This window comes from Heteronotia binoei, chromosome 19, assembly GCF_032191835.1.
Source record: "Heteronotia binoei isolate CCM8104 ecotype False Entrance Well chromosome 19, APGP_CSIRO_Hbin_v1, whole genome shotgun sequence".
NCBI lineage: Eukaryota > Metazoa > Chordata > Lepidosauria > Squamata > Gekkonidae > Heteronotia > Heteronotia binoei.
The window spans coordinates 8,670,801-8,814,979 of record NC_083241.1 but is presented as its reverse complement, the minus strand read 5'-3'; the positions used below and the strand labels follow the sequence as shown (position 1 = coordinate 8,814,979).

Below are 144,179 nucleotides of genomic sequence, written 5' to 3'. Positions count from 1 at the left end.
TTAGCAGGAACTACTTTGCATATTAAGCTACACCCCCCTGATGAAGCCAAGAGCTTACAGGGCTCTTCTTCCAGGGCCTACTGCAAGCCCTTGGAGGATTGGCTACATCAGGAGTGTGTGGCCTAATATCAGGGGTCATTTTGTAGAAAAATAGGTGGTGGAGCTCATCCAGGGATTGTTATGCAGCTGTACATACTATTCAATGGACAAAGAGGTGGGACGCACAGAAGGAGGAGGTGGAACTTTCATAACGGTTCAGGAGCTGTGCTCCTGTGAGCTCACACTGAATCTGAGGCCTGCCTAATATGCAAGGGAGTTCCTGCTATTTTTTTAAAGCCCCGGTTTGAATATATATTCATGCATTTCAATACACTTCGATGCACACACTGCAATCCATACTTTCTCAAAACTTCCATAACGATACATCCAAATTCACATCCAATGCTATTTTCTGCTTCCCCTTTAAAAAAAAAAAAAATCCTGAATGTGAAACATATCAAAAGAAAAAGGATGAAAATCAAATGCGTACAGTTCTGTCTACAATGAGGATAACTTGGTTTTGAATGATATACTTTGGGAAGCGTCCAAGTACTTGAGGAACTGAACACACCTGAGGACATGAAGTTACTTCTGAATCAGAGCATTGGTCCATCAGAACCAGTATTGTCTACTCAGACTGGCAGTGACTCTACGGGGTCTCAGGTGGAGGTCTTTTGCAATCCCTACTGTCTGATTCTTTGTAGTGGTAACGGTGGGAATTGAACCGGGGACCTTCTGCGTGCCAAGCAGATGCTCTGCCATTAAGCCACAGCCCCGCCCTGTTCAGCCCACTACCTACAGCAGGGGTGGTCAAACTTGCTTAACAGAAGAGCCACATAAAATAAGCATCAATTGTTTGAAAGCCTCAAGGCATGAACGGCAGATGTTTGAGAGCCGGAAGGGAAGCGAAGGGGAGGGAGGAAAATAGATGGACGGGGAGGGAGAGGTGGAAAGAAAACAACTTTAAAGAGATGAAGGGGAGGGGCAGTGGCTAGGGGAGGGGCAGTGGCTCAGTGGTAGAGCATCTGCTTGGGAAGCAGAAGGTCCCAGGTTCAATCCCCGGCATCTCCAGAAAAGGGTCCAGGCAAAGAGGCGTGAAAAACCTCCGCTTGAGACCCTGGAGAGCCGCTGCCAGTCTGAGAAGACAATACCGACTTTGATGGACCCAGGGTCTGATTCAGTATAAGGCAGCTTCATATGTTCATATGTTCAATGCCTTTTCCAAGCTGGCCAATGGGGTGGTGGGGGCTTTGAGAACCACACAATATATGCGGAAGAGCCACGTGTGGCTCCCGAGCCACACTTTGGCCACCCCTGACCTATAGCCTGAAGTGATACACTCCCATAAAACTTTGCCACTTGACCTTGTTGCTCATACAAACTGGAGAAAGCATCGAGCGACCCACTTACAGCTGCGTGCCTATCGGCAGGAGGACTGCCGCTATCGAGAGATGTCTCCACGTGCGGGCCAGATGCTCTGAGAGGCAGCCAAATGGCTCGAATTCAAATGGGGATTCAAATGCAGCTTTCACCCTCAGGCCAAAAGTGCCTTGTAATTAAAAAAACAAACAAACCTCTTAGGAACAGAAGAACAGACAAGCCTTGCAGGATCAAAGCAGCGGTCTATGCAGTCCAGCATCCTGCTCCCACAGTGGTCAACCAGTTCCTAGCAACAGGGCATAGAGGCCAAGGCCTTCCCCTGAGGTTGCCTGCCAGCTCTGGGATTCAGAGGATTAGTGCCTCGGAAGGTGGAGGTTCCCCTCAGCCAGCATGGCCTGTAGCCATTGATAGACTTCTCCTCCATATTTAGGCCCCCTTTCAAGCTCCTGTAGCCATCACTGTCTCACACTGAAATAAAGTGGCAAAGTGCAATTAACACTCATTAACCGGAAACAAACTGGTCAAGTGGACAGCATATAGGAAAAGGGGTATTATTCTACAGCAGTCTGCCTTAAAGAGCCTTAAAGAGTGATTAACACATGACATTCACTGCCCCGGGAGGTGGTGGAGGCTACAAGCACAGACAGCGTCAAGAAGGGATTGGATCAACATATGGAGCAGAGATCCATTAGTGGTTATTAGCCTCAGCAGAGTGTTGGAACTGTCTGAGATAGTGATGCTCTGTATTCTTGGTGCTTGAGGAGGTCAACAGTGGGAGGGCTTTTAGTGTCCTGGCCCCAGTGATGGATCTCCTGATGGCACTTGGGGGTTTTTTTGGCCACTGTGTGACACAGAGTGTTGGATTGAATGGGCCATTGGCCTGATCCAACATGGCTTCTCTTATGTGACACAGAGTGTTGGACTGGAGGGGCCACTGGCCTGATCCAACATGGCTTCTCTTATGTTCTTATGTGACACAGTGTCGGACTGGATGGTCCATTGGCCTGATCCAGCATGGCTTCTCTTATGTTCTTATGTGACACAGAGTGTTGGACTGGATGGGCCATTGGCCTGATCCAGCATGGCTTCTCTTATGTTCTTATGTTCTTATGTGACTCAGAGCCCAGCCCAGCCCAAAGACTTTCCAGTTAGAAAAACAGTTTTGGGCAGGGATTTTCCTTGGAATAGCACTCCTTCTTCTCTCACGGAAATACATTTTGGCTCCGAAGGGACACTGGAATCCAGCCGGTATCTTTGACTCTCTTATTTTTTGTCAGTCAGCTCAAAATAATTTGTTTTAGGAAGAGCTCTTGGACAACAGTTCCCTCTTTGTTCCCTCTCATCCACTGCCAACGGAGGGCCGATCGCTTTGTTCTTCTCTGATTAAACAGGGAGACAGAAAAAGGGAAAGATAAGTGTCCCGAGGAGCACACCGGTGGGGAGGATGGAGTGCCTCATGCCTCAAATATGCTGGTGGTTTAATTTGCAAGATGCAGAGGACAGTGCCCTGTGATTAACTTCCAAAACACCAGGGTGATTGCTTCAACTCACTTTCTGTTCCCGACACAATTTGGCAGAGCATGCAGCAGACAGACGGGTCTGGAAGTCTGGCCATGCTCAGACGTCTTCTGGGGAACTGGTAGTTTCAACATCCCTTTTGCCATTTGCCACAAGTCCTTTTCAGATATCAGCCCACCATACACATGGCGGCAGAACATGCTACTCTCATTCCTCCAGCTGTATGAGCGGGCCATGTGGTTTGAATGGGGTAATACATGGAAGAAGAAGAAGAAGAAGAAGAAGAAGAAGAAGAAGAAGAAGAAGAAGAAGAAGAAGAAGAAGAAGAAGAAGAAGAAGAAGAAGAAGAAGAAGAAGAAGAAGAAGAAGAAGAAGAAGAAGAAATTGGATTTATATCCTGCCCTCCACTCCAAATCTCAGAGTCTTAGATAAGTCCTGCAGGGCCCGGATCTCCAGCAGGAGCTCATTCCACCAGGTAGGGGCCCAGACTGAAAAGGTCCTGGCCCTTGTTGAAGTCAGTCGGGTGTCCTTAGGCCCAGGGATCATGAGGAGACGCTGTGCAGCTGACCTCAGAACCTGGGGGGGCTCATATGGGGAGAGGTGGTCCCGAAGATATGCGGGCCCCAGGCCATAAAGGGTAGGGCTGCCAATCCCCAGGTAGGGGCAGGGGATCCCCTGGTTTGGAGCCCCCCCCCCCCCGCTTCAGGGTAAGGAGGGAAATGCCTTGCTGCACACTCCATTATTTGCTATGAAGACCGATTTCCATAGGGAATAATGGAGAATAGATACACGGGTATCTGGGGCTCTTGGGGGGGGGGTCTATTTTTTGACGTAGACACACCAAATTCTCAACATAGCATCCTGTACTTCTCCTCAAAACACCACCCAAGTTTCAAAAGGACTGGATCAGGGGGTCTAATTCTATCAGCCCCCAAAGAAGTTGCCCCTATCCATTCCCAGTGGAGGGAAGGCATTTAAAAGGTGTGCTGTCCCTTTAAATGTGATGGCCAGAACTCCCTTTGGAGTTCAATTACGCTTGTCACAGCCTTGTTCCTGGCTCCGCCCCCAATGTCGCTTGGTTCCACCCCCAAAATCTCCTGGCTCCACCCCCAAAGTCCCCAGATATTTCTTGAATTGGATTTGGCAACTCTAGTAAAGGGCCTTAAAGGTAAGAACACCTTAAAACAGATCCAATACTCAAGGGATAGCCAGTGCAGTTCATGCAGCACCGGATGATCCCGTAAAGGCCTCGATGCTAATAACCGGACTGCTGCTGTATGACCTGTTAGGAAGCACCTTCATTCAGAGATGAACGACGGCTCAGTGGAAAAGCCGCCCGTTTGCATGCAGAAGGTCCCAGGTTCAGTGCTCAGCATCTCCAGTTAAAAATGACTAGGCCATAGGTAATTTGAAAGTTCCCTGCCCGAGGCCCTGGAGAACAGCTGCCAGTCTGAGTAGACAATACAAACTGGGATGAAACCAACCAATGGTTTTATTCAGTGTAAGGAAGTTTGATGTGTACATTTGACCGAAACAAACCAACTTGGGCTATTTGGGAAAGGATAGGAGAATTCAGTGTTCCCTCTAAACTGAGTTAGTGTGAGATAGCTCGCCATTTTTTTAGCCTCTAGTTTGCACGTTTTTGTTTTAGCTCAGGAAAATATGGCCCCAGTGCAAACTAATTTATGCAGCGGCTCATAGCTTTAATGCCAGTAATCACAAGGGGGGGGGGGGGGTCATTTTGTAGAAAAAGATGTGCCTGAGCTCATTTGCACATCTCATTAGCATAACTCATTTGCATAAGTCACACACTCCTGACATCACCAGAAGGTTTACTAAATTAGATCAGCTCAGCATCTACCTTAAAAGACTTCACGAATTATAATTTATCATGAAATCTCACTCCCATCATAATTTTTAAATGACTTTCTCCTATGTAGCCACTGTGGCATGAGGAAGATTTCCATCTTTCTGCTTTATATGTTTTGGTTATTTTCCCAATTTTTGTGCGGGGAAAATATTAGGAAGTTTGTCATACCTTAGAGTTCAGGAAAATTCTCACAAGGGGTTTCAACAATGGAGCCCAGAAGCAAGGTGTTTTTTTGTTTGTTTGTTTTTTCTGGGGGTGGTAAGAAAGGAAAGGAAAGGTCCCCTGTGCAAGCACCAGTCATTTCCGACTCTGGGGTGACATTGCTTTCACAACGTTTTCATGGCAGGCTTTTAAGATAGCTCTAGGAATCACTGAAAGCTCTGTGGTTTTACCACCAAGTTTCTGGTGATTCCTAGAGCTACCTTATGTCGCTTCTAATTTTTTTTAAAACTCAAAGTGCAAAGTAGGGTTGCCAAGTCCAATTCAAGAAATCTCTGGGGACTTTTGGGGTGGAGCCAGGAGACTTTGGGGGTGGAGCTAGGAGCAAGGGTGTGACAAGCATCACTGAACCCCAACGGGAGTTTTGGCCATCGCATTTCAAGGGACGGCACACCTTTTAAAATGTCTTCCTTCCCTCCACCCTCCCCTTCTCTGATTTCATCTCAGAGGCGGAGCGGAGCAGACGACGCCGCTGCGCTGCTGCCGCCTCTTCTCCGCTTCACCGTAACTGCTCCTCCGAGATGAGCTCAGGCTTTCTCCCATTCCTAATCCCTGCCCTACTCAAAAAATTGTTCTGGGAGACTAGATAGTTGCCTAGAGGAAGGCCACTTTTCAATGTTGGTGTTGTGTATATGAACTAATGTCATGAATTTGGAATGGGATTTCTGCCTGGCTCATTGGAGCCTTTAGGCCTGAGCTTGGGGACTCAGGAACAACGGGAAGGAGGACCCAAATCCCCGCTGCCCTGCTCCAATCACAGACCCCCTGCTGGTTTGAATGGTCCAATGGCACGCTTGCGCAGGAACCTAGATGTATATATATTTGGCCTGTTGGCCCAGTTCCTTCGTCTTTTAAGTGCAGCCCTATCCTAGCTGTTTCTAATCAAGAGCTATGATCACCACTACCTTGTCTTTTCCCTGTGTTGAATGCACCATGTTATAGTTGGAAAGGGGGAAACCAGCCTTTTCAATGTTTGGGAGATCTGATGGAGACATGACATGTATCCAGTCCCCTTCAAATCCAAAAATTCAGGGCATTTTGCAGGGGAAAAAAAATGAAGGTTTCTCTCAGGGTTTGACCTGGGTTCATTATGGCTGCAATTTCCCTGCAGCCGGGATGATACTGTGAATGAAAACAGGATGAGAGGGTGAGGGCAAGAGACTGAAATGGCTTTTCAAATTCCTTACTTGTTTGTTGAGTTGTTTTGACTGCCGGCTTGCCAAACGTACGTTTTATAGCGTGCCATTAAAGAAGTAGTAACGAAGGACCCTTCCTGAAGAAATCTCTCTCTTTAATAGCCCTCTTTTTTAAATTTTTGGTGGTTTTTTGTTGTTGTTTGCTCCCTTGCTTGGCAATTCAAACTTTTGCTTAAGTGACAAACCCTTCAGAGACACTCGGGGAATGTTTTTGGGTTTTTTTCCCCCAAAGAAGAATGATCGCTGCTGTTAAAAAAAAAAAAAAAAGGACTAAGGAACAAAGTATGCTGTTATCAGAATGTGTTTACTAAGCTACTTTAGGCTACAAAACTGGGAGAATCGCTTTCCTTTTTTTTAATTTAATAACCTCCAAGGACCTGGTCTATTTGAAAAAGGCCAAGAGGCTTGTCCTTCACTTACAGACCCGAAGTCATGTTGCCCCCAAATTGAATCAAATGCTAGTAATGAGGTACAACTGCAGGTCAATGAGGAAGACGCTTTTAGTTTTGAATTTGTATGAGTAACAACCATCGGCTGGTTGGAGCGCTGAAGCAAAGCGCATACACTCCATCAGTGGGTTTTATTCCGAGTGTAGAGGAGCTTATGATTTTTTTTTTAACCTGCCTTGCTGAGTTTTGTTGAGATTGTTGGTTTCATTAATAAAATGACTACCATTGCTTTCCCTCCCCAACTGTTGAATTGCTTTTGCTGGACCCAGGCTTGAGGAGCTAGAGAGCAATCAACAGACTCGGCATTTATTGCATTGTCACACTCTCACTGTCACTCTTCAATTCTGACATGTTTATTGACTTTGCAGCTTCCCAGCGCAACAAATGGTCTCTAAACCCAAACGGTTGTCCTTTCAATTTGGTAAGTGTGCTAGATTAGATTGTAGGGTTGCCAATCCCCAGGTGGGGGCAGGGGATCCCCCGGTTTGGAGACCCTCCCCCCCACTTCAGGGTCATCAGAAAGCGGGGGGGGGGGATGTCTGCTGGGAACTCTATTATTCCCTATGGAGATTTATTCCCATAGAAAATCATCTGCGGGTATCTGGGGCTCTGGGGGGGCTGTTTTTTGGGGGTAGAGGCACCAAATTGTATCTAGTGCCTCTCCCCAAAATACCCCCCAAGTTTCAAAAAGATTGGACCAGGGGGTCCAATTCTATGAGCCCCAAACGAAGGTGCCCCTATCCTTCATTATTTCCTATGGAAGGAAGGAATTGAAAAGGTGTGCCATCCCTTTAAATGTGATGGCCAGAACTCCCTTTGGAGTTCAATTATGCTTGTCACAACCTTAATCTTGGCTCCACCCCTAATGTCTTCTGGCTCCACCTCCAAAGTCTCCTGGCTCCACCCCCAAAATCCCCAGATATTTCTTGAATTGGACTTGGCAACCCTATTAGATGGGCATTTGGTACTAGATTACTTTGGCCCCCGAATGAGAAGGGAGCACTTCCTGGAGAAGACCCTGATGCTGGGAAAGACAGAAGGCAAAAGACGAAGGGGACGGCAAAAGATGAGATGGCTGGATAGCGTTACTGAAGTAACCAACACGAATTTGAGCAGACTTCAGAGGATGGCGGAAGACAGGAGGGCCTGGCGTGACTTGGTCCGTGGCGTCGCAAAGAGTCAGACTCGACCGTGCAACTGAACAACAACAACAAATTGGCATAGATTCTGATTTGGTACTATTTCGCATGCTGAATCACTGCCCATCAGTTATATGTAATCCTGCTCACTGTACCCCATTTCACTGTCTGAAGAAGTGTGCTTCTAGCACATGAAAACTTAAATTCTGAATAAAACTTTGTTGGTCTTAAAGTTGCTACTGGACTCCCAACTTTGTTCTACTGCTTCAGACCAGCACGGCTGCCCACCTGGATCTATCTTTTGCTTGAACAATGATGTTATGATTTAGGTGATTATTTGTCTCCCCAGCTGGGGCTCAAAGCAGCTTAGGACATGGGTCTCCCTTCCTCCGCTTTCTCATAACAACAGCCTTGTGAGGGAGGCTGGGCTGAAAAGATGTGATGGGCTGAAGGTCACCCAACGAGCTTGCGTGGCAGAGTGGGGATTCAAACCTGGCTCTCTCAGGATCCTAGGGCGACCCTTTATCCCAGGGGTGTCAAACATGTGGCCTGGGGACCAAATCAGGCCCTCGGAGGGCTTCTATCAGGCTCCTGAGCAACTGGCTGTCATCTGCTTTCTCCTCCCTCTCTCTTGCTTCCTTCCTCATCACAGCTTGCTTTGCCAGGCTTGCTCAATCGCACAGGAGCTGCAGAGCAAAACCTCTGTTTTCTCCATTGGTTGAGGCTCCTCCCTTGGGGACGAAGGAGGGAGGGAGAGCTTGCTTTGCCAGGCTCTCTCAATTGCACAGCAGAGCTACTGAGCCAAGCCTCTCTTCCTTCTATTGGCTGAGGCTCCTCCCCCTCCTGGTCCCCTGGGGAAGGAAGGGAAGAGCCAGAGCTTCCTTTGCCCAGTTCCCTGGATCCCATGGGAGAAATACAAAGAAAGCACCTTTAAGTCCAACAAGAGCAAATTTTTAAATGTCTTTTCTTTTTGTAAAAAAAATAATAATCTTTAATTGTGTTTGTCTGTGTCCTTTATAAAGTTTGTATCTCTCTACCTCATCTTAAATAGGTACACACATGGCCCAGCCCGACAAGGTCTCATTTATGTCCTCATAACAAATTGAGTGTGACATCCCTGCTTTATCCAGTATGCTACAACCGCTGTTGAAATAAAGTGAGTTCAGCAAGCTCTGCATCAACCAAGAACACTTCATTGCAAGAAGAAACAGTCACAAAGGAACACAGGCAAAACTGCAACTATATACAATCTGGCCATGGTTAGCCACGCCCCCCTCCTAACCCGCAACCGCTACTCTTATTGGCTCATCCAGAATCCTTCATTTGCATCTCTTTGTTACAAGTTGTTACATGTCTAGCATCCTGATTGGCCAGTTCTTCCAGGCTTCAGGATCCTGGTTTACCAGAAGTGCCTGTCTCAAGCTCAGGCAACAAGAACCCAGTGAGATGCAGTACATAACAGCTGTCATGTGATTTGCCTGAGAAAGCATGTGAATTGAGATCAGTTTTATGCATCTCAATGAGCATGCTATCACTCTGGCCATAAGATATAGTGGATTCTGCCATCTTTGCTGATTTTCCGTTGGTGTATGGTATCCTCCCCCCTCCCTCCATGCCTTCTATCGGGGGGGGGGGGAATTCATTTTTAAAATTCACTTTTGAAGCAGCAGCAGCACTCTTGGAATATGGCATTACATGACTCTGTAACCTTTTTTTTTTCTTTCCAGAAAACCACCCTTTATGAATAAAACATAGGTGACCTTTAAAAACTTAGCAGTTGTACTGGGGGATTGCATATTAACAAGCTTTTTGAAGAGCCAAGACAGGCATGGTACGTTTCGGTTAAGGACAGATAATAGAACTATTCAAATAATTTATTATTTTGCCGCACGATGCGGAAATGCAAGGTGGCTTTAACTGGAGACTGGCTCAGAATTTTGCAAGTATATAGTGGCATGTGTTCCCCCCCCCCCCAAAAAAAAATTACATCTTTGATTTGAAGGGAAGAAGAAGAAGAATTGTGGATTTATACCCCGCCCTTCTCTCTGAATCAGAGACTCAGAGCGTCTTACAATCTCCTATATCTTCTTCTCCCACAACAGACACCCTGTGAGGTGGGTGGGGCTGAGAGGTCTCTCACAGCAGCTGCCCTTTCAAGGACAACTCCTGCAATAGCTATAGCTAACCCAAGGCCATTCCAGCAGCTGTAAGTGCAGAAGTGGGGAATCAAACCCGGTTCTCCCAGATAAGAGTCCGCAAACTTAACCACTACATCAAACTGGCTCTTGAGACTAAGTTCACCTTTTTATGGAGCATCAGGTTTACTGCAAGGTCACTTGATAAACTCAGTTACACTGATGGATATCAGGAAAGATCGACGCAAACTTGTGGTAGGTCACTCTTGCTCTCTACTCATAAGCACTAAAAGTGTCCCATCACTTCCCGGAATACTTCCCAAACTCTATGGGGCGCAATTCAGCTTTGATTCAGCATGTGATGCGATGGTATCACTTCAATCTGCTCTGGTAAGACTTCCCCTGGAGTCTTGTGCTCAGTTTTGGGCACCATGAGAAGGATACAGACTAGCTGGAACGGGTCCAGAGGAGGGCGACGGAGATGGTGAGGGATCTGGAGACCAAGTTCTATGAAGAAAGGCTGAAGGAGCTGGGCATGTTTAGCCTGGAGAGGAGGTGGCTGAGAGGTGATATGATCACCCTCTTCAAGCACTTTGGTTTGATGCATGGATGTTCAAAACAGGAACATGCTTTATTGATACAACCAGGCCTTGGATTCAGGAGGGAGCTCACAGGAGCATAGCTCCTGAACCTTTCGGAGAGTTCCACCTCCTCCTTCCCACCTTGTCCATTGAATCGTAGGTGCAGCTGCATAAGAATCCCTGGATGAGCTCCACCACTTATTTTTCTACAAAAGGACCCCTGGATATAACTCTGGAACAAGACAAAATGGTAGGGTTGCAACCTCAGTTATCTGCAAGCCCCAGAACCACCCACCCCCCAGATCCCCATACCATAGGGTTGCCAATCCCCAGGTGGGGGCAGGGGATCCCCCGGTTTGGAGGCCCTCCCCCTGCTTCAGGGTCATCAGAAAGCGGGGGAGAAGGGAGGGAAATGTCTGCAGGGAACTCTGTTATTTCCTATGGAGATTTCTCTCTCTCTCGGCTTGACTTCGCGAACGAAGATTTAAGAAAGGTGCAGTAGTCCACGTCTGCTGCAGGCTCGCTGGTGGCTGACAAGACCAATGTGGGACAGGCAGGTCCGGCCACAGTGGCTGCAGGGAAAAGTCTGATTTGGGGTTGGTGCTGTAGCAGTACGATTTTTCCTTGATCTATGGAGATTTATTCCCATAGAAAATCATGAAGAATTGATCTGTGGTTATCTGGGGCTCTGGGGGGGGGGCTGTTTTTTGGGGTAGAGGCACCAAATTTTCAGTAGAGCATCTAGTGCCTCTCCCCAAAATACCCCCCAAGTTTCAAAAGGATTGGACCAGGTGTTCAATTCTACGAGCCCCAAAAGGAGGTGCCCCTATCCTTCACTATTTCCTATGGAAGGAAGGCATTGAAAAGGTGTGCTGTCCCTTTAAATGTGATGGCCAGAACTCCCTTTGGAGTTCAATGATGCTTGTCACAGCCTTGATCTTGGCTCCACCCCTCATGTCTCCTGGCTCCACCCCCAAAGTCCCCAGATATTTCTTGAATTGGACTTGGCAACCCTACCATGCCAAATCACAGCTTTCGTGCCAGAACTGTTCATTCATCCCCTTTTAGAGCCCAGATCTCAAGCATATCCCAGAGTCTCTTGCATCCCCCGCGGTTGCCCGGGCATGCAAAAGCTGCCCGCCAAACATAAAGTCCAGTACACAACACCCTCTAAGCTGTGGAATCTTGTGAGCAAAAACTCTACTTTGTGAGCTTTGTGGCATTAGAGTTGTGCGCCACTTCATAAATTAGTTTGCTCTGGGGTCGTTTGTCCTAAGACAAAAAAGTGTGTCAGAGGCTAAAAAAACCATCAGCCAGCATACATTAATTCAGCTTAGAGGGAACACTGGTCACAGCTGATTTTGACCAGTGTCTGAAGAAGTGTGAAGGTGCACAAAAGTTCATCCCTTGAATAAAATTTTTGATCTTAAAGGTGCCACTGGACTCCAGATCTGTCCTACTGCTTCAGCCCAACATGGCTGCCCACATGGATCTATCAGTCTAGGGTTTCTACACAGAGGCAGCCAATAGAAAACCACCTCTGAATGTCTCTTGTCTTGAAAACCCCAACGGGTTTCACTATGGGTGATTACAGCAGGGGTGGGATTCTAGAAGGAGCTCCTTTGCTTATTAGGCCACACACCCCTGATGTAGCCAATCCTCCAAGAGCTTACAAGGTTCTTTTTTGTAAGCTCTTGGAGGATTGGCTAAATCATGGGGGTGTGGCCTAATATGCAAAGGAGCTCCTGGTAGAGTTTCACCCCTGGATTACAGACCAGCGCTGGGGGCCAAATCAGAGATGCCTCAGAAATCGATTAGAAAAATCCTTCCAAACACAACCATCTGCCACCCGTCCCCATCCCGTCCCCACCCTGTCTTCCAGCATCCTGAGAGTGGCTCATTTTTTTTTAGCCGCATGGCAGTTGCCTCCTCAGGATCTGGAAGTGGAAGGGTGCCAAGCTGCCCCAAGCCGCATCCGGCTTTTTTAAACAAAAAAAAAACTGCTTGAGAGCACATGTGAGTGTGCATGCGCCTGACCACTAAAAAATTATGAGGAAAAACCTCAAACCGAGTAACAGGGATGATGCATGACAGCCATCTGATAGCGCCCATGTTGCCTCATGGATGGGATGGGGACAGCCTGAAGAGAGCATGTGGATGGTTCAGGATGTTCTTTTTGAGCCGGCCTGATTTGGAATAAGAGAAGCCATGTTGGATCAGGCCAATGGCCCATCCAATCCAACACTCTGTGTCACACAGTGGCCAAAAAAACCCCCCAAGTGCCATCAGGAGGTCCACCAGTGGGGCCAGGACACTAGAAGCCCACCCACTGTTGCCCCACCCCCTCCAAGCACCAAGAATACAGAGCATCCCTGCCCCAGACATAAGAACATAAGAGAAGCCATGTTGGATCAGGCCAATGGCCCATCCAGTCCAACACTCTGTGTCACATAAGAACAGAAGAGAAGCCATGTTAGATCAGGTCAATGGCCCATCCAGTCCAACACCCTGTGTCACATAAGAACATAAGAGAAGCCATGTTAGATCAGGCCAGTGGCCCATCCAGTCCAACACTCTGTGTCACACAGTGGCCAAAAAACCCAGGTGCCATCAGGAGGTCCATCAGTGGGGCCAGGACACTAGACGCCCTTCCACTGTGCCCCCCCCCCCGCAAGCACCAAGAACACAGAGCATCACTGCCCCAGACATAAGAACATAAGAGAAGCCATGTTGGATCAGTCCAGTGGCCCATCCAGTCCAACACCCTGTGTCACATAAGAACATAAGAGAAGCCATGTTAGATCAGGCCAGTGGCCCATCCAGTCCAACACTCTGTGTCACACAGTGGCCAAAAAACCCAGGTGCCATCAGGAGGTCCATCAGTGAGGCCAGGACACTAGAAGCCCTTCCATTGTGTCCCCCCCAAAAAAATCAAGAATACAGAGCATCACTGCCCCAAACAGAGAGTTTCACCAATACTCTGTGGCTACCACTGATGGACCTCTGCTCCATATCTTATCCAATCCAATCCTCTCTTGAAGCTGTCTATGCTTGTATGCCTCCCATATGCCCCTAAATGCCAGTCTGTTATCACCCACAACATTTCCCTCCACCACGGACACTTGTCCTATAGACTGCTACATCATCTCGCTTCTGGCTTTTATCCCTCCAGCCTCCCAACACACACAATTCACTTTTTTGTTGTTCGGCCCCTTCACCGACTTCAAAACAGGAGACCAGACCTGCAAAGGTCAGATGCTGAAAAGTTTCCCTGAGAGCTTTCTGTAAGATTTCCCCCTGCTTTTCTAATATTCCGTTTGGACCTCAGCAGGATGCCTGCCTTCTATTTGCAGTAGCCACCTTCCGCGTGGGGCGCAGCTCCTTTATTTCACAGAAGGCATCATTAGTATCAGGAGAAAAACGCAGGTCAGTTATCGGGGAAGTCCTGTGTGCCATTTTAAGGGGGAGCTGCAGAATCTTGGAGTGGCTGAAACGTTCCTGAGACGGAAGACAAAGATTTTACAACTTTCAGAGGTTTATAAGCAAAAAGTGGCTGATGTGCTAACGTGGTGGTGGTGGGGGGAGGAATGTTCCAGGGGGCAATCTGATGGGTTGTCTCCAATGTGTCATTAAGGTGCTCTAGAGCATCTGTGTTGCTGCCATATCAACTGGATGGGAACACCAGGTAATCAATTTCAGTTGAGAGCACTAATTTATCACTCTGCCATCTTTTATTGCCGGCTGGAGCCTCTCTCTCTCTTTCTCAGTCCTCTCTTCTCCTTACATGCAAAATAAGGTGGGGAATAAACAAAGACAATCCCAGTCTTTCCATTTAGTTCCAATGGGAATGGAGTTTGTTTAATATAGGGTAAAGAAAAGAGAGGGCATTTGTTCACTTGGAGAGTTTCAGAGAGTGGCCATGGTTGGTCTACGCTAGCTAGGGTTGCCAAGTCCAATTTAAGAAATATCTGGGGACTTTGGGGGTGGAGCCGGGAGACTTTGGGGGTGGAGCCAGGAGACATTAGGGATGGAGCCAAGATCAAGGCTGTGACAATTCAACTCCAAAGGGAGTTCTGGCCATCACATTTAAAGGGACGGCACACCTTTTCAATGCTTTCCTTCCATAGGAAATAATGAAGGATAGGGGCACCTTCTTTTGGGGCTAATAGAATTAAACCCCCTGGTCTAATCTTTTTGAAACTTGGGGGGTATTTTGGGGAGAGGCACTAGATGCTATACTGAAAATTTGGTGCCTCTATCTCAATAAACAGCCCCACCCCCCCGGAGCCCCAGATACCCGCGGATCAATTCTCCATTATTTTCTATGGGAATAAATCTCCCTAGGGAATAAGAGAGTTCCCAGCAGACATTTCCCTCCCCTCCCCCGCTTTCTGATGACCCTGAAGCGGGGGGAGGGTCTCCAAACCGGGGGATCCCCTGCCCCCACCTGGGGACTGGCAACCCTAACGCTAGCAGAGCTGGATTTAAGTCCAGCATAGGGTCGCCAGGTCCAATTCAAGAAATATCTGGGGACTTTGGAGGTGAAGCCAGGAGACATTGGGGGCGGAGCCAAGAGCAGGGTTGCGACAAGCATGATTGAACTCCAAAGGAGGTTCTGGCCATCACATTTAAAGGGACTGCACACCTTTAAAATGCCTTCCCTCTACAGGAAATAATGAAGGATAGGGGCATATCCTATTGGGGCTCATGGAATTGGATCCCCTGGTCCAATCTTTTTGACACTTGGAGGTGTTTTGAGGAGAGACACCAGATGCCATGCTGCAAATTTGGTGCCGCTACTTTAACAAACAGCCCCTCCTGAGCCCCAGATACTCATGGATCGATTCTTCATTATAGCTTATGGGAATCGGTCTCCATAGGGAATAATGGCGTGCCCAGCAGACATTTCCCTCCCACCCACCCCACTTTCTGATGACCCTGAAGTGGAGGGAGGGCCTCCAAACTGCGGGATCCCATGCCCCCACCTGGGGATTGTGCAAACCAAATAGAGAATCATGGCGGAGAGTGGCAAAAGAAAACCCCAAAAGGGTTCCGTGACAACCAGCCTCACAAAGGAAAGATTTCTCAAAGTAACTTTAAGAAATTAGGGTTTGTAGAATCTTCCGGGCTCAAGTGCCGTGTTCTACTGGAGAAAGTTTTTCTTCCAGATGTTTCGTTCTCGGCTACAGAGAACATCCTCAGTGGCATTGCAGCCGGAGCTACTGAGGATGTTCTCCGTAGCCGAGAACGAAACGTCTGGAAGAAAAACTTTCTCCAGTAGAACATGGCACTTGAGCCCAAAAGATTCTACAAACCCTAATGATGTTACCAGCTGTGAAAATCTGAAATCTTTGATAACTTTAAGAAAATTTCAATCGTTCTATTATCAATCTCATACAAATTATTTCACAAGTCATACCCTGACAAACAAACACCCATACTTAGTGCAAAAGAAGGACAAAAATAAGTATATAAACAGTGCAATCCTGGAAGAAGACTGCAGATTTATACCCCATCCTTCTCTCTGAATCAGAGACTCAGAATGGCTTAAAATCTCCTATATCTTCTCCCCCCACAACAGACACCCTGTGAGGTGGGTGGGGCTGAGAGGGCTCTCCCAGCAGCTGCCCTTTCAAGGAAAACTCCTGTGAGAACTACGACTGACCCAAGGCCATTCCAGCAGCTGCAAGTGGAGGAGTGGGGAATCAAACCTGATTCTTTCAGATAAGATTCCATGCACTTCGCCACTACACCAAACTGGTGTAGAAAAGTTTCTCCACTTAAAGAGAATCCCCGGTTCAGTTCCTGAGGAGACCACGTGATGGTTAAAGTTCCACAACGGGCAGTTGTCTTGTATAATAGTCTTGAAACACAGCGACGAAGTAGTACTTTTATCTTCCCTCATTTCAAATGAAGCTTTGACCAGCTTTCTAACAAATATCGGAGCATGACAAGATTCCACAATTTTGGCACACAATTAAGTTTCACTTTACAGGTCTTATCTGGAGGGGAGGGGTGCTATATCGGGCACAGCTGCTCATGTGATCACACCAAATGTCCGACTAGGAAAACGAGGTCAGGGGCTTTGTGTCCCCCATGGGAAGAAAGATGGAGTATGTAAATAAATAAATAGAAGGAGCCCACCAACTGAGAATTATGGGAGTGTGCCTAACCCACTGCCCTTCCAGTACATACAGCCACCATGCTGTGTGAATATGCATGTTTACTCTGGATGTGCAAACTAAACACTAGTATGTGTGTGGAAAATGCACATGTGCCCCAGCCATGAAGCATGGTGACCATGAGTTTCAGAAGAGTCATGGGTATGACACACACACATTATTTGTGATTGGGGGTGAAATTTAGAGGGTCAGATGCTGTAGTGATCCCATCATAGGTCTTTATTTAGTGAAAACCCAGCTGGAAACACACACGGCTCATTACAACTCTATACACAGAAACTCCACCCAAAACACACCTCCAGCAATTAAAAACCCAATAGAAAAATAGGTCCTCGGAACCCTCATTTGCATGGGCTTCATTCAAATGGATATTACCTGATTGGCTGGCTCAACAAGGGCAGCCACTCTGCGTGTAGCTGCAAGGAGCCTCTCAAACAATGGGCTTCATTCAAATTGATATTACCTGATTGGCTGGCTCAGCAAGGGTGGTAACTCTGAGTGTAGCTGCAAGGAGCCTCTCCAACAATGGGCTTCATTCAAATGGATATTACCTGATTGGCTGGCTCAACAAGGGCAGCCACTCTGCGTGTAGCTGCAAGGAGCCTCTCAAACAATGGGCTTAATTCAAATGGATATTACCTGATTGGCTGGCTCAGCAAGGGTGGTAACTCTGAGTGTAGCTGCAAGGAGCCTCTCCAACAATGGGCTTCATTCAAATGGATATTACCTTGAGTGTAGCTGCATGGAGCCTCTCAAACTATGGGCTTCATTCAAATTTATATTACCTGACTGGCTGGCTCAGCAAAGGCAGCCACTCTGAGTGTAGCTGCAAGGAGCCTCCCAACAATGGGCTTCATTCAAATAGATATTACCTTGAGTGTAGCTGCAAGGAGCCTCTCAAACAATGGGCTTCATTCAAGTGGATATTACCTTGAGTGTAGCTGCAAGGAGCCTCTCAAACAATGGGCTTCATTCAAATGGATATTACCTGATTGGCTGGCTCAGCAAGGGCAGCGAATCTGAATGCAGCTGCAAGGAGCCTCTCCAACAAAGGGTTTTCATTTGAGGTTCCCAGTACAGGTGGGCTCCTGATACATGTAGTTGCAATGTCTCAGAAGATCAATGAAGACAATAGCACTAAGAATACAGAGCATCACTTGCCCCAGATAGAGAGTCCCATCTATACCTTGTGGCTAATAGCCACTGATGGAATTCTGCTCCTTAATAATGCTATGCTATGCTATGCTAAAACTTCCTTCCCCCCTTTTTTTTTTAGAATATGATGAAAACATCTTCAATGTACACCTCAAAAAATCAAATGAGTGGGAAACCACCGTTAAATCTGCAAAGGCTTCCTCGAGCGTTGTCGTAGCTGAAGGCTGCTCGGAATGCTTCTTCTGCTGGTTTCCTCCCTCTATTTTATTTTATTTTATTGAAAAATCTAATCTAAAAAAATCCATTCTTTAAAAAAAAATCTGATTATCGTGTCTGGGTGTGTGTGTGTGTGTGAAAGAGAGAGAGAGAGAGAGAAGGAGGGGAAAGAAAACTGAGTTTCCCTAGCTCCTTGTATCTCTCCCCAGACCCCAATTTCCTAACCAAAGCACATTACGGATCTGATGCTTTCCCACAGCTTGGTAACACATCAATAAACTAAAGATTATTGTGCTTTGTCAGGTTTTATTTTGTAACATTATGGGAAATTCTCGCCTGCTCTGGATGAGCGCTTCAACTCTTACTGTTCGACAATTAACAGAGCCAGTAATAGAAAAACGCAAAGTAATTTACCTTCGTGCGAGGGATTTCGGTTAACAAAAATTAAACTATTGAACTCTTCTGCAGCAAGAGAAGGACTCTACCTCATTATATCTAAGGGTGGTGGGTGGGATTGCTGCCCCCCTCCTCCTGTTTAAATAAAAAAAAATGCAAGGGCAAAAGCCTTGGCTGGATTTATTGTAAAGATCCCCCCCCCCCCTTCAAGATGCACTTGCTTTAGAACCGGACAAAATGTTCAATGCTAAATAGCCATATTTTATTCACCTCCTGCAACCAAGAGAGAGAGAGAGAGTGAGTTCATGTAGATAAATTAAGTTGAAAGGGGAGTTCCTTTGTACGCTGAGCAATTTCACTGCAGTGGAAAGCGAACCAAGTTGTGTTCATTTAGCAAAAGCAGTCACAGGTTCCTTCGCTTTTAGGAACCTGTTGTATATGTGCTTAGAATTGTATCTATAAGCCGGAGTTCTTGCCTGACTCACAGGGGCCTGAAGGACAGAGCTTGGGGAACTCGAGCTCCAATCAAGAGCCCCCGACTGGTTTGAATGGTCCATTCACAGGCAGCGCTGGCACTTTGGGTGTGTATATAGAGAGGGCCCTGCGGCCCTAGCAGTTAGTCTTTGTAGGCAGCGCTATACCATGCTGTATTCAATAAAAGAGCTACGTTCACTACCACCTCGCCTCATTACTGTATAGAACCCACTATATTATAGTGGCGACGGTGCAGCACTGGGAATTCACACGAAACCCCTGGTCCCGGTTGCACCTGGACTTTGCGGGGCCCTTCCAGGGACAAACGTTTTTCTTAATTGTGGGCTCATACTTAAAATGGCTGGAGGTGCTCCCGGTGGCATCCACCTCCTTCCGGGCCACCATTGGCGGTCTCTGCCAGGAGTGCACCACGCATGGCCTCCCGGACTTGCTGGTCTCAGATAACGAGACGGCCTTCATGTCAGGAGAATTCCAGGACTTCTGTGCCCACAACCTCATTAGGCACATCAGGTCAGCCCCATTCCACCCGGCCACCAACGGCCCGGCCGAAAGGATGGTGCGGACGATTAAAGAATCGCTCCGCCGCAACATCCAGGGGGACTGGGAGGGCCGCCTTGCAGAATTCTTACTATCACAGCACAGTATTCCCTCCTCAGCCATGGACTGCAGCCCTGCCGAACTCCTCATGGGCCGCTGGGTAGCCACCCTACTAGACCGATTGCACCCAGACAGAGCCCTCGACCTGCAGGAGGTCCCAGAGTCGATCCGGGCACCTCGGGGGCTAGATACGGGGGACCAGGTTATGGCTAAGAACTTTGGGGGAGGGCCCGCTTGGATTCCGGCAAGAGTTGTCAGGGTGCTGGGGTCCGATTTGTACGAGGTTACAACGGAGGGGGGGGGGTCGGGTCCACCATAAGGAGGCACATCGACCAGCTGAGATCCCGCGAGAGCCCCGGGGTAGAAGTTGAGGATTACAGTTCTGACAACCAGACCGCCACCTCCACTCCTTCCCTGACTGACACAGCGGAAGCAGGGGCCCCGAGCCCCGCCCTTCAGGCGGAACCGGCGGTCACGGAGGCCCGGGAACCGTCAGCTGAAAGCGATTCAGCGGCAGCCCCTCCCCTCATCGCCGCTGCAACTGCGTCCACTCCCCCACCCCCTCCGGGGCTCAGGCGGTCCACCAGAGAGCATCGCAAGCCAGCCTATCTCAAGGACTACGTCAGCTAGGCTTGCGAACTAAGGGATGTTGTATATGTGCTTAGAATTGTATCTATAAGCTGGAGTTCTTGCCTGACTCACTGGGGCCTGAAGGACAGAGCTTGGGGGACTCGGGAACAATAGGCAGCAGGATCCAAATCCTGCTGCCCTGCTCCAATCAAGAGCCCCCGACTGGTTTGAATAGTCCAGTCATAGGCAGCGTGGGAGCTTTGGGTGTGTATATAGAGAGGGCCCCACGGCCCTAGCAGTTAGTCTTTGTAGGCAGCGCTATACCATCCTGTATTCAATAAAAGAGCTACGTTCACTACCACCTTGCCTCATTACTGTATAGAACCCAGTATATTATAGAACCATGCTACAGGGTTGCCACCTCTGGGTTGGGAAATTCCTGGGAATTTGGACGTGAAACTTGAGAGAGGTGGAGTTTAGGAAGGGAGGGAGCTCAGAGGAGTACAATGCAATGGAGTTCACTGCCCCAGACGAAGAGCTCCAATGATAAGCTGTGGCTAATAGCCACTGATGGACCTCTGCTCCATATTTTTATCCAATCCCCTCTTGAAGCAGGCTATGCTTGTAGCTGCCAACACCTCCTGTGGCAGTGAATTCCACATGTTAATCACCCTTTGGGTGAAGAAGGACTTCCTTTTATCAGTTCTAGCCCAACTGCTCAGCAATTTCATGGAGTGCCTGCGAGTTCTCGTATTGTGAGAAAGGGAGAAAAGGACTTCATTCTCTACCTTCTCCATCTATAGTCTTGTAACCCTCTATCATGTCACCCCACAGTTGACGTTTCTCCAAGCTAAAGAGCCCCAAGCATTTTAACCTTTCTTCATAGGGAAAGTGTTCCAAACCTTTAATTATCCTAGTTGCCATTTTCTGGACTTTTTTTCCAATGCTATAATATCTTTTTTGAGGTGCGGTGACCAGAATTGTACACAGTATCCCAAATGAGGCTGCACCATTGATTTATCCAGGGGCATTATGATACTGGCTGATTTGTTTTCAGTTTCCTTCTTAATAATACCCAGTATGGTGTTGGCCTTTTTTATTGCTGTTGCACACTGTCTTGACATTTTCAATGAGTTATCTACCAAGATCTCTCTCTCTTGGTCAGTCTCCACCAGTTCACACCCCATTCTTGACTTTCTTGAATGAATGAGAATTGTCTCATGCACTTTGGGACAGTGGAAAGAAATTGTGCTATGGCGAATGATTGACAAGTTCCAATATCAGTTATTGTAAACGGTGGATACAAATGAGCACAGAGTCACTTTAAGACTGAATCCTTAATATACTTAACGCAAATGATAACGTTTTTCAGTATGCTTTCGCGGGTGCATTTCCACTGTTTGATTTGTCTGTTTGCTTAGTTTTCTTTTGTGACTCTCTCTCTTACTATTGCAAATGCACAGGTGGGGGCTGAACTTCTCCCAGAATTACAAGATCAACATCTCTGGAACAAATGGCAGCTTTGGAGGGGGGCTCTAGGGCATCACATCATGTGGCTCTTACATTAAGCAAATGTGGCCGCCCCTGCAATAGAGCAAAGCAATAGAACAATGTTGGCATTTTAAAGGTCAAGAAGAAGAAGAAGAAGAAGAAGAAGAAGAAGAAGAAGAAGAAGAAGAAGATATTGGATTTATATCCCGCCCTCCACTCCAAAGAGTCTCAGAGCGGCTCACAATCTCCTTTCCCTTCCTCCCCCACAACAGACACCCTGTGAGGTGGGTGGGGCTGGAGAGAGCTCTCACAGCAGCTGCCCTTTCAAGGACAACCTCTGCCAGAGCTATGGCTGACCCAAGGCCATTCCAGCAGTTGCAAGTGGAGGAGTGGGGACTCAAACCCGGTTCTCCCAGATAAGAGAGCTATGGCTGACCCAAGGCCATTCCAGCAGGTGCAAGTGGAGGAGTGGGGAATCAAACCCGGTTCTCCCAGATAAGAGAGCTATGGCTGACCCAAGGCCATTCCAGCAGCTGCAAGTGGAGGAGTGGGGAATCAAACCCGGTTCTCCCAGATAAGAGAGCTCTGGCTGACCCAAGGCCATTCCAGCAGCTGCAAGTGGAGGAGTGGGGAATCAAACCCGGTTCTCCCAGATAAGAGAGCTATGGCTGACCCAAGGCCATTCCAGCAGGTGCAAGTGGAGGAGTGGGGAATCAAACCCGGTTCTCCCAGATAAGAGAGCTATGGCTGACCCAAGGCCATTCCAGCAGGTGCAAGTGGAGGAGTGGGGAATCAAACCCGGTTCTCCCAGATAAGAGAGCTATGGCTGACCCAAGGCCATTCCAGCAGCTGCAAGTGGAGGAGTGGGGAATCAAACCCGGTTCTCCCAGATAAGAGAGCTATGGCTGACCCAAGGCCATTCCAGCAGGTGCAAGTGGAGGAGTGGGGAATCAAACCCGGTTCTCCCAGATAAGAGAGCTCTGGCTGACCCAAGGCCATTCCAGCAGCTGCAAGTGGAGGAGTGGGGAATCAAACCCGGTTCTCCTAGATAAGAGAGCTATGACTGACCCAAGGCCATTCCAGCAGCTGCAAGTGGAGGAGTGGGGAATCAAACCCGGTTCTCCCAGATAAGAGTCCGCACACTTAACCACTACACCAAATTGGCTTTCCAGTTTAAAGCCGCCCCTAGACTCCAAAACCAATAATGGATGTAGCAAACAATGAAATAGGAAACGGGGTGATAACAGATGGGTTTTGGAGGGTGGATTGGAGGTGTCCCAAATTGGGCCATCTCAAAAAGAGCCTTTCCGAACCCGCCACATGTTCCCCAGTGAAGCAGCCCCATCCTGTCTGCGAGATAACTTGGCACGATCAGATGGGGGGTGCCTCAGAGGCCGGACTGTTATTCCTCCCCCCCCCAAAGAGTCATGCGCTCAAGCACTCTGGGTAGTTTTTACCCCCGGCCCCAAAAAAAGCCAGAAGTGTCTTGAGACAGCTTGGCGGTTTCGCACTGCTAAGGTGCGTCGCTTGCGCCCTTCCACTTCCAGATGCTGAGAAGGCAACTGGTGTGTGGCTCAAAAATTTGTTACTGCCACGGGATTGGTAGATTTTTAAGCAGCACTGTGGAGGACGGAAGATGGGGGTGAGGACAGGACAGGACGAGGACGGGCAGCAGGTGATGTGTGTGTGGAAGGATTTTTTAGGTCCATTTCTGAGGCATCTCTGAGTTGACCCAAAGTGCTGGTCTGTAATCACCCAGGAGTTCCTTCTTTCCTTTTTATGAATCACCGATGCTGACATGGAGCGATGCTAGTCATATATGGTCTCCTTTCCACCCCAAAGCCCAAATAGGACAACCAGGCTTGGGAGATAATCCGCCACTGCTCTCCAGTGGCCTTTCGCAGTCATCAGCAGCCCCCTCCCTACTCTCAAGTCAGCCTCCACACTTCCTTTGAATGCTTGCTTCCAAATTCATTCCACCTTCCCCTTGCCACGTGCTGGATTCCTGCGGACCAATCAGGTTCACGCTGGCGGCAGAGTGTTTAAACAGAGGACTTTTGATGGTGTCTCCATCGCTGGTTTCTCCCAGGCAGAAAATGATGGATGGTATGGATTTGTGAAGGGGGTGGTGGTGGTTTAAAAACAGTCCTCTGCCTGCCTCTTTGCACATACAAACAAAACAGCGTCCTGTTTAAGATGGGAGCTTTAGGCTAGAGTGCTGAAAAGCTTTCCCCCTTCGTAAAGCAAAAGCCTGTATCAGATGTGTTGAAATCTCCTACTTGACCCTTGCGTAACCTTCGATCCACAAGGTACAAAGTGGGACATGGCTAATCCTGGCAAGTAGGTTTTAAGCAAACAGAGTAAGAATTTCTAACCTCTGGTCAGACTTATTTAACCCTCACACAAGCACAGTTTCTCCGTGAAAATTAAAATTTCTGCCCCTCCCCTGCATTGAGTGAACAATATAAATCTTCGGACAGATAGTTTTCCATAGATCATTTGGAAACTACATTCCTCCCCCCAAGGGTTTTAGCTTCACCGTTAGAACATAAGAGAAGCCATATTGGATCAGGCCAATAGCCTATCCAGTCCAACACTCTGTGTCACACAGTGGCCAAAAAAACCAAGTGCCATCAGGAGGTCCACCAGTGGGGCTAGAAGCCCGCCCACTGTGCCCCCTCCTCCAAGCACCAAGAATACAGAACATCATTGCCCCAGACAGAGAGTTCCAACAATAAGCTGTGGCTAATAGCCACTGATGGACTATCCAATCCAGATGCTTATCCAATCCCCTCTTGAAGCTGTCTATGCTTGTAGCTGCCAAACCTCCTGTGGCAGTGAGTTCCGCATGTTAATCACCCTTTGGGTGAAGAAGTACTTCCTTTTATCAGTTCTAACCTGACTGCTCAGCAATTTCATTGAGTGTCCACGAGTTCTCGTATTGTGAGAATGGGAGAAAAGTACTTCTTTCTCTACCTTCTCTATCATCATTCATGGTGACTTCCAAGACTTTTCATCAGGATTCTGAAATTCAGGTGTAAGCTCTTCAAAACTGGCAACAAAAGGGTCCCATTAATTAACACAGGCATTATAACTAATCTAATTTTTAAATAACAAAGATAATCTGATATCTTCAAACATGGTCATTTTGTGGAACCTAGCTGTCTAGCTCACCATTCATGGAAGCTGGAAGTGGAGAGAAGGAAGTCGTGAAGACCGTGATGGAGAGGGCCTGGTTGCATACCGATCTTGCCACCAGACAAGCATGTTGCAGCATTCCTTTTAAGCAACTTGGAAGAATATGCATATTTCCCATTGTAACTTTGCAAAGAAAGGGGCTAGGGAAGAAAAGGGGGTATGGATTTAGTTTTGAAAATGAAATCTGAAAATTCAGAGGTGGGAAGACGTTGGGTGTGATCACACTGGCGATTAGGGGAAGCATTATCCCAGCTCTGAAAAACCCGGTTCTCTTTTATCCGTGCCCCGGCATTCACACAGCTAGGAGAGGCACGGGCCACATATGTGCAAGAGGAGTCTTCAGACTGCTCATGCGCATGCCGGGTGGGTGTGAAACGGGTGCAGCGTGTGCCCAGCTGTTCAGACAGCCGGGAAACATTCCCTACATTCAGTTTATAGGTTTGCTACCTAGAAGTTCCTGGTAGCTATGTAATCCAGTCCCAGCCCATTCTGAGATGAGGTAGGAATGGGCAGGACTCAAGAGGCAGATAAATCTGGATGGGAGGCATGGCTAGGTTGGGCCAAATCTGTCATATGATTGCACCCATAATGGGAGGACTTTGTCGCCAAATGCCCCCTGGCAGCTACTGATTTACAACCTTTTGTGGACCACCCCGTAAAAAAAAAGTCTGCCAAGAAAACGTCATGATGTGGCGTCACCCCACGGGTCGGCAACGACTTGGTGCTTGCACAAGGGACTACCTTTTAGCTTTTTATTTCTACCCCAAACATTCCATATTTTAAGCTGGAAGCATGAGCTAGATATCTTGAGAGGAAGCAGATATTATAAGGTGGTGATTTCAAATTTGTTGAACTTCTTCATATCCTCACTAGTACCGATGCTGGCTTTGGAGAGTATTCTGTTCTGTAAAAAAACCCAACAGTGATGGAATGGGACAGAAAACTAGGACCAACTACTCAACTGGCATGTAAATAAAGGTCTTTATTTTGTGCTTTGGACTAAGTGCCTAATAAGTGCGGGATAAGTGTGGGAGCTGCTTCAATTCCGCAGGGCCTGCAGGACAGAGCTTTTTCACCAGACTTTCAGCTGAGGTAATGGGTGTCACTTGTTACCGGCCTTCCCCCCCCCCCCCGCCCCATTCCATCCCAGCACTACAAGATCTGCTGGACCCGGACAATAGGTCACATCTGTGTGGCAGAATCTGCCATCTTAGTCTTTGTAATTTTAGATTTTTATATATTTTCAATTGGTCTTTTACTGTTTTTATGATGTAACCCGCCCTGAGCCTGTTCTATGGGAAGGGCAGGCTGAAAATCAAATAAATACATACATAACTAAATACTTTATGGGGCCAGAAAGAACTCCATTGGCTCCTGGGGATCAGCTGATAACGGAAAGCTGCAGTACCACCCTCTGGCCAGCAGAGCCCAAGCCAACAGCTCCCCCTTCTGGCAACTTGCAAGCCATCATAGTGACTGAAATATTTGTCTGGTTTACCTGGCACAAGTTCCTCCGGAGGGCTAACAAGAGGGCACAGAAGCCAAGGCCTTCTTCTGATGTTGCCTCTTGGCTCTGGGATCCAGAGGCTAACTGTCTCCGAATGCGAAAGTTCCCTTTATTCATCATAGCCACTAATAGACCTGTCTTCCATGAATCTATCTAATCCCATTTTTAAGCTATCGATGCCTGCGGCCATCACTACATCCTGTGGTAGCAAATTCCACATTTTAATCACTTGTTCTGTAAAGAAGTATTTCCTTTGGTCTGTTCTAAATTTTCATGAGATGCCTTAGAGTTTCAGTTGGGGAAAGGAGAGTAAGTTCACTTTGTCTCCTTTCTCAACTGGACGCATAATTCCAGATGCCTCTGTCATGTCTCCTCCTAGTACTCTTCAGCCTTCCCTTCTAGGAAAAATGCTTCAATCCCCTAAACATCTTGGTTGTCCTCTTCTGTACTTTTTTCCAGTTCTGCAAAGCCAGTTTGGTGTAGTGGTTAAGTGTGCGGACTCTTATCTGGGAGAACCGGGTTCGATTCCCCACTCCGCCACTTGCACCTGCTGGCATGGCCTTGGGTCAGCCATAGCTCTCGTAGGAGTTGTCCTTGAAAGGGCAGCTTCTGTGAGAGCCCTCTCCAGCCCCACCCACCTCGCAGGGTGGCTGTTGTGGGGGAGGAAGGAAAGGAGATTGTGAGCCGCTCTGAGACTCTTCGGAGTGGAGGGCGGGATATAAATCCAATATCTTCATCTACCTCACAGGGTGTCTGTTGTGGGGGAGGAAGGTAAAGGAGATTGTGAGCCGCTCTGAGACTCTTCGGAGTGGAGGGCGGGATATAAATCCAATATCTTCCTCTTCTTCTTGCAATGTCCTTTTTGAGATACAGGGAAAAGAACTGCACACAGTGTTCCAAATGAGTACTGTCATGACTCGGGGGGGGGGGGGTCTTACCAATTGCTGCCACCACTCTGGGTTAAGGGTTTCCCTTGAGAAGGCCCAGAGTTCCCTCCCAAGCCCTTCAGGCCTCCCTTAGCTTAGGCCAAATAATAGGTGTGAGGACCAGGCAGAGTGAACAACAGGGAAAAAAAAGATTTATTTAAAAGTCAGTGCAATATAACAAACAGGGAGCATAAACAGTAAAAGGGTGAAAGGAAACTAAACAAATGCCCTGGCGCATCTATCTGTACAGTCCCTACTCTAATACCAACACTTACCCCCTTGGGTAAGGGTCTTTCCCCTGCTTCAAGCTCTCCAGGCTACAGCCTGCCTCCAGCTCAGCCTTCCAGGGAAAGAACACCCCCTGCCTGGGCTTGGCCCTTTATCTTCTCCTCCCAGGCCCCACCCCTCTCTGGGCCAGTTTCTCTCCAAAACCTGGCCACCCAATCAGAGGGACAGGAGGGATCCTGGGAAATGTAGGCTCTTCCCAGTAACTCCTAAGCAGGCTTCCCTGGGCTGCAGGCCTTGCTAGGCCCAGGATCATGACAAGTACTGTTGTGGGACACTTTCTTTACATGCATTATGCTAAACCATCCAGGGGTAATGATTGGCATGAATTTGAAAGAAGAAAGATTTAGGAGGGGACTGGAGTCATGTTGGTCTGAAACAGAAGAAGAAAAAGAAGAAGAAGATATTGGATTTATATCCCGCCCTCCACTCCGAAGAGTCTCAGAGCGGCTCACAATCTCCTTTCCCTACCTCCCCCACAACAGACACCCTGTGAGGTGGGTAGAGCTGAGAGGGCTCTCACAGCAGCTGCCCTTTCAAGGACAACCTCTGCCAGAGCTATGGCTGACCCAAGGCCATTCCAGCAGGTGCAAGTGGAGGAGTGGGGAATCAAAGCCGGTTCTCCCAGATAAGAGTCCGCATACTTAACCACTACACCAAACTGGCTCTCCAGCAGAACAACGTTTAAGTCCAGTGGCACCTTTAGGACCAACCAAGTTTTATTCAAGATGTGAGCTTTTGTGGGCATGCACGTTTCTGGCAGAAACATCACTGCAGCCGATACACTCTGAAAAAGAAACGTGAGACAGCGGTGGAAACATCTGGGGATCCAAAGGCATCACCTTGGTCGTAGTCCTGACTGCCGTTATATAAATGCTGTTTTTATTAAGATGTTTCTCAGCACAACCTCCCCACCGCCGCTTCCCCCAAGCAGAATATACAATAATACACCAGAAATCCCTAAAGAGTGGTAAAATCCTGACATGATTTAAGGAGGAAGACTCTGATAAGGAGATAAAAATCTAATAAACAGGGCCTTGGTGAGTCTCCGGGACCGCCAGAGTAAGCAGCGCCCCTCCCAAAGAAAACAAAAGGCATTCTAATCTCAGGGACGCTCCACTCCCCGCCAACCATCTGAAGAAGAAAGTGAAGGCCATGACCTCGGCAGACTGAAGTTATGAGCATAGTGACAAGGAAATATTTGGCTTGGTTCAAGACACAAAATCCGTCACTACATTCTTTAATATCTACAGTCAAGCGCGCACACAAACACAAACTCCAGATTGCGGAACACAAGTCGGCTGCCATGAAGTTACATTTATGCAGAACCTCTCTAGACTTCGGTCTCTGCCCACACGTTCCCGAATACATAGCTGAAATGGCTTTTGTGCAAGCGCAGCGGGCATTTAGTTCAACAATGCGTAATTTGCACGGAGCCTGCAGGGACCAGGCATAAGGCGTACAATGCGGCATCCTATAGTCAGTATGAGACTCTCTGTCTCTCTCTCTGACATCAAGTCACAAGGGAATTATGGGAACCCCGTGGGCTTTTCCAGATAAGGGATGTTCAAAGGTGTTTTGCCATTACTTGCCTCCACGTCACAACCTTGATATCTCTTGATGGTCTTTGGTGTTCTCCCTTCCAAACATTGACCAGGGTCAACCCTACTTAGCTTCTGAGATATAATGAAATCGGGCTAACCTGGGTTATTCAGCTAGAGGCATGTTATGCATGAATACATGCAAAGTAACCCAATGAACAGCCTGGAACAGTTTGCAAACAGCCAAACTGTTAGACGAACAAACAAATTGCCATGACAAAGAGAACATATCCGCCTTCACCTATTCTTATGAATATCTGTGCGCTGTCCCAGGAAACATCTTTAAAATTATTTGAGGGATCCTTTGTGAAGGACATTAAAAATGCCACTCCCCCCCCCCAAGAAATCCTAAGAAAATTTTCTCAGAAGTAGGTGGCAGTGATTCTACATGGACTCAATGGCCAGTGGATTGTCATCAGAATAATTTTTCGTTGATTAATTACCTGGCATTTAACCAGTAAAGCAATTCAATTTAAATATATTTACATACTGTAAAATCTCTGTGAAGGTGACTTTTTCAGCTTCTCTGACATGCAAAATAGCTTACAATTTAATAAACAAAAGCTGTCAATCCTCATCAGAAGGGGCTGATCTCTTTAATCAAGGCACATATACAGCAACAAAAAGAAATTCAAAACCCATCAGTACTGGGAAAGAAACACTGATAAAAGATCATATGGGTTTCCTCGAAAGGCTTTCTGCTTCAGTACCTTATAAGTCATCATTTCTTATTCAGGGAGGCCATGATAGGCTGAAGCAGGAAGGTCCTATAACCAAACCTGATTGGCTACATAGTCATGCAACAATGTTCACTGTGACTTCCCTGATTGGCTGTATATGCAGGGCCTTTATTTTTTTGTAGCAGGAACTCATTTGCACATTAGGCCACATACCCCTGATGCAGCCAGTCCTCCTGGAGCTTACAGTAGGCCCTGTACTAAGAGCCCTGGAAGCTCTTGGAGGATTGGCTGCATTTAGGGCTGCTAAGCCCCCGGTCGGGGTGGGGGTTCCTTTGCCCGGGAGGTTCCCAACCCATCAGCCCACATTGGGCCAGCGGCGGGAAACTCCCCTGACATCATCGGCATGATGACATCACCCGGAAGTGACATCATCGTGCAGGCGACATCGCGCGGCGGCCACTCTAGGCATTTCTGGGAAAACTCTATGGTTTTCCCGGACGCTCTAGTCTTTTGGGAGGAAAAACTCTATGGTACAATGGCCGGGGAGCAGATGGGACTTGGCAACCCTAGCTGCATCCAGGGCTTCTTTTGTTGCAGGAATGCCTTTGCATATTAGGCCACACACCCCTGATGTAGCCTGGAGCTTACAGTAGGCCCTGCACTAAGACTCTCTGTAAGCTCTTGGGTACATCAGAGGTTTGTGGCCTAATATGCAAAGGAGTTCTTGCTACAAAAAAAAAGCCCTGTATATACTGTATGTATGCCATCAAATTGCAACTCACACATGGCGATTCCAGTAAGAGAGAGCCAGTTTGATGTAGTGGTTAAGTGTGCGGACTCTTATCTGGGAGAACCGGGTTTGATTCCCCACTCCTCCACTTGCACCTGATGGCATGGCCTTGGGTCAGCCATAGCTCTGGCAGAGGTTGTCCTTGAAAGGGCAGCTGCTGTGAGAGCCCTCTCCAGCCCCACCCACCTCACAGGGTGTCTGTTGTGGGGGAGGAAGGTAAAGGAGATTGTGAGCCGCTCTGAGACTCTTCGGAGTGGAGGGCGGGATATAAATCCAATGTCTTCATCTACCTCACAGGGTGTCTGTTGTGGGGGAGGAAGGTAAAGGATATTGTGAGCCACTCTGAGAGTCTTCGGAGTGGAGGGCGGGATATAAATCCAATGTCTTCATCTACCTCACAGGGTGTCTGTTGTGGGGGAGGAAGGGAAAGAAGATTGTGAGCCGCTCTGAGACTCTTCGGAGTGGAGGGCGGGATATAAATCCAATATCTTCATCTACCTCACAGGGTGTCTGTTGTGGGGGAGGAAGGGAAAGGAGATTGTGAGCCGCTCTGAGACTCTTCGGAGTGGAGGGCGGGATATAAATCCAATAGCTTCTTCTTCGTCTTCAAGGCAAGTGAGAAGCAAAGGAGGTTTGCCATTGCCTTCTCTGCAGAAACGCCACATAGCCAAACCCAGTGGGCTATCACGGTGATGCAAAAACACTAGCAAAAGAGCAACTAGGCCCAGCCACTGGCTTTTGAATATTAATTAAAAAGAATTTAACTCTGGAAGAGGGTGGATAAAAAATCATGTTGTTTCTATAATTACCGTTTTCCTAAACTCAGCACAGCATATGGTCTCCTAGTTAGCATTTCTCCGAGTATTTATTACTCGAACGACACCCGCTGTAGCACAGACTCAGATAATTATCAAGGGGCTTAGTATTAACAGCAAACTTAACTGAAGTGTGATCAGAGACTGAAATGTTTAAATTATTTAAGAATGAAGGCTTTTTAGAGCACAAAAGTTAATTTTAAGGACTACAGTTAACCTGACGTCTTTTTAAAAATGCTCTCTAGGGTCGGGGCGGCCCTAGTGTGTGCAGCGCCGACGGGCAGACTTGTCTGACACCGCCCCCTGGGCTGCCCTCTCCCCTATTTTTAATCTTTGGTGCTGCAACACAGCACCGCGCTCCAGCCCCTGTCCCTGCCACCCCCGCCTATAGCACTCTCTGAGCATCGTCCAGATGGAGGACGCTCAGAGAGCGCTATAGAGACTCCGTGCTGGCTAGAAGCCCTTCCCTGCCTCTCTCTGATGCTCAGAAACATCAGAGAGGGGTGGGGAAGTCTCCTGGCAGCCCACAGTCTTTGTATCAGCAGAGGACGCTCAGGGAGCGATACAGAGACTGTGCACCGGCGAAACTTGTGCATTTGCCTATGGTGCTGGGCTGGGAGGGCCCAATTTGGCGCCCTACCCAGCCTAGCGCCTTAGGCAAGTGCCTAGTTTGCCTAGTGGTAGGGCCGGCCTACCTGTCTACGGCATCTCTGATGTTCCCTCTAAGCTGAGTTAGTGTGAGCTAGCCCACAGTTTTTTAGCTCCAGCTCACACATTTTTGTGTTAGCTAAGGAAAGGGGCCTCGGAACCACTCAATTTATGTTGTAGCTCACAAATTTAATGCCAGTCGCTCACAAAGTAGTTTTTTGTTGTTGTTCACAAGACCCCACAGCTTAGAGGGGACACTGGTTAGGACTAGGTAGGGCGTTTTTGGGGGCTAATCCCAAGCGCCGTGACGAACTCAAATGCCAAGTGTTGCGATGGCGGAAGGGACTTATAGTGACCCTGTAGGGTTTTCCAAGCAAGAGACGAACGGAAGTGTTTTGCCATCTTCCTCCTCTGCGTCGCACCCCTGACCAACCCTGCTTAGCTTCCACGATCGGACAAAATTGGGATAGCCTGGGCCATCCAGGTGGATTGGTGTGTTCAGTTCTTCATTAATAATAATAATAATAATAATAATAATAATAATAATAATAATAATAATAATAATAATAATAATAAAATTTTATTTATACCCCGCCCTCCCCCGCCAAAGCAGGCTCAGGGCGGCTAACAACACAGTGACCAATGGTACATTAATAAATAAAACATTAATAAACAACATAGTAACCAATGGTGCATTAATTAAAACAATTACATTAAGAACATTAAATTAAGCATTAATTTAACCTTAAAAACCAGTAGAACATTGATTAAAGCAAACTATAACATTATCATTGACGCTATTCTAGTTAGTGCTAATGGCGGATTTTCTTCGTTGTAAAATTGTACTTCAGCTGTTCATAAAAGCTAATTTAAAAAGAGCGGTCTTGCAGGCCCTGCGGAACTGATCAAGGTTCCGCAGGGCCCGCACCTCCTCTGGAAGTTGGTTCCAGAGATATGGGGCCGCAGCCGAGAAGGCCCGTGAGCGGGTGTTCTGTAGTTTAACTTCTCTTGGCCCAGGGGTAGTCAGTCTGTTTTTTCCTACTGACCTCAGTGCTCTCTGGGGCTATTAGGGTTTGTAGAATCTTTCGGGCTCAAGTGCCGCGTTCTACTGGAGAAAGTTTTCCTTCCAGACGTTTCGTTCTCAGCTGCGGAGAACATCCTCAGTGGCGTAGGATGATCCTCAGAACGCCACTGAGGACGTTCTCCGCAGCTGAGAACGAAACGTCTGGAAGGAAAACTTTCTCCAGTAGAACGCGGCACTCGAGCCCGAAAGATTCTACAAACCCTAATGATGTTGCCAGCCGTGAAAACCTGAAATCTTTGATAATTAATCTATTGTTTCCTTTTCTAACATATGGATTCAAGGGCCTTTGCTTAGAATTCATTGCTATGAATGGCAGCCCACACAGATACAGGCCTGTTTGTTTTTTTGTTTTTTTTTAAAGAATTGAACAACTTAGCTTGCAATTGTTTCAACTGCAGTTGTTAGTCGTGCCATCTTGGCCATTGGGGACAATTGGACGTAAATGTTTTAAATAAATGGAAGCTCCATGGTCAGAAACGCTATACATTGAATGATGCCAGAGAGAAAGCAGACAGGAGAACAGTTACCTCTCTGAATTGCTAGAATCAGTTGGCTGCCGGACACTAGAAAATAAATGCTAGAATATTAATAAGACTCTTGAACCCCATTAAGCGGAGCTCTTATTATAATCTTACAACAGTGTCCCTCCCCAATGTTTTTTTTTTTTGGTAGAAAAAGCACAGCAGGAGCTCATTCGCATACTAGGTCACACCTCTTAGCTGAGGTGTTTGTGAGTTTCTTGCATTGTGCAGGGGGTTGGACTAGATGACCCTGGAAGTCCCTTCCGATTCTATGATTCTATGGTACGCCAGGCCAGCTGGAGCCCTGGCCAGCCCAGGCAGAGCTCCAATCCTGTGAGCTCCGGCAGAAAAAATAAAAAACCCTGGCCCTCCCAATTAGTCGGGAGACATCAACCTTTAGTCTGTGATCACAGCTTGAGCTGATTAATCACACAGAATAATCAACTGAAGGATGCAGGTCTGGCCTCCATTCCATAGTATGTATCTCTCCATTAGGAATGTCCACATGCCGCCATTCTCCTGGTTTAGTGCGGAGAACTGACACATATACCCCAAACATGCTTAGAAACCTGGCTGTTCCCAGAAAATGAAAGAAATAGGGGGAAATTCAGGACCTATGATTCATATCTTCACAAAGTTTCAGATGGGAATCCATGTTGGTCTACAGTAAAATGGCAAGATTTGATCACTGAAGACCAACAAGATTTCTAGGGTATAAGTTTCCTCAGGGGTGGAATTCTAGCAGGAGCTCCTTTGCATATTAGGCCACACACCCCTGATGTAGCCAGTCTTCCAAGAGCATACAAGGCTCTTTTTTGTAAGGTCTTGGAGGACTGGCTACATCAGGGGTGTGCGGCCTAATATGCAAAGGAGCTCTTGCTAGAATCCCACCCCTAAGTTTCCCATATTAGAAAGTCTGAAACCCACCAAGAACTGGGGAGAATTTCTCAAGCATCTTTGGTCATACCACTGGTCAGTATTGTCTCCTTGGGCTGACTACAGATCTCCAAGGTAGGCTTCCCAATCCCCAGGTCCCAGAGGGGGATCCCCCGGTTTTACAGGCTTCCCCCCTCCCCCAGCCAGCTGGCCGGCGGGGGAAGCCCCGCCCCCAGAGCCATCATGCACCTCCATGAACGATTCCCATAGGGAATGATGGGGAATTGATCCGCGGGTATCGGGGGCTCTGGGGGGGGGGCTGTTTTTTGAGATAGAGGCACCAAATTTTCAGTATAGCATCTAGTGCCTCTCCCCAAAATACCTCCCAAGTTTCAAAAAGATTGGGCCAGGGGGTCCAATTCTATGAGCCCCAAAAGAAGGTGCCCCTATCCTTATTTCCTATGGAAGGAAGGCATTTAAAAATTTGTGCAGTCCCCTTAAATGTGATGGCCAGAACTTCCTTGAAGTTCAATTATGCTTGTCACACCCTTGCTCTTGGCTCCACCCCCAAAGTCTCCTGGCTCCACCCCCAAAGTCCCCAGATATTTCTTAAATTGGACTTGGCAACCCTACTCCAAGGTCTCAGACTGAGTTCTTGCCTATCTCTTCCTACCCGACTCTTTTAATTAAAAATGTTGGGGATTGAACCCAGAACGCCCTGCATCCAAAGCAGATGCTCCACTGCTGAGCCACGGCCCCTCCTACATCCAGATACGTTCCTGCTTTATGGACTAGCAGCCAGCCGAACATGGATGCGATATGTGCATCCTATCTGCAGGAATTCAAAATCTGAGCGATGCCAAGACAAATAAACTAATTATCAAAGCAAGCCTTTTCTTCTTGAACGGACAAGAAGACTCTAAGTCACTAAGATTAAATGTGACATTGTGTTGTAGTCTTGGCTTTTCTTTCTTCCCATCCTTCCAAGGCGATATTTTCCAGATGGCATTTCAAGGGCAGGGTGGTTTGAAAAGCCCCCAACAGACGGAGACCTTCAGAGGACTGGTTGAAGACGTGTCAGCCCTGTTCTGAGGTCAGCTAGTGTTAACTTCAATGTGGTTCAAATAGGAATATATATATTTTTAAAAAGTGGCGTGGGTTCTCCTTAAATTCCTCCCCAGTCTTTATCAACTCTGACCGCGATAAAGAGGGGTGGTTTGGAAGAAAATGAAATGGTCAACAATCTGTGGGCCAGGCTCACACATATGGTGACCCACCTAGCCAAACATAGCCCAAATTCTTCCCTGATAGGAATATGCCCCAGAATGCATCATTACAACCCAAGCTGTTGACCACTTTCCGTTGGAATGTCCAACTCCTCCACCTTTTTTGTAAGGGGAAGGGAAGCCTCTTCTGTATTTTTCTAGTTCTACAACATCCCAATAGAGATAGTCGAGTCATAACAATACCCCAAGTTCCAAATGGGTCTGTCAGAGGGCACTGTGATAGTGCCAGCTTTCAGTCTTTTTCCTCAGAACTCCTACCACAGTTTGCCGACCAACATGACCTTTCAGATCTTGAGAGATAAGGCCTGGTTAGAGAAGGCTGAGAGAGAAAGAGAGAACTTTCTTCACCTTCTCCCAGGATGCCAAAACTTGTGGACACCCAACAAAGTCGAAGGGCAATGGATTCAAGACGGGCAAAACGAAAGACTTCTTCATTCACTAAGTAACAAAATTGTAGAATTCACTGCCTGTGAGTATAGGGATCACCAAGAACATTGATGGCTTTAAAGAGATTAGGAAGGTTAATGCAGGAGAGGTCAATCAACAGCTACTAACCATGTTGACTAAAGGGAGCCTCCTTAACCAGAAGCAGGGGGTGGAATTCTATCAGGAGCTGCTTTGCATATTAGGCCACACACCCCTGATGCAGCCAATCCTCCAAGAGCTTACAAAAAAAAGAGTCTCGTAAGCTCTTGGAGTGTTGGCTACATCAGGGGTGTGTGGCCTGATATGCAAAGCAGCTCCTGCTAGAATTCCACCCCTGACCAGAAGCAGTCAACCTCAGAATGCCAGTGCTAGGAGGATACATCAGGGAGGACAAGTCTATCAGTGGCTCCTAGTCATGGTGACTAAATTGAACCTCCATGTTCAGAAGCAGTAAACCTCTGAATCCCAGTGCCAAGAATCAACCCCGAGGGGAAGGCCTCATCCTCTCGGCCCAAATGTTGGACCTCCAGAAGAACTGACTGTCCACTGTGTGAGATAGTATGCTGATGACCACTGGTCTGATTCAGCAGGGCTCTTCTTATGTTCATCAGGGGAGGGACAAGGCTACTGCAACTTTCTGCACCCTGTTTGTTGGCCCTCCAGCACAACTGGCTTGCCACTGCGTGAAACAGGATGTTGGATGAGATAGGGGGACCACTGATTTGCTCAGGGCTTTTTTTGTAGCAGGAACTCTACCCCTGACGTAGGCAATCCTCAAAGAGCTAACAGGTCTCTTAGTACAGGGCTTACTGTAAGCTCCAGGATGATTGGCTACATCAGGGGTGTGTGGCCTAATATGCAAAGGAGGTCCTGCTAGAATTCCTTACAGGGCTCTCAGTACAGAGCCTACTGTAAGCTCCAGGATGATTGGCTACATCAGGGGTGTGTGGCCTAATATGCAAAGGAGGTCCTGCTAGAATTCCTTACAGGGCTCTCAGTACAGAGCCTACTGTCAGCTCCAGGAGGATTGGCTTCATCAGGGGTGTGTGGCCTAATATGCAAAGGAAGTCCTGCTAGAATTCCTTACAGGGCTCTCAGTACAGAGCCTACTGTAAGCTCCAGGATGATTGGCTACATCAGGGGTGTGTGGCCTAATATGCAAAGGAGGTCCTGCTAGAATTCCTTACAGGGCTCTTTGTACAGGGCTTACTGTAAGCTCCAGGAGGATTGGCTGCATCAGGAGGGTGTGGCCTAATAGGCAAAGGAGGTCCTGCTAGAATTCCTTACAGGGCTGTTTGTACAGGGCCTACTGTCAGCTCCAGGAGGATTGGCTGCATCAGGGGGTGTGGCCTAATATGCAAAGGAGCTCTCCTAGAATTCCACCCCTGCATATTTGGCCACACACCCCTGATGTAGTCAATCCTCCAAGAGCTTACAGGGCTCTTCGTACAGGGCCTGCTGTAAGCTCCAGGAGGATTGGCTGCATCAGGAGGGTGTGGCCTAATAGGCAAAGGAGGTCCTGCTAGAATTCCTTACAGGGCTTTTCGTACAGGGCCTGCTGTAAGCTCCAGGAGGATTGGCTGCATCAGGAGGGTGTGGCCTAATAGGCAAAGGAGGTCCTGCTAGAATTCCTTACAGGGCTCTTCGTACAGGGCCTGCTGTAAGCTCCAGGAGGATTGGCTGCATCAGGAGGGTGTGGCCTAATAGGCAAAGGAGGTCCTGCTGCAAAAAATGCCCTGGATCTGGTCCAGCAGGACTCTTGAGATCTTCTTTGGCGATACGGTTGGGAAATTGGCAGACTTTTGTTCTGCAGAATTCTTCAGCAGGCCAAATCTTCAAAGGAGACGTGTTCAGAGAGAGCAAAGTCCCTGTCAGGGGCGTGGGCCTAGTCTGGGGCTGGAGGAGAGAGCAATTAAGCCAACTTCTCCCGGGAATCTGCCAAAAACTGTTTTTTGTTGGTTTTTTTCCCCCAGGATCTTTTCTTTTCTTTTCTTTTGGCAGAAGCCGGCAAATACAAGTGATCCGCTAGTGAAACAAGCCCAAGAGGAGGAACCGGGGTTCTCTCTGGAAGAAAACGACATCTGTCAGAAGCCGGAATTAATCCGAACTGAACCTGCCCGGCCAATAACCTGCCTTGTTGTCTCCTCACCCAATGACATTTGCGGTCCTGTCGTGTAATGACTTAAGGGGTTTTAATGGGTTGCATGCTGGTAAATGTCATCAAATGCCATGAATCATAAACAATCCTGGCTTTTAAAACCAGAGATTAGGGATATTTATGAAGCCTGAGTCTCCGGTTTGGGCTATCCCGGATCCCTGAAGTTCAGAGCGGATTGCTGTTATTTTCCTCCCCTTGGCTTTTTTTTTATTATTATTATTATTGCAGGAGTCGTTTCCTGCTGCCAGGATTGACCCGGCTGTTTCCGTAGCTGAACAGTAGAGCTGGATGCTAATCCACCGCAGCCCAAAACCTTCCCTTTGCTGACAGGCAACGTAAAACTCCAAAGACAGGAACTAGCAGACAGATTAGATCAGGGGTGGCCAAACTGTGGCTCGAGAGCCACGTGTGGCTCTTTCACACATATTTGGTGGCTCTCAAAGCCCCCCTCCCCCGTCAGACAGCTTGGAGAAGGCATTTCTCTCTCTAAATTACTTCTCCAAGCCAGGCCAGCTGGCAGCTGGAGAATGCATTTAAAGTTTCTTTCTTTCTACCTCTCCCTCTTCCTTCCTTCCTTCCTTCCTTCCTTCCTTCCTTCCTTCCTTCCTTCCTTCCTTCCTTCCTTCCTTCCTTCCTTCCTTCCTTCCTTCCTTCCTTCCTTCCTTCCTTCCTTCCTTCCTTCCTTCCTTCCCTCCTTCATATTTATGAAGCCTGAGTCTCCAGTTTGGGCTATCCAGGATCCCTGAAGTTCAGAGCGGATTGCTGCTATTTTCCTCCCCACGGCTTTTTTTTATTATTATTATTATTATTATTAGAGCCAGTTTGGTGTAGTGGTTAAGTGTGCGGACTCTTATCTGGGAGAACCGGGTTTGATTCCCCACTCCTCCACTTGCACCTGCTAGCATGGCCTTGGGTCAGCCATAGCCCTGGCAGAGGTTGTCCTTGAAAGGGCAGCTGCTGTGAGAGCCCTCTCCAGCCCCACCCACCTCACAGGGTGTCTGTTGTGGGGGAGGAAGGTAAAGGAGATTGTGAGCCGCTCTGAGACTCTTCGGAGTGGAGGGTGGGATATAAATCCAATATCTTCTTCTTCTATCTTCTATTATTATTATTATTATTATTATTATTATTATTATTATTATTATTATTATTATTATTATTGCAACAAGCTCCTACTTGTTCATAAATGATCTGGAGTTGGGAGTAAGCAGTGAACTGGCCAAGTTTGCAGATGACACTAAATTGTTCAGGGTGGTGAGAACCAGAGAGGATTGTGAGGCATTCCAAAGGGATCTGTTGAGGCTGGGTGAGTGCGTGTCAACGTGGCAGATGAGGTTCAGTGTGGCCAAGTGCAAAGTAATGCACATTGGGGCCAAGAATCCCAGCTACAAATACAAGTTGATGGGGTGTGAACTGGCAGAGAATGACCAAGAGAGAGATCTTGGGGTTGTGGTAGATAACTCACTGAAAATGTCAAGACAGTGTGCGATTGCAATAAAAAAGGCCAACGCCATGCTGGAAATTATTAGGAAGGGAACTGATAACAAATCAGCCAGTATCATAATGCCCCTGTATAAATTGATGGTGCGGTCTCATTTGGAGTACTGTGTGCAGTTCTGGTCGCCGCACCTCAAAAAGGATATTATAGCATTGGAGAAAGTCCAGAAAAGGGCAACTAGAATGATTAAAAGGTTGGAACACTTTCCCTATGAAGAAAGGTTGAAACGCTTGGGGCTCTTTGGCCTGCGGGGTGACATGATAGAGGTTTACAAGATTATGCATGGGATGGAGAAAGCAGAGAAAGAAGTCCTTTTCTCCCTTTCTCACAAGAACTCATGGGCATTCGATGTAATTGCTGAGCAGTCAGGTTAAAATGGATAAAAGGAAGTACTTCTTTATCCAAAGGGTGATTAACATGTGGAATTCACTGCCACAGGAGGTGGTGGCAGCTACAAGCCTTGCCAGCTTCAAGAGGGGAGTGGACAAAAATATGGTCCAGCAGAGGTCCATCAGTGGCTATTAGCCACAGTATATATAAATATATATCTGTGTGTGTGTATACATACACACACAGAGATATATTGGCCACTGTGTGACACAGAGTGTTGGACTGGATGGGCCATTAGCCTGATCCAACACGGCTTCTCTTATGTTCCCTCTTCCCTCCCAACATCTGACATGTCTTGTGGCTCTCAAACATCTGAGGTTTATTCTATGTGGCTCTTATGTTAAGCAAGTTTGGCCACACCTGGATTAGATCCTGGGGCAAGGAATGAGGACGGTCTTCTCCTCAGCATGGAGGAGTAAGCAGGAGACAAACACATTCTGTATCTTCCACTTGGGACGTGTTCTGAGGGCCAGTTTCACCATTCCCAAATGTTTATGACTTTCAAAGCTTTCTCAAAATCAACATCAGGATAAAGCAGGGTGTTTTTTTGTGGCAGGAACTCCTTTGCATATTAGGCCACACACTCCTGATGTAGCCTGATCCTCCAAGAGCTTACATGGCTCTTAGTACAGGGCTTACTATAAGCTCCAGAATGATTGGCTACATCAGGGGGTGTATGGCCTAATACAGGAATATCAAACTCATTTGTTATGAGGGCTGAATCTGACATAAATGAGATCTTGTCAGGTCGGGCCATATTGGGCCGGACCAAGCCATGTTGGACCGGGCCATGTGTGTACCTATTTACAATTAGGTTAGCAAAGACATAAATTTTATAAAGGACACAGGCAAACACAATTATGTGTTATTTAAAAAAAATTCTTAAAACATTAGCACTCACTGATCTTAAAGGTGCTTTCTTTGTTGCTCTCCCATGGGACCCAGGGAACTGGGCAAAGGAAGCTCTGGCTCTGTCCTTCCTTCCACAGGGGACCAGGAGGGGGAGGAGCCTCAGCCAATAGAAGGAAGAGAGGCTTGGCTCAATAACTCTGCTGTGTGACTGAGAGAGCCTGGCAAAGCAAGCTATCCCTCCCCCCCTTCCTCCCCAAGGGAGGAGCCTCAGCCAATGGAGAAAATAGAGGTTTTGCTCTGTAGTTCCTGTGCAATTAAGCAAGTCTTGCAAAACAAGCTGTTATGCAGAAGGAAACAAGATATAGGGAGAAGGAAGCAGATGGCAGCCAGTTGCTCGGGGGCCTGATAGGAGCCCTCCAGGGGCCTGATTCAACCCCCGGTCCGCATGTTTGACACCCCTGCTCTATCATGTACCCTTTTAGTCATTTCTTTTCCAAACTGAAAAGTCCTGGCCCTTTAGCCTTTCCTCATGGGGAAGGTGTTCCAAATGCCATTCATTCATTCATTCATTCATTCATTCATTCATTCATTCATTCATTCACTTATTTATTTACTTCATTTATATTCAGCTTTCCTCCTCAAAAAGGGACCCTCAAGCGGCAGACAATATTTTCAAAGGAGAATTCAAAATTGACATAGCCTAATATGCAAAAGAGTTCCTGATACAAAAAGAAAGAAAAAAAGAAGAAGCTCTGAGAATAAGCCATCTTCAGTCGACCTTTCACTGTGCTTCTGACAGCAAAGTCTTTGGCTCTGATTGGTTGAGCTGATGAGGGGCCATGGAATGTTCAGCTGCTGGAGCTATTTGAAGGCCAACCTCTATGAGGGAAGGGAAAGCAGTCTGGATCACTTGAAAGTAGCACTGTCAATTCATCCCCTCCACACACACACACACACACACACACACACACACCAAATTTCACCCTGAAATGCAACCATCTGTTTCTTTTCCTCTTTTTTTTAGGAATCTGGAGCCTGTTTTGAATCAGTTCTGTTTTGATCAAAAGAGAAATGCAAAAGGAAAAGAGGCAAAAAGGGAACCTCTGCAAAATGTCAGATTCTTATTCCGTGGAGACCCACCCTGTCCTCCTGCTAGGGCACCAAACAGTGGTATGTAATATTTAAAAAAAAAAACAAAACAAAACCCTGCAAGGGCTGAATTTACAAACAAAGGAGTATGTACAGAACCACCGTATGGCATAACAGAAAGCTACATGGAGAAATCAAAGAGAAATTAAAAAGAAATCCCCATTTTGAAATAGAAAGGGAAAACAAGAGGACTCAGTGACTGTATCTTAAAAAGTGACGTTTGGAAACAGGAATCCAACTTCCCATAACAACCAGGCCTCATTTTAGGCAGGAACTCACAGGAACGGAGCCCCAGAACCTCTAAATTTTCTTTCTTTCTTTCTTTCTTTCTTTCTTTCTTTCTTTCTTTCTTTCTTTCTTTCTTTCTTTCTTTCTTTCTTTCTTTCTTTCTTTCTTCTTCTTCTTTCTTTCTTTCTTTCTTTCTTTTTCTCTCACTCTTTCTTTCTTTCTTTCTTTTTCTCTCACTCTTTCTTTCTTTCTTTCTTTCTTTCTTTCTTTCTTTCTTTCTTCTTTCTTTCTTTCTTTCTTTCTTTCTTTCTTTCTTTCTTTCTTTCCCCCACCCCTCATAAACAAACAAATAAATAAACAAACAAAAGCTTGCTTCTGGCCTCCATCGTGTTGGTCTGAAGCAGAAGAACCAAGTGGGAGTCAAGTGGCACCTTTCTCAGCCTGACCTAACTTTTAGGGCTGTTGGGAGGATAAAAAATGGAGGAGGGGAAGTGATGTCATGTCACTTTGGTTCCCCATTGGGGCAGAAAAGCAGGGCTATGACGAGACAGAGGTATCTGAGAGGGTTTGGCTGCTGTAGGTACTTGTGCAGCTCAAGCTCTGAAAAAGAACCCAACACCTGCCTCTCCTCCCCCCCCCCTTTGCTGTTGATTTCAATACACGGAAAATCCATATCATCCTTTCCCCCTCCCTCCTCCCCGGCCGGCACTTCCTAAACTCCCATTAGAAAGCCGAAGAGGACGTTGCAGTATACAAATCATCTGCCGGCTGAAGTTTTTTGGCAGCAGCCAAGAGAAAAGGGGGAGAGGGGGAAAAAAAATTAGAAAAATTTCAATTTCAGGACCATTATTATTTTCATTAATCATAGGAGATGCTGTCACCCCTGTCCTTTTTCTTTAGAGAGAGATCTATTATACGGTCCATTTAGCCCGAGCCATATTACCTCATATGTTTTCTTGGCTGACCAAATAAGACTTAAGAGATAAAACAATTTACTGTTCATTATGATCCATGTCAGTGAAACCAATCTATTAACCTACATTAACTGGATGTGTGACAATAGCTCACGTACACGCGTGAAAAGAGGAGGGGGGCGAAGAGGAAGAAAAGGAGGGGAAAGAGATTTTTTTGGGGGGAAAAAAAAAGAGGGTAAGGGAGAGAGGCAGGGAAAGGAAGGAAGTGGGAACCCATAAAGTGCAGCTGACGTATAATTTGCCAAGCGAATACAGCTTCATTTTCCAATGGCCACTGCTCTTCACCCTCGGCGGCGGCAGGCAGCCCCTGACCTGTGAAGAATTCTAACAAATTGGCTGCATTGTGGAGCCAAAAGGTGCCATCAATGAAGAGATGGTTGGCTGGCCCTAAAGTATGATGGGAAACCACCGGCTGGAATAAAGAGCCACGGCTTTATGAAGTTAACCCCTTTAAGGTTAAATCCAAGCAGGGAGCCCAAGAGCAGAGGAGCACCCCTTCCGACGGCTTAATCAGCAGCGGAGAATTTATTCCGACTCCTCTCCTGAACCCGGGGGGACGCCTCCCTCGCCAAGGTGGAAGGGGGGAAAGACATTATCCGGCTCCTGCCGACGGTGAAGCTTCTCCCTGCTGGGCCAAAGGCCAGGCTATTACTCTCCCGCGATTTTGCTTCCCATGCTTGATGGATCATAAGCATCTCGAGGCAGGGAAGGCAAATCCATAGGTGGTCCTCTTGATGGTGTCTCGTGCCGCCAAAGTAACTTTTGAGTAAGCAGTTGATCACCGGCGAGGAAGAGAATGTCCCCTCTGCATTGCACAAGTGCTTGGTATGCCAGCGCTGATTAAGAACTTGGGGTATAAGGCCGTGCTAAATGGGCATCTATGGGAGGGATGTTGGCATGAAAGACGGGACTGGAGGAATGGCTGCAGTGAGATAGATAGATAGATAGATAGATAGATAGATAGATAGATAGATAGATAGATAGATGAAGAAAGAAGAAAGAAAGAAAGAAAGAAAGAAAGAAAGAAAGAAAGAAAGAAAGAAAGAAAGAAAGAAAGAAAGAAAGAAAGAAAGAAAGAAAGAAAGAAAGAAAGAAAGATGATAAGGAAGGAAGACAGATGATAGATAGACAGACAGACAGACAGACAAGCAGGCAGGCAGCCAGCCAGACAGACAGACAGACAGACAGATAGTCCCCAGGTGGGGACTGAAGATCTCCTGGAATCACAGCAACTGCTTGGTACCTCTGGATAAAATGATTCCTTTGGAGGGAGAACTCTGTTTATTTTATTTTTTTGTTTGTTTAAATCAATTTTATTTAGTAACATATGGTAACAATAGCTATTTCTTGCATCGTTAATAACGTCTTTTTATCTATCCCATATATTACTTTCTAACCACCCTTTCCCCTGTTACTTGACCCCCGCCGGTGTCATTTACTTAAAGTACTAACATTTAAAGGTACCCTTAACTAATAAAAACAAAGATTAATATTCTTCTTCCTTCTAAGACTTAATCATTATCAAAAATTGTCCAATGTCCTTTTATTTTCCACTCTTTTTCTACATATCTTCTAAATTTTTTCCACTCCATCTTAAAAACTTCTAAGTCACAGTCTCTTAAAATTCTTGTTAATTTGTCCATTTCACTCCATGTCATAACTTTTACAATCCAATCCCATTTTTCTGGTATTTTTTCTTGCTTCCACAACTGTGTATACAGTGTCCTAGCAGCTGAAAGCCAGTACCAAATTATAGTTCTATCTTCTTTTGGAAATTTTTCCATTTGTAATTCCAACAGAAAAGTCTCTGCAACTTTCTTAAATTCGTATCCCAAGATCCTAGAAATTTCTTGTTGAATCATATGCCAATACTTTTTTGCTCTTTTACAAGTCCACCACATATGGTAGAAAGAACCTTCATGTTTTTTACATTTCCAACATCTATCTGGCATCTTATTGTTCATCTTTGCCAACTTTTTAGAAGTCATATACCATCTGTACATCATTTTAAAACAGTTCTCTTTAATACTATGACACGTAGAAAGCTTTATAGAATTCTTCCACAAATATTCCCAAGTTTCCATCTGTATTTCTTTATTTACATTAATTGCCCACTTAATCATTTGAGATTTCACTACTTCATCTTCCATAGACCATTTTAAAAGTAATTTATATAATTTTGAAATTAATTTTTCATTGTCTCCAAGCAGAACTTTTCCCATTTCTGTTTGCTCTCTTCTTATTTCTTCAGTCTTAATATCATTTCCACCAAGCTCTTTATTTGTTGCATTTGGAACCAATCATATTTATTATTCAACTCTTCAGCAGTTTTCAATTCTATTTTGCCACTTTGTATTTTTAATAGTTGATTGTATGACAACCACTTTTCCTCACCCGTCTCAGCTGTTATTTTTATTACTTCTGCTGGCACTATCCATAACGGTTTTCTCTCATCCCCATACTTCTTATATTTCATCCAAGTATTTAGCAAATTATTTCTTATATAATGGTGAGAGAAAAAACCATCCATCTTTTTTTTCCCCATAGTACATATAAGCTTGCCAGCCAAATTTATTTCCATGACCTTCCAACGCTAAAAGTTTTTTGTTTAACAGTGTCACCCATTCTTTTATCCACACTAGACAAACTGCTTCATGATATAATTTTAAATCTGGTAATTGGAATCCTCCTCTCTCTTTTGCATCTATTAAGATTTTCATTTTGATCCTTGGTTTCTTTCCAGCCCGCGCAAACTCTGAAATTTTCCTTTGCCATTTATTAAATTGTTTATTGTCTTTCACAATCGGAATAGTTTGAAACAAATACATTATTCTTGGCAAAATATTCATCTTTATTGCAGCTATTCTGCCAAGCAATGACAAATTAAGTTTATTCCATTTTACCATATCTTCATCCATTTTACGCCATAGCTTCTCCTAATTGTTTTTAAACAAGTCAATATTCTTCATTGTTATCTCCACACCCAAATATTTTACCTTAGAGGTAACTTCACATCCCGTTATCTTCTGCAGTTCCTTTAGTTTGCTTGCTTGCATATTTTTACATAGAAGTTTTGATTTTTCTTTATTAATACACAGTCCCGCCAATTCCCCATATTCTTGTATTTTAACTAACAACAAAGGTGTGACTTGTATGGGATTTTCATTTATAAACATTATATCATCTGCAAATGCTCTATATTTGTAAGTAAATCCTTTTACTTTTAATCCTTCTATTTCTTTATCTTCTTGGATTTGCATCAGTAAGATTTCAAGAGTCATTATAAACAACAGTGGGGAAAGCGGACAGCCTTGTCTTGTACCTTTGCTAATTATCATGTCTTCTGTAAAATCTGCATTTATACATAACCTTTCACGTTGTTCAGTATAGAAAACACCAACGAGTGTAATGTCTCTACTCTACTGGGGAGCCATTTTGCTGTCTTTCAGATCTCACAAACCGAACCAGTTCATTTGGCCCCGAAAAGCTTAGGACTGTTCTTGGTTCATAAACTGGGCATACCATGAACCACAAACCAAGCCACATTTTTCTGGTTCATGCCCATCCCTGTCTCTAACTGGCAGTAGCTCTTCTTGGACCTGAGATGTTTTAACTGGAGATGCTGGAGAACTGAACCTGGGACGTTCAGTGTGTAAAATAGATGCTTTTCAGCACAAACACACATTTTAAATAAAGAAGAAGAAGATATTGGATTTATGTCCCGCCCTCCACTCCGAAGAGTCTCAGAGCGGCTCACAATCTCCTTTCCCTTCCTCCCCCACAACAGACACCCTGTGAGGTAGATGAACATATTGGATTTATATCCCGCCCTCCACTCCGAAGAGTCTCAGAGTGGCTCATAATCTCCTTTACCTTCCTCCCCCACAACAGACACCCTGTGAGGTAGATGAAGATATTGGATTTATATCCCGCCCTCCACTCCGAAGAGTCTCAGAGTGGCTCACAATCTCCTTTACCTTCCTCCCCCACAACAGACACCCTGTGAGGTAGATGAAGATATTGGATTTATATCCCGCCCTCCACTCCGAAGAGTCTCAGAGCGGCTCACAATCTCCTTTACCTTCCTCCTCCACAACAGACACCCTGCGAGGTGGGTGGGGCTGGAGAGGGCTCTCACAGCAGCTGCCCTTTCAAGGACAACCTCTACCAGAGCTATGGCTGACCCAAGGCCATGCTAGCAGATGCAAGTGGAGGAGTGGGGAATCAAACCCGGTTCTCCCAGATAAGAGTCCGCACAACCACTACACCAAACTGGTGTATCAAACCCGGTTCTCCCAGATAAGAGTCCGCACACTTAACCACTACACCAAGCTTTTGCTTTAGCTGTCTTGGTGGTCTGGATTGTGCAGAAAGACAGCATATATGTCCTGTAAACAAACAATGAAACAGGAAGTACTTATTGCTGCTGGGAATGAAGTCTGGGCACGGACTAAAACACAAATACATATTTTATACCATAATTTAGAACAATCACAATTTAGTATTAGCATAAGCATTGGATGCCCTCAGATAAGCGTTGGAAGCTGGTTCAAGAGCAAACTTCCTGGTTGTGCACTGAATCTAGTGTTTCGCGATGGCTTTGCGTACGGGACACCTTGACAGACTTGTACTGCTTTAGGGAACCAATGAGTGCTCATGGAGGGAAACTCAAGCACAGTGATTTGGTATGGACTCAGGGGGGTGTTTCTTTGCAAGTTTTATAAGCGGGGTCTCAGCCCCGCCATGTTGTCGGAGTTAGCATACAGCCAATAAAGCAGGTTCCATATTGAATTCCGCTGCATCGAACTCACTATTTTGCAGTTCGGTTCGTGGTTTGGTTTGTGGTTCAGGCACCAGCCATAAATGGAACCAAACCACATTTTCCCAGTTCTTGCCTATCCCTGATGGTATGATACCACTTCTTGGTGATCCTCAAGCTTTTCCCCTCCGGTCTCTAGGTCTTTACCATGGAGACTATAGGAAATTCCTAGAATGCTACCATGGTTGAGGTCATTTTATCCCTCCCTAGGGTTATCAGCTTCCAGGTGGGGCCTGGAGATCTCCTGCTTTTACAACTTATCTCCAGCTGCCAGAGCTCAGTTCCCCTGGAGAAAACAGCTGCTTTGATGGGTGAAATCTATGGCCTTGTACCCTGCTGAGGCCCCTCCCCTCCCCAAACCCCGCCCTCTCCTGGATCCATCCCCCAAAGTCTCCAGGTATTTTCCAACCCAGAGCTGGCAACCCTACATTTCTCAATTCCTTAGAACAAGAAACTGGGGCTAAGGTGGGCAAATGGGAAGCCTCGAGCCTGATTCAGTATAGACCATTCTATCACTTCTTCGGCTGCACGTGTCGAGTAGTTCTGAACAGGGCTTTTTTTGTAGCAGGAACCCCCCTGATGTAGCCAATCCTCCAAGAGCTTACGGTAGGCCCTGTATGAAGAGCCCTGTAAGCTCTTGGAGAATTGGCTACATCAGGGATGTGTGGCCTAATATGCAAAGGAGTTCTTGCTACAAAACACCCTGCATTTGCATATTAGGACACACACCCTTGATGTAGCCAATCCTCCAAGAGCTTGCAGTAGACCCTGTAAGAAGAGCCTTGTAAGCTCTTGGAAGATTGGCTACATAGGAGGGGTGTGGCCTAATAGGCAAAGGAGTTCCTGCTACAAAAAAGTCCTGGCCAAATCAGGGAGGTGTGGCCTAATATGCAAAGGAGTTCCTGCTACAAAGAAGTCCTGGCTACATCAGGGAGGTGTGGCCTAATATGCAAAGGAGTTCCTGCCACAAAGAAGTCCTGGCTACATCGGGGAGGTGTGGCCTAATATGCAAAGGAGTTCCTGCCACAAAGAAGTCCTGGCTACATCGGGGAGGTGTGGCCTAATATGCAAAGGAGTTCCTGCTACAAAGAAGTCCTGGCGACATCAGGGAGGTGTGGCCTAATATGCAAAGGAGTTCCTGCTACAAAGAAGTCCTGGCGACATCAGGGAGGTGTGGCCTAATATGCAAAGGAGTTCCTGCTACAAAGAAGTCCTGGCCACATCAGGGAGGTGTGGCCTAATATGCAAAGGAGTTCCTGCTACAAAAAAGTCCTGGCTACATCAGGGAGGTGTGGCCTAATATGCAAAGGAGTTCCTGCTACAAAAAGTCCTGGCTACATCAGGGAGGTGTGGCCTAATATGCAAAGGAGTTCCTGCTACAAAAAATAAACTCTGGCCCTGAATGTGTGAACTGTCTCTCTCTCCCCCCTCCCCAGCATCTGAGATGACATTGGCTGCTATGAGAATATTGCCTTTGGAGTCAGATTGGCAATGGCTTATTCACACCTCCTGAATCATCATCTAATGTTGCAGTGAGCAAGGAATCAACTGATTGCATTTGGATTCTACTTCCCGGGCAATAGTAGCTCAGAAGAATCAAGTGCTAATACAGACATCCATTCCAAAATCTTCTTCAAGAATGGGGTTGTCAGATGGAGCTGGAAGCAGGCACCAGGAGACGATTGCAGCCAGTTTATGGTGATCCCATAGGACTTATAAAGACAAGGGAGGGTCAGAGGTCATCACTATGGAGCAGCCATGGGCCTCCTTAGTGGTTTCCCATCCAAGTCCTAACAAGACAGTGACCAGTGTTCCTCCTAAGCTGAATTAGCGTGAGCTAGCTCACAGATTTTTCGCCTCCAGCTCACACATTTTTGTCTTAGCTCAGGAAGGATGACCTCAGAGCACAATAATTGATGCTCACAGCTTTCATGCCAGGAGCTCACAACGTAGAATTTTTGCTCACAAGACTCTGCAGCTTAGAGGGAGCATTGGCAGGGGTCAATGGGAAATTTTAAGCAGCCGGGTTTGTTTTGTTTGTTTGTAACGAGGCACGAGACGGGAGCCCGTTTGGTGTGGTGGTTGCTGCACGGACTCTTATCCGGGAGAACCGGGTTTGATTCCCCACTCCTCCACTTGCACCTGCTGGAATGGCCTTGGGTCAGCCAGAGCTCTCTTAACTGGGAGAACCGGGTTTGATTCCCCACTTCTTCACATGCAGCTGCTGGAATGGCTTTGGGTCAGCCAGAGCTCTCTTATCTGGGAGAAACGGGTTTGATTCCCCACTCCTCCACTTGCAGCTGCTGGAATGGCCTTGGGTGAGCCATAGCTCTGGCAGAGGTTGTCCTTGAAAGGGCAGCTGCTGTGAGAGCCCTCTCAGCCCCACCCACCCCACAGGGTGTCTGTTGTGGGGGGGAGAAGATATAGGAGATTGTAAGCCGCTCTGAGTCTCTGATTCAGAGAGAAGGGCGGGGTATAAATCTGCAATTCTTCTTCCTTCCTTCCTTCCTTCCTTCCTTCCTTCCTTCCTTCCTTCCTTCCTTCCTTCCTTCCTTCCTTCCTTCCTTCCTTCCTTCCTTCCTTCCTTCCTTCCTTCCTTCCTCCCTCCCTCCCTCCCTCCCTCCCTCCCTCCCTCCCTTCCAGGTTGGTGAAGTGGTTAAGTGCGTGGACTCTTATTTGGGAGAACTGGTTCGATTCCCCACTCCTCCACTTGCAGCTGCTGGAATGGCCTTGGGTCAGCCATAGCTCTCGCACTGTTGTCCTTGAAAGGGCAGCTGCCGCGAGAGCCCTCTCAGCCCCACCCACCTCACGGGGTGTCTGTTGTGGGGGGAGAAGATACAGGAGATTGTAAACCACTCTTGAGTCTCTGATTCAGAGAGAAAGGCAGAGTGTAAGTCTACAGTCTTCTTCTTCTTCACTTCCTGTTCTCTTTCCAATGTCCCAGTCAGGGTTCCATAAACATGCATGTGTGGAGGAGCCCCCTAACCTCCACTTCAGATTAGAAATACTATTTGTATGCTTGTGAACAAGAGTTGCCTTCAGGTTAGTGTTGAAAGTAACTCAGGAAATATCTGGGGACTTTGGGGGCAGAGCCTGGAGACTTTTCCCTAAAAATAAATAAATAAAAACACAGCAGTGCAGTTCCCCTGAATGCAGTTTTCATTCCCTTCGCCTCTTTTTTTGCATTCAAGGGGTTCCGCAGCAACTGCACTTCCACTAAAATGAAAGTGAATGCTGAAATGAAAGTGAAATTGGCTTGCCTGGGCCATCCAGGTCAGGTCCACATTAGCCTTATACGACCTCTCTCTCTCACTCTCATACACACACAAACAAACACAAAGCACCAAAGTAAACAGTTTGTATGCCCATACTTTTGTGATCTTCCCGGGGACAATAGTATACATAGCTTTACTCAACAGAGTTGCTGAATGTAACAATCTGCTGTATTTCAACCAAACTATGGAGATAGAGGTCTAAGGGATGGAGTTTCCTCTATCCCAGGGGTGGCCAAGGATAGCTTTCCAGATGTTTTTGCCTACAACTCCCATCAGCCCCAGCCATTGGCCACGCTGGCTGGGGCTGATGGGAGTTGTAGGCAAAAAGCATCTGGAGAGCTACCCTTGGCCACCCCAGCTCTATCCCATACTCAGCTTCTAGTTAACTCTTTACTCTCCCTTTTACTACACAAACAGCTTCTGAAAGGAATGCAAAACAGAGGGATTGGGCTCTCTGCCCCCCCCCCCCCACACACACACATGGCTCTTCCTGCTTGTTGCCCCCTCACTGCAGCTTCAGTCTCAATGAGATTTAAAGGCACACACCCTACTCCCAAAACAGAAGTAGTTGCAAGCTTCTGAACCTGCCTGAGATCTAAAGGCACATGGTGGCTGTTAGGGCAGGGCTTCCTTCCATTGGCCAGTTGGCTGGCGGCCGGAAGGAGCCCGCAAAACCATGGGATTCTGTAATGTACTGGGAGACGAGACGTGGTTAAGGCATTGGTCTTTAATCGCTGGTACATTACAGAACTGGGGAACACGCGGCCGGGTCCGCTAATATATACATGCACCCCGGATCAACCCCCCTGCTGGCCAGCCCAATCCTGGCCAGTTAAACTTCCCGCGCTTGGTCTTGATTGGCGGTGACTATTCCCGCGCTGCGCCAGGTAACCCGAGGACGTCCCGGCTTGCGCGGCGCGGGTGCAGAGTCCGATACTCTACACTCCTCCCCCCTTAGTTTAAACCACATAGTCCCGGAGGTACGCAGGTGCTCTCCGTTCCCGTGTCGATCTCCTCGGGGTCGCTCTTGGTGCGGAGGCTGGTTCCGTTGTGGGCGATGCTGCTTCTGGCTGCGGGATGTTGGGGTCTGTTTCAGGCTCCGGCTCTGGTTCGGTGTCTCTGGGGGCGTCATACGTGGGTAGTTCCTGTATTGGCGAGCGCCCCTCCGGACCTTCGGTTGCCCGCGGTTCCCTATTCCCTACCTCCTCTGTTTCTTCAGGTAGGGTGCGGCGGCGCAGCTGATCTATGTGCCGCCTTAGTACCTGGCCCCCTTCGGTGGTCACTTCGTATGACCTGGAACCTGTCACCCTAAGGACTCTCCCCGCGACCCACTCGGGACCGCTTGCGAAGTTCTTCGCGTATACCGGGTCACCCGGAAAGAACCCCCGCACCGCCTCCCGGACCTCTGGGGACCCGCGGACCTCGGGGGCCCGGTCGGGGTGCAGCCTGTCTAGGCGTGTTGTCAGTTTCCTCCCCATAAGCAGTTCTGCGGGGCTGGATCCCGTTATAGGGTTTGGGGTGATCCTGTTGTGGAACAGGAAGGCTGAGAGGCGGTGGTCCCAATCCCCTTGTACTATTCTCCCCAGTGCTTCCTTGGTGGTCCGCACCATCCGCTCCGCCTGGCCGTTGGTGGCCGGATGGAAGGGTGCGGATCTTATGTGTCGTATGAGGTACCTCTCCGTGAACTCCCTGAATTCCCGGGAGGTGAATGCAGTTCCGTTATCCGTCACCAGGGTGTCTGGGATCCCGTGCGTGCATAGGACCCTCCTGAGTGCCCGGACGGCTGCTGCCGTGGAGGTCGAGGCTACTGGAATCACCTCCAGCCATTTTGTGTAGGCATCCACAAGTATAAAAAAGATTTGGCCCTGATACGGGCCTGCAAAATCTAAGTGGAGGCGGGACCATGGTCGCCTGTTAGACTCCCATCTGTGGACCGGGGCTGATGGGGGATCGGGCCGGGATTCTTGGCAGGGTTGGCACCTCCTCACCCACCCCTCTATCTCCTCATCCATGCCCGGCCACCACACATAACTACGGGCCAGGGCTTTCATCCTCACGATGCCCGGGTGGGTCTCGTGGAGGTCTTCCAGTACCTGCTTGCGCAAGGGGGGGGGGACTACCACCCGGCTGCCCCAAAGCACACACCCCTTGTGGGTTGATAGCTCGTCCTTCCTGGACGCGAACGGCCTGAACGCGTCTTCGACTTTGCCTGATGGCCACCCCCTCCCCACCCAGTCCCTGACCCGTGCCAGGATGCGGTCCCTCCCTGTCGCCCGAGCCACCTCCGCCGCGTGCAGGGGGCGCTCGGGGAGCGATTCTATGAGCATTACCCCATGTGCAGGGGCGGGATCCGGTTCTGTCATGGGGAGCGGCAGGCGGCTGAGGGCATCGGCGTGTCCCATGGCTTTACCCGGGCGGTGGACCAGTTCATACGTGTAGGAGTTCAGGAACTGGTTCCACCTCAGGACCCTCTGGGATAGGATTTGGGGGGTCTGACGGTCTGGAGCTAGGAGGCCCAGGAGCGGCTTGTGGTCAGTGGCGATGGTGAAACGCCTACCGTAGAGGTAGTCGTTGAACTTGTGCACCCCCCGCCACGATCGCCAAGGCCTCCTTGTCGATTTGAGCGTAGTTCCGCTCCGCTGGGGATAGAGTCCGTGAATAGTACGCGACTGGCACTTCCCTCCCGTCCGGGAGTTGGTGCCCCAAAACCGCTCCTACTCCGTAGGGGGAGGCGTCGCAAGCTAGGATCAGGGGTAGGTTTTCGTCGTAGTGGTGAAGTACCGCGTTAGAGACCAAGAGGTCCTTCACTGCTTGGAACGCCGCGGCTTGGCGTTGGCCCCAGACCCACGGGGCCTGTTTATCCAGCAAACGGTGCAACGGTTCCGCTACGGCGGCTTTGTGCGGTAGGAACGTGTGATAAAAGTTCAACAATCCTAAAAAACTCTGTAGTTCTGCCTTGCATTTGGGCGCAGGAGCCTGGACTATGGCCCTGGTCTTGTCCGCCGTCGGGTGTATCCCCGCCGCGTCCACGGCGAACCCCAGGAACTCCACTCGCGGGACACCTAACAAACATTTCTCCTTTTTGACTCTCAGCCCCGCCGCTTGGAACCGTCTGAGGACCTCGCGCAGGCGGCAGCAGAACTCTCCTTCATTGGGGGCGGCGATTAAAACGTCGTCAAAGAAGGGTTGAACTCCGGGGATCCCTTTAAGGAGAGAGTCCATTATGCTCTGGAATATCCCCGGAGCCACACTGACCCCGAACTGCAGCCGTTTAACCCTGAACGCGCCCCTGTGGGTCACAATCGTCTGCGCCTCCGCTGTCTTAGCGTCGACCGGCAGTTGCTGGTATGCTTGTGCTAAGTCCAGCTTCCCAAAAACCTTCGCCCCGGCTAGCGCTGCTAGGACGTGGCTGACCACCGGGACTGGGTAGGGGTTGTCTTGTAGCGCCTTATTGATCGTGCACTTGTAGTCAGCGCAGATCCTCACCTCCCCATTGGGTTTGACGGGCGTTACTATGGGGGTTTCCCATTCCGCGTATGTTACCGGTTCTAGGACGCCCTGGGCCGTTAGGCGGTCCAGTTCTGCCTCTATTTTCGGCTTAAGGGCGAACGGGACGCGCCTCGCTTTAAGCCTTATGGGCCTGACCATTGGGTCAATCGGTAGGGTGATGGGCGGACCCTTATAGCTCCCCAACGACCCGTCAAAGACCTCGGGGAACTCCCGGCAGACCCCGTCGAAATTGCTTGCCTGCAAGTGGTCCACCCCCACCAGCTGGATCCCCAGGGGATTGAACCAAGCCAACCCTAGAAGTGTGGTCAGTTGGCGCTTGACCACTAGGATGTCCAGGGGCCCCCTGAAACCCCTTCTTTCCACATGCACCCGGGCCCACCCCACGATGTGTACTGGGTTCTTCTGAAAGTCCCTCAGTACGAAGTCCGCTGGCCTCGTTTGAAGGCGGCGGCGGGGGCATAGTTTCTTGAGGGTTTCCTCCGAAATGATAGAGATGGAGGAACCCGAGTCCACTTCCATGGTGCAGGGGGCGCCCTCGATTAGGACCGACATTTTGACCTTGTCTGGGGCCGAGAGGGGCAAGTTCAATACCTGCAGAGTGGTGGATGCCGTCGTGTGGGTGTCCAGGGAGTCGTGATGCGCTGATGGTTGTCGGCGGCTGTTCTTGGCCCGGCAAGCCCGAGCGATGTGGCCCGTCTTTCCGCAGCTGCGGCAGTCCAGGTTGCGGTACGGGCAGTCCCGGCGCTCGTGGGGGTCGCCGCAGCTGGCGCACCTGGGACCGGTGGTGGCGGTGGCCCTCTCCGTCGCTCGCTGTCTAGCGGGGGCCCTTGTGTCCGTTCTTTGGGGCCGTCGGAGTTGGAACGCTTCTTCCTCTGTTCGGTCTTCTGGCTCCGTTTCTCCTTGGTGGACTGCTTCACCTCGTGGCTGGCCGAACGCCTTGGTGGCCCTCTCGAAGGCCGTCGCCTCGTTGAAGGCTTGTTGTAGCGTTAGCTCCTCCTTCGCGAAGAGTTTCTGCTGCAATCGCTCGTCGCGGAGGCCCCAGACGAAACGGTCCCGCAGGGCTTCGTCCCTTTTATCAAAGTTGCAATTTCCGGCGATCTGCCGAAGGGCCGCCAGGTAGACCGCCGCTGTCTCCCCCGACTTTTGGTCCCTCTTGTGGAAGAGGAATCGGCGGGCGACGATGGACGGTTGGGGTGAGAAGTGGCCCGTGAGGAGCCTCACGACTTCCCGGTAGGTCCTCTCCGTCAGCTTAGCTGGAGCGGAGAGACCTCGTGCGATCTCGAAGGTCTCTTCGCCACAGACGCTCAGCAGGACGTCTCTCTTTCTTTCGTCATCGTCGATCAGGTTCGCCCGCAGGTAGCACTCGACCCTTTCGGTGTAGGTCTCCCATCTCTCGGGGTGCTCCGGGTTGAATTCCGCAAGATGGCCCGTCGTTACACTCGAGTTCGCCATGGTGGCGGCGGGCTGCCCGATCCTGCGGTCTCTCGCCGTCCTCGTCTCCTGCCGGACCTATCTAGATCCCATCCTCGTCGCCAGTGTAATGTACTGGGAGACGAGACGTGGTTAAGGCATTGGTCTTTAATCGCTGGTACATTACAGAACTGGGGAACACGCGGCCGGGTCCGCTAATATATACATGCACCCCGGATCAACCCCCCTGCTGGCCAGCCCAATCCTGGCCAGTTAAACTTCCCGCGCTTGGTCTTGATTGGCGGTGACTATTCCCGCGCTGCGCCAGGTAACCCGAGGACGTCCCGGCTTGCGCGGCGCGGGTGCAGAGTCCGATACTCTACAGATTCCCTTTCCAGACATGGGGACTGGCAAGCCTATTCCAGCTGTGATCCAGGGAACTGGGTAAAGGAAGCTGTGGCTCTTTCCTTCCTTCCCCAGGGGACCGGGAGGGGGAGGAGCCTCAGCCAATAGTAAGAGGAGAGGCTTGGCTCAGTAGCTCCGCTGCGCAATTGAGAGACCATGGCAAAGCAAGCTCTCTCTGTCCCTCTTCTTCCCCAAGGGAGGAGCCTCAGCCAATGGAGAAAAAATAGAGATTTTGCTCTGTAGCTCCTATGCAATTGGACAAGCCGGGCGAAGCAAGCTGTTATGCAGAAGGAAGCAAGTGAGAGGGAGAATGTTGCAGATGAGAATGAAGCAGTCGCTCAGGGGGCTGAAAGGAGCCCTCCGGGGACCTGATTGAGTCCCCGGGCCGCATGTTCGACACCCCTACCTTGAGGAAATGGCAGCTCGCGAGGGTGGACTCCGAGTAGGTCAACCAAGCCTGTAGTCAGAGTGAGGGATCCCCACACTCCTACTGCCTGCTGCCCCTCTGAGCCGTAGCAGGAAACTATAAAACCAATCCTGTGTGTCTAGCTGAATGCCATTTTTTTTCCCTTTAAAAAAATAATAATCAAAATCCTCCCACTGCAGGTAGGAAGTCCTTGACACTGTTCCATCTCCTAGCAGGGTATTGTTCCCCTACAGCTGAATGGGTGGAAGGAAAAAACCCTTCCTGACTTTCGACTTTTATCAGTAAACATTCTCCCTTCTTGGCGTAACAGTCGATGAATCCCCCCCCCCTGCCCCCACACCGCCTGCTATCTTCTCTGAAACTGTTTATAGCACAGGAGTCAAACAAAATGTCAAAAGAGAGATGGGTTGGGTGCTTGCATAGATCCGGGCAAGGCAGAGTGGAATTACCATTCGTCTTTTCCTACAAAGGCCCCTCCCCGCGTCCTGTTTGGTGCAGTGGTTAAATGTGCAGACTCTTATCTGTGAGAACCAGGTTTGATTCCTCACTCCTCCACTTGCACCTGCTGGAATGGCCTTGGGTCAGCCATAGCTCTGGCAGAGGTTGTCCTTGAAAGGGCAGCTGCTGGTATAGCCCTGTCAGCCCCGCCCACCTCACAGGGTGTCTGTTGTGGGGGAGGAAGATAAAGGAGATTGTGAACCGCTCTGAGATTCAGAGTGGAGGGCAGGATATAAATCCAATATCTTCTTCTTCTGTGAGGCATTCCAATACGTTTCTGCCAAGCAGGGCTTTTTTTGTAGCAGGAACTCCTTTGCAGATTAGACCACACCCCCACTTATGTAGCCAATCCTCCAAGAGCTTACAGGGCTCTTCTTGCAGGGCCTACTGCAAGCTCCAGGAGGATTGGCTACATCAGGGGTGTGTGGCCTAATAGGCAAAGGAGGTCCTGCTAGAATTCCTTACAGGGCTCTTAGCACAGGGCCTCCTGTAAGCTCCAGGAGGACTGGCTACATCAGGGGTGTGTGGCCTAATATGCAAAGGAGGTCCTGCTAGAATTCCTTACAGGGCTCTCAGTACAGGGCATACTGGAAGCTCCAGGAGGATTGGCTGCATCAGGGGGGTGGGGCCTAATAGGCAAAGGAGGTCCTGCTAGAATTCCTTACAGGGCTCTTAGTACAGGGCCTACTGGAAGCTCCAGGAGGATTGGCTGCATCAGGGGGTGTGTGGCCTAATATGCAAAGGAGGTCCTGCTAGAATTCCTTACAGGGCTCTTCGTACAGGGCCTACTGGAAGCTCCAGGAGGATTGGCTACATCAGGGGTGTGTGGCCTAATATGCAAAGGAGGTCTTGCTAGAATTCCTTACAGGGCTCTTCATACAGGGCCTGCTGTAAACTCCAGGAGGATTGGCGACATCAGGGGTGTGTGGCCTAATAGGCAAAGGAGCTCCTGCTACAAAAAAAGCTCTGCCTCCAAGAGTAGCATTTCTATCTTAATAGGTTTCCCCACTTGTGGCAACCCATCAGCTACAGCGAGGATATAATTGGCTAGAGGAGAATCAGAAGAGTGGCAGACATCTCATTCCAATAACCCGAGCTCACAGAGAGCCCATGCGGTGTAGTGGTTAAGAGTGTCGAACTAGTATCTGAGAGACCCTGGTTTGAATCCCCACTCTACCATGGAAGCTCACTTGAAGACCTTGGCCTAATCACACTGTCTCAGCCTGAGCTACCTCACAGGGTTGTTGTTGTGAGGTTAAAATACAGGAGAGGGGAAGGATGGAAGCCACTTTGGATCGGCATTGGAGAAAGGCAAGGTAGAATTGAAAATATTTACTGGCAAAACCCACTACCACCTATAGCAGGGGTGGATAAACTTGCTTAAGTAGGCTTCCCAATCCCCAGGTCCCAGAGGGGGATCCCCCGGTTTTACAGGCTTCCCCCCTCCCCCAGCCAGCTGGCCGGCGGGGGAAGCCCCGCCCCCAGAGTCATCATGCACCTCCATGAACGATTCCCATAGGGAATGATGGGAATTGAACCGTGGGTATCGGGAGCTCTGGGGGGGGGCTGTTTTTTGAGATAGAGGCACCAAATTTTCAGTATAGCATCTAGTGCCTCTCCCCAAAATACCTACCAAGTTTCAAAAAGATTGGACTAGGGGGTCCAATTCTACGAGCCCCAAAAGAAGGTGCCCCTATCCTTCATTATTTCCTATGGAAGGAAGGCATTTAAAAATTTGTGCAGTCCCTTTAAATGTGATGGCCAGAACTCCCTTGAAGTTCAATTATGCTTGTCACACCCTTGCTCTTGGCTCCGCCCCTAAAGTCTCCTGGCTCCACCCCCAAAGTCCCCAGATATTTCTTAAATTGGACTTGGCAACCCTATGCTTAAGGTAACAGCCAAACAGTCTAAATGTCAGATGTTTGAGAGCCACAAGACATGAACATCAGATGTTTGAGAGCCACAAGACACGGAAGGAATTTTACTGTTGTTTTGCCCCCAAACTAGAGTGTTGCTGTGCAATGTCAGTGATGCAGTGATGTAACTTCTCGGCGATGTCATCCTATCACATTTTGGGCCAGTTGGGGGCGAGAGCCAGTCTGGTGTAGTCGTTAAGTATGCGGACTCTTACCTGGGAGAACTGGGTTTGATTCCCCACTCCTCCACTTGCGCCTGCTGGGATGGCCTTGGGTTAGCCATGGCTTTCGCAAGAGTTGTCCTTGAAAGGGCAGCCACTGCAAGAGCTCTCTCAGCCCCACCCACCTCATAGGGTGTCTGTTGTGGGGGATGAAGATACAGGAGATTGTAACCGGCTCTGAGTCTCTGATTCAGAGAGAAGGGCGGGGTATAAATCTGCAGTCTTCTTCTTTTTCTTCTTCTGGTCAGTGGTGGAGAAGCGTCCCCTGAAAGTGGGAGTTCCCCTGCCCCTGACATGGGTCTGGCAGCCCTATCCAAGGAGCTCAAGGCAGCATTTTCCACTTTCAACAGCTCTATGAAGTATGCAAGTCCAAGAGACTGATTGGCTCAAGGGCACTCAGAGAGCTTCATGGAGGATTGAGGTTCTACGCTAAGGTTGCCGGATTGAACTAGGGTTGCCAAGCTGAACCTAGCAACTGGTGGGAGGGAATGGGGATGGGAATAAGATGTAGGGTTGCCAAATCCAATTCAAGAAATATCTGGGGGCTTTGGGGGTGGAGCCAGGAGACTTTGGGGGTGGAGCCAGGAGACATTAGGGGTGGAGCCAAGATCAAGGCTGTGACAAGCATCATTGAACTCCAAAGGGAGTTCTGGCCATCACATTTAAAGGGACAGCACCTTTTCAATGCCTTCCTTCCATAGGAAATAATAGATAGGGGGATCTTCTTTGGGGGCTCATAGAATTGGACCCCCTGGTCCAATCTTTTTGAAACTTGGGAGGTACTTTGGGGAGAGGCACTAGATGCTATACTGAAAATTTGGTGCCTCTACCTCAAAAAACAGCCCCCCCAGAGCCCCAGATACCCCCAAGTCAATTCCCCATTATTTTCTATGGGAATAAATCTCCCTATGGAATAGCAGAGTTCCCAGCAGACATTTCCCTCCCCTCCCCCCGCTTTCTGATGACCCTGAAGCGCGGGGAGGGCCTCCAAACCGGGGGATCCCCTGCCCCCACCTAGGGATTGGCAACCCTATGGGGGAGACAGGCAGAAAAAAAGCAGCTTTAACTTTAAATGCATTCTCCGAGCCTCTGGAGACAAATGCCTTCTCCAAGCTGGCTGATGGGGCGGGGGGCTTTGAGAGCCACACGCTATGTGCGAAAGAGCCACACGTGGCCACAATTTGGCCAGCCCTGGGCCAAAGCCTTAACTCAGGCGGGGGGGGCAGGCAGGGGAGCGGCTCGGCTCCAGCTGGCCTGCCCGGTCTCGGGGAGTTTCCCAGGCTCTCCAGGGAGGGCCCAGAGGCGAAGGGGTTAACCAGGAGGCAGCCGCACAGGAGAGGAAGGGCTCACCTGGGCCAAAGGGCTCACCTACCGCGCGCGTGCTCACCTGGCGGAGAAGGAGGCGCATGGCGCCGGGGAAAGTTTGCTCCGAGTTGGGCGCCCCTTCAGGCTGGAACCTGCGCCCCGCCGTCTGCCTGCTCGGGCAGCCCCCGTCGGTAAGTGGTGCTCGGGGGCAGGAGGCTCATGTTTTGCACCCCTGACTCCCGGGGAGACCTCCTTCGCTTGCCCTTCCTTGGTCAGGGCTGGGTGGGGAGGGTCTGCCCCCTCGAAGGGTCTGATGCTGGCTTCCCTCCCCGGCCCAGCCCTGCACTTCCGGAGGGCCCATGATCCTGCCCCCCAAACCACGCGCCGCGGTGGGGGCGGCGGCGGCTGTGCTGCTAGAGGCAGCTGACCACGCGGCCGGTGTAAAGGACGGGCTTGAGGGTGCGCAAGCGCTACGGGTGCAACGGGCGGGGCGTGGAGACCTTCTGCTATGGCTGGCCGCAGTGCTCGCGCACCCTCAAGCCCGTCCTTTACACCGACCGCGTGGTCAGCCGTCTCCAGCAGCACAGCCGCCGACGAGGAGCACATGGAGCGCAGGCGGCCCCCTCAACCCCCGCTGGTGATGGTGTTCACCCCCAGCATCCTCCCCGGCAGCCGCCGCCGCCAGCAGCAGCAGCAGCATCAGGAGGACGCCGCTTCTCCCCCCCCTGCTTCCGTTTTTTGGGGGAGCGGGGGAAGAGGCTCGAAAACCTGGGGTCCCCCGCTAGAGCGGGAGGGTTGGGACCCCTAATAAGATGAGAGGGATGGCATTGCGAGTGAGTTGATGTCACTTCCGGGCAAAACCTGGACACAAGGGCAGTAGCTCTAGGAATCAATGGAAACTCAATGGTAAAACCCTAGCGTTTCCAGTGATTTCTAGAGCTACCATTTTTAGCTTGCGGGTTTTCCATGGAAGTGGTGTCACTGCACACACAACAGTGGTGAGGGTTTTTTTAACCCCCTCGCACACACACAGGACCTCAGGGCAAAGGATCTATCACCCCAACTGTGGGGCTTGGAAACCCCAATTAAAACCTTGGGTTTTTTTTCCAGATGCTAGCCTGACGAGCTGACCACTGTATTACACAAACCAGGAAATATTTGGATATTCTCAGGGCTCTTTTTGGTAGCAGGAACTCCTTTGCATATTAGGCTTTACCCCCCTGATGTAGCCAATCCTCCAGGAGCTTACAGGGCTCTACTTACAGGGCCTACTGTAAGCTCTTGGAGGATTGGCTACATCATGGGGGTTTAGCCTAATTTGCAAAGGAATTCCTGCTACAAAAAAGCCCTGGATATTCACAATTGTCTGCAAGTGTGGGCATGTATTCTTCTAAGCGGTGCAATCCTCCAGGAATTCATCCCATCCGAGCCTGCTGATTTCAATGGGCTTAAATTGCAGAAGATTGTGCAGCATAATGGAAAGAACTGATGCACCGAGAAATGAATGATCAGATTTCCTACCTCTCTAGAACCAGAAAACTCCCTCATACTTAGAGAGGATGATCTGATTTTGAGCAGGCCTCATTTTGGGCAGGAGTTTACAGGAGCAGAGCAGCCCTGTGGCGCAGAGTGGTAAAGCAGCAGTACTGCAGTACTGAGGTCTGAACTCTCTGCTCACGACCTGAGTTCGATTCTGGCGGAAGCTGGGTTCAGGTAGCCGGCCCAAGGTTGACTCAGCCTTCTATCCTTCCAAGGTCGATCAAATGAGTCCCCAGCTTCCTGGGGGAAGAGTGTAAAAGACTGGGGAAGGCAATGGCAAACCACCCCGTAAAAAGTCTGCCGTGAAACGTTGTGAAAGCAATGTCACCCCAGAGTCGGAAACGATTGGTGCTTGCACAGGGGACTTTTCCTTTCCTTACAGGAGCAGAGCTCGGGAACCTCTAAATTTTATTAAAAAAAAACTTGCTTCTGAGCTCCATTGTTCACACCCCTGTGAGAATTTTGCTGAACTCTAAGATTTGACGCACTTTCTAATATTTCCCCCCACAAAAAATGGGGAAATAACCGAAACATAAAGCAGACAGATGGAAATCTTCATCACACCACTGTGGCCCTATTGGAGGAAGTAATAAAAGTAATAAAAAGTGTGATGGGGTAAAGTTTTATGGTGACAATTATAATTCGAGAAGCATTTTAAGTTAGATGCCGAGCTGATATAATTCAGTACATTTTCTGGTGATGTCAGGGCTGTGTGGCATATGCAAATGAGCTATGATAATGAGCTCTGGCACCTCATTTCTACAAAATTACCCCTGGTTTTGACCATCTCAGAAATGGACAGAATCAGGTGAAAGGAGATGCAGGAGAAGTCGAAGGGGGAATGGCAAGGTTTCCTGACGTCTGCCCTTTTCTTTCTTGCTTTCTAACCAAACCAAATCAGACCAGGCAACAATTGATATTCTAGGGCTGCCAACAGACCAGCACTTTGGGTCGACCCAGAGACGCCTCAGGAGGTGACCCAAAAAGCCCCTTCACATGCAAACATTTGGCTGGTGTCAGGATCCCATACTCACCCCGTTCTTGAGGCTGCTCCACCTGCCTCAGAAAGGCACCCAGAGACGCCTCAGGAGGCGGCCCCAAAAGCCCCTCCACATGCAAACATCTGGCTGGCGTCTGGATCCCATTCTCACCCCGTCCTTGAGGCTGCTCCACCTGCCTCAGAAAGGCACCCAGAGACGCCTCAGGAGGCAACACAAAAAGCCCCTCCGCATGCAAACATCTGGATGGCATCTGGATCCCATACTCACCCCGTCCTTGAGGCTGCTCCACCTGCCTCAGAAAGGCACCCAGAGACGCCTCAGGAGGCGACGCAAAAAGCCCCTCCACGTGCAAACATATGGCTGGCGTCTGGATCCCATACTCACCCCGTCCTTGAGTCTGCTCCACCTGCCTCAGAAAGGCACCCAGAGACGCCTCAGGAGGCGACCCAAAAAGCCCCTCCACTCGCAAACATCTGGCTGGCGTCTGGATCCCATACTCACCCCGTCCTTGAGGCTGCTCCACCTGCCTCAGAAAGGCACCCAGAGACGCCTCAGGAGGCGACGCAAAAAGCCCCTCCACGTGCAAACATTTGGCTGGCGTCTGGATCCCATACTCACCCCGTCCTTGAGGCTGCTCCACCTGCCTCAGAAAGGCACCACGGAACTCTACTTTCCTCAGCCTGAACTGCTATTGCATGCAGCTAAGTGGTTGGATGTTCACCCTCCCAGTATCTCACAATGGCTGGATAGATGCTGGGATCAATTCATTTTAAATAAGATAACTTACAATTCGCTAGAGATGGAGCCTAAGTCTTATGAATCCAAATTTGTTGATGTCTGGTCTCCCTTCTTAACATTGATGGCGGAAAATGACATACTCCCAATCAACCCTTTGTATAGCGAGATGGTATATTTTTAGAAACAAGGGAGATAAAAAGTCTGAACAAGGATTGTAATTTTTATGATGCTTTATCTACGTTGTTATCCTTAACTGCATATTTATGCTTCGAATTTATATGCGGTATCTGTTTTTTAGGTCTTTTTGTTCACCCTGGTTTCTTATTTTGCTCCTATTTATATACCTTACTGTCAAATGATATATTTTGTACATTTTTGAAGTTTTTAAATAAAGCTTTTTATTTAATTTTTATTTTTTTTTAAAGCACCACAGCAAAAGTGGGGCCTTTTCTCTGGGGCACCTCTGAGGCGGCTTCCGGCCTTCTGGGAGCTGTGAACGGATGCATGAGCATTCCAGATGCTCCCCTGGTGCCCACGGCCCACCCCTTTCTGCAAGTGCCCTCCAGAAGCTCCAGGGCATTCTATTTCTGGCCAGCTATATTCGGGGTGGCTCCAAAGCAGCCATCTGTTATTAGTCTAGCTGTCCTTTTTGACTAGGGTTGCCAAGTCCAATTCCAGAAATATCTGAGGACGTTGGGGGTGGAGCCAGGAGACATTGGGGGTGGAGCCAAGATCAAGGCTGTGACAAGCATCATTGAACTCCAAAGGGAGTTCTGGCCATCACATTTAAAGGGACAGCACACCTTTTCAATTCCTTCCTTCCATAGGAAATAATGACGAATAGGGGCATCTTATTTTAGGGATCATAGAATTGGACCCCCTGGTCCAAACTTTTTGAAACTTGGGGGTTATTTTGGGGAGAGGCACTAGATGGTACACTGAAAATTTGGTGCCTCTACCCAAAAAAACAGTCCCTCCCCAAGCCCCAGATATTTGCAGAGAGCCAGTTTGGTGTAGTGGTTAAGTGTGCAGACTCTTATCTGGGAGAACCGGGTTTGATTCCCCACTCCTCCACTTGCACCTGCTGGAATGGCCTTGGGTCAGCCATAGCTCTGGCAGAGGTTGTCCTTGAAAGGGCAGCTGCTGTGAGAGCCCTCTCCAGCCCCACCCACCTCACAGGGTGTCTGTTGTGGGGGGGGGAGGTAAAGGAGATTGTGAGCCGCTCTGAGACTCTTCGGAGTGGAGGGCGGGATATAAATCCAATATCTTCATCTACCTCACAGGGTGTCTGTTGTGGGGGGGGGGGAGGTAAAGGAGATTGTGAGCCGCTCTGAGGCTCTTCGGAGTGGAGGGCGGGATATAAATCCAATATCTTCATCTACCTCACAGGGTGTCTGTTGTGGGGGGGGAGGTAAAGGAGATTGTGAGCCGCTCTGAGACTCTTCGGAGTGGAGGGCGGGATATAAATCCAATATCTTCATCTACCTCACAGGGTGTCTGTTGTGGGGGAGGAAGGGAGAGGAGATTGTGAGCCGCTCTGAGACTCTTCGGAGTGGAGGGCGGGATATAAATCCAATATCTTCATCTACCTCACAGGGTGTCTGTTGTGGGGGGGGGGGAGGTAAAGGAGATTGTGAGCCGCACTGAGACTCTTCGGAGTGGAGGGCGGGATATAAATCCAATATCTTCATCTACCTCACAGGGTGTCTGTTGTAGGGGAGGAAGGGAAAGGAGATTGTGAGCCGCTCTGAGACTCTTCGGAGTGGAGGGCGGGATATAAATCCAATATCTTCTTCGTCTTCTTCTTCAGATCAATTCTCCATGATTTTCTATGGGAATAAATCTCCATAGGGAATAATAGAGTTCCCAGCAGACCTTTCCCTCCCCTCCCCCCGCTTTCTGACGACCCTGAAGCGGGGGGAGGGTCTCCAAACCGGGGGATCCCCTGCCCCCACCTGGGGATTGGCAACCCTATTTTTGACTATGATCTGGGACCCAGAAAACCCTTAAACTGAGCCCTGTAAACACCCCCCTGAAGAAAATATGAGAATCCATGGTCTGGTTTTTAAAAATTTGTTTGTTATTTATTTGTTTGGGGGGGTTTACATGCCACCTCCTCAAAGACCCTGCTCAAGGGGACTTTCAAAATCAAACGTAATAAAACCATAAAATATAAAGATCATTTTAAGATCATCCATTAGAAACCCAGCCATGGCTTAAAAAGATCATAAGACATTTAACAACCTACAATGATTCTTATAAAACACCCCTCCGGCTAAAAGCAGTCTGTAAAAACAATTTTAAAAGATCAATCCCCACATTTAAAACCTGGGTCGAAACAAACGTTTTCGCTTGGTGTCTAAAAGAGTAAGATAAAAACCAGGTGAGATTTCAGGGCAGGGGGAGTCAATCTTTCTGATCCTGAGACTTTGGCATTCTGACACAGGGTTATGGGCACAACCACAACATGGCTGCCAAAAGAGGTGGAGCCAACCACAAAATTCAGTCATGCAGTGATGATTATTGCGGTGAAGTGGCAGCTGCAGCCAAAATATATCTATTTTTTTTTAAAAAAAAGTCTGGTCTCCAATGGCCAATCAGAGAGCCTGCTGGGCTAAAGCCCCACTGGTCCTGCCCATTTTCTGTTTTAATAAACCGGGAGCAGGGAAGGTGTTGGCAGCTTCTATTCTACAGAAAAGGTGCCACCCCTGAAAAGGCCCCGCCTAGGTTCCCCACCCACTCCACCTCCGCAGGCAGTGGGCCTTGTGAAAAGGGTTTTAACCCGCAGAGTCGCCTTGAGCCTGCTTCGGCGGGGAGGGCAGGATACAAATCAAATCAAATCAATAAAAATAAATAAATACATACATACATACATACATACATACATACATACATACATACATACAGAAGGAGGATGGGCAGGGATAAGTTTCCACATTCTGGAATTCCTAGGGATAAATTTTGTCTCCCACCTAGGGTTGCCAGTCCCCAGGTGGGGACAGGGGATCCCCCGGTTTGGAGACCCTCCCCCCACTTCAGGGTCATCAGAAAGCGGGGGGAGGGGAGGGAAATGTTTGCTGGGAACTCTATTATTCCCTAGGGAGATTTATTCCCATAGAAAATCATGGAGAATTGATCTGCAGGTATCTAGGGCTCGGGGGGGGGGGCGTGTTTTTTGAGGTAGAGGCACCAAATTTTCAGTATAGCATCTAGTGCCTCTCCCCAAAATACCCCCCAAGTTTCAAGAAGATTCGACCAGGGGTCCAATTCTATGAGCCCCCAAAGAAGGTGCCCCTATCCTTCATGATTTCCTGTGGAAGGAAGGAATTGAAAAGGTGTGCCGTCCCTTTAAATGTGATGGCCAGAACTCCCTTTGGAGTTCAGTGATGCTTGTCACAGCCTTGATGTTGGCTCCACCCCTAATGTCTCCTGACTCCACCCCCAAAGTCTCCTGACTCCACCCCCAAAGTCTCCTGACTCCACCCCCAAAGTCCCCAGATATTTCTTGAATTGGACTTGGCAACCCTACTCCCATCAGAAGACACTAACATTTCCCCCACCATCACTGACATTAGCTTCTGACTTAATGTGGTGCATCTTTTTTAGCATGTTAAGGTCTACCAGTCCTGAACCTAAAGAACCCCCAGCAGTCCTATCTTCCATGGAACATCAAATCAAGTTCGCCTACCGAAATTGCCAGCCCTGACATGTAACAAATCACTGCATCATCGCCATCATCATCATCAACAACACAATTTATACTCCACCTTTCCACCCTCACAAGGTGGCCAATCCATCAAAACATATATAATTCTTCACCCAAAGGGTGATTAACACATGGAATTCACTGCCGCAGGAGGTGGTGGCGGCTATAAGCAAAGCCAGCTTCAAGAGGGGATTGGACAAACATATGAAGCAGAGGTCCATTAGTAGCTATTAGCCATAGCGTATTGTTGGAACTCTCTCTCTGGGGCAGTGATGCTCTGTATTCTTGGTGCTTGGTGGGGGGGGGCACAGTGGGAGGGCTTCTAGTGTCCTGGCCCCACTGATGGCACCTGGGTTTTTTGGCCACTGTGTGACACAGAGTGTTGGACTGGATGGGCTATTGGTCTTATCCAACATGGCTTCTCTTATGTTCTTATGTGACACAGAGTGTTGGACTGGATGGGCCATTGGCCTGATCCAACATGGCTTCTCTTATGTTCTTATGTGACACAGAGTGTTGGACTGAATGGGCCATTGGCCTGATCCAACATGGCTTCTCTTATGTTCTTATGTGACACAGAGTGTTGGACTGGATGGGCCATTGACCTGATCCAACATGGCTTCTCTTATGTTCTTATGTGACACAGAGTGTTGGACTGAATGGGCCATTCCATGGCTTCTCTTATGTTCTTATGTGACACAGAGTGTTGGACTGGATGGGCCATTGGCCTGATCCAACATGGCTTCTCTTATGTTCTTATGTGACACAGAGTGTTGGACTGAATGGGCCATTGGCCTGATCCAACATGGCTTCTCTTATGTTCTGAGGTTCTTAATTAAATTAAATAATGAAATCACATTTTAAAACCATTTAAAACCCATCCCTCACACTAAAAACACACATCATTTAACCAATTAAAAACAGAGCTAAAATAGAGCCAGTTTGGTATAGTAGATAAGAGCGGCAGATTCTAATCTGGAGAACCGGGTATGACTCCCCACTCCTCCATATGAAGCCAGCTGGGTGGCTTTGGGTCAGCCACAAGTTCTCTTAGAGTTCTCTCAGTCCCACCTACCTCACAGGGTACCTGTTGTGGGGGGGGGGATGAAGGGAAAAGAGATCATAAGCTGCTTTGAGACTCCTTTGGGTAGTGGAGGGTGGGGTATAAATCCAACACTTCTTCATTTTTTTTTTTAAATGAAAACATTCACATTAGTAAGGGAGGAAGAGATCTCTGAGGGAATGCCAAATGAAGGAAAATCTTCACTCACTGGTGGAAGACAGCAAATGGAAAAAGATTGATGAGTCTCCCTGGGAGATAGCTCTGGACAATGTGTTTGTTCTTCAACTAGGAGGTAGGAAAATATTGCAAGAGAAAATTTCCAGATCCCAAAAGGTTTTTAAAAAGCTATATTAAAATTTGAAGCCAATATGGCGATTCTTGCTCATGTGAAGGGCCAGGAGGAGCTTAAAAAGCCTTGATAGGATCGACAGCTTTTCTTGGGCGGGTTCTACACATTACTGGTGGGAGGGGGGATTGGGGTGGCGAACAGAACTGAACTGAAGCTAATTTGAAACAGCTCCAGAGGAAAGAAGAATCATCTCCGCCTTTTCTCCTTGTCCCCCCAACCCCAAATTCACTCCTTCCCTCTCAAAAGGCTGAGGAAGATAATTATATCTTACAACAATTACCCCATCTATGAAGCAAAATTAGCACAGTCCTTTCTAATTTAAATGTGTCGAAATTGCCTGAGCACGACAGCAGAAAATTACAAGGATGGGGGTAAAAGGACAGCAGTTGCTTCCTGTCTGTCAAGAGCTTACACTTCTGATCGAGTGGGAGATGGCCAGGAAGCATTCTCCCTAGGGTTGGCAGCTTCCAGGTGGTACCTGGAGATCTCCTGCTATTGCAATTGATCTCCAGATGGTCAAGGCTGGTTCCCATGGAGAAAATGGCTGCACTGGAAGGTGGACTGTGTGGCATTGTACCCTACTGAGATCACTCTCCTCCTGAAACCCCACTTTCCCCAGACTCCAGCCCCAAAATCTCCAAGTATTTCCCAACCCTGAACTAGCAACCCTATTGAAAAGTAGTGGGCCAGATGCTATAGTGATTCCAGCATAGCTCTTTTATTAGTGAAAACCCAACTGAAAACACACATGACTAGCCGCAACTATATATACAGAAACTCCACCCAAAACACACCTCCAGCAATAAACGATACAAAAAACAGGTGCTCGGAACCCTCCTTTGCATGGGCTTCATTCAAATGAATATCACATAATTGGCTGGCTCAGCAAGGGTGGCCACTCTGATTGTAGCTGCAAGGAGCCTCTCAAACAATAGGATTCATTCAAGTGGATATTATCTGATTGGCTGGCTCAGCAAGGGCAGCCAAGCTGAATGCAGCTGCAAGGAGCCTTTCCTTCGTTTGGAAGTACTTTTTCACCCAAAGGATGATTAACATGTGGAATTCACTGCCACAGGAGGTGGTGGCGGCCACAAGTATAGCCACCTTCAAGAAGGGTTTAGATAAAAATATGGAGCACAGGTCCATCAGTGGCTATTAGCCACAGTGTATGTGTGTATATAAAATTTTTTGCCACTGTGTGACACAGAGTGTTGGACTTGATGGGCCGTTGGCCTGATCCAACATGGCTTCTCTTATGTTCTTATGAAGTTCCCATTTCTCTACACCTATCTTTGGAGGAAATAGCAAATTATGCACAAAGTCTCAAGAGTTCCCATCCAGATAACTGCAACATGGACTTTTGAATGGCAGTCCCTTTAGTGATTGTCAGAATTCCCTTTGGAGTCCAATTCTGCTTGTCACACCCTTGCTGCTGGATCCACCCCCCCTCCGCCCCCAAGTCTCCTGGCTCCACCCCCAAAGTCCCCAGATATTTCTTGAGTCGGACCTGGGAACCCTACCTGTTTGTCTCTCGTCTTGAAAACCATACAAGGTTCTTGTGACTCCACAACCATAAACAGAGAAACTATCAAATGGATCCAAGCTAATGGAGCAGACTCCCCCCCCCCCTTTTTAGTAGAGTTACTGTTTCCTCTGTAGCAGACACAATGCACCCTGGAACATGTGGCTGACTGTCCCCAAATGTAACATCTGCCAAGATCTGGTGGCCTTGACCATCCCAGTAGATATAAATATCATGAAAGGACTTGTACACCCTCTCCACAGCTACAGCTACATTGGGAAAGCTGTGGTTCCCAGGAAGGAAGTGAGGAGAGAATCAATTCTACCATCCCATCAGGGATTCAAAAAATGTCCATATTTCAATTATCTTGTCCCCCAAACCCTCCTCTGAAGAACTTGATGGTGACCTTTGCTAAATATATTGCTGAAAAGACCATTTACCCATAAGTTCAAACGCCATCCTTATTTTCACAAGAAAGGTCAGTCGCTCAAATTCTTTCATTTATTCAGTTAGCTGGGCCATAAATTAACGTTCAGTTTGACCAAATAGCTTTACAACTTGGGAGGCTCGGAAAACAAAACTGAATTCCGGTGCCACCTTCTGAGTCTTATTTTTATAACCCTGCCGAGTGTTTTCTCCTCTAAATTCTAATAGACATCTTCCTAACTTACATGTCGTCCTCATAGTTATATTTTCTATCCGTGCAAGTAAACATTAGAGAAAACAAACGACTGAGGAGTGCGAATTTTGTCCTCCAAATGAACTCCTTTTTTATATACGATAAATTACATTTCTGCTTTTATTTATCTGAAGATTTATATTCCTCACCTCTTGACCAAAAACTCCCCACTGCAACTTGGAAAAAAAAGTACTAAAAGACAACACACTGATAAGCAGGGCTTTTTTTTGGGGGGGGGGGAGTAGAAAAAGCTCAGCAGGAACTCATTTGCGTAATAGGCCACACACCCCTGATGTAGCCAAACCTCTAAGAGCTTCCAGGGCTCTTAGTACAGGGCTTATTGTAAGCTCCAGGAGGATTGGTTGCACCGGGGGTGTGTGTGTGTGTGTGTGTGCAGCCTAATATGCAAAGGAGTTCTTGCTACAAAAAAACAAAAAAAGCCCTGATAATAATCAACCTGTGGCATTTTGTACCACCTGCAGTCTTTGAATCACATTTGTGGGAAGTCCAATACAGAGCACATTAGTCTAGTCTTGACGTCAACACGGTGCAGATCCAGATGACAGAGACAAGGGAAGAGGCCCTCTTCCAGGCTAGACAGAATTGAAAGAAAGCAATTTTTTGCATGTGCATTCTCCAGCAACATAGCCTTTTGCTCTCAGCTGAGTCATCCAGTTACATCCTGTACAACCACTCACTCTCGACCGAGTCAGCAGCATTCAACAGGACCTCATGAATGGTGGGAAGCACAATGTCACACATGAACATACAAGAAGTTGCTGTCTACTGAATCAGACCCTTGGTCCATCGAGGTCAGTATTGTCTAATCAGACTGGCAGCGGTACTCCAAGATTTCTGATGGACGTCTTTCACGTCACCGTACTACCTCCCCCTTATTGATTAGAAATGAACCAAGGACCTTCTGCATACAAAACAGATGTTTTACAGATGAACCATGCCCCCCCCCCCTTCAAGATCTCCACCTTCCAAACCAGCATTACCTCCATCTTGTCAGTTCAATCATAGCAGTTCAGGACCTCTGCCACAGCACCAGGAGATGTGAGTAATGAGATATAGAGTTGGGCTTGATCGGAATGTTGATGACCACCTACCCACAAACTACAAATGATTTGCCCTAGAGTTTTGCACTGAGGATGAGCATCCGCCCTATGGAGCCTCACAGAAGAGGTTCCATGCTGATGACAACCCAACTGGTCTCTAGCTGCTACCCTTTGAGTCCAATTCATAATAAATGATTTGAATGAGTTTAGCACCTTGATGCCTCCAAACTCCTCAACAGGATAGCATGGTCATAGAATTATGGTATCATAGAGTTGGAAGGGATCTAAGAACATAAGAGAAGCCATGTTGGATCAGGCCAATGGCTCATCTAGTCCAACACTCTGTCACTCAGAGGCAAAAAAAAACAAACAGGTGCCATCAAGAGGTCCATAAGTGGGGCCAGGACACTAAAAGCCCTCCCAATATGCCCCCCTCCCATGCACCAAGAATACAGAGCATCACTGCCCTAGACAGAGTTCAAACAATACACTGTGGCTAATAGCCACTGATGGACCTCTGCTCCATATGTTTATCCAATCCCCTCTTGATCTGTCTATACTTGTAGCCACCACCACCTCCTGGGGCAGTGAATTCCATGTGTTAATCACCCTTTGGGTGAAAAAGTATTTCCTTTTATGCATTCTAACCTGACTGCTCAGCAGTTTCATGGAGTGTGCATGAGTTCTTGTATTGTAAAAAAGGGAGAAAAGTACTCCTTTCTCTACCTTCTCTATCCCATTAATAGTCATCTAGTCCAGGCCCCTGAATAATGCAGGAAAATCAAAAGTACCTCCCTCCCACATACATACATCCCCAGTGACCTGTGGTCTATGTCCAAAAGATGGCAAAAACCTCTAGGATCCCTGGCCAAACTGGTCTGGAGAAAAATTGCTTCCTGACCCCAAAGTGGCCATCAGCATTTCCCTGGGCGTGTAAGAAGTGGCCACAAGAACTAAGCACCAGTGGAACCCTTCCTGCCCTCCTTCTCATGATCTGCCTAAGTTCACAGAATCAGCACTGCTGTCAGATGGCCATCTAGCCTCTGAAAACCTCCAAGGAAGGAGAGCCCACCACCTCCCGAGGAAGCCTGTTCCACTGAGGAACCATTCTAACCATCAGGAAGTTCTTCCTAATGTTGAGCCAGAAACTCTTTTGATTTAATTTCAACCCATTGGTTCTGGTCTGACCTTCTGAGGCAACAGAAAACAATTCTGCACCGTCCTATATTTATTTGGGATATTATTTGGTATATTCCAAAATAAAACTATATTTTAAATGCATTTTTTCCTAATGGCAAACTAGAATGACGTATATATTTATGTTACATGTTAGAAGGTAAATTAGTTGGACAGGAAAAACTTCTGGGAAAGAAATGCCTTCTTTTTGACCCAGGTTTATTAGCAATAGAATAATTAACAGGCATTCTCACATTCTGACATGTTACTGTTTTATGGTTTCCCACACTAATGCAACCCAAATAAAAGGTTTTCTGAATTGGTTAATTTTACTATTCTGCCATTGGATTTTAATGGTGTACCACTTTGCATTCCAAACCCCACCAGCTATATGTGACTCTGTTTACTGTACCTCATTCCTCGTCTGAAGAAGTGGGCATGCACACGAAAGCTGACGTTCTGAATAAAACTAAGTTGGTCTTAAAGGTGCAATCGACTCCTATTTTTTTCTAGCCTTCTCAGACGTCTCCTCTCCAGGCTAAATATGCCAAGCTCCAGGTCCACTGGATCAAAGGCTGCAGATGAATCCAGTAGGAACAACAAAGAGACATGACCATTGTGATGACGATGATATTGGATTTATATTCTGCCCTTCACTATGAATCTCAGAGAGGCCTACAATCTCCTTTACCTTCCTTCTCCACAACAGACCCACTGTGAAGTAGGTGGAGCTGAGAGAGCTCTCACATAAGTTGCCCTTTCTAGGATAGCTCTGCAAGAGCTATGGCTGACCCAAAGCCATTCTGGCAGCTGCAAGTGGAGGAGCAGATAAGAGTCCACACATGTAACCACCACATCAAGCTAAGGGTGGTGGCTGGAAAGTATGAAGTCTAGGAAGGATGTGATGTGGCTTCTGGGTGGTGCTGTAGGAATTTCCCCTAGTCTCTAATGTAAAGATCATAGATATGTTAGGGAATTCATAGAAAGTCACCACAGAGGCCATTTTTTTCTCATACTCCATAATTTCCCAAGGACAGGCTGTTGGGGCTAAGGTCAGGGCTTTACCTATCGCGAGTTGGCAAATGGAAAGCCTAATTCAACCATGAATCATGTGCACAACCAACACAGTTCACAGCAATTTACAGTTCCAGTATGGGAACCATGTGGGGATATTGGTGCTTGAGGAGGGCAACAGTGGGAAAACTTCTAGTGTCCTGGCCCCACTGACGGCACCTGGGTTTTTTTTGGCCACTGTGTGACAGAGTGTTGGACTGGATGGGCCATTGGCCTGATCCAACATGGCTTCTCTTATGTTATTATGTCTGCAGCAGTGATGCTCTGTATTCTTGGTGCTTGGGGGGCAACAGTGGGAGGGCTTCTAGTATCCTGGCCCCACTTGTGGACCTCCTAATGGCACCTGTTTTTGTTTTGTTTTTTGGCCACTGTGTGACAGGGTGTTGAACTGGATGGACCATTGGCCTGATCCAACATGGCTTCTCTTATGTTTGGAGCAAGTGATGCTCTCTCTATTCTTGGTTCTTGAGGGGTGGGCTCCTATTGTCCTAGCCCCACTGATGGACCTCCTGATGGCACCTGGGTTTTTTGGCCACTGTGTGACACAGAGTGTTGGACTGGATGGGCCATTGGCCTGATCCAACATGGCTTCTCTTATGTTCTTATGTGACACAGAGTGTTGAACTGGATGGGCCATTGGCCTGATCCATCATGGCTTCTCTTATGTTATTATGTCTGCGGCAGTGATGCTCTGTATTCTTGGTGTTGGGGGGCAACAGTGGGAGGGCTTCTAGTATCCTGGCCCCACTTGTGAACCTCCTGATGGCACCTGGGTTTTTTTTTTTTTGGCTACTGTGTGACAGGGTGTTGAACTGGATGGACCATCGGCCTGATCCAACATGGCTTCTCTTATGTTTGGAGCAAGTGATGCTCTCTCTATTCTTGGTTCTTGAGGGGTGGGCTCCTAGTGTCCTGGCCCCACTGATGGACCTCCTGATGGCACCTGGGTTTTTTGGCCACTGTGTGACACAGAGGGTGTTTTCGCACTCACCTTCAGCCGGCGCGACCCCCCTCTTCACCGCGCAGGATCTGCGCAGATTTCACACTAAATGCCGCGGAGCAGCCAGAAGAGCCGGAAACTCCCGTCGCAAAAGCTGCGCAAACAGAAACTGATTTTTGGTGGTTTACGTTTGAGCGGCTTTTGCGCCGGGAGCTTCCGGCTCTTCCGGCTGCTCCGCGGCATTTAGTGCGAAATCCGCGCAGATCCTGCGCGGTGAAGAGGGGGGTCGCGCCAGCTGAAGGTGAATGCGAAAATGCCCAGAGTGTTGGACTGGATGGGCCATTGGCCTGATCCAACATGATTTCTCTTATATTCTTATGTCTGGGGCAGTGATGCTCTGTATTCTTGGTGCTTGGGGGGGCAACAGTGGGAGGGCTTCTAGTATCCTGGCCCCACTTGTGGACTCCTGATGGCACCTGGGGTTTTTTTTGGCCACTGTGTGACAGGGTGTTGAACTGGATGGACCATTGGCCTGATCCAACATGACTTCTCTTATGTTCGTATACCAAACTACACCAAACTTGTTCTTAGAAGAAAGACTTGGGATTCCAATCTCTGCTAAGTCACAGAGCTCATGAAGTGATCTTGGGCCAGTCGCTTTCTGCCTCTCTCTCTCTTGCTTCCTTACAGGACTGTTGTGAGGATAAAATGGAGGAGAGAAAAAAAGCAGAGGAGAGGTGGGCTAGAAGCATGACAGATCATTTAAGAAAAGAGAGCTTGTGAAATATTTCCATCAAGAGGGAGGGAGGGGGGTAAGAAGGCTAGCATGAAGACAGGTAGGGGGAGAAATTGAAAGGGTAAAAGGCCTTCACCCCAATCTCCCCTCACACCCATGAAATTTCACGGGCCTTTCACTGGTGTCTAAAATAAAGCCCACTCCAGGAAAAACAAAACAAAAACAGAGTTCTTTTTCAAAGAGTAATAATTCAGAACTCAGAGAAATGTTTAGGGGTTTCGAAGAGTGATCTTGGCGGATGGTGTTTCCAATGTGATTTTTCTTTCACTCCTGTTCATTTTATCGTTGGGTTTTATGTGTGTACTTATTTAAGCTGTCTGGGAAAAAGAGCTGTATATAAAAACCGATTAGTTTTTATAGCACTCCAGGGCTGACTTAAAGGGTTTCTTCTTCTTCTTCTTTTTCCTTTTAAAACTTTTTCTTATTGTTTTTAAGTTGGGCTTTCTTTAAAAAAAATGCAGGAAAACATAAACAGTAATTTTTGAATGGCTGAATAGATAAAACAAAGAGCAACAAAAAAAATCAAGTTACATTGCCCCCTCCCCTTCTAAAAAGATTTTTTAAAAAAATAATCTCATGGAGCAACTGCTTGATGCAGAGGCAAAAGAACTGCTTCTTATACAATGCAAAATTAGTAAAATCTCCATATCAGATTGGTCAGGGGAGCAATCATAAATAGGTTCAATCCAAATCTTAAATAGATCTACTTTGTGGGACTTACTCCTGGGAAAATATTCTTAGGATAGTGCTGTAATCCACTAACAGTGTAGTCCTAAAGAGAGTTAAGTCCATTAAAGTCAACAGGCTTGGAAGGGCATAAACCTATTTAGGATTGCTCTGTAATGCATACCAGATGCAATAAATAAATAAAAAGGCACTTATATGAGAAAGAAAGAAAGAAAGAAAGAAAGAAAGAAAGAAAGAAAGAAAGAAAGAAAGAAAGAAAGAAAGAAAGAAAGAAAGAAAGAAAGAAAGAAAGAAAGAAAGAGTGTGGGAGGAAGGAAGGAAGGCTAAAATACTCTTCAAAATGAATGCATTTGATTCTTCAAAAGGGGAGGGAATAAATGCTGAATATTTAATTTGGAGATAAAAGGGTCCAGCTTTCCTGTATGTGGCCGCTACAAAAAGATGTTTAAAAAGAGAAAGGGAGCAGAAGAGAGTACATCTTAAAAGAGAAGAAATGAGCAGAGACTGACCTTTCTATGAGCAAGCAGATGAGAGAAGGTATTTGGCTAATCCCAACTGCCTCTGATTGGCCAGACAGAACCGTGTGGAAAATGTCTCCATCTGGGCTAATCTGTTCTCAGTTGGATGAGCCGAGGCCTTCTGAGTTAACCTGACATTTAACAATAATTACCCTTTCGTATGACCCTGGCCCAATCTCCTGCTCTCTCGGAAATCTCTCTTTTCGTGTTTGTGTGTGCTCGGAAACCCCTTGACTCTTGTGTTAGAGATAGCCGAAGAAGTGATCAGATGATAATAGAGCATGTACACACACCCGCCAACGCGAACGGATATGAATTTGAAAAATCCGCTTCTCAACAAGAGGTTAATGGCTGCTCTTCTCTCCGTGAAAATGTCTTTTGCCGAGTAAGATAGATATTTTAAAAAAAAAAAAAAAATTGCAAAGGAATCTCAATTAAACAGGAGTGTATGCTTTTAATTTCTTTTTAATGGTCCCTGCCTCTTCAGTTCCACCCTTGTATTTGTGAGGAGAAATGGCCCACGGAAGCCAGTTCAAAGAGAAAAGACGGGTTCAAAGGTCGCCGAGGCTAACTGTAGATGAAATGTGTCTATTTCTTTCTCTTTTTTTTCACCTGAGGCTGGCTTCCTCTTTTCTCCAGAAAGGTCATTGTGATAAAACAAACAAACAAAAGAAGACTGGAGAGGGGAAGCATTGGTTTCTGGTCAGATTTCCTCTTTCCGGCATGGTTGCATTTATTGACTTGGATTTCCAGCTAGGCCATCTGTCTGGATGCCGTCCTGCCCTTGGAAGCAGCAAACAAATCAAAGGAACCCTTGAATTTAATTAGCCAAAGACTTATGCTTACAGGAGAGGAGATTCTCAGTAGTCCTACATAGGTTTACTGGAGACTTGTCCTCTCCCTTTAAATAGGGTTTCCAACCTCCAGATACAGGCCTGGAGATCTTCTGGAAACACAGATGATCTCCAGGTTAAAGGGCTTGGGTTCTTTAGCTTAGGGAAATGTCTATTGAGGGGGTGACATGATAGAGGTTTACAAGATTCTAGAAGCATGGGATAGAGAAGGTAGAGAAAGAAGTACTTTTCTCCCTTTCTCACAATATGAGAACTCATATGGGACATTCAATGAAATTGCTGAGCAGTCCAGTTAGAAGTGATAAAAGGAAGTATTCCTTCACCTAAAGGGTGATTAACACGTGGAATTCACTGCCACAGGAGGTGGCGGCGGCTACAAGCATAGACACCTTCGAGAGGGGATTGGATCAACGCATGGAGCAGAGGTCCATCAGTAGTTATTAGCCACAGTATATTGTTGGAACTCTCTGTCTGGGGCAGTGGTGCTCTGTATTCTTGGTGCTTGTGGGGGGCACAGTGGGAGGGCTTCTAGTTTTCTGGCCTCACGGATGGACCTCCTGATGGCACCTGGGGGTTTTGGCCACTGTGTGACACAGAGTGTTGGACTGGATGGGCCATCAGCTTGATCCAACATGGCTTCTCTTATGTTCTTATGTCTGGGGCAGTTATGCTCTGTATTCTTGGTGCTTGTGAGGGGCAACAGTGGGAGAGCTTCTAGTATCCTGGCCCCACTGATGACCCTCCTGATGGCACCCCAGACCCCTCATCTCCTGATGAATCACCCTGCCATCCAGTTCACGGCCTTCCTAGTCAGGACTTCAACTGTCCTCACTAGGAGGGCATTGAGGATGTCACGATTCACTTGTGGCACCAATATGCCATTCCAGCTGAAGGAAGAAATGACGGAAAGATCAGCAAGCAAGCTTCAGTGCAACAATAGTGCAACAATAGATTGGAGTGGGCCAGGAAACCTCACTCACTCATATAAAGGAGCTGAGGTTGTGAACTCCAACTTGGGGGATTCCTGGGGGATTGGGGATGGTACCTGGGGGGTGGGTGGGCAGAGTCTGCGGATGGAGCTCACCAGGGGTGTGATGTTGCAGAGTCTAGAGTTCTTAAGCCAAGCCTGGGAATTTCTGGGAGGGTTGGGGGGCAGAAATCATGGTGGAGGGCAGCATCACAGGCACGATGATGTCACTTCCAGGTTCCCCTGGAAGTGATGTCATTACACCTGCAACACTGCCAGGTTTTTTGTTCTGCTTCTCTGTTGCCGACACTTGAAGCCGCAGTGGGCAACGTAAAATTGTGGCACGGGATCCGTAACACCAGCCAAAGCTTCCTCCATGGGAATTGTCCTATTAAATAGTGAGTTTGATGCAGCAGAGTTCAACATAGAACATGCTTCATTGCCACTACATGCTAAAAGGTAAAATGGTGGGGCCAAGACCCTGTTTATAAGCATGCAAATAAAACATGAGTCCCATACAAAATCACGGTGGTCAAGTTTTGCGCCAAGACCACTCATTGGCTTCTGTTCGGAGTTCAAATCCGCCCAGGCGACCCACCGTTTCCCATGGGTTAAAAGGAAAGTGCGAAGGCGCACATAGCAATAAATTCAGTACATAACAGTCCTGTGTAGTCTGGAGAGCAGGTCTAATTCCACAAGAGCTCCAGGCTTTGGTTTGCGCTTGGTAGTCCTAAAAGATCCCCCATGTCAGGTTGGCTCATTGGGTTGAAAAAATCAGAAATTGTTCTGCCCTGTTGGCTGGCTGAAGACACCCATGGAGTTTTTCCTTTTTACCAAGCTTTGCCCTAGGCACACAGTGAAATCCAGGTGGAAAGTGCATTGAAAGGGGATTGAAAGTGCATTGTTTAGGGTGTGTGATCTCAGCCCTAGAGTCACCAGGCTGAGCATGGCAACCAGTCAAAGAGTTTGGGGCGGGGATATAAGAGGTACATGTAACATTAGTGACATCACTGCATCACTTCCGGGTAAAACCTGGAAGTGAAAAAGCGTAGCTCTAGGAATTGCTGGAAACTCAATGGTAAAACCACAGAGCTTCCAAACGAGTCCGAGAGCTACCTTACATTCCTTCTAGATTTTATTCAGAAGTGACAGAGCAACATCGGCAATATCATTTCTTTTTTTCTCCTGATGCCACTTAAAGGGGCAAAGGGCAACAGGGCTTTTCAGTAAGAGGCCTTGCGCCATAGCAAAAAACAGGCCTGGAAATCTTTAAGGTGTGCCAAAGAATACCTTTCCCAGCCTCTGAATGATTAAAGGTTTGGAACACTTTCCCTACGAAGAAAGGTTAAAACGCTTGGGGCTCTTTAGCTTGGAGAAACGTCGACTGCGGGGTGACATGATAGAGGTTTACAAGATTATGCATGGGATGGAGAAGGTAGAGAAAGAAGTCCTTTTCTCCCTTTCTCACAATACAAGAACTCGTGGGCATTCGATGAAATTGCTGAGCAGTCGGGTTAGAACAGATAAAAGGAGGTACTTCTTCACCCAAAGGGTGATTGACATGTGGAATTCACTGCCACATATATAAATTTTTTGGCCACTGTGTGACACAGAGTGTTGGACTGGATGGGCCATTGGCCTGATCCAACATGGCTTCTCTTATATTCTGAAAGGGAATTGTGCTGCATGAGTTAGAGCAGCAGTTGCTCGCCTCTTTCTTCCTGTTTACCCGTTTGTCTGCACAGGTGCTCTGTCCTTTGACAATGCAATCGAGCTGCTGTTTTGCTTCAGCTGATTTCCATCCACCAGCCATTCTGGAGTTCAAAGAGGATGTTCATCTTAAACCACTGAGTTCTCCACTTTCACAGTCAATTAGTGAGGGCCGCCAAAGACGGAGGAGGGCAGGGGATACGGGCTGCCCTTGAGGAAATGTCATACCTTTTTCTGATGTCATAAAATAATAATACCACATCCCAGGCGTCATTACTTTCGCTACCTTGTGCATAAAGGCAGCTGAGAGGGAGAACTCCGCAGCTGTAGTTTATACACTCGAGGGGTCAGTTTATGGATGAGGAGGAGGAGGCAGAGAAGGAGAAAAGCCTGCCGCCAAATCAGACTGTTGCATTCTTCTGAGACCGCTCAGGTTGCCACCATAATGGAAACACGCCGTTTGCACTGTGCTGACCTGCCGGGTCATTCATTAGCTGGTGAAGTAGTAACATTCAGAAAAATCTCGCAGATGCCGAAGGCTGGTGGCTGTCTGTAATTCTAAGATGGGCCCAGGACTTTTTCTTTTTTGGTGGTAGAAAGAGCCCAGCAGGAACTCATTTGTATATTAGGCCACCCCCTCTGATGTCACCTTTGTTTCACACAGAGCCAGTTTGGTGTAGTGGTTAAGTGCAGGGACTCTTATCTGGGAGAACCGGGTTTGATTCCCCACTCCTCCACTTACAGCTGCCCGGATGGCCACATGTCTGATGTGGGGGGGGGGGGAATCTGATGTGTGTGTGTATACACACACACACACACACACTGTGACTAATAGCCACTGATGGACCTCTGCTCCATATTTTTATCTAAACCCCTCTTGAAGGTGGCTATGCTTGTGGCCGCCACCACCTCCTGTGGCAGTGAATTCCACATGTTAATCACCCTTTGGGTGAAGAAGTACTTCCTTTTATCCGTTTTAACCTGTCTGCTCAGCAATTTCATCGAATGCCCACGAGTTCTTTTATTGTGAGAAAGGGAGAAAAGTACTTCTTTCTCTATTTTCCCCATCTCATGCATTATCTTGTAAACCTCTATCATGTCACCCCGCAGTCGACGTTTCTCCAAGCTAAAGAGTCCCAAGCGTTTCAACCTTTCTTCAAGTGTTTGCCTGCTCCAGAACCACTAATTTTGGAAGGGGTGTTGAAAGACCTGAGTCAGATTGAGGTGACAAGAGAGGAGGTCCTACAACTCATTGACAAATTAAAAACTAATAAGCCACCAGGTCCGGATGGCATATATCCAAGGGTTCTGAAAGAGCTCAAAGTTGAACTTCTGGATCTCTTGACAAAAATATGTAATCTCTCATTGAAATCTGCCTCCGTTCCTGAGGACTGGAAGGTAGCAAATGTCACCCCCATCTTCAAAAAGGGTTCCAGAGGAGATCCGGGAAACTACAGGCCAGTCAGTCTGACTTCAATATCTGGAAAGTTGGTAGAAACCATTATCAAGGACAGAATGAGTAGGCACATTGCCTCACTAACCTGTTACAGTTCTTTGAGGGGGTGAACAAACATGTGGACAAAGGGGACCCAATAGATATTGTTTGCCTTGACTTCCAGAAAGCTTTTGATAAAGTTCCTCATCAAAGGCTCCTTAGTAAGCTCGAGAGTCATGGAGTAAAAGGACAGGTCCTCTTGTGGATCAAAAACTGGCTAATTAATAGGAAGCAGAGAGTGAGTATAAATGGGCAGTCTTCACAGTGGAGGACGGTAAGCAGTGGGGTGCCACAGGGCTCAGTACTGGGTCCCATGCTCTTTAACTTGTTCATAAATGATTTGGAGTTGGGAGTAAGCAGTGAAGTGGCCAAGTTTGCAGATGACACTAAATTGTTCAGGGTGGTGAGAACCAGAGAGGATTGTGAGGCACTCCAAAGGGATCTGTTGAGGCTGGGCATCAATGTGGCAGATGAGGTTCAATGTGGCTAAGTTCAAAGTAATGCACATTGGGGCCAAAGATTCCAGCTACAAATACAAGTTGATGGAGTGTGAACTGGCAGAGACTGACCAAAAGAGAGATCTTGGGGTCATGGTAGATAACTCACTGAAAATGTCAAGACAGCGTGTGGCTGCAATAGAAAAAGGCCAACACCATGCTGGGAATTATTAGGAAGGGAATTGAAAACAAATCAGCCAGTATCATAATGCCTCTGTATAAATTGATAGTGTGGTCTCATTGGAATACTGTGTACAATTTTGGTCATCCCACATATCAAAAAGGATATTATAGCACTGGAAAAAGTCCAGAAAAGGGGAACTAGAATGATTAAAGGTTTGGAACACTTTCCCTATGAAGAAAGGTTAAAACACTTGGGGCTCTTTAGCTTGGAGAAATGTCGACTGCGGGGTGACATGATAGAAGTTTACAAGGTAGCTCTCCAGAGCTCTCCAGATGTTTTTTTGTCTACAACTCCCATCAGCCCCAGCCATTGGACATGCTGGCTGGGGTTTATGGGAGTTGTAGGCAAAAAAAACATCTGGAGAGCTACTGTTGGCCACCCCTGTGCTAATGAGTTATGCTAATGAGCTCCACCACCGATTTTTCTACAAAATTACCCCTGGGCCACACCCCCTGGCATCACCATTGTTTCACGCAACAGGAACTCATTTGCATATTAGGCCACGCTCCCTGATGCCAAATGGCTGCTTTGGCAAGCGGGCTCTGTGGCATTCTACTGGCGGACATCCCTCCCCCAAACCTCGCCCTCCTCAGGCTGCCCTCTCCAAATCTCCAGGTGCTTCCCAACCCAGAGTTGGCAACCTTACCCATCCCTAAGTCTTCTTCTCATTGTTGTTGATAGGGTTGCCAAGTCCAATTCAAGAAATATCTGGGGACTTTAGGGGTAGAGCCAGGAGACACCGGGGGGTGGAGCCAGGAGACACCAGGGGGTGGAGCCAGGAGACACCGGGGGGTGGAGCCAGGAGCAAGGACGTGACGAGCATAATTGAACTCCAAGGGGAGTTCTGGCCATCACACTTAAAGGGACCGCACACCTTTTAAATGCCTTCCTTCCATAGGAAAAATAGAGGCACCTTCTTTAGTGGTTCATAGAATTGGACCCCCTGGTCCAATCCTTTTGAAACTTTGGGGATATTTTGGAGAGAGGCACTGGATGCTATGCTGAGACTCAGGTGCCTCTATCTCATAAAACAGCCCCCTCAGAGCCCCAGATACCCGTGGGAATAAGTCTCCATAGGGAATAATGAGTACCCAGCAGCCATTTCCCTCCTCGTCCCGCTTTCTGATGGCCCTGAAGCGGGGGGGGGGGAAGGCCTCTAAACCGGGGGATCCCCTGCCCCCACCTGGGGGCATCCGCTTTATGTATTTTTGTCCATTACTTCGGGAAGATTCCCCCCATTCCACCCCCCCCCCCAAAAAAAGACATAATATAAACTTTACAAACAGCTAAATCAATACACCAACAATGGGAGATAGAAGGTTAGCAGATGTAAATGTTTTGTGAATACCAGGGGCTGTTTTGTCGAAAAATAAGTGGTGGAGCTCATTAGCATAACTCATTAGCATATGCCATCCCCTCCCCAGCCAAAAGCAACCTGATGTAAGAAAGGAGAGTCCTGGGTGAGCGAGGCCTGCTTGGACTGGCTAGAGATCCAGCCAGCCCAAGAACGCCTTGCTCACCTGGGACTCTCCTGGCAGTGCCCCCCCCCCCCCAGTGAAAAGGCCAGCAAGCTGTCTGCCACCCAAAATCACATCAGAAGTGGAGAAAGGGTGGCGTGGGCTTCTCCAGAGGTTCATGAGGGCTGCTGGGGGCGTGGCAAATCTTCTGGTGGCTGGCTGGCTAACCCCTCTCCTAATCCAGGGATTGTTATGCAGCTTCACCTACTATTCAACGGACAAGGTAGGTGGGGAGGAAGAGGGAGGCTGTCAGAAAGGTTCAGGAGCTCCTGTGAGCTCCTGCTGAATTCAAGGCCTGGTGAATACTAAGAACTAGCAAGAACAGAAACATATTCCTTAGTCACGCATGTATTGGCTTAAATAGAGCATTACTGTGTACAGGGATTCAGGTTAGCCTGGTCAAAGGTCTATTGCATTTATATACATAGATACATATATATATATGTGTGTGTGTGTGCACACGCTGCAAAATAGATTAAGATTTAGGAAATAACCAAGCCTTCTGAGGGGGGGAGGAATATGCAGGATCCTTCAAATTTCTCCATACTCTTCTCTCTCTCTCTCCTCCAACCCATACCCAAGGGAAAACTTGTAGGCTGGTAGCCGATTCTTCCCTATTATGCTATTTTCCCAGCAAGCATAATAAAAGTAATTAATTAGATTACACTCGAATGCCTATCAGTAAACTGCGGTGGTGGAAACAGTTTTGTGTGAGCGGAAAAAAAAAAAATTGGAGGAGTAAGCAAGAAAGAAGTGGCGAGGGGGTCTAGCAGACATACAGACACGCAACGACAAATGGGGGTGGGGGGATTGTACATTCAGCCACAGCCTTGCCTTGAGCTGGCCCATCCAACCTGTATGACTCTCTCTCGCTCTCTCTCTCTGTATAAGTCACCCAGACCTTGTCTTTCCACTAATATCATAATCAGCCAGCTGAAGGCCGGGGACCTGATAATTGTACTTTATGTTGCTCTTTGTTTAGTATCTGATTCAATACATCTATGTGGACGCCGTTCCGTCACCTTCTTAGTATCAGAGGTGAAGAAAATCAATGGCAATCAGATTACCTTGTTAACAGAAAGGCTAAAGGGCCAGTATGTTAAGTTCACAGTGCATCACCTTTATCACTCGTCTGCGGGGCGGCCATGGCAGTGGTGGCGTGTTTATGTGTGTGTGTGTGGCAGCCGGGGGGGGGGGGGATGTCTTTCCTCTCCTTCTGCATCTCACTTTCATTGCTGGCCCTTTATGATCATTTATCAAGAGAAAGGAGCAAGGGCCCAGTAGCACCTTTGTCACAGTGGACCAGGGAGCACCTCTACTGGCTGCTACTGCTCCGGTAAGGGTCTGCCTGGGATTAGGGTTGGCAATAGGGTTGCCAAGTCAAATTCAAGAAATAAGAATATAAGAGAAGCCATGTTGGATCAGCCCATCCAGTCCAACACTCTGTGTCACACAGTGGCAAAAATTTTTTTATATACACACACACTGTGGCTAATAGCCACTGATGGACCTGTGCTCCATATTTTTATCTAAACCCCTCTTGAAGGTGGCTATGCTTGTGGCCGCCACCACCTCCTGTGGCAGTGAATTCCACATGTTAATCACCCTTTGGGTGAAGAAGGACTTCCTTTATCCATTTTAACCTGTCTGCTCAGCAATTTCATCGAATGCCCACGAGTTCTTGTATTGTGAGAAAGGGAGAAAAGTACCTCTTTCTCTACTTTCTCCATCCCATGCATTATCTTGTAAACCTCTATCATGTCACCCCACAGTCGACGTTTCTCCAAGCTAAAGAGTCCCAAGCATTTCAACCTTTCTTCATAGGGAAAGTGCTCCAGCCCTTTAATCATTCTAGTTGCCCTTCTCTGGACTTTCTCCAATGCTATAATATCCTTTTTGAGGTGCGGTGACCAGATATCTGGGGACCTTGGGGGTGGAGCCAGGAGACTTTGGGGGTGGAGCCAGGAGACATTGGAGGCAGAGTTAAAAGCAAGGGTGTGACAAGCATAATTGAACTTCAAGGGAGTTCTGGCCATCACATTTAAAGGGACTACACTTCTTTTTAAATGCCTTCCTTCCATAGGAAATAATGAAGGATAGGGGCACCTTCTTTTGGCGTTCCTAGAATTGGACCCCCTGGTCCAATCTTTTTGAAACTTTGGAGGTATTTTGGGGAGAGGCACTAGATGCTATACTGAAAATTTGGTGCCTCTATCTCAAAAAACAGCCCTCCCCAGGGCCCCCAATACCCGCGGATCAATTCCCCATCATTCCCTATGGGAATTGTTCCTGGAGGTGCATGATGGTTGTGGGGGCGGGCTTCCCCCGCCGACCAGCTGGCTGGGAGAGGGGGAAAGCCTGTAAAACCAGGGGATCCCCCTGTGGGACCTGGGGATTGGGAAGCCTAGTTGGCAAGAATGCTTCAAGGCACTACCTAAAGTCGGGTACAGCGGTCAAAGTCTTTAAAGGAAGCGTTCTTGCCATGTCTTGATTGTTAAACACAAAAAAACCCTCAAAGGCTCATGGCTACGTATTCCTGGCAACACATTTAAAACCAATTTAAAGAGTGCGATTATAGAAAATTTCAAAAGTGCAATATAGACGTTAAGAAGACAATTTCATATGCGTTTGTTCATACAACTTTTGCTTTGACCCGACAAACTCCTGGTGCAACCAGGAGACAGCAAATCAGCAGTTAAAAATACAATTAGCTCCACTGCAATCCTTCCATTAATTCGGAGGCGAAAACCAGTGCCATTCTTCGGAGACTGTCAGTGGCGTTGAAGCTGAACACAGGAGCCAGCATCTTTGACTCAAAATGTTTATGAATTAGGCTTCCCAATCCCCAGGTCCCAGAGGGGGATCCCCTGGTTTTACAGGCTTCCCCCCCTCCCCCCAGCCAGCTGGCCGGCGGGGGAAGCCCCGCCCCCACAGCTATCATGCACCTCCATGAACAATTCCCATAGGGAATGATGGGGAATTGATCCACGGGTATCGGGGGCTCTGGAGAGGGCTGTTTTTTGAGATAGAGGCACCAAATTTTCAGCATAGCATCTAGTGCCTCTCCCCAAAATACCTCCCAAGTTTCAAAAAGATTGGACCAAGGGGTCCGATTCTATGAGCCTCAAAAGAAGGTGCCCCTATCCTTCATTATTTCTACGAAGGAAGGCATTTAAAAAGGTGTGCCGTCCCTTGAAATCTGATGGCCAGAACTCCCTTTGGAGTTCAATGATGCTTGTCACACCCTTGTTCCTGGCCACCCCCAAAGTCCCCAGATATTTCTTGAATTGGACTGGCAACCCTATTATGAATGAGTGTGAATATATGAAGATTGCACAACCCAGCATGAGCATCTGATAAAACCTCTGTGTGAAACGGCCGACTCCAGCTTGCAGCCCCGTGATCAATGAAATGGAATTGGGGTTCAGCTTCAAGCCAGTTCCTTGCACTTGGCTAGGGAAAAATGGCCCTCACATAATGACACTCTAGGAATTCACTGCAATATTTATGATAAAGACCCTAGAGACTAGAGGAGCAGCCTAGCATCATCCGGGAATGGTGACATCACATCCTCCTCAAACCCCACTCTCCCATTCACTGCCCCCAAATTTCTCCTTAATTCCTGAGCTAATGTTAGTAACCCTATCCTGAAGGAGTGCCTCTGGAAAAGCAGTGCCCTATGCAGGGTGAATTCTAGCAGGAGCTCCTTTGCATATTAGGCCACACACCCCTGATGTACCAGTCCTTCAAGAGTTTACAAAAAAGAGCCTTGTAAGCTCTTGGAGGATTGGCTATATCAGAGATGTGTGGCCTAATATGCAAAGGAGCTCCTGCTAGAATGCCACCTCTGGCCATATGTGAACACGTAGGGTGCATTTACACTATGCTAAATTATGGGCGTTTTCGCACTGACCTTAATGGTAGCGACGCCCCTCTTCACCGCGCAGGATCTGCGCGATTCGCGCTAATTGCCGCGGAGCACCCGGAAGAGCCGGACAAGTCCCGCGGCCTTTTGCGGCGCAAACGGAAACCGCCAAAAACCAGTTTCCATTTGCGCCGCAAAAGCCGCGGACTTTCCGGCTCTTCCGGGTGCTCCGCGGCAATTAGTGCAAAATCCGCGAAGATCCTGCGCGTGAAGAGGGGCGTCGCTACCGATTAAGGTCAGTGCGAAAACGCCCTATGTGTTGTGCAACTGGATTTTTTCTGTGTAAGAACAGCAAAAATCTGGTTGCAAAACACATTATTTAGCTGCAGTGTGAACACACCCATAGAGGTAAACCTGTTGATATCAGCACTAATTCATTAATCAATTAAAAACTCGGGTACTTAAGAATTTGTTAATCACATAAAGGGCCTAGTGCATAGGTTAATGAAGTTGTGAAAGCTTTAAGGGAGAGTTTTCATGGACCTAACTCAGATCAGTATTTTAGGAACTGGCTTCCTCTCAGGGCTTTTTTTTTGTAGCAGAAACTCCTTTGCATATTAGGCCACACACCCCTGATGTAGCCAATCCTCCTGAGCTTACAGTAGGCCCTGTACTAAGAAGCCCTGTAAGTTTGTGGATGATTGGTTATATCAGAGGGGTGTAGCCTAGTATGCAAAGGAGTTCCTGCTACAAAAAGAAAAAGAAGCCCTGTTTATTCTTACCTATTATTAGTTATATCCTGCCTTTCTCCCCAATTTGGGATCTGAAAGGGGTTACATTGTTCTCCTCTCCCCTTTTGCAAATCTATAATTTGCTCAGCAAAACCTCACGTCTGTTGAAATTGGAAGATGGTTCCTTAGGCTGGAGACCTTGCTATGTGGTTACAGTTCCTTCCCAGGTAGCTTCTGTTCAGGGAAGCAGTACAGTGGTAGAGGCTGGAGCTTCTTCTCGAGAGCCAGTTTGAGAACCTTCTGAGACACACTTTGCTGTAGTGGTTAAGAGCGGCAGACTCTAATCTGGAGAATCAGGTTGATTCCTCACATCCTCCTCCACTGGGTAACCTTGGGTTAGTCACAGTTTCCTTCAAGCTCTCTCAGCCCCACCTACCTCACAGTGAGAAGCAGAGGTTGTTTCTATTGCCTTCCTCTGCAGAGCCTTCCTTGGTGGTGCCCCTGTGGTTGGGTGCTTAGGCCAACCCCATCTTCCTTGTGTGGTGCCCCTTGGTGGTGGTTGCTTAGGCAACCCCAACCTTCCTTGGTGGTGCCCCTTGGTGGTGGTTGCTTAGGCAACCCCAACTTAGGTGACCCCAGCAAGAGGTTTTCCAGGCAAGTGAGAAGCTGAGGTGCTTGGCCATTGTCTTCCTCTGCAGGGTCTTCCTTGGTGGTCTCCCATCCAAGACTTATGGTGACCCCAGCAAGGGGTTGTCCAGGCAAGTGAGAAGCAGAGGCGGTTGGCCATTGCCTTCCTTTGCAGAATCTTCTTTGGAGGTTTCCCTTCCAAGTACTTGAAAGGCTGTCCTATAGAGGATGGCGTGGAATTGTTTTCTGTGGCCCCAGAAGGTCTTACCAGAACCAGTGGCTTGAAATTAAATCAAAAGAGTTCAACCTTAGGAAGAACTTCCTGACCGTTAGAGCGAGTCCTCAGTGGAACAGGCTTCCTCAGGAGGTGGTGGGCTCTCCTTCCTTGGAGGTTTTTAAACAGAAGCTGAATGGCCATCTGACAGCAATGAAGATCCTGTGAGTTTAGAGGGAGGTGTTTGTGAGTTTCCTGCATTGTGCAGGGGGTTGGACTAGATGGCTTTGGAGGTCCCTTCCAACTCTATGATTCAACAGACCCTGCATAGCTTCTGAGATCTGATGAGATCAGGTTATACCACCTTCTTAACACAGCCATGAAATAATCAATAAGTTTCTTTTCGATGCCTTTTTTGTTCTTGTTTCAGACTGTAATAAACTGTTCATTCATTCTTATGACCTTTTGCCACCAGGTGCCAGAACATTCTTTGCAACAACAACCAAACAAAATCTAGATAAAGATCTAGGTGAAGAACAAAAGCTATGTTTGGCTAATTGCATGAAAGCCACCTTCAAATGTGGGTTCCTTCCTGGTTAAACACACCTAAGCCCCAGGTGATGCTTTCAGGAGCTTAATAAATGTCTCCCTGCAGGTACGGAATTAATTAGAGGGATGCCCAAAAAACATAACCATACCCCAAAGACACCCAATTTAATTTGGCGGCTTAGCCAGCGCACCACTCGAATCCCGGAGAGCCAAAAGGGTGACGGCGTCCCAGCCGTTGAAAAAAGCATCGCTTTAACAGCATGCGGACTTGCTGCCAAAAGCCAACAACATATTTTAACCATTAGAGAAATCAGAGATTGGCATGCCGGCTTTCTTGTTTGGATATTATATGCATTTAAGAGATTAGATTAATAACAGCCTCGAACCAGCTGTGTTGTGGCGGGGCAGATTACTGCGGAGCGTTGTGCGAAGCGCTGGCTGCTCCCTTGATGTGGGCTCTCATTTTTTTTTGTCTTACACACTGAAACTATTCGCACAGCCGCTCGGGAAGCCGCAAAAGGAAACCCGGCTCGCCTCGCATGCGGTTTCAAAGACGTCGCTCGCTTTATGGATTTCCTTACGATTGTAGCAACATTGGCACAGCTGACGGGGATTTCCCATCGGACTAGTAACGGGCATAGCTGCTGGGCATATGAGGCATTGAAAGATCATTGTGCTTTGATGTTGTTCTACCGGAATTGCATGTCTCTTGCCTGGACAAGCAATTTCCTTTCCTTTCTTTTTCTTTTTCTTTTTTTAAAGAAGACAATCTTTTACCAACAAGAGCAGCAGGAGTGCCAAATCGTGCTCCTCTCGGAAGTAGGTCTGCAGAGGGGCATTCGGGAACATTTCGTCCCTCTTTTCTGCACATTAAAGTGCCACAATCGAAACGCCACTGAGCGACCTGTGATCGGATTTCCCACAAGGCAGTTTGATTGGAAAAACGATTATCCTGCAAAATGTTTCCAAACAGGAAAAGCATTTTAAGGGGATGGAACTCTGTGGCTGAAGAAGGATCTTCCGTGCAACCTGGAAGCTTGCGTACTTCTACAAGACAAACCCTTCTTCTTTTTAACAAAGGTTGAGTTCAGCGGCACCTTTAAGGACCAACAACATTTGTTTCTGGGTAGAAGCTTTCATGCCCTTCCAGTGGAGGTCTTTCCACCCCTAGTCTCTGTGGTCTTTACCATACAGGCTAGAAAAACTCCTAGAGCAGGGTTGTAAACATGTGTCCTGGGGCCAAATCAGGCCCTCGGAGGGCTCCTATCAGGCCCCTGAGCAACTGGTTGCCATCTGCTTCCTTCTCCTCTCTCTTGCTTCCTTCTGCATCACAGCTTGCTTTGCAAGGCTTCCTCAATAGTGTCAACCCAGAGGCAAGGATAAGACATGTAGAGTTCAAGATCTTTATTCCAGCATCATGGCATACACACGTGTGTCGGAACTGGCCTTCCTGCCAGTTCCTAATGCTTATAAACCTTTGTCCTAGCCATTACGATTCAAGTCAAAGTGCGCCAAGCTAAAGCGGGGGTTTGCGTGGGTTTTCTATTAGGCTCTCATCACCACAGGTGGTGTTATCAGTTCTTGGGTTACATCTCTCCAGCTTCCGACCTTGGTTGCGTAGTGACTAGCCAGTTCTCAGACATGCACCCTCCTTCCAGATAAGCCCGCAAGCAATGGGACGCTTCAAAGGCACCATAGCAAAGCACAAGCATAGTATTGTATAAATTGGATACATACGGCAAGAGGAACAAAATGGAGTGTAACAAAATAGAGTGACACTTGACAAATGGCACAGGAGGTAGAGCACAAAATCTCTATTTTCTCCATTGGCTGAGGCTTCTACCTGGTGAGGAAGGGGGAGAGGGATAGCTTGCTTTGCCAGACTCCCTCAATTGTGCAGCAGAGCTACTGAGCCAAACCTCAATTGAATATGTTGTTAGCTGCCCTGAGCCTGCCTAGGCGGGGAGGGCGGAATATAAATAAAATTTATTATTATAAGCCTCTCCTCCTTCTATTGGCTGAGAATCCTCCTCCTCCTGTCTCCTGGGAAAGGAAGGAAAAAGCCAGAGCTTCCTCTGCCAAGTTCCTGGATCCCATGAGAGAGAAACAAAGAAAGCACCTCTCAGACCAATGAGTGCTAACATTTTAAGCATGTTTGATTTAAAAAAAAATAATTAAAAAATCTTTAATTGTGTTTGTCTGTGTCTTTTATAAAGTTTATATTTCTGCTACCTAATCTTAAATAGGGACACACACGGCCCAGCCCAACACGGTTTGGCCCAACAAGGCCTCATTTATGTCAGATCCGGCCCTCATAGCAAATGAATTTGACACCCCTGTCCTAGAGTGTCACTATATGGAGGCCATTCCCATTGAGAACTGCTTCTCTATTCCTCAGAATTGGAAAATTGGGGTTGTGCACAGGTAATTCCCCACTATGACCTGCACAATAACAAGGATGCTGGTCTGCCACAGGGGTCTGCCCCAAGGGACATGATTGCTGTTGTCTAGTGGACCCAGCCCATCCAAGTCATGACCTGTGAACATAAGAGAAGCCATGTTGGATCAGGCCAGTGGCCCCTCCAGTCCAACACTCTGTGTCACATAAGAACATAAGAGAAGCCGTGTTGGATCAGGCCAGTGGCCCCTCCAGTGCAACACTCTGTGTCACATAAGAACATAAGAGAAGCCCTGTTGGATCAGGCCAGTGGCCCCTCCAGTACAACACTCTGTGTCACAGAAGAACATAAGAGAAGCCATGTTGGATCAGGCCAGTGGCCCCTCCAGTGCAACACTCTGTGTCACACAGTGGCCAAAAACCCAGGCGCCATCAGGAGATCCACCAGTGGGGCCAGGACACTAGAAGCCATCCCACTGTTGCCCCCCCAAGCACCAAGAATACAGAGCATCACTGCACCAAACATAAGAACGTGGCATGATCCCAGGGCTTGGCTTGGAGCCATCCAGCAGCAACCCAGGACTTGGAGGTGATTTCAATTTAAAGGTCAAGGTGCAAGCACCAGTCGTTTCCGACTCTGGGGTGATGCTGCTTTCACAATGTTTTCACGGCAGACTTTTTACGGGGTGGTTTGCCATTGCCTTCCCCAGTCATCTACAATTTCCCCCCCCAGCAAGCTGGGGACTCCTTTTACTGACCTCAGAAGGATGGAAGGCTGAGTCAACCTGGAGCCGTAGCCTTCCCAACCCTCCCGCTCTGGCGGGGGATGCCAGGTTTTCCACCCTCTTCCCCCGCTCCCCCCAAAAACAGAAGCGGGGGGAGGGGGAGAAACGGCGGGCACCCCATCCCAGAGCGGGCGACGCTGCCGCGCTGCTGCTGCCCCCTCCCTCCCCGCAGCTGCTCCTCCGAGATGGGCCCAGGCTGAGCCCATCTCGGAGGAGCAGCCAAAGCAGAGAAGGGGAGGGTGGAGGCGGGCCAGGAGCATGGCGAGCCGCGAATCCGGGCCCCTCTAGGACCCGGACTCGCGGCTCGCCACGCTCCTGGCCCGCCTCCACCCCCCCCCATTCCAACCCAGAGGCTGAGCGGAGTGCGCGACGCTGCCGCGCCGCCCCCCCCCCCCCCGCAGCTGCTCCTGCGAGATGGGCCCAGGCTGAGCCCATCTCGGAGGAGCAGCCAAAGCAGAGAAGAGGAGGGTGGAGGCAGGCCAGGAGCATGGCGAGCCGCGAATCTGGGCCCCTCTAGGACCCGGACTCGTGGCTCGACACGCTCCTGGCCCGCCTTCACCCCCCCCCATTCCAATGCAGAGGCGGAGCGCGGGACGCCGCTGCGACGCCCCCCCCCCCCCTGGCAGCTGCTCCTCCGAGATGGGCCCAGCCTGAGCCCATCTCGGAGGAGCAGCCACGGCAGTGCAGCGACGCTCCCCGGCGCCGTTTCCCCCCCTCCCCCTAGCTCCACCCCAGTGTCTCCTGGCTCCACCCCCAAAGTCTCCTGGCTCCACCCCCAAAGTCCCCAGATATTTTAAAAATGGGACTTGGCAACCCTTTGGAGCCGGCTACTTGACCCCAGCTTCCTCTGCAATCAAACTCACGTCGTGAGCAGAGCTTGGACTGCAGTACTACAGTTTTACCATTCCGCGCCGCAGGGCCACTTTAGACAAGAAGATACCAGTTTTCTCCACAACGTGGACTAAAAACAGCTTATGACTTCATTGGCCTACATCCGTTTTGTTCTTATACCCACCACCCTGTGAATGAGGCTGGCCTGATGGCAGGGTTGCCATGTCTTACCTGGCTCCCGGCAGAAAGACGTTTCTTGCGTGCACTTTGCACACGCGTTGTGATGACGTCTCCTGGAAGTGACATCCAATTCGAGAAATATCTGGGGATTTTGGGGGCGGAGCCAGGAGCAAGGTTGCGACAATCATGATGAAACTCCAAAGGGAGTTCGGGCCATCGCATTTAAAGGGACTGTGATCCTATTAAATGCTTTCCCTCCTCTTGGAATAATGAAGGATAGGGGTACCTTCCTCGGGGGCTCATAGAATTGGACTCCCAGGTCCAATCTTTTTGAAACGTGGAAGGTGTTTTGAGGAGAGGCACCGGATGCTATCCTGAAAATCTGGTGCCTCAACCTCAAACAACAGCCCCCCAACAGCCCCACAACAGCCCCAGATACCCGTGGATCAATTCTCCATTATACCCTATGGGAATCGGTTTTCATATGGAATAATGGAGTGTCCAGCAGACATCCCCTCCCCTGCTTTCTGATGACCCTGAAGTGGGGGGAGGGCCTCCAAACCAGGGGATCCCCTGCTCCCAACGGGAGATTGGCAACCCTACCTGCTGGTGGTAGGGTCCTGGTGGATGAAGGGCACTCTTCAAAGAGTCTGCGGACAGGATAAAAGCCAGCACACCGATTCATAAAGGAAGAGCCGGTCCTTTATGACTGTATAATTGTTTACTGTACATTAAAATTATATCTCTGTGTAAAGATAGTAATTCTGAAATCAAAACACATGCTCTTGTCGCAGCAAGCTCCATAATTGAAGAGAAATCGCCCTTCTGTTTGAAATGGAAGAGGAATGCCTGGGCTAAGATGGCACCTATACCATCTGGGTGTTTTGCCCTGTATTTGCTTGCATTATTATTATTATTTAAAATTCTAAACTGAATCCTCTTTTCCACATCTAGGTTTGTAGAGCAGATCTAGTCCTTTAGGAGTTGTGAATTGTGCATTAGAAATGACCAGGGGATGGATGGATGGATGGATGGATGGATGGATGGATGGATGGATGGATGGATGGATGAATAGATGATAGATAGATAGGTAGATTTATTTATTTATTTATTTATTCTATGACTTATATCCCGCCCTTCCCATAAAATGGCTCAGGGCGGCTCAGGGCGCCTGGGATAGATAGATCCCAGCAGGAACTCATTTGCATATTATGTCACACCCCCTGACATCACCATTGTTTTGCACAGAGTTTTTTTGTAGAAAAAACCCAGCAGGAACTTATTTGCCTATTAGGCCACACCCCCTGACATCACCATTGTTTCGCACAGGACTTTTTTGTAGAAAAACCCAACAGGAACTCATTTGCTTTTTAGGCCACACACTCTGACGCCAAGCCAGCTGGAACTGCGTTCCTGTGTGTTCCTGATCAAAAAAAGCCCTGGGAATGATAGTTATGCAAAAAAGAGTAATTCTCATGCAAAATGAATGAACGAACAAATGACCTTGTCCCTACAAGCACCATTTTTGAAGAGATGATGCAAGAGGCAAGGGAATTCTTCTTCTAAGAAATAGTAAAGAGTTCCAGTAGCATCTTTTAGACTAACTAATTTTATTGCAGCACAAGCTTTTGAGAAACACAGCTCTTTTGCAAAGAGAGCTGTTTCTCAAAAGCTTACGCTGCAATAAAATTTGTTAGAGCTTTTTTGTAGCAGGAATTCCTTTGCACAGGGGTTTTTTGGGGGTAGAAAAAGCCCAGCAGGAACTAATTTGCATATTAGGCCACACTAATTTGCATATTAGGCACATTAGGCCACACCTCTGACATTACCCTTGTTTTACACAGGGTGGTTTTTTTTGTAGAAAAATCCCAGCAGGAACTCCTTTGCATATTAGGCCTCAGCCTCTGATGCCAAGCCAGCCAGAGCTGCGTCCCTGCTCAAAAAAAAGCCCTGCCTTTGCATATTAGGCCACACACCCCTGATGTAGCCAATCCTCCTGGAGCTTACAGTACGTCCTGTAATAAGAGCTCTGTAAGCTCTTGGAGGATTGGCTATATCAGGGGTGTGTGGCCTAATATGCAAAGGAGCTCCTGCTAGAATTCAAGCCCTGGGTGCAGTTAGAGTTACCACGTCTGTGTTGGAAGATACTTGGAGTCTTTGGGGGTGGATCTGGGAGGCAGGGTTAGCGGGGGGGAAGGACCTCAGCGTGGTACAATGCCATACAGTAATACCCCCTCTAAGCTGTGGTGTCTTGTGGGTAAAAATTCTGCTTTGTGAGCTACTGGCATTAAAGTTGTGAGCATCAGGAGTGTGTGGCCTAATATGCAAAAAGAATTCCTGCTACAAAAAAAGCCTTGGTAAGTCTTAAAGGTGGTACTGGATTCTCTACTATTTTGCAGCAACAGACTAAAACAGTTAACTCCTCTGGATCCTAAGATGATGTCTCCCAGTGTGGGTTTTCTCAATGCTTGAATTTCACACACGTGAAACCCTAATTAATAGTGGAATCTTGAAGAAGAAGAAGAAGAAGAAGAAGAAGAAGAAGAAGAAGAAGAAGAAGAAGAAGAAGAAGAAGAAGAAGAAGAAGAAGAAGAAGAAGAAGAAGAAGAAATGGCTCTAATTCTTGAACCAGTGGTAAGCAAGTGATATAATGCTAACATCCAAATAGTTATTTAGAGAGCAATCTTAAGCTACATTGACTTCAGTAGTCTGAGACGCTTGTAACTTGGTGTAGGTTGGTCTTTACAGGGTGGCCAGCTCTGAATTGGGACATTCCCAGAGATTTTGGGGGTAGATCTTGAAGAGGGCAGGCTTTGGGGAAGGGAGGGACCTCTGGAGGGTATGATATCATAGAGTCCACCTTCCAAAGGAGCCATATTCTTAAGAGAACTTAACTATGCTGTCTGGGGATATGTTGAAATTCCAGGAGATCTCCAGGTCCCACCTGGAGGTTGGTTATCATCAGGGCTTTTTTTGTAGCAGGAACTCCTTTGCATATTAGGCCACACACCCCTGATGTAGCCAGTCCTCCTGGATTTTACAGTAGTCCCTCTACTAAGAGTAGGCTTCCCAACCCTCCCGCCCTGGCGGGGGACCCCAGGATTTCCACCCTCTTCCCCCGCTCCCCAAAAAAACAGAAACGGGAGGAGGGGGGAAATGGCACCGGGGAGCATGGCGAGCCGCCCCATCCCGGAGCAGGCAAGGCCACCGCGCCGCTGCCGCCCCCTCCCCGCCCACCACAGCTGCTCCTCCGAGATGGGCCCAGGCTGAGCCCATCTCGGAGGAGCAGCCAAGAGGCAGCAGCAGCGCAGGGGAGGGCGAGGCAGGCCAGGAGCCACGCCCCCGGCCCGCCTCCACCCCCCCTCCGATTCCACCCCAGAGGCAGAGCGGGCGAGCGCCGCTGCCGCCCCCCCCCCCGCCCCACCGCAGCTGCTCCTCCGAGTGGAGAAGAGGCGGCAGCTGCGCAGCGGCGTCACCCGCTCCGAGACGGGGCGGCTCGCCACGCTCCCCGGCGCCGTTTCCCCCCCTCCCCCTAGCTCCACCCCAGTGTCTCCTGGCTCCATCCCCAAAGTCTCCTGGCTCCACCCCTAAAGTCCCCAGATATTTCTGGGGTTGGACTTGGCAACCCTAACTAAGAGCCCTGTAAGCTCTTGGAGGATTGGCTACATCAGGGAGGTGGGGCCTAATATGCAAAGGCATTCCTGCTACAGAAAAAGCCCTGGTCGTCGTAATAATGTACCTCCTTCTTATGGAAGGGCAACTTGAGTAGAGGGATACCAACTCTGCATTCCTTGCTGGTTCTTTCTACAAAGTGTACAGGCTGAGAGAGAGAGAAATAATAATAATGGAGACACTTCCCGACCTCTTTTGCAAGAACCCCTATTCCCCCCCCCCCCCCAATTTCATTGAGGTTGTCCTTTTTATAAGGGACTGCATCTCCATTAACAATCCAGCGTGATTTCTAAGTGCTATCAAGGAAGGAAGCAAGACAGGGAGGGGAGGGAATTCAATTTTAGTGGGGGGATGACAGCCTTACCTTTTTGCGCTTAATTGGCCGTATTGTCTCCAAAAGTTAATTGGTTACTTAGTCCAGGTAGTTAGTAAAATGTTTAGCTGCGTCAAAAGCGCAGGCTCCCACTGTTAATGGGGCATGAAATGGAATGTTTGATACTGCAAATAAAATCAGTGATATTCAAGGCTGTTATGGTAGGTAATGCGTTGAAACTGCCATTTAATGGGTCCTGGAAGATTAGGGTAGTGTCAACTGGAACCGCCTGGTCCCTTCTCTGACATTGTTAGTTGCCTCTTCATTTACTTAACGTCTGTCTGCACTGATTACATAGCCATAAAACTCCTTGCAAAAAAACAACAGAGACACGCTCTATTAGCAGTCCAATTAGAACTATTTGCATATCACAGAAATGAACTGCTTAAGTGAATCCCTAATACAACTTTAGGAAAGGAGCGGTGGGGGGAGGAGAAAAAAAAATCTATTGTAATTTAAAGAAGAAAAGAAGGGAGGGATTTTTTAAAAATAATAGATGGAGGAGGTTGGAAAGGATTATTCTTGTTTTCTTCTCTCAGGATAGGATAAGGTAACGGAGAACTCCGTATAAAACAAGCAAAAGGAAAAGAAAAGAAGGATCGAAGAGAGGTAAGCAAATTTCATTACTGTCTTTGATGGCACACTAATACCGGCATTCAAAGAACTAATGCTCTCTTTATTTGCCTCAAACTCCCCCCCCCCTCCCATCCAACCCATCATGCAGGCGAGCTTCCGCACTACTTTGTAATGGTCTATTCTTTAAAAGGATGTGCTGGATCAACCTCAGCCGCTGCTTCCTCGAGCAAAACAGGTAATGTCTTCTCCAACGGCCCTCGCGAGGAAACACGCTTGAAGCCGCACGGCATACCTAAACCATTACTGAACAGCGGCAAATGGTCCCGGTTTCCCCCATCATCCCTCAAGGAGGCAACGCATGGGCGCTTGGGGGTAATGCATTGTTTGCCACTAACCTGGAAAGTCTGAAATGTGTGTTGTGTCATGACTGGGGCTTGCCTGGCAGGGGGGTGCAAGTGCTGGCCCCGTGCTCAACGCGCTGCAGAAGGAAGGAAAGAAAAAGAACAGGAAGAAACAAGGTGAACATAAGAGAAACCATGTTGGATCAGGTCAGTGGCCCATCCAGTCCAACACTCTGTGTCACACAGTGGCCAAAAAACCAGGTGCCATCAGGAGGTCCATCAGTGCGGCCAGGACTACTAGAAGCCCTCCCCCTGTTGCCCCCTCCAAGCACCAAGAATACAGAACATCACTGCCCCAGACATAAGAACATAAGAGAAGCCATGTTGAATCAGGCCAATGACATATCCAGTCCAACACTCTGTGTCACACAGTGGCTAAAAAAACACACCCAAGTGTCATCAGGAAGTCCACCAGTGAGGCCAGGACACTAGAAGTCCTCCCCCTGTTGCCCCCTCCAAGCACCAAGAATACAGAACATCACTGCCCCAGACATAACAACATAAGAGAAGCCATGTTGAATCAGACCAATGGTCCATCCAGTCGAACATTCTGTGTCACACAATGGCCAAAAAACCCAGGTGCCATCAGGAGGTCTACCAGTACGGCAAGGACACTAGATTCCCTCCCACTGCTGCCCCCCCCCCAAGCACCAAGAATAAAGAGCATCACTGCCCCAGACCATGTTGATTCAGGCCAATGGCCCTTCCAGTCCAACACTCTGTGTCACACAGTGGCCAAAAAAACCAGGTGCCATCATGAGGTCCACAAGGGGACCAGAACTCCAGAAGTCCTCTCACTGTTGCCCCTTTCAAGCACTAAGAATACAGAGCATCACTGCCCCAGACAGAGAGTTCCATCAATACCCTGTGGCTAATAGTCACTGATGGACCTCTGCTCCAGATGTTTATCGCATCCCCTCCTGAAGCTGTCTATACCTCTTGAAGCTGTCCCATGGCCATCTGTGAATGAGAGACGACAGAAATGCCTTTCTTTCATTTATTAGTTGTGTCTCATAATTTCAAAGGGCTGTGCTTGTCAAAGCTCAAGCAAGGGGAAGAGAATGAGTTGACCAAGCAGAGGAATGTGGGAATGAGGTGCTCAACCAGGGCGCTCCTTCCAATTCCTAAGAAACTCCCACCCCTCCTGAACCCCCTTCCTCCTAAGTATTTCTGACCATGGGATTTTACCCAGTATAGTACTAACTTTATCGAAGTTTGCCTTTCTGAAGTCCAACCTATAAGTCTGACTACATATAGCTTTTCCCTTCCCGAAGACTGTAAATTCTAAAATCACATGGTCACTACTGCCCAGGGTGCCCACTATTTCCACTCCTTCAATCAATTCTTCCTTGTTGGTGAGAATCAAATCCAAGATAGCAAGTCCCTTTGTTTCCTTCTTCACTTTCTGGAAAAGGAAGTTGTCAGCAAGACAAGTCAGGAATCTAGTTGACTTTTCATTTTTAGCAGAGTTGGACTTCCAACAGACGTCCGGGTAATTGAAATCTCCCATGATCACGGTATCCCTTCTCTTGGAGAACTTTGCAATCTGCTGTCGAAGTATCTCATCCAAGTCCTTTGCCTGACTTGGTGGTCTACAGCAGACCCCCACAATAATATCACTGTTGTTTCTTACTCCTTTTATTTTTAAGCAAGTTGATGTGGAAATGGGTAGGTCAAGTAGGGGAATGAGGGAACTGATAGGCTAAGCAAGCGAAAGAGGGAATAAATTGGCCAAGCAGAGGAATGGGGGAATGGATAGGCCAAACAAAAGAGTTTTTAGGCCAAGCAGTAGTTGTTATGTACACAAACAGAGATTCGAGGGTTTCCCGAAAATTCTGAAAATTACTCCTGGAACACGGATGTGCACACCTAGACACAGCTATCTGATTCAAGGACATCTCCCTGCCCTTCCACCACCAAACCAATATCCATCAGTGTATTGATAAAACACTGCAAATAAGGCACTCCGGGTGGATCATATATATGATTGCACCTAATCGTATATCAGGGGTGGCCAAACTGTGGCTCTGGAGTGGCCAAACATGTGGCTCTTTCATACATATTGTGTGGTTCTTGAAGCCCCCACCACTCTTGGCCAGCTTGGAGAAGGCATTTGTTTCTTTAGCTAACCAAGGCACGCCAGCCAGCAATTTGGAGAATGCATTTAAAGTGGTTTTCTTTCCACCTCTCTCTCCCTCCCCATCTATTTGCCTCCTTCAGTTTCAGTTTCAGTTTGCTTTATTACGGTCCATGACCAAATACACAGCACCACGCAGGCCAAACAACAACCGCATAAAAATGGTAAAAAAATCAAGATGGACCTAAATAGGTGAAACGTAATATATTTAAAAAAATAAATGTGAAAATAAAATATAGGACATTAGTGTGAATAATGAGATATGACAAATAATACAGTAGTGGCCAAACATCTTCTAGCTTAATAAATATAGTACATATAATAAAAAAATTAAAAATTATACAGCTCCAGAAAAAAATATTAACTAGAATACACTGGTTAAAATTACAATCTGTTACCTCGACATTAACTTGTAAGAACCATAAAATGCAATTTGATTGCATGGGATTTCCTTCCTTCCTTCCTTCCTTCCTTCCTTCCTTCCTTCCTTCCTTCCTTCCTTCCTTCCTTCCTTCCTTCCTTCCTTCCTTCCTTCCTTCCTTCCTTCCTTCCTTCCTGTCTCAAACATCTGACATTCATGTCTTGCGGCTCTCAAACATCTGACGCTTATTCTATGTTGCTCTTACGTTAAGCAAGTTTGGCCACCCCTGTGGTATTTGTTGTCTGTCACAGACAGACCTGCCTGCTGATGGGTGAAAGAACGCCAGAGGAAAAGAATCTTGATGAAATCATACAAAGACTACATTTTTAGCAGGGTTTTGTTTTCTTCTCCCCGGTACACATTTATCCTTCTTGCCCCCCAAGATGTTCATGGGTATCCCCAGGGCTTTTTTGGTAGAAAAAGCCCAGCAGGAACCTATTTGCATATTAGGCCACACCCCCTAACACCAAGCCAACCGGAACTGCGTTCCTGTGCGTTCCTGCTCAAAAAAAAAAGCTCCGGGTATCTCATCCTTTTTATCCTCATGACAGTGATAAAGGTTAGGTTTCAGAGAGAATAACAGGTCTTAGGTTACCCAGTGAGCTTTATGGCTAATTGCTGGGTTGAACCAAGGTTTCCTCAGGTCCAGGTCAAGCACTGCACCTAGGGTTGTCAAGCCTCAAGGTGGGACCTGGAGATTTCCCACTTGGTCTGGCCCCTTCCCAGCCAAGCCGGCATCGCCGGCGTTTAGGCTAGGGGCCGTCTTTGCCTGCCCGGAAGGAGGAAGCAGATGATTGACAGCCCCGGTGCATCCGGGTGCTTCTTCTGGGCGCGGCGTTGGGGCTATATAAGCCCCGACTCCGCCCAGAAGCACGCAGTTTGTTTCGGGCTCTCTGCCCGCCCGCCCTCCCCTTTTGGCAGTACAGGTTTTCACCGGTCGCCTTATTAGGGGCCAGGTAGGAATTTTTTTCATCTTCACAGAATTGGCCCATGTGGAGTTGTTTTTTGCCTACCTTGTACTGCCTTGTAGTGTCAGGGATTTTAGTATGAGTTTTGTTTGGTCGCAGGCTGAAGAAGAAGAAGATATGGGATTTATATCCCGCCCTCCACTCCGAAGAGTCTCAGAGCAGCTCACAATCTCCTTTCCCTTCCTCCCCCACAACAGACACCCTGTGAGGTGGGTGGGGCTGGAGAGGGCTCTCACAGCAGCTGCCCTTTCAAGGACAACCTCTGCCAGAGCTATGGCTGACCCAAGGCCATTCCAGCAGCTGCAAGTGGAGGAGTGGGGAATCAAACCAGGTTTTCCCAGCTAAGAAAGCTCTGGCTGACCCAAGGCCATTCCAGCAGGTGCAAGTGGAGGAGTGGGGAATCAAACCCGGTTCTCCCAGATAAGGGAGCTCTGGCTGACCCAAGGCCATTCCAGCAGGTGCAAGTGGAGGAGTGGGGAATCAAACCCGGTTCTCCCAGATAAGAGAGCTCTGGCTGACCCAAGGCCATCCCAGCAGCTGCAAGTGGAGGAGTGGGGAATCAAACCCGGTTCTCCCAGATAAGAGAGCTCTGGCTAACCCAAGGCCATTCCAGCAGCTGCAAGTGGAGGAGTGGGGAATCAAACCCGGTTCTCCCAGATAAGAGTCCACACACTTAACCACTACAAGATAAAGGAAGATAAAGGAGGTTGTGAGCCGCTCTAAGACTCTGAGATTTTGAGTGGAGGGCGGAATATAAATCCAATGTCTTCTTCCTCTTCTTCTTCTTCTTCCTCCCCCCACAAAAGACACCCTGTGAGGTAGGTGGGGCTGAGAGAGCTCTCACAGAAGGACAGCTCTGCAAGAGCTCTGGCTGACCCAAGGTCATTGCAGCAGCTGCAAGTGGAGGAGTGGGGAATCAAACCCGGTTCTCCCAGATAAGAGTCTGTGCACTTAACCACTACATCAAACTGGGTCTCAGTAGTGCATGACTTGTCCATCAGTGGCTCCCTGACCAGCTGCAGTATCGATACCAACATGGCATGGAAGCCCAAGCTACTCAAAACATTCATTCTAAAATGCAAAAGAATTCTTCGGGAGATTATTGAAAGTGCTTGACTCATGGCCAGGCACTGTGGATGAAATAGGGTTGCCAACCCCCATGTGGGGGCAGGGGATCCCCTGGTTTGGAGGCCCTCCCCCCACTTCAGGGTCGTCAGAAAGCAGGGGGAGGGGAAGGAAATGTCTGCTGGGAACTCTGTTATTCCCTATGGAGATTTATTCCCACAGAAAATGATGGAGAATTGATCCGCGGGTTTCTGGGGCTCTGGGGGGGGGGCTGTTTTTTTAGGTAGAGGCACCAAATTTTCAGTACAGCATCTAGTGCCTCTCCCCAAAATATCCCCCAAGTTTCAAAACGATTGGACCAGGGGGTCCAATTCTATGAGCCCCAAAAGAAGGTGCCCCTATCCTTCATTATTTCCTATGGAAGGAAGGCATTGAAGAGGTGTCCCTTTAAATGTGATGGCCAGAACTCCCTTTGGAGTTCAATGATGCTTGTCACAGCCTTGATCTTGGCTCCACCCCTAATGTCTCCTGGCTCCACCCCCAAAGTCCCCAGATATTTCTTAAATTGGACTTGGCAACCCTAGGATGAAAGGAAGTGGTCAGGTAGTTGTTCCACCTTGGGAAGACTTAACTTAAGATACTGGGTTGGTTCTCACACTGATCTGTGTCTGGGGTAAACGTGGGGTCTAGTTACTTTGCAGGGACAACTACAATCACTGCCCCTTTTCTTTGTTCCTGTGAGTATTGGTGAGCATTCAGCCTCTTCCTATCAGCATAGACTCACCCTTCCTCTGCAGATCTCCACTCTGAACTCCATTCCTTGACCACAATGGAGCATGACTGACCGCGAGCCTACTGACCAAGAGCCAGGGGTCACTGGGTTGAAAAAAGAGGTGCCAGAGCTCATTAGAACAACACGCTTGCATAACTTATTTGCCACCCACCCCTGACATCACCAGAAGGTGTACGAAATTACGTCAGCTCATCATCTACCGTAAAATGCTTTTTGAAATATAATTGTCATCATCAAACCTTACTCCCATCATACTTTTAAAATTACTTTCTCCTATGTGATATGATGAAGAGTTCCATCTGTCTGCTTGATATGTTTCGGTTATCCCCCCCCCCCCTTTTTTTGTGGGGAAAGTATTAGAAAGTTTGTCAAATCTTTGAGTTCAGCCGAATTCTCACAGGGAGCCCAGAAGCAAGTATTGGGGATGGGAGTTAGAAAGAAATAGCGCAATAAAATTTCGAGGTTTCGAAATGAGGCCAGTATATGACCCATCAACGCAACTACATTTGTTTGGTGTAGTGGTTAGGTGCATAGACTTTTATCTGGGCAATCTGGTTTGATTCCCCACTACTTCACATGCAACTGCTGGAGTGCCCTTGGGTCAGTTATAACTCTCTCAGAGCTGTTCTGCTCAAGAGAAGTTCTTGGAGAACTCTCTCAGCCCCACCTACCACAAAGGGGTCTGTTGTGGGGAGTCAAAGCAGATAGGTTAAAACGGATAAAAGGAAGTAATTCTTCACCCAAAGGGTGATTGACATGTGGAATTCACTGCCACAGGAGGTGGTGGCGGCCACAAGCATGGCCACCTTCAAGAGGGGGTTAGATAAAAATATGGAGCAGAGGTCCATCAGTGGCTATTATCCACAGCGTGTGTGTGTGTATATATATATATTTGGCCGCTGTGTGACACAGAATGTTGGACTGGATGGGCCATTGGCCTGATCTAACATGGCTTCTCTTATGTTCTTATGTTCTAAAGGAGAAGGGGATTGTAAATCCCTTTGAGACTCCTTCAGGTAGTGATGGGCGGGGTATAAACCCAATTCTCCTCTCCTCCTCCTCATAGATTAACAATTGCAGTGACCTTTCTAGTCCATCACACAATTGGCCCTATTAGGTAACAATAAATTGATTCCATAGACAATATTCCAGAGGATTGTTTCTTTCTTATTATTATTAGCAATAGAATTATTTGCTAAAGCGACGCTCATTAAAGAATCCAGCCACCTTTGATCAGCTCCATGCATATCTAAGAAAAGACAAGTCATAAACAGAAAGATTTCCACACAGCCGGGTCTCCGACGTTCCCGTTTTGCCAATTACTGTAATGCTGATGACATATCTAGTTTAACGCACACCACATTAAAAACTGCCCCCCTCCCCCATTCTCTAGCAAAATCTAATTACACCAAACCAAAGTACTCCATCAAACCTGTTATTCTGTGGCTAAACAGCCCCAGTGTTAATGCAATTTGAGGAGATCTGGGCCACGACTGCGAACGTCATGTATTAACAATATCTAATGGGAGCTCCCGTAGGTAAATGAATATGCTAACAAGCAGGGTCGCGCCTAAATCTAATATCTTTAAGCTGTTTAATTCCAAACAGCCCCTTAATAAATCAATTGACCAGAAGGGCTGATGCCCCTATCAATTATTCAGGAGGACAAATAAATATTTCAGATGATTTGATAGGGAGGCTCGCTCCGACGAGCGGGAAGCTTTGCATTTCATTAGCACCACTGCTAAAAGTTTTATGGCATGCATGGGATGAGGTGGTGGTGGGGAATGGGTCCTCGTTTGATTACTGCGACTCAAGATGGGTTTTCATCAGCCCCTTCCTCCTTTGATAGGAACTGGGGGGGGATTTGAGCGACGTGTCCCCAAATTGGCTGGCGTTTTCCAAGCCCAGCTGAGAGTTCGAAAGGGTCAAAGAGAGTCCCTTTCTTTCCTTGCTCCTTCTCTTCACTTGGTGCTAACAATTGGTCAATCAACCAGCCAGATGCAAGAGAGGTTCCCCCTTCATGCTTTGACATGCTTATTTCCCCTGCTTTCCCCCAGTGAACATAAGAACGTAAGAGAAGCCATGATGGATCAGCCCAATGGTCCAATACACTGTCACACAGTGGCCAAAAAACCCAGGTGCCATCAGGAGGTCCACCAGTGGGGCCAGGTGCCTTCTCTAATGTTCAGGAAGCATCTGAGCTGTGCTTGGAACTTCCTGGGAAATGTAGCCTCTTTGCTGACCTTCTGGGGCAATTGGTTGGCCATTGTGGCCATTTTGGCTTCAGCTCTCCAATGACAGTAATGTCAAAGACCCCCAACGCAGATGTGACTTTGGGCTTGTCCGCATGTGGTCTTAGCTCGACCCCACCAGTTATTCCACCTACTTTCTCTGCTGACGGGTGATCATTAAACGACTCTCACAAATTGCTCTGGGACACTTGGGAGAACGAAGCCGTAAGTGCAAAGTATTCTTCCATAAGTGCAAAAATATTATCATTGCATCTGGAAAAGGAGAGGAGGAAAATGCTGATCATAGATAACGCCCGGCTTATTATAAAATCAATAGAGATAAAGTTATAAGATGGAGCAAGAAAATGTACCTGCCGCTCGAGAACAAAGCGGGAGACGGTCCCTAAGGGAGCTTCTCATCTAACAGCGTGTAAATTTGTCTGATCCATTTAGGGCCCATAATAGAGATTAAAAGTCAGTGATTACTTAAATAAGCATTTCAGCTTATGAAACCAAATACAAAAGGACTGGAATACACCTCGTGAAGTTAAAGCACTGATTCTGGCCTATGTGCAAACATGGGCATTCACACTGCTGAAATGGGAGGCTGAGATGTTCTTGCGAAAAGGGAACCAAGGATCCTCTAGACTCGTTGATGGGAACAGAGTAAATGAACATAAGAACATAAGAGAAGCCATGTTGGATCGGGCCAGTGGCCCATCCAGTCCAACACTCTGTGTCACAGAAGAACATAAAAGAAGCCATGTTGGATCAGGCCAATGGCCCCTCCAGTCCAACACTCTGTGTCACAGAAGAACATAAGAGAAGCCATGTTGGATCAGGCCAGTGGCCTGTCCAGTCCAACACTCTGTGTCACATAAGAACATAAGAGAAGCCATGTTGGATCAGGCCAGTGGCCCGTCCAGTCCAACACTCTGTATCACACAGTGGCCAAAAATTTATATATATATACATCTCTCTCTCTCTCGGCTTGGCTTCGCGAACGAAGATTTAAGAAGGGTGCAATAGTCCACGTTTGCTGCAGGCTCGCTGGTGGCTGACAAGACCAATGTGGGACAGGCAGGTCCGGCCACAGCGGCTGCAGGGAAAAGTCTGATTTAGGGTTGGTCCTGTAGCAGTGCGATTCTTCCTCAATCTCCTTTTGTCCTCAAGACCAGCTATGCGTGCGTTCTCAAAGGAAGAGACAGCCTGGTGGATGGTGTGCCTCCATGCTTTGCGATCTGAGGCTAGGTCAGACCACTGGTGATGGTTGATGTGACAGGTGCTAAGGGATTTCTTCAAGGAGTCCTTGTAGCTCTTCTTTGGTGCCCCTCTATTTCGATGGCTGGTGGAGAGTTCGCCATACAGGGCAATCTTGGGAAGGCGGTGGTTTTCGATCCTAGAAATATGCCCTGCCCAGCGCAGCTGCGTCTTCAACAGCAGTGCTTCGATGCTTGTAACCTCCGCCCTCTTGAGGACTTCAGTGTTGGTCACAAAGTTACTCCAGTGGATGTTGAGGATGGTGCGAAGGCAGCGCTGATGAAAGCGCTCAAGGAGTCGCAGGTGATGACGGTATAACCCCCCCCACACACACACACACATATATATATGTGTGAAGCTGGCCATGCTTGTAGCTGGCCTCTTGTAGCTGGCCATGCTTGTAGCCGCCACCACCTCCTGAGGCATTGAATCCCACATGTTAATCACCCTTTGGGTGAAGAAGTACCTCCTTTTATCTGTTCTAACCCGACTGCTCAGCAATTTCATTGAATGCCCACGAGTTCTTTGAATGCTTCTCATCTGCAAGCCATCTGAAAGAATTAATTAAATGGCATCCAGTGTATAATGCAGGGGTGCCCAAACTGTGGCCCGAGAATCGCATGTGGCTCTTTCACATGTATTGTGTGGCTCTTGAAGCCCCCACCGCCCAGTCAGCCAGCTTGGAGAAGACTTTGCTCTCTTTAAATCACTTCTCCAAGCCAGCCGGTGGATTGGAGAATGCATTTAAAGTTAAAGTTGCCTCAAGGGGCGGTCCTCTCCCCGATGTTGTTTAATATTTTCATGCGCCCCCTTGCCCAGATCGCCCAGAGACATGGGCTGGGTTACCATCAGTACGCTGATGACACCCAGCTCTATCTATTGATGGGCGGCTGGACTGCCGACGCCCCTATAAATCTGGACCGGGCGTTGCAAGCCGTGGCGGGCTGGATTAAGCTGAGTGGGTTGAAGCTGAACCCAGCGAAGACAGAGGTCCTTTGAGTAGGTTGCGGCGGGCTGGGAGGGGAGACCCCCCTACCAGCCTTTGACGGTGCATCACTGATACCTGTGTGCAGGGTCAAGAGCCTGGGAGTGCTACTGGAGCCTTCCTTGACAATGGAGGCACAGATAGCAGCCACTGCTAAATCCGCCTTCTTCCATCTCAGAAGGGCGAGGCAGTTGCCCCCCTTCCTGGAACGTAGCGACCTGGCAACAGTGATCCATGCAACGGTCACCTCGAGACTAGACTACTGTAATGCGCTCTACATGGGGCTGCCCCTGTGCCGAACTCGGAAACTGCAGCTAGTGCAGAATGCGGCGGCCAGGCTGTTAGTGGGACTACCCCGGTGGGAACACGTGCAGCCTAGGCTGAGGGAGCTGCACTGGCTTCCAATTGTGTTCCGAGTTCGCTACAAGGTGCTGGTTATTACCTTTAAAGCCCTATATGGCCGAGGACCTGCCTACCTTAGGACCGCCTCTCTCCATATGTTCCCCAGAGAGCACTGAGATCTAGTTCCCCAAATCTCCTAAAAATCCCTGGACCAAAAGAGGCCAAACTGAAAGCAACGAGGGAGCAGGCCTTCTCAACAATAGCTCCCCACTGGTGGAATCAGCTACCGGAGGAAGTGCGAGCCCTGCGGGACTTTAACCAGTTCCACTGGGCTTGTAAAACTGTCCTCTTTCAACAAGTCTTTCTGGTGGAACCCTGAATGTGACATCTGGCCATCTGGAAATATATATTACTGTAATGTAGCACCTCTAAGTTATTGTGGTTTTTTAAATATTTATGTAACTGTCTTCTAACCGTATTTATTAACTGCATTTTATTATATGAATTGTATTATTATAATTATGGTACACACCATGTCTTGTGAGTAGGGTTGCCACGCCCAGCTCAAGAAATATCTGGGGACTTTGGGGGTGGAGCCAGGAGACATTAGGGGTGGAGCCAAGATCAAGGCTGTGACAAGCGTAATTGAACTCCAAAGGGAGTTCTGGCCATCACATTTAAAGGGACGGCACACCTTTTCAATTCCTTCCTTCCATAGGAAATAATGAAGGATAGGGGCACCTTCTTTTGGGGCTCATAGAATTTGACCCCTTTGTCCAATAGTTTTGAAACTTTACAGGTATTTTGGGGAGAGGCACTAGACGCTATACTGAAAATTTGGTGTTTCTACCCCAAAAAACAGCCCCCCCCAGAGCCCCAGATACCCACGGATCAATTCTCCATGATTTTCTATGGGAATAAATCTCCATAGGGAATAAGAGAGTTCCCAGCAGACATTTCCCTCCCCTCCCCCCCGCTTTCTGACGACCCTGAAGCCGGGGGAGGGCCTCCAAACCGGGGGATCCCCTGCCCCCACCTGGGGATTGGCAACCCTACTTGTGAGCCACCCTGAGTCTGCCTCGGCGGGGAGGGCGGGATATAAATAAAAACTTATTATTATTATCTTTCTACCTCTCCCTCCCCATCTTCCTTCCTTCCTTCCTTGCAGCTCTCAAACATCTGACATTCACATCTTTCAGCTCTCAAACATCTGACATTTATTCTACGTGGCTCTTATGTTAAGCAAGTTTGACCACGCCTAGTATAATGCCTTTCAGCAGCCGAGTATCAGCTTTACATTCATTCCCAGTCAATTCCAGTTCTAGTTAAGGTGAAGACCTCTGGCCCTGGAGAGCCAATTCCAGTCAGAGGAGAGAATACTGTCCTCAATAGGCCAACGGGCTGACTTGTTAGAAAGCAGCTTCAGTCAGAGCAGGGGTGGCCAAAATTGCTTAACATAAGAGCCACATAGAATAAGCATCAGATGTTTGAGAGCTGAAAGACACAAATGTCAGAGATAGGAAGGGAAGGTGGGAGGAAGGAAGGAAGGAAGGAAGGAAGGAAGGAAGGAAGGAAGGAAGGAAGGAAGGAAGGAAGGAAGGAAGGAAGGAAGGAAGGAAGGGAGGGAGGGAGGGAGGGAGGGAGGGAGGAAGGAAGGAAGGAAGGAAGGAAGGAAGGAAGGAAGGAAGGAAGGAAGGAAGGAAGGAAGGGAGGAACGGAGGGAGGAACGGAGGGAGGGAGGAAGGAAGGAAGGAAGGAAGGAAGGGAAGGAAGGAAGGAAGGAAGGAAGGAAGGAAGGAAGGAAGGAAGGAAGGAAGGAGGGAGAGGTGGAAAGAAAGAAACTTTAAATGCCTTCTCCAAGCAGCCAGCTGGCCTGGCTTGGAGAAGTGATTTAAAGAGAGAAATGACCTCTCCAAGCTGTCTGACAGGGGGGCGGGGGCTGTGAGAGCCACACAATATGTGTGAAAGAGCCACGTGTGTCTCCTGAGCCACAGTTTGGCCACCCCTGAGTTAGAGAGAGTGCTTAGCTCAAAGGCAGCGTACCAACTTTGCACACAAATGGTCCCAGGTTCAATCTCGGGCATCCCCAGTTAATATAATCAGCTAGTCAGTGATGTGAAAGACCGCTACAAGAGATCCTTGGGAGATGACACTTGTTAGAGGAAGAGGAAAGAATACTGACTTCCATAGACCAAGAGCCTGACTGTAATCAAAAACAGAATTGTTAGGCATATAGAGGGGCAAAGCTTGCTGAGGTAAAATCAGCATGGTTTCTGAAGAAGGAAAAGGAGGAGGAGGAGGAGGAGGAGATGATGAAGAAGAGGAGGAGGAGGATTTATACCTCACCTTCACTTGCAGTTCCAGAGCTTTTCCTTCCTCTCCCCACAACAGACACCCTGTGAGGTAGGTGGGGCTGAGATTACTCTGAGAGAACTGTTCTTGAGAGAACAACTCTGAGAGAACTGGGACCCAAAGTCATCCAGTCAGCTGCACATGGAGGAGTGGGGAATCAAACCCAGTTCTCCAGATTAGAGCCTGCTGCTCTTAACCACTACATGAACCTCGCTCTCTGGAGCTGCTACATGGAGTTGGAAGGTGTTCAAGTTTGGCCATCAACCCTGGCTATTAAGGGGCTGACTACCTCTGAATGTGGAGGCTACCTTAGCTATGCTGGTTGCTTCCCCCCCCCCACGCCATTCTGTCACAGCTGACATGGTGACTCTATGGAATTTGTACTGCAAGAGACATTCAGAGACGGTTTGCCATTGCCTGCCGCTGTGTAGCAACTCTGCACTTCCTCGGCGGTCTCTCACTCAAGCCTTGAATTCAGCAGGAGCTCACAGGAGCACAGCTCCTGAACCTTTCTGACGGCCCCCCTCCTCCTCCCCATCTACCTACCTTGTCCATTGAATAGTAGGTGCAGCTGCATAACAATCCCTGGATTAGGAGAGCGGGCAGCCAGCCAGCCACCAGGAGCTTTGCCACTCCCCCAGCTGCCCTCATGAACCCCTGGGGAAGTCTCCGCCATCCTTTCTCCACTTCTTATGTGATCTTGGGTGGCAGGTGGCCTTTTGACTGTAGGAGAGGCAGCCAAGAAGAGCCCCAGGTGAGTGAGGCCTGCTTGGCCGGGCTGGATCCCCAGACAGTCCAAGCAGACCTTGCTCGCCCGGGGCACTTCTCTCTTACATTAGGTTGTTTTGACTTGGGGGTGTTGGTGGTGGCATATGCTAATAATAGAATCATAGAGTTGGAAGGGACCTCTAGGGCCATCTAGTCCAACCCCCCTGCACAATGCAGGAAACTCACAAACACCTCCCCCTAAATTCACAGGATCTTCATTGCTGTCAGGTGGCCATCTAGCCTCTGTTGAAAGACCTCTAAGGAAGGAGAGCCCACCACCTCCCGAGGAAGCCTGTTCCACTGAGGAATTGCTCTAACGGTCAGGAAATTCTTCCTAATGTTGAGCCAGAAACTCTTTTGATTTAACTTCAACCCATTCGTTCTGGCCCTACCTTCTGGGGCCACAGAAAACAACCATCCTCTGTATGACAGCCCTTCAAGTACTTGAAGATGGTGATCCTATCACCTCTCAGCTGCCTCTTGTCCAGGCTAAACATCCCCAGTTCCTTCAACCTTTCCTCACAGGACTTGGTCTCCAGACCCCTCACCATCTTTGTCGCCCTCCTCTGGACCCATTCCAGCTTGTCTATATCCTTCTTAAAATGTGGTGCCCAAAACTAAACACAGTACTCCAGGTGAGGTCTTACCAGAGCAGAGTAAAGCGAATGATGCATTTTAAGAAACGTCCACCCTTCCTGAACCCCCTTCCTCCTAAGTATCTCTGACCATGGATTTTACCCAGCATAGTTCTAAGTTTATCGAAGTTTGCCTTCTGAAGTCCAACATAAGTCTGACTAAGTATAGCTTTTCCCTTCCTAAGACTGTAAATTCCAAAATCACATGGTCACTACTGCCCAGGGTGCCCACTATTTCCACTTCTTCAATCAATTCTTCCTTGTTGGTGAGAATCAAATCCAAGTCAGCAGATCCCCTTGTTTCCGTCTTCACTTTCTGGAAAAAGAAGTTGTCAGCAAGACAAGTCAGGAATCTATTTGACTTTTCATTTGTAGCAGAGTTGGACTTCAACTGATGTCTGGGTAACTGATATCTCCCATAATCACTCTTATGTTAATGAGCTCTGCCACCTATTTTTCTACAAAACGACCCCTGCTCCCACTAACTGCTAACCAGATCCAACTCCTCCTAACTTTTGACTTCTGGAGAGATCAGGATATTCTGTGCTATCCAGGTCAGGGACACTGATAACAGACTTGGGTTGCAATCCCCAGGTGGGGGCAGGGGATCCCCTGGTTTGGAGGCCCTCCCCCGCTTCAGGGTCATCAGAAAGCGGGGGGGGGAGGGGAGGGAAATGTCTGCTGGGAACTCTGTTATTCCCTATGGAGATTTATTCCCATAGAAAATAATGGAGAATTGATCCGCAGGTATCTGGGGGGGGGCTGTTTTTTGAGGTAGAGGCACCAAATTTTCAGTACAGCATCTAGTGCCTCTCCCCAAAATATACCCAACTTTCAAAACATTGGACCAGGGGGTCCAATTCTATGAGCCCCAAAAGAAGCGTGCCCCTATCCTTCATTATTTCCTATGGAAGGAAGGCATTGAAAAGATGTGACGTCCCTTTCAATGTGATGGCCAGAACTCCCTTTGGCGTTCAATTATGCTTGTCACAGCCTTGATCTTGGCTCCACCCCCAAAGTCTCCTGGCTCCACCCCCAAAGTCCCCAGATATTTCTTAAATTGGACTTGGCAACCCTATAACAGACGGGCATTTAGAAGAAGAAGAAGATATTGGATTTATATCCCGCCCTCCACTCCGAAGAGTCTCAGAGCGGCTCACAATCTCCTTTACCTTCCTCCCCCACAACAAACACCCTGTGAGGTGGGTGGGGCTGGAGAGGGCTCTCACAGCAGCTGCCCTTTCAAGGACAGCTCTGCAAGAGCGTATGGCTGACCCAAGGCCATTCCAGCAGGTGCAAGTGGAGGAGTGGGGAAATCAAACCCGGTTCTCCCAGATAAGAGTCCAGACACTTAACCACTACACCCAAACTGGCATTTAGGGGTGGATTGGAGGTGTTCCAAATCAGGCCAGCTCAAAAAGAGTTGTCCCAAAGCCTCCACATGCTCCCCGGCAAGGCGGCCCTATCCCATCTGTGAGGCGGCTTGGCTTGATCATGACATCATTTCCACATGCTGTCATTTCCTGCAACACATGAATATCCCCGCCGGAGGATGAAGAGGACTTGGCAACCCTAGGTGGGGAGGGTGCCTCAGAAGCCCGACCACTCTTTTTCTCCCCTGACAAATTAAGCGCTCAAGTGCTCTAAGCAGTTTTTTAAGGGGGGGAAGAGAAGAGGCTTGAGGTGGCTTGGCAGTTTCCATCTAATATTTGGGTCCTTAGCCATGAAGGCCTTTAAAGGAACTTTCTTGAAATCAGAATAAAGAAAGAATGATATCACCTCAGTATAGGTGTGATGTATGATCATAAGCACCAGATCATCTTTAGGTACAGTTCCTGTACCTATAGTTACCATTGCCAACCCCCAGGTGGAGATTGAAGTTCTGCCAGAAGGAAAATGGCAGCTTAGGATGGAGGACTGCATGGCATCACAGCCCCTTTCTCCTTCCTAGGAGACCTACGAAGGAGAAAGCGAGGGGGTTGCAATGGTGTATGCTCCATCATCGGAGCTGAGGGTGGAGCAAACCTTGTGGTGCCGCCCCCACCTCTTTCTCCTTCCTGGGTCTGCATACACAGACCTGGAAGGAGAAAGCGAGGTGTCACAGCAGCGGAGAAAGCGAGGGTGTCACAGCAGGGGAAGAGAAGAGGCTTGAGGTGGCTTGGCAGTTCCCAGGGGCCGTTTTGTAGAAAAATAGGTGGTGGAGCTTATCAGCATAACTCATAAGCATATGTCCCCCCCCCCCCCCAGCAACCAAAAGCAACCTGACACGAGAAAGGAGAGCTCCGGACGAGTGATTCCTGCATGGGCTGGCTAGAGATACAGCCAGCCCAAGCAGACCTCGCTCACCTGGGGCTCTCCTTGGCCACACCCCCCCCCCAAGTCAAAAGGCCAGCAAGCTACCCACTGCCTAAAATCACATAAGTGGAGAAAGGGTGGTGTGGGCTTCTCTCAGGGGTTAATGAGGGCTACTGAGAGTGTGGCAAAGCCCCTGGTGGCTGGCTGGCTGGCTGCCCGCATCTCCTAATCCAGGGATTGTTATGCAGCTGCACCTCCTATTCAATGGACAAGGCAGGTAGGAGAGAGGGTGGGGGGCTTCAGAAAGATTCAGGAGCTGTGCGCTCCTGCTGAATTCAAGGCCTGGTGGTTTCAGGCTGCCAAGGCACCTCGCTTGCGCACTTCCCCTCCAGACGCCAAGGAGGCGATTGGCGTGCGGTTCAAATATTTGCTATTGGTGGCTTTTTGAGCCGCTCTGAGGATGCTGGAGGATGGGGTGAGTACGGGATGGGGATGGGCGGCGGATGTTATCGTTTGTCAGGATTTGGGGGTTGGTTTCCAAGGAGTCTCTGAGTCGGCCCAAACTGCCCATCACCCGATGTCTCCACAAATTCATCACATTTATTTTTGAAGTCATTTAGTTAGTGGTCAGGGGGCAGGAAGTCCTACAAATAGGGGAGAGGGAGAGTTGTGCGAAATAGACTTTTTTTAATGAAGTAGGGGTGCCAATCTCCAGGTGGGGGCAGGGGATCCCCCGGTTTGGACTCACCCCCCGCTTCAGGGTCATCAGAAAGCGGGGGGAGGGGAGGGAAATGTCTGCTGGGAACTCTGTTATTCCCTAGGGAGATTTATTCCCATAGAAAATCATGGAGAATGGATCTGCAGGTATCTGGGGCTCTGGGGGGCTGTTTTTTGGAGTAGAGGCACCAAATTTTCAGTATAGCATCTAGTACCTCTCCCCAAAATATCCCCCAAGTTTCAAAAAGATTGGACCAGGGGGTCCAATTCTATGAGCCCCCAAAGGAGGTGCCCCTATCCTTCATTATTTCCTATGGAAGGAAGGAATTGAAAAGGTGTTTTGTCCCTTTAAATGTGATGGCCAGAACTCCCTTGGAGTTCAATGATGCTTGTCACAGCCTTGATCTTGGCTCCACCCCCAAGGTCCCCAGATATTTCTTGGATTGGACTTGGCAACCCTATAATGAAGCAGGAAGTCGGCCCCCTCCCAGCCGAGCGGCATCTCCGCCTTAGTCTGGGGGCCGGTTTTTGCCCTCCCGTTTGACCCCAGGGCTTGTCCTGTTAGGCCTAGACCTCTTGCCATTCCTGCTCGTTCAAGTTGTGTTTAATAAAGCGGCCCGTTTTCATCCAACTTTGCGTCTGACATTTGCATATTCGGCCACACACCCTGGTGTAGCCAATCCTCCAAGAGTTTACAGGGCTCTTCTTACAGGGCCTACTGTAAACTCCAGGAGGACTGGCTATATCAGGAAGGTGTGGCCTAATATGCAAAGGAGTTCCTGCTACAAAAAAAGCCCTGTGTAAAGACATGCTTTGAGACTGAAAGACTTCCTTGCTCCCATTTACCAATGTTTTATTTTTCTTCTCCACTCAACAATCATCCATTTATCTCTATTTGTTCTTGGATTGTCATGCCTGTACAAAAAATGTGAAAATCTAAGTGCTTTTTTTTTGGGGGGGGGGGGGGTCACTTCGAATATGTGGAGGAGAGCTGCTTGCTGAAGATGCTTTTCGTGGAAGCTGAATTTAGCTGCATTTTACAGCAGGGAAACGGCTGGCTCACGGCCCCATTCTTCTTCCCTAAATAGTATGATTCATATAAAAATCACTGGCTAAGGATTTTTCTATGGAGGCGGTTTTCCTTGACAAGAGACTCAATGAGCTATGAAAGAGACATCTCAACTCCACCAAATCATCATTTAAATATTAGGTTTCTTTCATTTTCAGCTTCATGAATCAACGGAACCAGCCTCATTTTGGGGCAACAGTGGGGAGGGCACAGTTATTGGGTGGGGGGGGGGGAGAAGGATTCATTCTCTAGTGGAAAGCAAGTGTTTCCATCACCTCCACAATCATTTTCTCACTTTCCACCTGTAACCATATCACATGGCACAAGAACTGAATTTGATTTTGGCTTAGTAGCATAGTCCCTCCCTAATTTGTTGCAAAAAAGCCGCAGATTCCATCCTTGGGGCTGGATATAGACTATGGGCGTTTTCCCACGGAGTTTACCTCGGAGCGACATCCCTCTTCACCGCGCAGCGTCTGCGCGGATTTCCCACCAACTGCTCCGCATAACCAGAAAGTGCCGGACCTTTTGCGTCGCAGATGTAAACCGCTAAAAAACAGTTTACGTTAGCGACGCAAAAGCCGCGGCTCTTCCTGGTTATGCGGAGCAGTTGGTGGGAAATCCGCGCAGACGCTGCGCGGTGAAGAGGGACGTCGCTCCGAGGTAAGCTCTGTGGGGAAATGCCCTATGTCAGGGGTGGCCAAATCATGGCTCGAGAGCCACATGTGGCTTTTTCACACATATTGTGAGGCTCTTAAAGCCCCCACTTCCTCATTGACTGACTTGGCATTTGTCTTCTTAAATCACTTCTCCAGGCCAAGCCAGCCAGCAGCTTGGAGAATGCATTTAAAATTGTTTTCTTTCCACTTCTCGCTTCCTCCCTTCCTTCCTCCCTCCCTTCCTTCCTCCTCTTCCTTCCTTCCTTCCTTCCTTCCTTCCTTCCTTCCTTCCTTCCTTCCTTCCTGCCTCCCTCCCTCCCTCCCTCCCTCGGAGCTCTCAAACATCTGACATGGAAGGAAGGAAAGAAGGAAGGAAGGAAGGAAGGAAGGAAGGAAGGAAGGAAGGAAGGAAGGAAGGAAGGAAGGAAGGAAGGAAGGAAGGAAGGAAGGAAGGAAGGAAGGAAGGAAGGAAGGAAGATGAGGAGGGAGAAATGGAAAGAAAGCAACTTTAACTTTACATGCACTCTCCAAACCACCAGCTGGCATGGCTGGGAGAAGTGATTTAAAGAGAGAAATGCCTTCTCCAAGCTGGGCCAATGGGACAAGTGGGAGCTTTGAGAGCCACACAATATATGTGAAAGAGCCACATGTGGCTTCCCGAGCCACAGTTTGGCCACCCCTGTCCTAGTCCAGCCTTCTCCATGCTGTGCCACGCTGGCTTGCATTCTGCAGTGCCCCTCCCCAACTGTGGCTTGCGAAACAAGGACAACAGCCCAGTATCCACTGCATATTGGAAGAGTATTACAGACAATCTGGACGGCTGGTTCGCTTGATAGCAGGATTTTCGTTGTATCCCGCAGGCTGTCTAAATAAGAAGTTTGTCGAAAGCAGTATTTTCTCCCTGCGATGAGAAGGGATTTGTTCCCCCGGTGTGTAACGAATGTTGAGAAGCGCTTTGAGGGGGGCACGCACGCCAAGAAAGTCGATCCGCGACAGATAAGAGCAGCACTTTGTTTACAAGGAGGGAGCATACCGGGAATCCTATTAGCAAGCAGACAGTTTGTTGGCTGGCTATCATAAACCTATTCTGGGAGATAATAATAGCCAGAGGAGCTGCAGGAGGGCAGGTTAACTGAAGACCTGATTATGTATTGCCTCGGCACCCCCGAGAACACGCTCTCTAGCCGGTCCCTGAGTCTCCCACCAAGGGGCTGGCAAAAGTGATGCAGTTGCACTCAAGTGCTGAGAACAGACGGCCAGCTCAGGGTGGCATCAAGCCATCCCGGAAGAAAGCCGAATGGAAAAGAAGCAGCCGGGAGCCTTCGGATGGCACGCGGCCTGCCCCTGGAAAAGGGACCGGCTGTGTGCGCCCCGGAGGAGCTTCCAGAGTGCTCGACCGCAGAAGAAGAAGAAGACCGCAGATTTATACCCTTCTCTCTGAATCAGAGTCTCAGAGCAGCGTACAATCTCCTTCCCCCACAACAGACACCCTGTGAGCTGGGTGGGGCTGAGAGAGCTCTGACAGAAGCTGCCCTTTCAAGGACAACTCCTATAAGAGCTGTGGCTGACCCAAGGCTATTCCAGCAGGTGCAAGTAGACAAGCGGGGAATCAAACCTGGTTCTCCCAGATAAGAGTCCACACACTTAACCACTGCACCAAGCTGGGTCTCTTGAACACCTGTTGGCCACTCCTCGGGCACTTCCCAGCTGTCCAGATGGCCGGAAAGTACCTTGGAGCTGGCTCAGAATTTAGGTACTAGCTTTGAAAATGGTGCCTTTCTAAGGTGGCTTTGATCTGGCCCCGGATGGGCTGCATGAGGGATGGGGGTGGCAGGCAGATGTGCGTGTGTGGACATGCTTTTCTGATCTGCCTACCTGCGATCCCCAAGGTGGCTTAAACCACCCATTCTCAGCCAAGGGGTGTCAGCTTCCAGGTGATCTCCTGGAATAGCAATCCATCTCCAGATGACAAAGACCGGTTCTCCCAGAGAGAATGGCTGCTTTGTGGGGAAGGCTCCGCAACATTATACCCTGCTGGTAAAAAAAAAGGTAAAGGTAGACCCCTGTGTGAGCACCAGTCATTTTCGACTGAGGTGATGTTATTTTCACGGCAGACTTTTTACAGGGTGGTTTGCCATTGCCTTCCCCAGTCATCTATGCTTCCCCCCCCAGCAAGCTGGGTACTCCTTTACTGACCTCGGAAGGATGGAAGGCTGAGTCAACCTGGAGCCGGCTACCTGAACCAGCTTCTGCTGGGATCGAACTCAGGTTGTGAGCAGAGGGCTCTGACTGCAGTACTGCAGCTTTAACACTCTGCACCACGGGGCTCTTACCCTGCTGAGGTCTCGCTAAAGAGGGCTGGTGCGGTGTAGTAGTTAGAGTGTAGGAGTGTAGAGCCTTGGACATCTGGGTTCGAATCCCTCGGTCAGCCATGGGAGCCTTCTCATAAAGATCTTAGCACAGTCTAACCTTTCTGGATGTTAATTACTTTGGCTCTATCTCTATACATTTGCCCTGTGCTAACTATGAGCGTTTTCACACTGACCTTAATCGGGAGCGACGTCCCTCTTCACCAAGCAGCGTCTGCGCGGATTTCGCACTAATTGCTCCGCAGAACCCGGAAGAGCCGCAAAGCTCCGCGGCTTTTGCGTTGCAAATGTAAACTGGCCAAAAACCAGTTTACATTTGCGACGCAAAAGCCGCGGGACTTTGCGGCTCTTCCAGGTTCTGCGGAGCAATTAGTGCGAAATCCGCGCAGACGCTGCGTGGTGAAGAGGGACGTCGCTCCCGATTAAGGTCAGTGCGAAAACGCTCTATATTTTCACTCAATCTCCAGTTCTAGTTTGATACTCCCCACACTGATTCTCAACAGAAGAACTATGTTAATTCTTCTTTCCTATCTATTAACGGTTGGGCGTGGTTCTCACCCACTCTATATGGATTGATTCAGGGGTCGTTTTGTAGAAAAATCGGTGGTGGAGCTCATTAGCATAACTCATTAGCATATGTCCCCCCCAGCCAAAAGCAACCCGATGTAAGAAAGGAGAGCCCCGGCAAGCAAGGCCTGCTTGGGCTGGCTAGAAATCCAGCCAGCCCAAGCAGGCCTCGCTCACCCGGGGCTCTCCTGGGCTGACACCCTTCCCCCAGTCAAAAGGCCAGCAAGCCACCCACCACCCAAAATCACATAAGAGGTGGAGAAAAGGTGGTGTGGGCTTCTCCAGGGGTTAATGAGAGCTGCTGGGGGCATGGCAAAGCCCCTGGTGTCTGGCTGGCTGCCCGCTCTCCTAATCCAGGGATTGTTATGCAGCTGCACCTCCTATTCAATGGACAAGGTAGGTGGGGAGGAAGAGGGGGAACCCTCAGAAAGGTTCAGGAGCTGCCCTCCTGTGAGCTCCCGCTGAATCTGAAGCCTGGATGGATTACTCTTTTTATTGTCTTGAATAGATCTCTTCCTAAGGTCTCCCCCGCCACACACACACACCGTCTGTGGTCCACAGCTTTGAGAGTATCCGCATCTGCCGAATGGCTGAATTCTTATGGCATCTATCAAAGTGAGTTCTCGCTCAAGCTTGCTTCAGCCGGAATGAATTGCGTTAACGTTTTGTGTTTCTCTGGCAGCCTTGAGATAAGAGGAAAGGTGGGGGTGTACATATTTTAATAAATATATTTTAATAAATACGTCTTCAGCATTCATGATGGTCCCAGCACATCACTACGGAGTGAAACCTCGCAGTTAAACCACAGCTTGCTCAACGGGTGTGGTCAAGTTGCAGCAGACTTAGGGAAACCTTTAGGGTTTCCAAGGCAAAAGACATTCACAGGTAGTTTGCTATTGCCTGACTCTGCATAGCAACCCTGGACTTGCTTGGTGGTCTCCCATTCAAGGACTAACCAATCCTGCTTAGCTTCCAGTAGGCCCTGTAAGAAGAGCCCTGTAACATCTTGAAGAATTGGCTACATCAAGGGTGGGTGGAATTCCAGCAGGAGCTCCTTTGCATATTAGGCCACATGCCCCTGATGTAGCCAGTCCTCCTGGAGCTTACAAAAAAAGAACTTTGTAAGCTCTTGGAGGATTGGCTACATCGGGGGTGTGGCCTAATATGCAAAGGCGTTCCTGCTAGGATTCCACCCCTGTGCGTGGCCTAATATACAAAGAAGTCATTGCTAAAAAAAAAAAAAAAAAAAGCCCCGGATAACAGCAAATATCTGCCACATAACTATTTTAAAAGAAACAGAAAGTCTTTGAAAGACGATTGCTGAGGAAAATAAAATCGGTGCGGGTGTTTCAGCTTGCCCTTAGCGAGCCTTGCTATTAAGGCTATTTAAGATTATCACTGAATTTTATGGTTCTTGGTGGTTTCTTTGGGTTGTTTTACGTATTACAAAGTGCTGAATTGGTGGAAAGGCAACTGATCTCAGCAGACTAATACGTGGGTTAAAAAAAAAATGACCAGATGATTTCAAAGATGGATTCTGGCTTTCAATAGATGAAAAGAAAGCCAACCCCCCCACCCCAAGTTTGATGGCTGCACAGAGACAGATGATGTCTTGTATTATGAACCAAGCTGAGTTACCCCACATATCAGCACCACTCCTACAGTGTCCACGAGTCTGTATAAGACCAGAATTAAGTTGCTGCTCTTTTTCTTTTTTTTTAAGTGTTCAGTGCCCTTTAAGATGTAAATCTATTGAAATCCAGCCCTAGACAGTACTGGGGTCACTCCGCTTATTACTTTATGACATTTCCAGATGAAGGGTGCATTGGGGGCTCACATTAATTTGCTTTATGTTTGACTAGAAATGCTTCCCATCGCTATTAGAACACACTCCAGTCTCTCTTCATTTCACAACGCTTGTCAGTCATTTGAGAATGATATACCCTGCATCTGGGATGAATAAGCCCGTCGTATATTAGAGACTGCCCTGTTCTCAGGAGAAGGAGAGACAGAGAGACAGAGAGAGAGAGAGGCCCGAAAGTGCACTGGTAAGGATGCTCGTACACCTATGGTTTCAGATCATGTCCCATTCGCTGGTTGCGAACAGGGAACTGAATTTTCGATGATAGTGTCAACTATTCGTAAATCCAGTCATAGCTGTGTTCTGCAGGTTGCTTCCCTGTATTCCTTCCTTAGATTACACAGGACAGTGTGGTTGGCTTTTTGGGCGTGTGCATTATCACCCAATCCAACTGAGCATTGTTTCTTTCTAACCTGCGACTTGCTCTACTCAGAAATTTAAGTGGACAAACCAGTCACAAATCCAGAAATCCAGTTTGGTGTAGTGCTTGAGAGCGGTGGGCTCTGCTTTAGAGAACAGGGCTTGATTCCCCAGTCCTCCCTATTCATCTCGCTGGGTGACCTTGGGTCAGTCACAGTTATCTCAGAGCAATTGTAGTTTAATGTCAATTTTGCTTTATATTTTTGTTCTATCTGCTCTGTTGGAAGCCACCCTGAGCCCTGCTTAGCGGGGAAGGGTGGAATAATAATAATAATAATAATAATAGTAGTAGTAGTAGTAGCAGCAGCAGCCATCATGTCTTTTTAAAAGTCCAATTTTAAAAGAAGCAGTAATAATTGTTGTAGTTGTAGTAGTCATGTCTTTTTTAAAAGTCCCATCAGGAGAGGCAGAATTTTTGTACATTCTTTGGACAGTTGGAATACCTGAATTTATTTATTGACAAAATGTATACCTTGCTGTTCTGTCGACATCAAGGCGACCAAGGCAGCAGAATAAAACATGCATGATAACTCATCTTAAAAATCGTTAAAACCAAACTTAACCACATTACTGAAACTCTGAAAACTCAAGCTAAAGTACACCCACAGAAATCATAAAAGACAACAATTAAAACACAGGGCATGAACACGAAACTTATACTGAATCGGACTCCTGGTCCATCAGGATCGGTGCTGTCTACTCCGACTTCCAGCGTCTCTCCAAGGTCTCAGGCAGAGGTCTTTCACATCACCTACTGCTAGATCTCTTAACTAGAGACAACCTGGGACTTTCTGCATGCCAACCGGATGCTCTACCACCAGGGTTTTTTTGTAGGAAAAACCCAGTTGGAACTCATTTGCATATTAGGCCACACCCCCGGCATCACCGTTTACAGGAAAAGCCCTGCAGGAACTTATTTGCATATTAGGCCACACACCCCTGGTGTCGAGCCAGCCAGAACTGCTGGGAGGGACGGTGGCTCAGTGGTAGAGCATCTGCTTGGGAAGCAGAAGGTCCCAGGTTCAATCCCCGGCATCTCCAAAAAAGGGCCCAGGCAAACAGGTGTGAAAAACCTCAGCTTGAGACCCTGGAGAGCCATGAATGGGGCTGTGGCTCAGTGGTAGAGCATCTGCTTGGGAAGCAGAAGGTCCCAGGTTCAATCCCCGGCATCTCCAAAAAAGGGTCCAGGCAAACAGGTGTGAAAAACCTCAGCTTGAGACCCTGGAGAGCCGCTGCCAGTCTGAGTAGACAAGACTGACTTTGATGGACCAAGGGTCTGATTCAGTAGAAGGCAGCTTCATATGTTCATATGCATTCCTGTGTGTTCGTGCTAAAAAAAAAGCCCTGTCTACCACTAAGCCATAGCTGCTCCCAAGGACAGGAAAGAGGAATTGAGGATGGGAATGCCAGATGATACAAAGAAAGTCTTCAACTGGTGACAGAAGATGCCAACAGAGGGGACAGAACAGGGATAAGTTCTTCCGAGGGACTATTTATTTATTGACTTCATTTTTACCCTGTCCTCCCACCCCCAAAAATGGCTTATGTTACTCTCGTCTCTTCCATTGTATCTTTATGACAACCCTATCAGGTGGGTTAGGCTGAGAGTGCATGAACTGCTCCAAAGTTCAACGGCACGCAGGGGACTCAAACCCGGCTCTCCTACATCAGAGTTTTACGCTTTAACCGCTACACCAAGCGGAGGAGAGGGCAGGATTTTATTATTATTTTTTTAAGGGAGGAAGAAACTGGATCCCTTCCTATTATATATGCTTCGGCTTTCGTCAGAAAAGGGTGACATGGGCTGGTTACAGACGGGCGGTTTAAACTGCCCCAGGGACAGCAGGCGGGCGCCCCCCAAAAGCATGTCTGCATGCACACGTCTGCCCGCCATCCCCGTCCTGCCCCTGAGCCATCACCGACTTACCGGGAGCTGGCTTAAAAAGGCACCACTTTCACTTTTTGCCCTCTTCTGTGGGCCCTCAGTATGCTTCTGGCCAGCGCTCTGTTTCTAGCAGGAGCTCCTCTGCATATTAGGCCACGCCCCCTTGATGTAGCCAATCCTCCTGTAGCTTACAGTAGGACTAAGAGCCCTCTAAGCTCTTGAAGGATTGGCTACATTGGGGGCATGGCTTAATATGCAGAGGAGCTCCTGCTAGAAAGAGAGGCCTGCTTCTGGCCACTGCTTTTCCAGGTGGCTCACTTCCGGGTCACTTTGATGCCGCCCGGAGCTGCCCATCTGTAAGCAGTCATGGTATTCCAAGCCCACAGTTGTGTGTATTTTCACCCCGCTTATCCTTCCAAGTCCATCGAAGTCATTAGGATTGTTAAGTCTGGAAAAAATGTTAAGTCTTCTACTAAATTATAATGGCCCCACCAAACGCACCCCCCCCCCGCCGATCTGTACATTCTTTACCCGTGTAAGTATACAGGGTAGAATGGTGGCTCAGTGGTAGAGCATCTGCTTGGTAAGCAGAAGGCCCCAGGTTCAATCCCCAGCATCTCCAATTGAAAAGGGTCCAGGTGCGAAAAACCTCAGCTTGAGACCCTGGAGAGCCGCTGCCAGTCTGAGTAAACAAGACTGACTTTGATGGACCAAGGGGGGTCTGATTCAGTGTAAGGCAGCTTCATATGTTCATATGCTCATATGGGCAAAAATTCTATGGTAGTAGTGAATTCTGCGCACTGTCAAGTTCTGCACAGTCATCAATAATCACTCCTTCATGTGTTAATAGCTTATTGTATGATTATAGATAGGTACAGCAAGCAAGACTTCTCAAGCGCACAGTTGTGTGTATTTTTACCTCGCTTATCCTTCCAAGTCCACTGAAGCCAATAGGATTGTTAAGTCTGGCAAAATGTTAAGTCTTTTACTAAACTATTGAACATATGAACATATGAAGCTGCCTTCTACTGAATCAGACCCCCCTCGGTCCATCAAAGTCAGTATTGTCTACTCAGACTGGCAGACGCTCTCCAGGGTCTCAAGCTGAGGCTTTTCACACCTATTTGCCTGGACCCTTTTAGTTGGAGATGCTGGGGATTGAATCTGGGACCTTCTGCTTCCCGAGCAGATGCTCTACCACTGAGCCACCATCCCTCCCTATTCACAGGCAGGACAGGACTAAAAAGGTAAAGGTAGTCCCTTGTGCAAGCACCAGTCATTTCCGACTCTGGAGTGACATCACATCACAATGTTTTCATGACAGACTTTTCATGGGGTGGTTTGCCGTTGCCTTCCCCAGTCATCTACGCTTTCCCCCCTGCAAGTAAAGATGGGTAAATCATGAAAATATGGAAACATCCAAAAAATAATTCCTGGGAAGTGATGAAATGGAAACCAAAGCTGCAAAGTTCTGTCTTTGCACACTTTAAGAGCATATTTTACTCTGTATGCTTACACAGGTAAAGAATGTACAGATCGGAGGGTATTTTTGGTGGGGCTTATTAAAATATTTTAAAATATAAATCAGAACCTGAAATTTCACCTTTCCTGTGAGGGTACATTTTAGCAGATGAATGCCAGTTGAATGTCAAAAACTGCCATTACAGAAAAAGTAACCCCAGGATTTATTTGTGCAAGTTCAATAAGGTTTTTCAATTTTTGTGCTAATTTTGCCCTGGAACAATTATTTATGGATACCGTTTCACATCAGATCTGCAGCTGCAATGCCAATTTTTTATTTTGATGTGTCAATATTTTAGTGTTATTTTTTTAAATAACATCCATCACCAGCGCTGTATACATCAGGCGATACCGGCGTGCATTAATATATGTGTTTCTATTTTTGATATGTGTGTATTGCACTCATAGGCTTCCATTTCCACATTGATCATGCTTCTGAGTTCAAAAAACATAAAGAACATTTCGTCCTGAGTAGCAACCAATGAAAGATTCTTAAGTGATTGGTGGCAAGGGCCCTTTGGAGCTGTGAATCCAACCCTGGCACCTCTGCAGAAACAAGATAATCATTTAGCAGGTCAACATTCTAGTTTTCAGGGAGATGGAAGGCTGCGTAGTTCAGAGACACGCTTGGCTTGCAAAGTCAGGATGGAGCAGGGGTGGAATTCAGCAGGAGCTCCTTCGCATATCAGGCCACACACCCCTAATGTAGCCAATCCTCCGAGAGCTTCCAAAAAAGAGCCTTGTAAGCTCTCAGCGGATTGGCTACATCAGGGGTGTGCGTTCTAATATGCAAAAGAGCTCCTGCTAGAATTCCACCCCTGGGATGCAGTATCTCTTTAACTGGTGCTTTTTTCAAGAAATCCACATATGGGCTCTGGCTCACTTGTAGTACTAGCAGGACTTTTTTTTGTAGCAGGAACTCCTTTGTATATTAGGCCACACCCCTGATGTAGTCAATCCTCCAAGAGCTTACAGGGCTCTTCGTACAGGGCCTACTGTAAGCTCCAGGAGGATTGGCTACATAAGGGGGCATGACCTAATATGCAAAGGAGTTCCTGCTACAAAAAAAAGCCCTAAGTACTAAGATTGCAAATTCTCGCAAGGAAAAACCTGGAGATTTGAAGATGGAGCCCAGTGAAGGTGGGTCTTAGGAAGAGGATGGACCTCAGTATTCTTCAGACGTTTCCATATTTTCGTTATTTACCCATCCTTAGTCCTGTCTTGCCTGTGAAGAGAGGCTCACCTGGATTCATTTAGCAGGAAGGACTGAACATTTTGCCACCCTCCAAAGCAGCCATTTTCTCTGGAGAGAATAGATCGCTGTCATTGGATAATTGGTCATTACTTCAGGAGATTTTCAGCCCAACCTGGAAGTTTGGCAACCACTGGTAGAGCACAATTTACCATATTGGGGGGGTGCAGATTTGATCCCTGACATCTCCAGGTTTTTTTTTTTAGAAAAACAACCATTGAATAGTACATAACATGAAAGCACCTGCCTAAGGCCTTAGTACAGTTGCCAACTTCAGGATAGAAAATGTATGGAGATTTGAGGGTGCAAGCTCAGGGGGGCAGAGTTTGAGAGCAAAGGAAGTTCAGTAGGGATGCGATGCCACAGAGTCCCTCCATCCTCCAAAGGTGCCATCTTTCTCCAGGGGAACTGATCTTTTTAGCCTTAATATCAGTTGCTATTCCAGGAAAATACTAGACCCCACCTAGAATTGGTCATGGGCAAGCGACCCAGATCTCATTTCCATCTCTGTACCTTTTCTTTATCGCAGCCACATCCTGTTGCAAACATATGGGGCTGGGAATCAAGGCCTGCACCCCACAGAGCTGGTGTTCCCCCATCTCATCTGGCCCAGCTGCGTTCACAGTTTGCTTGACCAAAACTGGACATTCTTCACCCTCTCATACCTAAGGTTGCCAGTCCGAACCTGGCAACTGGTGGATGGGTTGAAGGTGGGGACTGTCAGTGTCCTGTTCTTTTAAGGAGATTTGGAACTGCCAGAGATCGAGTCATCCTTGATTGCAGGTGGTAGGTTGTCATCAGGTGTAAGCCACTTAACCCATTTGTAATGTGATTGGCTATGACCACTAGAAATGTAATGGCCATCTACCTGTTCAGTGTGGGATAGGAAAGAAGGATAGCAGCGTGGCATACTGTTTGGATGGATATTGAATTGATGACTTTGGACCGTGTATTGACTATTCTATTGGACTCTGTATTTGTAATTAGGGTTTGTAGAATCTTTCGGGCTCAAGTGCCGTGTTCTACTGGAGAAAGTTTTTCTTCCAGACGTTTCGTTCTCGGCTACGGAGAACATCCTCAGTGGCGTTGCAGCCGGAGCAGGCGCTCTGACCTTCTTGGCTGCTGTGCTTTGAGTGAGGCCAGGGCTGCTGGAGAGCTGCTATTTCTAGGCTGGAGGGGGTGTGGTAAAAGGGCAATTGGTTTGTGGATGTGCCCATTGTTTGGTGGGGCTTCCTGAGAGGGGCAATTTGTACTTCTGCCTGGCTCTACTTGTGTGTAAGTGTATGACTATTGGACTGCCTATTGACTTTGTTACCTGCCTGAACCCAATACAGTTTGTTTGACCTGCTGTCTGTTTCGAGTGTCTTCCTTGGAACTGCTTCCTGTGACTGGTCTGTCCAGTGGTCACTGCTTCTGCAACTCTGACAGGGGCGTGGTGGAACTGGCATCCCAGGCATGATGATTTCATTTCTGGGGGAAACCCAGGATGTGATAACAGGTTGCTCTAGGAATAGCCAGAAACTCTATGGTAAAACCATAGAATTTTTAGCTGTTCCTAGGAATACCTCCCATTGCTTGGGAGTTTTCCTCAGAAATAACATAATGGTGCATAATGGTCATTTTTAGGGGGGGGGGGGGACAAGATCCGCCACCTGGAGGGGAAGTGGACAACAGAGACTTGGGCAGGGAAAATGGTAAGACTACTATGCTTTGTGCTACCACCTCCACCCCCCCCCCCAAAAAAGAGAGAATCTGCCTTATTGGTCCAATGGCATTAAGGAATTTCCTGAGAGCATTCATCAGTTACCCTTGTCGAGAAGAAGTCATTCTTGTGGGATTTGGGACAACTGTCCCTTCTCTATACTTATCGACTAAGACACTCAGCGTTTGCTTTTTTGCCGACTTAAAAAAAAATTCCTTCTCTACCTCCTTCCTCTCTGCTCAATTAAACATATGAAAAACCTGCCCCTCCCCATTCAGAAAAAAAAGCAGCTTTTAGATTAATCATATTATCTTAAGGTTCCAAATCTCGTCGCCGGCGTGACCTTTCTTCCGTTAGAATCCATTATCTTAAACTATCACAATAATCCTGGCTTTAGGGAGGGAGACAGGGAAGCCGGCATCAAACCTAATAGATGGCAAATAAGATTAATGCATGATCTAAGTACCGATTACACTTGGGTCTGCCCTTGAACACCCAGGTGCAACCTTGAAATTCACATCCATTCAAGATGCTGCAATTGGATTGAAGGTCCCCAAGGACCTCAAAGGGCAGCTGGCCGAGCTCCCCCTCCCTCGCCCTCCCCCACTGGTCAAGCTGCACCAACAAGAAGCTCCCCAAGTCTCTAGCCTGTGGGATTTGGGGAAAGGGTTCCCTTCTTTGCGTTTGTTGACTCGGACGTTAAGCGTTTTCTCATTTTTGCAAACTTAAAAATAAAAAGACTTATTTTGGGGCTCTTCCTCCCCACCCTCCATCTCTTTTAAACTGTTTGTCAAGAGTCATCCACGGGGGACTCAGTGAACTTTTACCTGGACCTCACAAGAGGAGAAGGCTGTTTTCAGAATCTGATATGAACCCTTGCAGAGAAACAAGAGATATTTTCTTTCGAGAATGACCTGGGTTCTTGGCTGGAACAAACAAACAAAAACAACGTTCTTTACGAATTTTATCTTCCAAGGTCCTTGTTTTTTTGGAGCTCGGGGGCCTGAGGACTGCGAGGAGACCTTTGCGATAAGCGAGAACTTGGCGTTTGCCGCCTCCAACGCACTGTGTGAGGTATGTTCTCGGAAAGGCTTTCAGGGAGAATTCTGACCCTGCTCGAGATTCCAAACTTGTTAACAGCAATGATCTTACACTACTTGATTTTCCCCCCCGCTCTTTTTTTGGGAGGGAGGAGATGAATGACTGAGCAAAACATCAACAGCAATCCTCTGTAGCGCTCGCCAACAACTTGGCCCTAGCAATTAAGACATTGCGTGGCTCAAAGGCTGCTGCTTTGCACGAAGAAGGTCCCAGGCTCAATCTCTAGCTGTTAAAAGGATCTTGGGAGTTGTTGAGAAAGCCCCTTCTCTCTGTGCAGAGCCAGCCCTGTCACTAGGCAAACTAGGTGATTGCCTAGGGCGCCGGCCTTCTTGGGGTGCTGAATCAGGTGCCCCCGATTTGACTCTGTGATGTCATCAGTTCAGGGGTGGGGCAGAAGACCTTAGCTTGCCTAGGGTACCAGACATCTCACGGATGTCTCTGTGAAAACGTCTGCTGATCAGAATTTATAAGACGGGGGGGGAAAAAACCTGACTGATGGTTTCATCTTGTAAAAGGCAGCTTCATAGGAGACGGGTATAGCCAGGGTTTTTTTTTTTTTTGTAGCAGGAACTCCTTTGCATATTAGGCCACACACCCCTGATGTAGCCACTCCTCCTGGAGCTTACAGTAGGCTCTGTACGAAGAGCCCTGTAAGGAATTCTAGCAGGACCTCCTTTGCCTATTAGGCCACACACCCCTGATGCAGCCAATCCTCCTAGAGCTTACAGTAGGCCCTGTATGAAGAGCCCTGTAAGGAATTCTAGCAGGACCTCCTTTGCATATTAGGCCACACACCCCTGGTGTAGCCAATCCTCCAAGAGCTTACAGTAGGCCCTGTACGAAGAGCCCTGTAAGGAATTCTAGCAGGACCTCCTTTGCCTATTAGGCCACACACCCCTGATGCAGCCAATCCTCCTAGAGCTTACAGGAGGCCCTGTACAAAGAGCCCTGTAAGGAATTCTAGCAGGACCTCCTTTGCCTATTAGGCCACACACCCCTGATGCAGCCAATCCTCCTGGAGCTTACAGTAGGCCCTGTATGAAGAGCCCTGTAAGGAATTCTAGCAGGACCTCCTTCGCATATTAGGCAACACACCCCTGATGTAGCCACTCCTCCTGGAGCTTACAGTAGGCCCTGCACTAAGAGCCCTGTAAGCTCTTGGAGGATTGGCTGCATCAGGGGTGTGTGGCCTAATAGACAAAGCACGGCCGCATTTCCTGACATATGGGAATCCCAGTCAAAGGTAGACTTTCCACATGAGAAAACTTCTACCATTGCTAACATCACTAGAATTAACATCGCCAGTACCATCGTTAACATCACTGGTACTACTGAGACCACTGGTTGCAAGAAACCACTTCAGGCAATACAAGGTTTCAGGAAACAAGGTGCTCAGAGCATTACGCTCTACCAGGAATAGCTTGTTGGTGATCCCCAACCCTAAAGTGGTCCAGCTGCCTTGACAAAGGCCAGAGGCTTTTTGGTCCTGGCCCCAACCTTGTGGAACTCTCTGCCAGAGGACATCAGGGCCCTGCAGAATCTTATGCAATCCCATAGGGCTTGTAAGGTGGAGAAGTTCTGCCAGGCTTTCGAGCAAGGACACCAATGGTTGCCGTCTGGCACCTCATCTCCCCTGCCCCTCGAAGCTCTCCCCCCTCAAGATGATACCCAGCAGCAGTCTGGAAGAGAAGAAATTAATAGGGTACCATCGGGGGGGGGCATTATATGGATTGTAATGCATGTATGAAGAGCCCTGCGGCGCAGAGTGGTAAAGCTGTGGGGTGACATAATAGAGGTTTACAAGATTATGCATGGGATGGAGAAAGTAGAGAAAGAAGTACTTTTCTCCCTTTCTCACAATACAAGAACTCGTGGGCATTCGATGAAATTGCTGAGCAGACAGGTTAAAACGGATAAAAGGAAGTGCTTCTTCACCCAAAGGGCGATTAACATGTGGAATTCACTGCCACAGGAGGTGGTGGCGGCCACAAGCATAGAGGGGTTTAGATAAAAATATGGAGCAGAGGTCCATCAGTGGCTATTAGCCACAGTGTGTGTGTATACATAATTTTTTTTGCCACTGTGTGACACAGAGTGTTGGACTGGATGGGCCATTGGCCTGATCCAACATGGCTTCTCTTATGTTCTTATGTTCTTACTGCAGTCGGAGCCCTCTGCTCATGACTTGAATTCAATTCCAGCGGAAGCTGGTTCAAGTAGCTAGCTCCAGGCTGCCTCAGCCTTCCATCCTTCCGAGGTTGGTAAAATGAGTCCCCAGCTTGCTGGGGGGGAAAGTGTAGATGACTGGGGAAGGCAATGGCAAACCACCCCTTAAAAAGTCTGCCATGAAAACGTTGTGAAAGCAACATCACCCCAGAGTCAGAAACGACTGGTGCTTGCGCAGGGGACTACCTTTACCTTTTTAATGCATGTATTTGTACACTGTTGATGTACATCACCCACAGCAGCTGGGATAGGACGATTTATAAGTCAAAATCATAAGTCAAATCAAAGTCATAAGCCCTGAGCCTGCCTAGGCGGGGAGGGCGGGATACAAATAAAATTTAATAATAAATAATAATAATAATAATAAAATAACAATAAGAATCATCATCATCATCATCTGAGCTTTTTTGAGCAGGAATGCAATTCCGGCTGGCTTGGCATCAGGGGTGTGGCCTAATATGCAAATAAGTTCCTGCTGGGCCTTTTCTTTAAAAAGCCCCATCCAATGGGGATGTCGGGGTGCGCCTAATATGCAAATAGGCTCCTGCTGGGCTTTTCCTACAAAAAAACGGTCCCGATGATGATGACAACGACAAGAACAACAACAATAGATCCAAGAGGGCAGCCGTGTTGGTCTGAAACAGTTGAACAAAGCAGGAGTCAAGTTTCACCTTTAAGACCTACTTGACTCCTGCTTTGTTCAACAACAACAATGGCAATGACAGGAATAAGAACAATAACAGTAACAATCATAATACTCATCGGTGGAACCATAGAATCTGGTACATTTACTGGTGAAGTTTAGTGATCTTAGCCTCCCACTTGAGGGTAGGAAGGATTCCAGAGTTCTTCTGGAATTGTCGATTCCTCACTTTGCAAAAAGAACCTGTGTGAGTCTGTTTTCTGCACCCCGAATTTTCCTTACCAAACATACACATTTCCCAACAGTTTGTATGCATCAATAAACCAGCATGAGACATATGTGCTTACAAAGAACTGGTATAAATGACTTTGCATCAGTTGAATGTAAAACACAAGTAACAAGGTAAAGATAGTCCCCTGTGCAAGCACCAGTCGTTTCCGACTCTGGGGTGACGTTGCTTTCACAACGTTTTCACGGCAGGCTTTTTTTTATGGGGTGGTTTGCCCTTGCCTTCTCCAGTCATCTACACTTTCTCCCCAGGAAGCTGGGTTCTCATTTTACCGACCTCGGAAGGATGGAACGATGGGTCAACCTGGAGCCGGCTACCTGAAGCAGCTTCCACCGGGATCGAACTCAGGTCATGAGCAGAGAGCTTAGACTGCAGGTCTAGTTTATTACCCCATAGTAGTATCTGCACTTTTATGGCTATTCTGTTTTAATTGATTATCATAAAGCTGAGATATTTAACCTAGTCGAGTATCAAATGGAGAATGCCCTAGCTATTGAAGCATAGGGAACACATTTCTGTGTAGGATTCTGTTTGTGTTTTTGAAATGCATGACTGATCAAAGGGTTGAATCCTATGCCTGCATATGACAAAGAACAACATTTTCCATTGATACAAAGCATGTTCTGCCAGAGTAAGTTACCATGTACTGATCGAGTGCACCATCCTGTGTGTTATGGTAGGATACAACTCAATGTAATTTTCTTACACTAAATTCAGATTTTAACTTGATTGTTAATAGTTACCTACTGCAAAGGTTGGTAATAGACATTTAGAGTGCAGTCCTACATAGCTGCTCCCTTCTAAGTCTGACAGGATTATACCCTTGAATTGTCCTTTAATTGTCATTGGAGTAGAGAAATATCAAGAACCAAGTTCAAATGTTCAGTGGACTAAGAAAGGTGCAACTCTGTTTTTGATTGCACTATTCATTTTCCTTTCCCTTCCCCCTTCCCTGTTGCTGACCTTATAGTAACTTTATAAATTCTGCTAGGATCAAACTGAAAATAATAATAACGATCATCATCATCTGAGCTTTTTTTGTGCAGAAATGCACAGGAATGCAAATCCGGCTGGCTTGGCATCAGGGGTGTGGCTTAATATGCAAATAAGTTCCATGGAGGTGTTGGGGTGTGGCCTAAAACCAGCAGGAAAACAAACAAACAAACACAGAATCAAAACTATTGGCCAATATATGTTAAAAGAATCCAATGAGCAAGGAACAGTCAACCCCAGTTGAAGTAGGGAAACCACCAGATCTTCTCTATCCACTTTACAAACTCAATCCATATCCTCTACTTCTCCTGCCAGCTTGGTGCCGTGGTTAAGAGCAGCAGACCCTAATCTGGAGAAACAGGTTTGATTTCCCATCCCCTCCTCCACATGCAGTCAGCTGGGTGACCTCGGGCCAGTTCCAGTTCTTGGAAGAGCTGCTCTCTCAGGATCAATTCTCTCGGAGCACCGGATTAGCCCTCCTTGTAGCCACAACACAAACCCATGCCTCACACCATCTCAAAACCCTCAACTTACTAAAATGCTAAAAATCCTAGCTGCCTCAATAATACTCGCCCCAACCATGCTACTCCTACCAACCAAACATATGCTCACCACCACCACCGCCTACTCAATAATCCCTACCCTATTAATGCTAAAATGACTCACAACCACTTCACCTCAAACCCTATGCACTAAACACATGATCCATACTAGACCCTATCACAACTCCTCTGACCATCCTGTCAGCCTGACTCCTCCCACTTATAATTCTTGCCAACCAAAATCTTACAGCCTCCGAGCCAAATAATCGAAAACGAATATTCCTTACAACCTGCGCCATACTACAAACTACACTACTACTCACATTTACTACAACAGACCTTTCGAAACGACTCTTCGAAATGACTCTTGTTCCAACTCTAACTTTAATTCCATGCTGGGAATTATTAGGAAGGGAATTGAAAACAAATCAGCCAGTATCATAATGCCCCTGTATAAATCGATGGTGTGGTCTCATTTGGAGTACTGTGTGCAGTTCTGGTCGCCACACCTCAAAAAGGATATTATAGCATTGGAGAAAGTCCAGAGAAGGGCAACTAGAATGATGAAAGGGCTGGAGCACTTTCCCTATGAAGAAAGGTTGAAACGCTTGGGACTCTTTAGCTTGGAGAAACGTCGACTGCGGGGTGACATGATAGAGGTTTACAAGTTAATGCATGGGATGGAGAAAGTAGAGAAAGAAGTACTTTTCTCCCTTTCTCACAATACAAGAACTCGTGGGCATTCGATGAAATTGCTGAGCAGACAGGTTAAAACGGATAAAAGGAAGTACTTCTTCACCCAAAGGGTGATTAACATGTGGAATTCACTGCCACAGGAGGTGGTGGCGGCCACAAGCATAGCCACCTTCAAGAGGGGTTTAGATAAAAATATGGAGCAGAGGTCCATCAGTGCCTATTAGCCACAGTGTGAGTGTATATATAAAAATTTTTGCCACTGTGTGACACAGAGTGTTGGACTGGATGGGCCGTTGGCCTGATCCAACATGGCTTCTCTTATGTTCTTCTGTGACACAGAGTGTTGGACTGGATGGGCCATTGGCCTGATCCAACATGGCTTCTCTTATGTTCTTCTGTGACACAGAGTGTTGGACTGGATGGGCCACTGGCCTGATCCAACATGGCTTCTCTTATGTTCTTCTGTGACACAGAGTGTTGGACTGGATGGGCCACTGGCCTGATCCAACATGGCTTCTCTTATGTTCTTCTGTGACACAGATTGTTGGACTGGATGGGCCATTGGCCTGATCCAACATGGCTTCTCTTCTGTTCTTCTGTGACACAGAGTGTTGGACTGGATGGGCCATTGGCCTGATCCATCATGGCTTCTCTTATGTTCTTATGTGACACAGAGTGTTGGACTGGAGGGGCCACTGGCCTGATCCAACATGGCTTCTCTTATGTTCTTCTGTGACACAGAGTGTTGGACTGGATGGGCCATTGGCCTGATGCAACATGGCTTTTCTTATGTTCTTATGTGACACAGAGTGTTGGACTGGAGGGGCCACTGGCCTGATCCAACATGGCTTCTCTTATGTTCTTCTGTGACACAGAGTGTTGGACTGGATGGGCCATTGGCCTGATGCAACATGGCTTCTCTTATGTTCTTCTGTGACACAGAGTGTTGGACTGGATGGGCCATTGGCCTGATGCAACATGGCTTCTCTCCTGTTCTTAATCACCCGATGAGGGGCCCAAACTGAACGCCTTAATCCTGGAACATACTTTATCTTTTACACCTTGACAGGATCCTTACCACTACTAATCGCCCTACTGTATATTCACTCAACCAACAGCCACACACTCATCCCCATTCTCACTCTACACCAACCTACTCTTCTCCCAACAAACCTCATATGGCTCGCATGCATAATAGCCTTCTTAGTCAAAATGCCCTGATACGGCTTACACTTATGACTCCCTAAGGCCCATGTAGAAGCCCCCATTGCCGGATCAATAGTCCTCGCAGCAATTCTACTAAAACTAGGAGGATATGGCATCATTCGTCTAACCCTAACCCTAACCCTCACACCCACAACCCAAACCATACACTTCCCATTTATCGTTCTGGCCCTATGAGGAATAATTATAACCAGCCTAATCTGCCTACGACAAACAGACTTAAAATCTATTATCACTTACTCCTCTGTAAGCCACATAGGCCTAATCACTGCCGCTTCCCTTATTCAAACCCCCTGAAGCATCCACGGCGCAATACCAATAATAATTGCCCACGGCCTAACATCCTCTATACTATTCTGCCTGGCCAACACTAACTACGAACGGACCCACACCCGCACCCTTCTTTTAGTACGAGGACTAAATTCAGTCTCTGTTTCTTCTTCTACATTGTCAGTGCATTAGCCCCCTTCCCTCACACAGGTGATTGGGCAAAAATCCCTACATTCTCACTCCCACAGGGAAGAAGAAGAAGAATGTAGATTTATACCTGGCCCTTCTCTCTGAATCAGAGTCTCAGACATCCTGTGAGGTGGGTAGGGCTGAGAGAACTCTCCCAGAAGCTGCCTTTTCAAGGACAACTCCTACGAGAGCTATGGTTAACCCAAGGCCACTCCAGCAGGCGCAAGTGGAGGGAGTGGGGAATCAAACCTGGTTCTCCCACACCAAACTGGTTCTTTGTGAGTGGGGTCAATATGGCCACCAACTGAAGATCCAAGCAGTTAGCAATATTGGCCTGAAGGCCTAGGACATATTGTCCTCCTGAACTTCCGTTCTGACAGAGAGAAAGGTTTTATTGACATCTTCTAGTGACAGAAAGATGAGGGACATCTGGGGACATCAGGGGAGCTCCTGCTTTTTGCCTTTTCCCCACAGAGATTTCACACACACAGGGAGAGAAAGGGAGCGAGCAAGAGAGAGAGAAATAGGCAGCTCCGTGCCATTAAGTCAGGGAGAGTAATGAAATTTCATTTAATTTGTCAGGAAGAAAGTGCTAATGTTAAAAGGCATTTAATAAAAAGGGAGGGGGGGAGATTCCTTGAAAGGGAGCCTTTAAGTAATTACTTCAAGTGTCTTAGGCCTACTCACAAGAATATTTACATTATCGTCTCACAGTGCCAGAGTGTAATTCAATTAGTGCCGCATTTACATCCCATCTTTTCCTTTCTCTCTCTTTTTTTTCTTCCAAAAACGAAATGTGATTTTATTAACAATCCTCGCAATATCTATATGTGTAAAAAAAAAGAGTCAAGTGTTTCATTTTAATCCTACATTCTCACTAAAAAGAATTGCTGAGCTCACAGACAATTGGAAAAAGAAACCACCCCCCTTTTATCATCGATAGTTCCAATGGAAATGCACATTTACCCGTGTGTGAAAAACACTGACGGATTCAGCGTTTTCAGCATAAAACTACAGCAACATTAAGGAATTAGACTGCAAACCAACCACAAAAAAGCCATCATCTGAAGAATATCGGAGGTGATGAAAGGTACCATTAAGTCACAGCTGACTTAGAGAGCCAGTCTGGGGTAGGGGTTAAGTGCCTGGATTCTAATCTGGGTAGGGTTGCCACGTCCAATTAAAGAAAAATCTGGGAACTTTGGGGGCGGAGCCAGGAGACTTTGGGGGTGGAGCCAGGAGACATTGGGGGTGGAGCCAGGAACAAGGATGTGACAAGCATAATTGAACTCCAAGGGAGTTCTGGCCATCACATTTAAAGGGACAGCACACCTTTTTAAATGCCTTTATCCCATAGGAAATAATTAAGGATAGGGGCACCATCTTTTGGGGCTCATAGAATTGGACCCCCTGGTCCAATCCCTGGTCCAATCGTTTTGAAACTTGGGGGGTATTTTGGGGAGAGGCACTAGATGCTGGACTGAAAATCTGGTGCCTCTACCTCAACAAATAGCCCCCCCAGACCCCCCAATACCCACGGATCAATTCCCTATTATTCCCTATGGGAATCGTTCTCCATAGGGAATAATAGAGTGCCCAGTAGACATTTCCCTCCCCCCCACGCTTTCTAAAGGGGGGGAGGGCCTCCAAACCAGGGAATCCCCTGCCCCCTCCCTCTCTCTCACACACAAATACTTACTAGATCTTCTTCCAGAGAACTCTACTTGCTGTGAAAACGAAAGGAAAAAAAGGGAGGGGCTGTTCTCCGAAGCCCTTCCTGTTTCCTGCTTCCTGCCCAGCCTTAAAGGGGCACACATTTTGCAAACGACTCAGGAGCTCTACAACAATATGAGGCCTACACGTATGTTCTCCCCCCCTCCACCCTCCCTTCCCCCGCTTCCTGATTTTTAAAGAGGGGGAGATGAGGCTGCGAACCCAAGAGTCCCCCGCCAGGGCGGGGGGGGGGGGTTGGGAAGCCTAAATGTGGGAGAACTGGGTTTGATCCCCCGCTCTTCCATATGCACCTGCTCAAGTGACCTTGGGTCAGTCACAGTTCTTGAAAAAGCTGTTCTCTCAAGAGCGGTTCTCAAAGGAGCTTTCTTAGCCTCACCTACCTCATAGGCCATTTCCCCTCCAAGCTGCAGAGTCCTGTGAGCAAAAATTCTTCTTTGCGAGCGAATGGTGGTAAAGTTGTGAGCTACTGGCATGGAAGCTGTGAGCTACTGCATAAATTGTGCTCTGGGGTCATCCTTCCTGAGCTTAAACAAAAATGGGTGAGCTGGAAGCTAAAAAAAATCTGTGAGCTAGCTCACACTAGCTCGGCTTAGAGGGAACACTGATCATAGGGTGTCTGATGTGGGGAGGGGAAGGTGAGTGTAAGCTGTTCTAGGACTCTGAGTGAACAGTGGGAAATAAACCCAATCTCCTCTTCCTCCTTATCTGGGAGAAACGGGTTGGATTCCCCACTCCTCCACTTGCAGCTGCTGGAATGGCCTTGGGTCAGCCATAGTTCTCTTATCTGGGAGAACCGGGTTTGATTCCCCACTCCTCCACTTGCAGCTACTGGAATGGCCTTGGGTCAGCCAGAGCTCTCTTATCTGGGAGAACCGGGTTTGATTCCCCACTCCTCCACTTGCAGCTGCTGGAATGGCCTTGGGTCAGCCAGAGCTCTCTTATCTGGGAGAACCGGGTTTGATTCCCCACTCCTCCACTTGCAGCTGCTGGAATGGCCTTGGGTCAGCCATATTTCTCTTATCTGGGAGAACCGGGTTTGATTCCCCACTCCTCCACTTGCAGCTGCTGGAATGGCCTTGGGTCAGCCAGAGCTCTCTTATCTGGGAGAACCGGGTTTGATTCCCCACTCCTCCACTTGCAGCTGCTGGAATGGCCTTGGGTCAGTCATAGCTTTCCCAGAGGTTGTCCTTCAAAGGGCAGCTTCTGGGAGAGCTCTCTCAGCCCCACCTACCTCACAGGGTGCCTGTTGTGGGGGAAGAAGATAAAAGGAGATTGCGAGCCACTCTGAGACTCTGATTCAGAGAGAAGGGCGGGGTATAAATCCGCAGTCTTCTTCTTCCTCGTGACCCTGGAGGGTTTTCAAAGCAAGAGATTCACAGCGGTTGCCTGCCTCTGTGTAGCAACCTTGGACTTCCATGGTGGTCCCCCATACAAGCAATAACCAGGCTTGACCCTGCTTAACGTATGACAAAATCAGGCTAGCCTGGGCTTTAATGGTGGCAAAGAATCACAGCTGACATATTGCTGACCCGATAGGGTTTTCAAGATAAGACACTAACGGAGGTGGTTTGCCATTGCCTGCCTCAACATAGCAACCCTGGAGTTCCTTGGTGGTCTCCCATCCAAGTCTTAACTGGGGCTGACCCTGCTTAGCTCCTGAGATCTGACGAAATCAGGCTACCTTGGACCACGGAGTCAATTCTCTGTACAACCATCCACAGAACAATCAGCACAGTCAACAACCATCTTCCTTATCTTCAACCCCCTTCCAACCTTCCCAGCAATTAACACGGAACAATGGTCACATTCAACAGCCAGTTTCCTTATCACTACCCTTCCAGGAAGCCCCACCAAACAATGGGCACATCCACAAACCAATTGCCCTTTCATCACACCCCCTCCAGCCTACAAATAGCAGCTCTCCAGCAGCCCTGGCCCCACTCAATGCACAGCAGCCAAGAAGGTCTGAGCGCCTGCTCCGGCTGCAACGCCACTGAGGATGTTCTCCGCAGCTGAGAACGAAACGTCTGGAAGGAAAACTTTCTCCAGTAGAACACGGCACTTGAGCCCGAAAGATTCTACAAACCCTAATGATGTTACCAGCCGTAAAAACCTGAAATCTTCAATTCTCTGTAATTTAATTTGATTTAATGTTTCAATATATACCCTGCGCTATCCCACAAGCGGGCTCAGGGCGGCTTACATTAAAACAATATTAAAATAAATCACTTCAAAAACATCATAACCACAGATATGTAGATTAGATTCAAGAGCAATAATCAGTACAACAAACGATACAACAAATCAGTACAAGAAACCAGTACAACAGTACAACAAACCAGTACAACAAGCAGAAGAAGCAGCAACAGAAGAAGCAGAAGAAGACGAAGAAGAAGAAGATGATGATGATGATGATGATGATGATGATGATGATGATGATGATGATGATGATGATGATGATGATGATGATGATGATGATGATACTATTGGATTTATATCCCATCCTATACTCTGAATCTCAGAGTCTCAGAGCGGTCACAATCTCCTCTACCTTTCCCCCCACAACAGACACCCTGTGAGGTGGGTGGGGCTGAGAGAGCTCTCCCAGAAGCTTCCCTTTCATGGACAACCTCTGCCAGAGCTATGGCTGACCCAAGGCCATCCCAGCAGCCGCAAGTGCAGAAGTGGGGAATCAAACCTGGTTCTCCCAGGTAAGGGTCCGTGCACTTAACCACCACACCAAACTGGTAGAATCTGTGATACATGAAGGCTTGGATCCAGTTGGAGCCGGTTGGAGCCGGTTTGGTGTAGTGGTTAAGTGTGCGGACTCTTATCTGGGAGAACCGGGTTTGATTCCCCACTCCTCCACTTGCACCTGCTAGCATGGCCTTGGGTCAGCCATAGCTCTGGCAGAGGTTGTCCTTGAAAGGGCAGCTGCTGTGAGAGCCCTCTCCAGCCCCACCCACCTCACAGGGTGTCTGTTGTGGGGGAGGAAGGGAAAGGAGATTGTAAGCCGCTCTAAGACTCTTCAGAGTGGAGGGCGGGATATAAATCCAATATCTTCATCTACCTCACAGGGTGTCTGTTGTGGGGGAGGAAGGTAAAGGAGATTGTGAGCCGCTCTGAGACTCTTCGGAGTGGAGGGCGGGATATAAATCCAATATCTTCTTCATCTTCTTCTTCTTCTTCAGTTAATGGAAGGGATTTCCATCAGTAGAGCAGGAATTGCTCACTCCCATCGCAACTGAGAACCAAAGTGCCACCTTAGAGAGCCAGTTTGGTGTAGTGGTTAGGTGCATGGACTCTTATCTGGGAGAACCGGGTTTGATTCCCCACTCCTTCACTTGCACCTGCTGGCATGGCCTCGGGTCAGCCATAGCTCTGGCAGAGGTTGTCCTTGAAAGGGTAGCGTCTATG

General features: G+C 48.0%; 1 pseudogene; it reads left to right on the top strand.

The window, feature by feature from the left end:
* The first annotated feature begins 136,645 nt into the window (after positions 1-136,645).
* Positions 136,646-139,031, top strand: LOC132587958 (NADH-ubiquinone oxidoreductase chain 4-like; annotated as a pseudogene).
* Positions 139,032-144,179: the final 5,148 nt, after the last annotated feature.